The sequence below is a fragment of the Furipterus horrens genome, unplaced genomic scaffold, assembly GCF_987537825.1.
Source record: "Furipterus horrens unplaced genomic scaffold, mFurHor1.1.pri manual_scaffold_7, whole genome shotgun sequence".
NCBI classification, from domain to species: domain Eukaryota; kingdom Metazoa; phylum Chordata; class Mammalia; order Chiroptera; family Furipteridae; genus Furipterus; species Furipterus horrens.
In genome coordinates this window covers 52,171,102-52,315,280 of record NW_028327177.1, presented here as the reverse complement: position 1 = coordinate 52,315,280, position 144,179 = coordinate 52,171,102, and the positions used below count along the sequence as shown (strand labels likewise).

At 36.5% G+C, this 144,179-nt stretch overlaps 1 protein-coding gene across 4 annotated transcripts; it reads right to left on the bottom strand.

Moving 5' to 3' along the window:
* Positions 1-79,168: 79,168 nt before the first annotated feature.
* On the bottom strand, positions 79,169-140,901 carry LOC150004453 (suppression of tumorigenicity 18 protein). 4 transcript variants are annotated; one of them, XM_090282865.1, is made up of 19 exons: positions 140,706-140,895; positions 133,267-133,648; positions 132,857-133,179; positions 128,188-128,322; positions 125,907-125,997; positions 124,747-124,851; positions 122,504-122,697; positions 119,868-120,079; positions 111,412-111,657; positions 105,273-105,388; positions 100,331-100,393; positions 99,457-99,525; positions 96,601-96,663; positions 96,417-96,497; positions 95,240-95,461; positions 90,334-90,422; positions 83,630-83,733; positions 81,691-81,834; positions 79,169-79,448 (listed from the first exon to the last, which is right to left on the bottom strand). In XM_090282865.1, exons 1-19 carry the CDS (start codon positions 140,884-140,886, stop codon positions 79,308-79,310), a joined length of 2,961 nt encoding a protein of 986 aa, XP_090138991.1. In that variant the 5' UTR covers positions 140,887-140,895; the 3' UTR covers positions 79,169-79,307. The 4 variants fall into 4 exon arrangements, with proteins under 4 accessions (XP_090138991.1, XP_090138990.1, XP_090138992.1 ...); XM_090282864.1 differs by having other exon boundaries at positions 132,857-133,648; positions 140,706-140,901; XM_090282866.1 differs by lacking the exon at positions 111,412-111,657 and having other exon boundaries at positions 132,857-133,648.
* Positions 140,902-144,179: the final 3,278 nt, after the last annotated feature.

Here is a 144,179-nt window from a genome sequence, read left to right as displayed (position 1 = left end):
AACAAGAGTCACATAAAGTGGGGAGATAAAGAAACAACCCCCAGTCAACTGGAAATAAAAATTCCCCAGAATGTTAAATGAAATTGAGGCAAGCAAAGTATCAGACACTGAGTTCAAAATAACAGTAATAAGGATGCTCAGGGAGATCAGTGAGAACTACAAGGAACTCCAGATGAACTACAAGGAACTTACTGGAAAAAATACCAGCATGAAAAAAAGACATAGAAATTATCAGTAAGAGCCAGGAGGAAATGAAGAATACAATTTCTGAAGTGAAGAATACATTAGAAGGAATTAAAAACAGGCTAGATGAAACAGAGGATTGAATCATCAAGCTGGAGGAGAAGGTAGAAAACATCTCCTAGACAGAGAAAAGTAAGGAAAAAAGACTCAAAAATAATGAAGAGGGTTTAAGGGAACTGCAGGACAACATAAAACATAATATTTGTATCCTAGGGATACCAGAAGGAGAAGAGGATCAAAGGATAGAAAACTATTTGAAAAAGTAATGATAGAAAACTTCTCTGGCTTGATAAGGATAAAAATCTTGCAAGTCCAGGAAGCAGAGAAGGTCCCAGTCATGATGAAACCAAAGAGGCTCACTCCAAGACACATTATAATTAAAATGGCAAAATTTAAAGACAAGGAGAGAATCTTAAAGGCAACAGGGAGAAACACCTAGTCATATACAAGGGAGCTCTAGTAAGGCTATAGGTTGATTTCTCAACAGATACACTACAAGCCAGAACAAATGGCAAGAAATATTTCAAGTAATGGAAAGCAAAGATCTGCAACCAAGACTACTCTACCCAACAAGACTCTCATTTAAAATTGATGGCAAAATAAGGAGATTCCCGGACCAAAAAAGAAAGGAAAAAAAAGCTACAAGAATATACTACCACCAATCATTATAAGAAATTCTGAAGAGACTGCTTTAAGAAAACGAAAAGAGAGAGAGAGAGAGAGAGAGAGAGCCACATAAAGGAACACAGTTGCAAATATGATGGTAATGAGTAAGTAACTAATAATAATAACCTTAATGTAAATGGATTAAATGTTCTAATCAAAAGACATAGGATAGTTGAAGGGATAAGAAAAAATGACCCACATATGTGCCCAGGGCTTTCTACAAGAGACTGACTGAGAACAAAATATCTACACAGACTGGAAGTGAAGGGGTGGAAAAAAAATGTTCCAAACAAATGGATGTGAAAGAAAAAAGCTGTGGTAATAATACTTAAATCAGACAAAATAGATTTCAAAAAAAAAAAAAGGCATAAAAAGAGACAAAGAAGAACACTATAAAATACATAAAGGAATAATCTAGTAAGAATATATAACCCTTATAAACACATATGCATCCAACATAGGAGCACCCAAATATATAAGGAAAATCTCAAAGACTTCAAGAATGATATTGAGACTTCTGGCCAAGATGGAGGCTTAGGGACATGCTTGGTCTCCCTCTACAACTAGAAAGGAATACAACTATCTCAAAACAAAAGATAACTAGAAGTTCCAGAAAATAAAACTACATGGAAGCCCAATGTACAAAGTTATAAACCAGCGGCGCTTGTCAGACAGGTAAGAAGAGCGAAAGTGGGCAGTGCTGTTTGCGGTAGCACCAGGGACAGTGGCAGGGAGAACAGTCCTGGCTGTAGTCGAGCCCCAGCAGCTCCTGAGCCCAATGCTGGGAAAAGCAGCCACCACATTGCCTCGGATGGTGAGGCCCAGAGGGCTGGAGGATGGACCCGAGTCTCCATCTTGGACCGCCGCCTCCACACAAAGCGCCACAGTGCCATGAAATAGGTTGCGGATCGCCACCGGTCACTGGGCAGTGATGACAAAGTGCCACAGCATGGTGAAAAAGGTTGCTGATCTCAGCAGGTCACTGGGTTGTGATGAGTACACAGGCTCCACCCCCTATAGCTGGCCCAAGAAAGCAAAACACAAATCTGTCAAAAATGAGGCAGACAACTATAGAAATGCCGGTGGCACAGCTCACCAGGCAATAGATGAAGAATCTGACAGATGAACAAATAAGAAACCTGTCAGAGGCTCAGTTCAGAGCCATTGTGATTAGGTGGCTTACAGAATTAACAAAAAATTTGGAAAAAGACAAAAAAAGATTGAAAACCACTCATACTGAAAAAAACAAAAACACATATGAGAGAAATGGTGAGGAAATAAAATCCAGAGTTCAAATTAAGAAACCGGAATATAGAGAAGGAACAAATAGTCAACAAGTATGGAGAGAGGAAACAGGAAGCAAGGAAAGTGAAAAGAGGATCAGAAACCCCTTGGACAGCTATAAGAGACCAAATATAAGAACTATAGGCTTGCCAGAGGGCAAAGAAGAAGAACTAGAAATTGATAAATTAAGTGAAAATATAATAAAGCAGAACTTCCCAAACTTGGGGAAGGAAATAGACTTACAGGTCCAGGAAGCACAGAGAGTTCCAGAAAAACTGGACCCAGGGAGAACCACTCCAAGACACAACATAATCAATATGTCAAAATTAAAGATAAAGAGAGAATCTTAAAAGCAGCAAGAGAGAAGAAAAAAATCATGTACAAAGGGGTCTCAATTAGACTATCAGCTGACTTCTCAAGGGAGACCCTGCAGGCAAGAAGGGACTGGCAAGAAATATTCAAAGTAATGAAAATCCAAAACCTACAACCATAAATACTCTATTTAACAAAATTGTCATTCAGAATAGAAGGGCAGATAAAGTGCTTCCAGGACAAAATAAAACTGAGAGAGTTCATTAGATCTAAACTACTATTATATGAGATGTTAAAGGGACTGGTTTAGGAAAAGGAGGATCAAAACTATGAACATTAAAATGAAAACTGCATCACAAGAACCAACAACAGAAGCTAGGGAATTGAAACAAAGGCAAACTAAATAGGCAATGAGAGTGGAAAAAGAACTATAGGTACGGGGAACATATTAGGGAGAGGTCAGCAGGGAGGGGTAAGGGGTTAAGGGAGGGAGATCGTACAGGAATTAAGAAGCATAGTAGGAGGGAATGGAGTAGACAGGAAGAGGTTGAGAAGAATTATATGCACAACAAATGGACATGGACTAAAAGGGGGGAACAACTGGAGGGAGGGGGACCACTGGGTGGAGGGGAGCAGAAGGAAGGGAAATTGGGACAACTGTAACAGTACAATCAATAAAACATATTTAAAAAAAAGAATGATATTGATAGTAACACACTCATCATAGGGTATTTTAACACCCCACTCTCAACAATGGATAGATCTTCCAGGTAAGAATCAACAAGGATATTGTAGCACTGACAAAACTCTAGATCAAATGGACTTAATAGACTTATACAGAACTGTTCACCCCAAAGAAGCAAAATATACATTATTTTCAAATGCACGTGGGACATTTCAAAGATAGATCACATGGTAGGACACAAAACAAGCCTCAACAAATTTAAGAAAATTGAAATTATATCAAACATCTTCTTGGATTGCAATGGCTTGAAACTAGAAACCAACCTTAATGAAATAATTCAAAAACATCCAAATTCATGGAGACTGAATAACATACTATTAAATAATGAATTGGTTAACAATGACATCAAGGAAGAAATCAAAAAGTTTCTGGAAACAAATGAAAATGAGCACAAAGCAGCCCAAAACCTATGGGACACAGCAAAGGCAGTCCTGAGAGGGAAGTTCATAGAAATACTGGCAAACCTAAAAAAGATTTAAAAATCTCAAATAAACAACCTAACCCTACATACCCAAGAACTAAAGGAACAACAACAAACAAAGCCCAGAGTTAGTCGAAGGAAGGAAATAATCAAGATCAGAGCAGAATTAAGTGACATAGAGAGTAAAAGAGCAATTCAAAGGATCAATAAGTTGAAGAGCTGGTTCATTGAAAAGATAAACAAAATTGACAAGCCTTTAACGAGACTCATCAAAACAAAACAAAAAACAAAGAGGGAGAGAGAGAGAGAGAGAGAGAGAGAGAGAGGGGACCCAAATAAATAAAATCAGAAATGAAAGAGGAGAAGTTACAACCGACACTACAGACATACAACGGATTGTAAAAAATTATTATGAACAACTATATGACAAGAAATTAGACAGCCTGGGTGAAACGAACACATTTCTAAACACATACAATCTTTCAAAACTGAATCAAGAAGAAATGGAAAGCCGGAGTAGACTGATAGCAACTAGTGAAGCAGAAATAAAAAACTTCTGGGACACAAAACCCTGGACTGGATGGCTTCATGGGTAAATTTTTTCCAAACATTAAGGAAGAAATAACATTTATCCTTCTCAAAATATTCCAAGAAAGTCAAGAAGAGGAAAGCCTCTTAAACTCTTTTTTTGATGCCAGTACTATCTTAATTCCTAAACAAGGTAAAGACACAGCAAAGAAAGAAAACTGCAGGTCAATATCTCTGATTAACACAGATGCTAAAGTCCTCAACAAAATAGTAGCAATTTGGATCCAGCAATACATTATAAAGATCATACATCATGATCAAGTGGGATTCATTCCAGGGATGCAGGGATGATACAATATATGCAAATCAATAAATGTAATATATCATATAAACAAAAAGAAGACAAAAATCACATGATCATATCAATAGATCTAAAAAAGCATTTGATAAAGTACGGCACTCATTTATGATAAAAATGCTCAGCAAAGAGGGAGTAGAGGGAGCATATCTCAACATAAAAAAGGCTGTATACAAGAAACCTACAGCCAACATCATACTCAACAGCAAAAACAAAAAACTTTCCCTTTAAGATCAGGAAAAAGACAAGGTTGTCCACTTTTGCCACTCTTATTCACATAGTATTGGAAGGTTTAGCCACAGCATTCAGACAAGAAAAAGAAATAAAAGCATCCAAATTGGAAAGGAGGTAGTAAAACTCATCATTTGCAGATGACATGATAGTGTCTATAAAAAACCCCCATCGGCTCCACCAAAAATCTACTCGATCTAGTAAGGGAATTTGGAAAAATAGTGGAATACAAAGTCAATATTCAGAAATCAATGGCATTTTTGTACACAAACATTGAAATATCATAAACAGAAACTAGGGAAAAAATCCCATTCACTTACAGCAACAAGAAAAATAAAGTACCTAGGAATAAACTTAACCAAGAAGGTAAAATACCTGTATTTGGAGAACTACAGAACACTGAAGAAAGAAATTAATAAAGATACAAATAAATGGAAGCATATACCATGTTCATGGATTAAAAGAATTAACATCATTAAAATGTCCATATTACCCAAAGCAATCTGCAGATTCAATGCAATCTCTATTAAAATACCAATGGCATATTTCATAGATCTAGAACAAATATTTCAAAAATGTATATGGAACCAAAATGACCCCAAATATCCTCATTAATCTTGAGAAAGGAGAACAAAGTAGGAAGGATCACAATACCTGATATTAAATTATACTACAAGGTGACTGTAGTCAAAACAGCCTGATACTGGTTACAAAACATACACATAGATCAATGGAATAGAATAGAGTCTAGAAATTAACTTAAGTCTGTATAGTCAATTAATATTTGACAAAAGGGTCAGGATCATAAAATGAAATAAAAATAGACTCTTCAATAAGTGGTTTTGGACTTCCGACCATGATAGTGGCCTAAACTGACACATTCCATCTCCCTCCAAAACTAAAAAGGAATACATCTACTGCAAAACCAGAAACAACCATAAGTTCCAGAAAATGAAGCTACATGGAAGTCCAACATATGAAGTTATAAAGATGTGATGCTCATCCGGATGGGTAGGAGGGGCAAAGCTGGGGCAGAGAGGTCAAACTATTTGGTGGCAGCAGCTACAGCAATGAAGTCAGGACGGTGGCAAGCACAGACACCCATATTTAAAAAGAGGTGAGAAACACATGGGGAGCATTCCTGACTGCAGACCAGACGTCAGCTCGCAATTCTAATGCCAGGGAAGGCAGACCCCCATTGCCTCAGACTGTGAAGGACAGAAGGGGTGGGGATGGAGGTAGAAGCTCGCAGTCTCTCAGCAGAGAGTAAATGGCAAGAATCCTTCTTGGATCCCCATGCCCACATAAAAGGCCACAGCGTGGTGAGAAGGGTCACCCAGTAGTGATGAGTGCATAGGGCTCTGCCCCCTATAGCATAGGAAGTGTTACAGCCCCGCCCAGGAACCAAAGGTAAACACAAGACTGTCAGGATGGCACAGATCATGATAGAGATCCCAATGATGCAGCTGACCAGCAAGCAAATATCTGATCTAATGGCTCAGCAGAAAGGAAGCCTTTCTGAGGCATAGTTCAGAGCTTTGGTTATGAGAATGCTTACAGACCTGACAACAGATCTTAAAACAAGAGGGGGAAGGAATGAAAGCTAGTCCTGCTGAAATGAATGAAAACACATACAAAACTAGTGGTGAGGGAAAGAAAACCAGGGACCAAATCAACAAATGGGAACATAGGGAAGGGACAAACAGTCAACCAGTACAGAAAGAGGAAATGAAAAGTGAGGAAAATGAGGAGAGGCTCAGAAACCTATGGGACAGCTATAAGCAGGCCAACATCTGAATCCTAGGGTTACCAGAAGGTGAAGAAGAAGAACTAGAAATTTAAAAATTATGTGAAAAATAATGAAGCAGAACTTTCCAAACTTGGGGAAGGAAATAGACTTACAGGTCCAGGAAGCACAGAGAGTTCCAAAAAAAACTGGACCCAGGGAGAACCACATCAAGACACATTATGATCAAAATGTCAAAAATTAAGGATAAAGAGAGACTCTTAAAAGCAGCAAGAGAGAAGAGAATTACATATAAATGGGTCCCAATAAGACTATCAGCTGATTTCTCAAAAGAAACTCTGCAGGCAAGAAGGGACTGGCAAGAAATATTCAAAGTAATGAAAACCAAAAACCTACAGCCATGATTACTGTATCCAGCGAAGCTGTCATTCAGAATAGAAGGGTAGAGAAAGTGCTTCCAGGACAAAGTAAAACTGAAGGTGTTCATCATATTCAAACCACTATTATATGAAATGTTAAAGGGACTTGTTTAGGAGAAAGAGGGTCAAAACTATGAACATTAAAATGAAAACTGTATCACAACCACCAACAGCAGAAGCTAGGGAATTGAAATAAAGGCAAACTAAGTAAGTAATGAGAGTGGGAAAAGAATTGGAAGTATGGGGAACATATTGAGGGGAGGTTAGTAGGGAGGGGGAAGGGGGAAAAAGAGGGAGATGGTACAATAATCAAGAAGCATAGTAGGAGGGAGTGGAGTAGATAGGAAGATGTTGAAAAGAACTATATGCACAGCCAATGGGCCTGAACTAAATGGGGTGGGGAGGGGTGGGCAACCGGAGGGAGGAGGGTCTCTTGCCAAATGTAACAAAAGGAAAAGAAATTGGGACATCTGTAACAGCATAATCAATAAACCATATTTTTAAAAAAAGTGGTTTTGGGAGATATGAACAGGTACATGCAAAAAAAATGAAACTAGACCATCAGCCTACACCATACACCAGAATAAACTCAAGAAGGATAAAATATTTAAATATAAGTGGTGACACCATAAAACTCCTAGAGGAAAACATAGGCAGTAAAATTTCTGATATCCCACTCAGCAATACTTTTACCAATATATATCGTAGGGCAATGGAAATAAAGAAAAGAATAAACAAATGGGACTAAATTTAACTTAATTTAAAAGCTCTGCTCAGCTAAAAAGCATCATCAAAATACAAAGAGATCTAACAGTATGGGAAAATGTTTTTGCCAGTGATACATCATATAAGTGTTTCATATCCAAAATATATACAGAACTCATACAATTCAACTCCAGGAAGACAAATAATCAAATTTAAAAATAGGCAAAGGACATGAACAGACACTTCTCCAAGAAGGACATACAGAGGGCCCATAGTCATGTGAAAGAATGCTCAATGTTACTAGCCATCAGAGAGATGCAAATTACTAACACAATGAGATACCACCTCACACTGACCTGAATGGCCATCACTGGCAAGTTAACAAACAACAGGTGCTGGTGAGGCTGTGGAGAAAAGGGAACCCTAGTGCACTGCTGGTGGGAATTCAGACTGGTGCAACCTCTCTGGAAAACAGTATGAAATTTCTTCGAAAAACTACAAATGGAACTCGCTTTTGATCATGATGAGATTATACCCCAAGAATCCTGAAACACCAATTTGAAAGAACCTATGCATCCCTATGTTCATAGTAGCATTATTAATAATAGCCAAGTGCAGGAAATAGCCTGAGTCGTCGTCGTCGGCAGCCGTCCGTCTCGAGAGACGATGGTGTAGCTTCTTAAGAGTCTATCTGCACCGCTGAGAATGGCTGTGCAGTCCGACTCGGGAGTGACACGGTATCTGTCTCCTCCCGTGTTGAATTGACATCTTACGATGACGCTGGAGTGTCCTCTCCAGTGAAGCTGAAGCTACAGAGCCTGGGCAGGGTGATATGGAGGGTCTGCTGTTGCCCATGCAGCAGATCCCCCCCTCTCTTCACAGCTGAAGGGTCCAAGGGAAAGACGGAGTCAATACAGCTTGGCTTCAGGTGCGCCGCAGGAGTTGCCGGTGTTGACTACAACGTCAAACCGCCTTAGGGACTCCGGCTCCGGATTTTCTGTCGGGGTTTACTCCCTTAGCCTTTCCCCTGAAGAGGTATGCCGCAAGGCAGCGGAGGTTTTTTGGAGTCAGAGTTTTCCTTCTCTGATGTGCCCTGACTGGAAGATCGAACCAGTGACACTTAGCTCGCAGGCCGACGCTCAATCCACTGAGCCAAACCAGCCAGGGGGGAAATAGCCTGAGTGCCCATCAATAAATGAGTAGATCAAAAAACTGTGGTACATTTATACAATGGAATACTATGCAGCAGAAAGAAAGAAGGAACTCCTACCATTTGTGACAGCATGGATGAAACTGTAGAGTATTATGGTTAGTGAAATAAGCCAGGAGGCAAAATACAAATACCATATGATCTCACCTATAAGAGGAACCTAATGAACAAAACAATAAATGAGCAAAATAGAACCAGAGGAATGGAAACAAGAGACAGACTGACAGTGACCAGAGGGGAGGGTGAGGGCGGATAAGGGTGGAAAGAAGGGGAAGGGACTAGTCAAGGAACATGTATGAAGGACACATGGGCATGGAAAACAGAGTGGGGATTGATTGTGGGAGTGGTGGGTAGGATGGGGCAGGGGAGAGCAAAGGGGGAAAAATTGGGGCAAGTTTTAGAGAATGACAAAAAATATTCACTAAAAAAGAAATTATAGTCTCAAACTGGAAAACCCCATATAATTTCTTTTGAGCTGATTAATTTTCCATAAGAAGTTGTTGAGATACCATCTCACAAAAGATGCCTCATATCAGGTTGCCATGCATTGGTAACCAATCCAGGACATGCATCTTTGCCCTGGACTTAAGCGAGAGATAGTGTCATCTAAAGAGCATGGATAGATCCCGGTCTACGGGACAAGAGATGAAGGTCCTGTGGAAGGGCTCTGAATAACTACTCAGAAGCTTGGCAGAGGCTGCAGTCACCCCAGAATCCTCTTGTTGGACTTCCGGCCAAGATGGAGGCTTAGACGGACACACTCAGTCTCCCTCTACAACTAGAGAGGAATACAACTACTTCAAAACAAAAGATAACTAGAAATTCCAGAAAATAAAACTACACGGAAGCTCAACGTATGAAGTTATAAACCAGCGGCGCCTTTTGGGCAGGTAGGAAGAACGAAAGTGGGTGATGCTGTTTGCGGTCGCACCAGGGACAGCGGCAGGGAGAACAATCCTGGCTGCAGTCGAACCCCGGCAGCTTGCAACCCCAATGCTGGGGAAAGCAGCCACCACATTGCCTTGAACAGTGAGGCCCAGAGAGTGGGAGGACGGATCCCGGTCTCCTAGCAGAATAACTGTGAATCCATCTTGGACCCCCGCCCCACACAAAGCGCCACAGCACTGCGAAATAGGTTGCAGATAGGCGCCGGTCGCTGGTTTGTGACCACAAAGCACCACAGCGCGGCGAAAAAGGTTGCTGGGTTGTGACAACAAAGGGCCACAGTGTGGCGAAAAAGGTTGCGGATTGCCGCCGGTCGCTGGGTCGTGATGAGTACACAGGCACTGCCCCCTATAGCTGGCCCAAGAAAACAAAACGCATCTGTCAAAATGAGGCAGACAACTATAGAAATCCGGGTGGCACAGCTCACCAGGCAACAGATGAAGAATCTGACAGATGAACAAATAAGAAACATGTCAGAGGCTCAGTTCAGGGCCATTGTTATCAGGTGGCTTACAGAATTAACAAAAGATCTGGAAAAAGATGAGAAATAATCGAAAAACACTCATACTGAAAGGAACAAAACCACATACGAGACAGATGGTGAGGAAATAAAATCCAGAGTTCAAATCAACAAACCAGAACACAGAGAAGGAACAAACAGTCAACCAGTGCAGAGAGAAAAAATGGGAAGCAGGGAAAATGATGAGAGGATCAGAAACCTCTGGGACAGCTATAAAAGGCCCCACATAAGAATCATTGGCTTGCCAGAGGGCAAAGAAGATGAACTAGAAATTTAAAAATTAAGTGAAAGCATAATAAAGCACAACTTCCCAAACTTGGGGAAGGAAATAGACTTACAGGTCCAGGAAGCACAGAGAGTTCCAAAAAAAACTGGACCCAGGGAGAACCACTCCAAGATACATTATAATCAAAATGTCAAAAGTTAAAGATAAAGAGAGAATCTTAAAAGCAGCAAGAAAGAAGAAAAGAATCATGTACAAAGGCGTCCCAATTAGACTATCAGCTGACTTCTCAAGGGAAACCCTGCAGGCAAGAAGGGACTGGCAAGAAATATTCAAAGTAATGAAAAGCAAAAACCTACAACCACGAATACTCTATCCAGCGAAATTGTCATTCAGAATAGAAGGGCAGAGAAAGTGTTTCCAGGACAAAACAAAACTGAAAGAGTTCATTAGATCCAAACCACTGTTATATGAGATGTTAAAGGGACTGGTTTAGAAAAAGGAGGATCAAAACTATGAACACTAAAATGAAAACTGCATCACAAGAACCAACAACAGAAGCTAGGGAATTGAAACAAAGGCAAACTAAACAGGCAACGAGAGTGGAAAAAAAAACTATAGGTATGGGGAACATATTGTGGGGAGGTCAGCAGGGAGGGGGAAGGTGGAGAGGGAGGGAGATGATATAGGAATTAAGGATCATGGTAGGAGGGAATGGAACAGACAGAGAGAGGTTGAGAAGAACTATATGCACAACTAATGGACATGGTCTAAAAGGGGGGGACAACTGGAGGGAGGGGGGCCACCGGGTGGAGGGGAGAAGAGTGAAGGGAAATTGGGACAAATGTAACATTATAATCAATAAAACACATTAAAAAAATAATAATCAAAAAAAAAATAAAGAGCATGGGTTTTGGAGGAAGATAACCCACATGGAATTTTGGTATTTCTATTTATGAGCTATTTACCAATAGAAAAGTAAGTGCCATGAACCTCAGATTCCTTGAAAAAAGGAGAGGAGCAATAACAGGTTTTTGAGGATTAAGTGACAGATAAGATTAAAGGATCTAGCATGAGCCTTGTGCAAAGGTGCTCAGCCCAGAGTGCTTTTCTCCTTTCACCTATGGTTGAGTGGCTCCAGTGCTCCTGGAACATTGCTCCCTATCATGGGGCTTCTCCTCTCTTACATCAAGCCTAGAAATGGCCACTGAGCTCCAGCAGCTGCTAGGGCATGGATTATCCAATAAATTCTTAAGCCACAGAGGTGATAATAAGTCCCTAAGCCATAGAGATTAGAAATGTTATTGTAGAACTTCTGGCCAAATGGAGGCCTAGACAGACATGCTGCATCTCCCTCTAAAACTAAGAAGGAAAACAACTATCTCAAAACCAGATACAACCAGAAGTTCCAGAAAATTGGGCTGCCTGAAAGTCCAACAAAAAAAGATGTAAAGAAGAAATACTCATCCAGACAGGTAGGAGGGGCAGAGAGGATGCAGTGTGGTAGTGGCAGCAGCAGCAGCAGCATGACAGCAGCAGGCTGGCAGAAAGTGCAGTCACACGTTTTAAAAAGTGGGGAGGGACACCTAGGGAGCACTCCCAGCCCCAGACCAGACCTTGCAGCTCACAGTCCCAGCTCTGGAGAAAATAAAGCCTCATTGCTTATGACTGTGCAAACCAGTGGGGATAGGGGCGGAGGAAGAAACTGCTGGTCTCTTAGCAGAGCCCGCTTGTATAAAGGGCCCCCATGGTCCAGGAACATCTGCAGACCCATCCACTCTTGGAACAACAGCCAGTGCAACAGCTAGAGAGGTACCAAATGGAAGTGAGAGAAGTGCCTGGAAAAAGGGTGAGTGCTGACCAAGTGGCATTGTTCCCTCTCAGACCCTTCCCCCACATACAGCGCCACATTATGGTGAAATGGATTGCCCATACTGATGAATACCTAAGGCTCCACCCATTACAATGTAACAGGTGTGACAGCTCTACCTAAGTCACAGAGGTAAACAAACACAGGAGCCTGTCAAAATGAGGAGACAGAGAAGTATGCCCCAAAGAGGGAACAGATCAAGGTTCCAGTGGGAGAACTAGGCGATGAGGAGATAGCCAACCTAACAGACACAGAGTCCAAAACATTGGTGATGAAGATGCTCACAGACTTGGCAGATATGCTTAAGTATGGCAAATGCATAAGGGAAAAAAAAGAAGTCTATGCTAAATGAAACAAAGGAAAATCCACATAAAACCAATGGTGAAGAGAAGGATAATGGGGTTCAAATCAATGATTTGGAACATAAGGAAGAAAAAAAATGTAAACCAGTACAAAAGGAGGAAACAAGAATTGAAAGAAATGAGGAGAGGCTTAGGAACATCTGGGACAACTTTAAATGTGTGAACATCTGCATCATAGGGGTGCCAGAAGGTGAAGAGGAAGAGCAAGAAATTGAATGCTTATGTAAAAAATAATGAAGGAAAACGTCTCAAATTTGGTGAAGGAAATAGATGTACAAGTCCAGGAAGCACAGAGTCCCAAACAAGCTAGACCAAAAGAGGACCACACCAAGACACATAATTATTAAAATGCCAAAGTTTAAAAACAAAGAGAGAATCTTAAAAGCAGCAAGAGAAAAGCAGAGAGTTACCTACAAAGGGTTGCTTATAAGACTTTTAGGTGATTTCTCAAAAGAAACCTTGTAGGCACAAGAAGGGACTGGCAAGAAGTAATCAATGTAATGAAAAGCAAGGACTTACAACCAAGATTACTGTATCCAGCAAAGCTATCATTTAGAATGGAAGGGCAGATGAAGTGCTTCCCAGACAAGGTAAAGCTAAAGGAGTTCATCATCACCAAGTCATTATTATATGAAATGTTAAAGGGACTTATTTAAGAAAGAATCAAAACTATGACCATTAAAATGACAACATACATCAACAACTAAATCTAAAAAAAATAAAAACAAAATTCAACTAAGCAAACCAGAATAGGAACAGAATCATAGGTATGGAGGTCATTTGGGGGGTTATCAGCTGGAAGGCAGAAGGGAGGAAAATGGGGAAATGGTGCAGGGACTAAGAAGTATAGTTGGTTGGTACAAAATAGACAAGGGGAAGTTAAGAATAATATAGGAAAGGGTGAAGCCAGAGAACTTATATGCACAACCCATGGACATGAACTAAGGGGGGTGGAATTGCTGGAGGGAAGGGGGATACTGGGTGGAGGAGAGCAAAGGGGGAAAAAATTGGGCTTACTGTAATGACATAATCAATAAAATATACTTAAAGATATATAAATATACCAAATTAAAAAAAAAAAGAAATGTTAGTGTAGATGGGTGCTCAGGATATAACATGCCTTTCTTAAATTAATTATCTATAAAACTATTTTCTACATTCATGAAAATAAAAATGACAGAATATGTTTGGTGTCATGTACGTACCTGACAGTCATGCCTTTGAAGTAAGTTTAGTCTTCTGTCAGGGTCATCAGGACTGTTTGCTGCTAGAAGAGCAGTGTTTCCATTATTAGTAGATGCCTTAGCCACTTCAGAAATGCCAGAAGACATGATGCAGCCTAAAGTCTTAGGAAATCGAGGTGAATTTTTTTCCTTAGCTGAATATCCAATAATTTATTTCACTTTCTATAAATATTCAGCAGATTCTTTGATTCAGCTAGTGTGGCTAATATTTAATCAGAATTGAAAATGAGGATAAAAATAATCTTCAAGTTAAAACAAAGGGCTATTGGTAGAAGGCAGAATCTTCTGAGAGCCCTGCATCTGGCCACTTTGTGAGCACAGGCTTTGCAAAACTCTTTTGGGACTGCTATGGGCTGAACTGTGTCTCCCCAAATCGATATGTTGAAGCCCTTAATCACCAGTACATGAGAACAGACTATATTTGGAGATAATTCAGTTAAAACGAAGTCAATGAAATGGATCTTAATTCAATATGACTGTTTTCTTATAAGAGAAATTAGGACGCAAAGACATCAGACATGGACACACAAAGAGGGAAGACCATATAAGAACAAAGTGAGAACATGGTCATCTACAAGTCAAGGAGAGGTTTCCAGAGAAATCAACCCTGCTGACACCTTGATCTGACTCCTAGCCTCCAGAACTGTGAAAAATAAATCTCTGTTGTTAAATCATCCAATCTGTGGTATTTTGAAATGCCAGCCTTAATAAATACTAGTACACTAAGATAGCAGGTCCTCAAGTAATATTGTTTTGTTTAACATCATTCCATTATAATGTTGATGAGATGCCAGGATAATTTAACTTTTGTTAATGTTAATTTGCATGTTAAAATTTGTTTCCTTATAAGTCATTTTACTTAAAATCCCAGAACCTATCACTTATGTTAAGTGAGGACTTACTGTTTTATATAAACTAATACAGTAACACCTACATTTAATTTTCATTTTTGTTCTAATATTTATAGTTTTTATTGTATTACTCTTATTTTTGTCATTGCTAATTCTCTTTACTTGTTTCTGTAGCTTTGAGTTATCATCTAGATTCATTTTCACAGTCCACTACGGCTTTCCTCCCATTCTCTTCCTTTGTTCTGTTCATAAATATATTGCATTTTTATATATTATAGGTCCAGAAATACAATTATACACATCTTGTTTTTGTAAGGGCTTTTAAAAATCACTTAACAGAAGAAAGGAGTATACATATACATTGATACATCTTTTATAAATACATAATTACCATTGTCAGAGCCCTTTGTTTTTTATGTGCACTTAAACTATTGTCGCTTGCTTTCAGTCCAAAAAACTTTATTAAGTATTTCTTTTAAGTCAAATCTGCTATCAACAAATTCTCAGTGTTTGTTTATATGGGAATGTTTATGAGCTCTGTCCAGAATAAGTCAAGCCATTACTAATATGAGAATGGTTTTTATGACATTGATGTAATCTGGCAGCCAAGGAGAGAGAATGGACTGGAATGTGCATGTGTGAACAATGAGGACTTCACTGTAGTAGTAAGTGGGGCAGTAGATGCCATTGAGTGAGCATGTGTACTCTGTGGCCATTGCATTCAAAATGACTGAGCAAGTAGAGCAATGAATCTGTATCAGATTTTGCATTAAGCTTGAACACTCCTCCATGGAAACTATTCAGATTATTCAGAAGGCCACAGCTATGAGCAACTGGTGACTGGCAGCTTCATCATGACAATGTGCCCACTCATGCATCACATTTTTTGGAGCTTTTTTGTGAAATATTAAATCATCCAGGGGCCTCAGCACCCCTTACATCCAAGGTTTGGAACCCTGCACATTCTGTCTTTTCCCAAAATTAAAATCACCTTTGGGAGGGAAGAGATTTCACACCACCAATGAGATTCAGGAAAATACAATGGGGCAGCTGATGGTGATTGGGAGAACTGTGTGAGGTCCCAGAGTGCCTTCTTTGAAGGGGACTAAAGCATCATTGTCCTATGTATAATGTTTTTTGTATATTCTTTAATGAGTGTCTCTATTTTTTATATTACATCGTTGTATATCTTCTAGACAGACCTCATATATTTTGTCTTCATTTCTAAAAGATAATTTTGTTGGATATGATTCTTTCTTGACAGATTTTTCTTTGATCACTCTAGAAATATTACCCCATGTCTTTTTGACTTCCATTATTTCTAATGAGAAGCCAGCTATAATTTTATTAAAGTCTCTTTTAAGAACAATTTGTCTTTTTTTCTTCCTGATTGACAAAGTCACCTATAGTTTTCTCAGTTAAGCCAAGATGGGCTGAGGGCAATCTAGATCCCAATATTTTCAGTGTCCTCACCCAAGGTAGAGTCTCCATCCATAAATGAGGACTGTGTACAGGGAGAGAACCCTTGTACTGTCATGGAACTTAGCTTCAGCCAGAGGTTGTTGAGGACATAATGAGAAAAGCCACCATTGTATCTCTTTCAGGAAGACACCTTAATCCTCGAACTGGTTGCTGAAAAGACAGGAATCCCTGAGTTCTTGGATACACCTACCTGGAGTGAATTTTCTATTACAATGGAAAGGGAGAGGGGAGGGAGGAATGGTCATGGTTCAAATGCCATAAATTCTTGTTGTTTTTACTAAGCTTTATCAGGTTTTCTTCAATAAATGTTTTCTCAATCACTGTTTAGCCTTAGAACTAGTTCCAAAGCTTTAAATGGCTGACATTTTATAATTTTGACCAGTTCCACTGTAGAGTAGATCCATGGAGCTCCTCATATTTTCATGCCAAAAGTGGAACTTCTACTCACATTAAGTCTTCAATCTTTATTAAATCTATATTTATAAATTATAATTCATTTTAGACAACTGTTATCAACTTAGTTGTGTTTCCCCCAAAATTAATATGTCGAAGTCATAAGCCCCAACATTCCAGAATGTTACTGTATTTGATGACAGGAAAGAGGTAAATTTTAAGTCCAATTGAGGCTAAATGGGTGAGGCCCTAATTTAATATGGCTGGTGTCCCTAAAAGAAGGAGAGACACCCAGATGCTCATGCACAGAGAAAAGGCCAAGTAAGGACACAGCAGGAAGGCAGCTTTCTCTAACTAAGGAGAGAAACCTAAGGAAAAACCAAACCTGCCAACACCTTGGTCTTGGACTTTTAGCTTCCATATTTATTGTTTATGCCATTCAGTCTCTGATATTTTGTTATGGCAGCCCTTGCAAACAAATACAATATCTGTGATGATTTTTCTTTTTGGCATTATTTTTCTTCAAAAAACCTGAGTGAACTCCTTCCCATCTCTTCCTATTACCACTCAAAAATCTAAGGACACATCTGACAATATTTTTTTCAGCCTGCAGTAGAAGTGGTGAGCTTACTGAAATGATGAGAGTCATTTCTACTTTCATATGGTTTTCTGTATCTTTTAGGACTAACCCTAAAAGAACAAAACCACATTAGCTCACTTTTCTGAAAACTGGGTGGTATTATTAAGATTTTGGAAGATTAATTAACTTACCCTCTAACCTCCTACACACACTGTTTTTCTGGGTTAAAAAGCAAGATTGTTAGCTACCTATTTTTTTTTCAGTATATTTTATGTTTATTTTTGTAGTGTTGTCCTTGCAAAGATAATAAGGAATGTGAAGTTATGCCCCTTCCTTTGGAGGAGGAGTCCTGCATAGTTTTCATTCATTTTAAGGTTTATTTTTATCAGTTTCAGGAAAACAAGATGTTGCCTTCCATCTTTATTCTGTCATTTTTTCATTATTTCTTCCTTCCCTGTTGCTTCTGAAAATCCTATCAAATAAAAGAAAGATGGCACAAATTTGGAGTTCTTGAAAATTATCCTAAGAGGATTTGATCCTATCTGATGCAAACCTAGAGTGTTCCAAATCCAAGATTAAGTATTTCTGACAGTGGTCTGGTACAAGTGTCATGAGAGCAACCTCTCCTACTGTATAACACAACAAGAAATATGGCCTGTGAAAACACACTGCTGACCAGCACTAGTAACATAATCTACCCCACCATGACATGTTTCTTAATTGAAGTTAACAGTCCAAAGGTGGCATTGTTGCTAAATAGCACAATTGTGCCATCTGTTTCAACACCAGAGTTGTGTGACTTCTACGTTATATATTGAAAGATTATTTTAAGAGGTGCTGTTTATGATGAAGCCTTCTAATAGTGCCTCTTTACTAAACCAATTTGATATTTATAAATTCCCAGGGAGACAAAGCTACAGAAATTACATCACCACCTTCAGAAAAAAAAATTAAAGGGCTTGTTTAATCCCTCGTCGGCAGCCGTCCGTCTCGAGAGACGATGGTGTAGCTTCTTAAGAGTCTATCTGCACCGCCGAGAATGGCTGTGCAGTCCGACTCGGGAGTGACACGGTATCTGTCTCCTCCCGTGTTGAATTGACATCTTGCGATGACGCTGGAGTGTCCTCTCCAGTGAAGCTGAAGCTACAGAGCCTGGGCAGGGTGATATGGAGGGTCTGCTGTTGCCCATGCAGCAGACCCCCCCTCTCTTCGCAGCTGAAGGGTCCAAGGGAAAGACGGAGTCAATGCAGCTTGGCTTCAGGTGCGCCGCAGGAGTTGCCGGTGTTGACTACAACGTCAAACCGCCTTAGGGACTCCGGCTCCGGATTTTCTGTCGGGGTTTACTCCCTTAGCCTTTCCCCTGAAGAGGTATGCCGCAAGGCAGCGGAGGTTTTTTGGAGTCAGAGTTTTCCTTCTCTGATGTACCCTGACTGGAAGATCGAACCAGCGACACTTAGCTCGCAGGCCGATGCTCAATCCACTGAGCCAAAACCAGCCAGGACAAGCTTGTTTAATATTAACATGGTATATGATTACTTTTGAGCTTTTGCCAAGAATGCCAGAACAATATAGGATATGAATGTCCCAATGTGCCTGAAAATTATTTTAATTTACAAAACTCTACTCAAGCTGCTGTTTGTAGACTTAAACTTGAACGCAGATTCTGCAAAAAGACAAGAATATTTGCAAAAGTATGCAAATATGCTTCAAAATGAAGCCCCAGGCTTATAGCATGTGAAAGCACCTGAAATGACACAGGCAAAATGACAAGATACTTCAGGACAAGATCCTTCAGATTTCACAAAAATGGCTGTAAGAAAATAGGCAAACATATTATCTAGATAGCTCTTTCTCATGGAGTCCTCACCTCTTTGCCTTTCCTTTTGATCTCTGTGTTACCGAATTTATCCCTATTCTCACTATCATTTCCTTAACTTGCAAAAATAAGGTTTCTTTATTCTCTTTCTTCTTTCAGGTTATACCCTGGGAACCTTATCATTTTCCTAAAAAATATTATTTTTAAACAAAAAGCTGTCTCTTCTGAGATGAATTATATGTCTTCCCTAGTGTTTGAAATAACACTTTTCCTTATATCATGCCATCATATTTTCATGTTTAATAAGATGTTCTTGCACTAATATTACACAAAAATGCAAATTATTATCTGGCTGAAAGAAGATAGTGTAACATTTAAAATATAAATATGCAAAGTTTAAATTTAAAACTCTCAACTGGAGTTATTTTATCTTTGTTAATTATCTTTTGGATTATGCAGATAGTATTTTGCAGAGGGACAAGAAAACTTCAGTTTTCTCTGATGTCCTGCCATCTATTGGCTAATTAATACAATGATACTTTATTTGAAAATTAATTAAACAAACAACAATTCATGAAATAGAAAATAGGCACATTCCTTGTAAAATTATGTAATTTTTTCAAAAAGGATTTCTACAATGAACAGAGATTTAAGTGCTAGTAATTAGGTACAATAATTTTTATTAGAAATATTTTTTTTCATAAAAGTTGTACACAAAACCAAAGAAAAACTGAATAGGAGCCTGATCAATTAACCAAGATATAAAAATATCTAACTGACAAAAAAATTTAATATTAATAGTGATATGTGTACCGTTATTCCCATTTCACAAAAAGATAGTGGAGTACAGAGATGTTAACATTTAAAATCACACATAGGGTAACCAACAGAGCTAGGATTTCAGACCATGTTTGTCTAATTCCAAAGTTAAAGCTCATGCCAACGAAAAAATAGTTACTTAAAGGACCTATAATCTTAGTTGTAGTCAGCATAGTCACTATAAAATATATGCACATCTAAAATGTACCCTATGGGAGGCTATGGCTTCTCATTGTGTGACTGGATAACTGATATCTTACAGGAACTGCCAAGACACCTACTGAACACAGCTGGTGCAATTGCAGCCTCTACCACATGGGGGAGAGGAAGACCCTCCATTTGGGAATTAACAGTCTTAGTTGTGGGAAGAACAATTGAAGGAAAAGCTTAGATGTTTCAAAGACATCTCACTGTTACTAGTTCATTTAATCCTCATCACAAAAAGAGTGGTTGTTAAAGTATATTTGTTGCTGCAAAACAAACTACTCTGGATCTTTGCAGCTGATATAATAACTATTTCATATACTCATGGTTCTGTGTTTAGGAATTCAAACAATGCTCAACAGCATTGTTCATTCTACTCCATGTGTTCTCTTCTGGGACTGGAATGTTTAAGATGTTCTCATCACTCATTTCTGGTTCCTCAGTTAAGAAGGCTCAACCGCTGGGGGCTGGTTGGGATCACTTGAGTGAGGGGATATGTCTAGGGCCTTAGGAACTTTTTGTTGGTGGTATTCCTCAGTTCTCTGTGGAGTCTCAGGGTATTTCCTCTCCTTTTCTCTTCTCTTCATTTCTCTCTCTTTATCTCTCTCTTACTTGCTGTCATTTCCTGTGGCTTCTTCACATGGTCTCACACAAAGTCTCCTCACAAGGTCTTTTCAACAAACTTCTTACATGGGAGCTCAAGACTCCCACAAGTGCAAAAATAGAAGCTTCTAGAACTTAAAAGAGTAGGCACAATATGGCACAGCACCTTTTCTACCATATCCTTTTGTATAAATCAAGTCACAAGCTCAGCCTGGATTCAAGGGGAAGCATGAATACTATGAGATGTGATATTAAACAGAGATACTGATTCAACAGACTACCCCTAATGATTCATGTCTCAATCTTTGATATTATGACTTCTAGAAAGAAGAGTATATTTGGTCTAAGTTCTGTTATTGGCATAGAACTCCTAGAACCCTTGGAATTTCCTGTGATAAGCTCCATAAAGGTATCATTTATTATAACAATGAGGTGACTTTTGGACCCCACCTAAGGATGCAGTTGGTTACCAGCTGAGTGCGCCATGTGGCTACAAGGTTGGCACTTTCAGTCCCCTCCATGCCCACTAACCTCAAGGAAGGGAAAGGGGTCTTGGAGATTGAATTCAATCACTGATTGCCAATGATTTAATCAATCATGTTTATATAATGGAATCTCCATAAACACCAAAGAGACCCTGTTTGGAGAGCTTCCTGGTTGGTGAACACATGCAGGTGCTGTGAGGGTAACACTCCAGAGAAAGGCTTGGAAACACCATTTCTCTTACTTCACTACTGGCCTTGTGCATTTCTTCCATCTGATTTATCCTAAATTATATCCTTTTATAATAAACTGGTGATCTAGTAAGTAAAATATTTCTCTGATTTTTGTGAGCTTCTATAGCAAATTAATCAAAATCAAGGAGGGGGCTGTTGGAACCTCTGACCTATAACCTGTTGGTCAGAAGCACAAGTGACCACCTTCACTTTATTACAATGTCAAAAGTGGGAGAGGGATAGTCTTATAGGACTGAGTCTTTAAGCTGTGGGGCCTGATGCTGTTTCTAGATATTGTAGATAGTGTTAGAATTGAGTTAAATTATAGGGACTCAGTTGCTGTTGCAGAGCTGCTTACTAGTGTGTTAAAAAACACAGACATTGGAATTGGTATCACAATTGTACTACTATATATATGATACAGTAACCCCTATAATGTCTTCCAAATATATTCTATTATGACATAGGACTCAGGTTTTTTGTCCAAAATTTCTTTATCTAAATTAGATTCATGTACAGATGAGGTTCCTTGGGAATAGGCCCTCTCAATCTGGAAACCTCTGAAGTCAAGATTCAAATAATCTTTCCTTCTTTTCACCTAATACACATTGGTGAGACAGTGGTAGAAAAGTCAGATATCTCTGATCAGAAAAAGAGAAAATAGTATGCCCACAGCAGTTACTGATCCATAGCAATTCTGAAGTAGAGGAACAAATTGTGAGTTCCTAGATTAGGTCCCAATTCTACTCTCTGTGGGTATTTCTCCATGACCTTTGGCTCCTCTTGCTGAGCCATATTTCCTTTGCATGAGAAATGGCATTTATTTGGGGCAAAATACCTTTCACAGCCTTTGTGCCAGGGGTTCCCTAGATCACCCTCAGGTCTGCTGATTCACTAGAAAGACAGACGGGGATTGGAAGCTGTTATACTCATGGTTGTGGTTTATTACAGTGAAATGATACAGGCTAAAAATAGCAAAGAAAAAAATGTGCATGGGTGGTATCCAAGAGAAAACAGTCACGTTTCCAGATACCTTCTCTTAGTAAATACACACAATGCATTTAATTCCCCCAGCAACAATGTGGCAATATGTGTAAAATGTTGCTGACCAGGGAAACTCACCTGAGTTTGGTGTCCAGTGTTTTTATTAGTGTCAGTCATGGAGGACCACAGCACCTCAGCTACTCACTCCAGCCCTCAGAGCAAAAGCAGACATTCATTATAAGTCACATTTTTAATATGTCATGGTGTTGGATGAACTTTCTCATCAAATTGGTACAGCATGGTCCAATTCTTCAGGGATAGAGAATCAATCTTATTAGGTAGAATATTCTAAGAACTCAATTTATAACCCAGGACCAGTGAAAGCCCAGTTCTAAAGGGAGACTTTACGTGGGAATGTATATGGTTTGAGAGACCTAGATCTGATGAGTTCACCATTTCCTGCCCAGACCACTCCCCTGATCCTTTTCCTTGGCTCTCTTTCAGAAAAATATTTATATTTTTATTAGCATGTACATTTAGTATAACATCTGTATGACAGATAAAGTAATACTATCTATCATGTATTTGGAGAGGCCTGTGTAGTGTAGGAATAAGCTTAAAAATATAACTTATTCATCATGTAGGGCCATTACATATATTTGCATATTTTTGTACTAACTTGGTTACTTTCTTTTCCCTCTGATTTACTATTATTTGTACATTGTGATACACTTGTGCAGGGCTGTTTAACATAGAAGTCAGCTTATGGTTTGCTAAATCCAGTACTTCCTCAGGCTAGTAATTTTTCATTGGTATTACATCCTGAGAAGCCTTTAACTTAATCTTGCAACACATTGGATCATCATTATCAATATTATTATATCACTTATTTTCACAAGGTAGTTGGATTCTACCAATAATTCCAGTGTTACACATATTGCAGTATCAATTTCATCACAGAACAAATCAGTAAGAATTACAGAGGCATTTCCCAACAGAATTATTTCTTGTCCATATACCAGCTATTATAATAAACAGGCCCAGTTACAATTAGCCATGATTTGTTTACTTCTGGGTTCCAAATTATTTGGGCAAAGATAGTCATCTTTTTTAGTTCATAGGCTTGTACTGAGACTGGTTTCCATTGTGTTCTGTTATATAATGGTGCCTACTTCTTACCTACAAAAACAACACAGATGGTATTCAGAATATTTTCTATCCCTGTTAACTATACTACAAGGCATACCTTATTTTGATTTATTCTAGGGGCAAAGGCAGTCACAATGCATTGAGGTTAATTACAAGTTCACACAAAGAATTACCATAGGGGATCCAAGATGGCGGAGGAGTAAGTGGAAGCTACACTAACCTCCTCCCAGGACCAGTCTGGATTTACAACTCAATTTTGGAGAAGTCACCTGGAATAACCAACTGAACACTAGCTGGAAAGATGTCTTATAACCACAGACAGACAGAAAAGGCCACTACATCACAATGTGACAAGTAGGGAGTGCAAAGACATGGAATGGCTGGCTGGGCTTCCACGGGTGGCAGCTGAAGGAACTGAGAAACAGCTCAGCAGCCAGTGGTTCCCCCTGACAAGGGCAGGGTCTAAACCCCCAGCTGGGTCTCCCAGCCTAGAGCAACAGAGTGGAAAGTAAAATAGTATCCAGCTGTGAAAAGCAAAAAGCCACAGGGTTTCTTGCTAGCCAGAGAGAAACAGCAGAAGGAAAAGAGCTCTTAACTAGATCACATACAAAAATATTTTAGCCCCCACTTACCCTGGGCTCAAGCAGAGGGAAGGCAGAGAGGACTGGAGACACTTGGGAAGAGTTTGGCGTGGTGGCTTTGAGGGGAAAACTAGGGGAGCAGCCAACCAATTCCCAGTGCTGACTCATCCCCAGTACTGCAGGCAGACCATTCCCCTACAAGTGGCATCAGCCTGAGGGGAAGCAAAAGCCCTGCATACAGGAATTAAGCCGCTACACCCACGGTCCTTAAGCCTGATGGCTAATCACAGATTGAATAGATTAACAACTAAAGGAGTCAGACAAAGGCAGTAGATCCCTGGAAGTCTCCAACAGGCTGCCTAGGGCCAGACTGGTAGATTATCTGACACCACCAGAGGCATATCCAGGAAGTGCAGATCATTCTAAGAAGCACCAATAAACAATAGCAGTCACAAAAATGAGGAGACAGAGAAACAACCCCCCTTTGAAAGGAAAGGTAGAATTCCCAGAAAGAGTTCTAAAAGAAATAGAGGGGAGCAAACTATCAGATATGGAATTCAAAATATGGATTATGGAGAAGCTCAATGAGCTCAGTGGAAACTGCAAAGAACTTCACGGAAACTACAAGGAACTCCAGAAAAACTACAAGGAACTTACTGAGAATTACACCAGTATGAAAAAGGACATAGAAGCTATCAATAACAGCCAGGAGGAAATAAAGAATAAAATCTCTGAATTGAAGAACACAGTAGAAGGAATTAAAAGCAGGCTAGAGGAAGCAGAAGATCGGATCAGTGAGCTGGAAGACAATGTAGACAACAGTTCCCAGACAGTTCAACAAAATGAGAAAAGACTGAACAAGACTGAAGAGGTTCTAAGACAGCTGCAGGACAACACGAAATGTAATAATATCCGTATCATAGGAATTCCAGAAGGAGAAGAAGAAGAGCAAGGGAAAGAAAACCTCTTTGAAAAACTAATGACAGAAAACTTCCCTAACATGAGGAGAGAAAGAGTCATACAAGTCCAGGAAGCACAGAGGGTCCCAAGGAAGATGAACCCCAGCAGGCCCACTTCAAGACACATCATAATTAAAATGGCAACATTCAAAGACAAAGAGAGAATCCTAAAAGCAGCAAGAGAGAAACAACTAATAACATACAAGGGAGCTCCAATAAGGCTATCATCAGATTTCTCAGCAGAAACACTACAAGCCAGAAGGGAATGGCAAAATATATTCCAAGTAATGAAAAACAAAGGCCTACAACCAAGAATACTCTACCCAGCAAGGCTCTCATTCAAAATGGAAGGTGAAATACGGATTTTCCAATACAAAAGAAGGCTAAAAGGATACATCTCCACCAAACCAGCATTGCAAGAGATGCTAAAGGGTCTGCTTTAAGAAGATGAAGAAACAGAGAGAGACAGAGAGGAACACGAGTACAAAGGGGGAAAATGACAATGAATAAGTACTTGTCGGTAATAACCTTAAATGTAAATGGATTAAATGCTCCAATCAAAAGACATATGGTAGCTTAATGGATTAGAAAGCATGACCCACATATCTGCTATCTACAAGAGACCCACCTGAGAACAAAAGATCTACAGAGATTGAAAATGAAGGGATGGAAAAAAGTATTTCAAGCAAGTGGACATGAAAAAAAAGCTGGGGTAGCAATACTTATATCAGACAAAACAGATTTCACAGCAAAGACCATAAAAAGTGACAAAGAAGGACATTTCATAATACTTAAGGGAAAAATCCCTCAAGAAGATATACTCCTTATAAATATATATGAACCCAACTTAGGAGCACCCAAATATGTAAGGAAAATTTTGAAAGACTCCAAGAAAGATATAGACAGCAACACACACTCATAATAGGGGATTTTAACACCACATTGTCAACAATGGACAGATCTTCGAAGCAAAGAAACACCAAAGATATTGAGGCACTGAACAACACTCTAGATCAAATAGACTTAGTCAATATATAGAGAACTTTTCACCCCAAAGAAGCAAAATATACATTCTGCTCAGGTGCACATGGAATATTTTCAAAGATAGACCACATAGCAAGACACAAAACAAGCCTCAACAAATTCAAGAAAATTGAAATTATATCAAGCATCTTCTCAGATCACAGTGGCTTAAAACTGGAAATCAACCTCAAGGATAAAACTCAAAATCATTCAAACTCATGGAGAATGAATAACATGCTATTAAATAATGAATGGGTTAACAATGACATCAAGGAAGAAATCAAAAAGTTTCTGGAAACTAATGATAATGAACACACAACAACTCAAAACCTATGGGATACAGTGAAAGCAGTCCTGAGAGGAAAGTTCATGCAATACAGCTTACCTAAAAGAGATAGAAGAATCTCTAATAAAAAATTTTACCCTAAATCTACAAGAACTAGAGGAAGAACAACAAGCAAAGCCCAGATCAAGTAGAAGGAAGGAAATTATCAAGATCAGAGCACAATTATATGACATAGAGACTAAACTAACAATTCAAAAGATCAACAAAAGTAGGAGCTGGTTCTTTGAAAAGATAAACAAAATTCACAAGCCTTTAACCAGGCTCATCAAGAAAAAAAGAGAGAGGACCCAAATAAATTAAATCAGAAACGAAAGAGGGGAAATCACAACCGATACCACAGAAATACAAAGATATGTAAGAAATTATTACAAACAACTGTATGGCAAGAAATTTGACAACCTAGAAGAAATGAACAATTCCTGAAAACATATAGCCTTCCAAAACTGAATCAAGAAGAAGCAGAAAACCTGAATAGACCAATAACAACTAGTGAAATTGAAGCAGCAATCAAAAAACTCCAGGCACACAAAAGCCCTGGACCAGATGGCTTCACAGGTGAATTCTACAAAACATTTAGGGAAGAACTAACTCCTATCCTCCTCAGACTATTCCAAAAGATCCAAGAAGAGGGAAGACTCCCAAACTTGTTCTATGAAGCCAGTATTACCCTAATTCCAAAACCAGGTCAAGACAGAACAAAGAAAGAAAACTACAGGCCAATATCGCTGATGAACATAAATGCTAAAATCCTCAACAAAATATTGGCAAACCGGATCCAGCAACACATTAGAAAGATCATACACCATAATCAAGTGGGATTCATCTCAGGGATGCAAGGATGGTTTAATATTCACAAATCAATAAATGTAATACACCACATAAGCAAAATGAAAGACAAAAACCACATGATCATATCAATAGATGATGAAAAAGCATTTGATAAAGTACAACACCCATTTATGATGATAACTCTCAACAAAATGGGAATAGAGGGGACATACCTCAACATAATAAAGGCCATATATGAGGAACCTGAAGCCAACATCATACTCAATGGGCAAAAACTGAGAGCATTTCCCTGAGGTGAGGAACAAGACAAGGATGTCCACTCTCTCCACCCCTATTCAACATAGTCTTGGAAGTTCTAGCCACAGCAATCAGACAAGAATGAGAAATAACAGGCATCCAAATTGGAAAAGAGGAAGTAAAACTGTCATTATTTGCAGATGACATGATAGTGTACATAAAAAACCCTATAGACACCACAAAAAAACTACTCGAACTAATAAGTGAATTGGCAAAATAGCAGGATACAAAGTCTATATTCAGAAATTGAAGGCATTTCTGTACACCAACAATAAAATCTCAGAGATAGAAACTGAAAGAATAATCTCATTTACCATAGCAACAAGAAAAATAAAGTACCTAGGAATAAACTTAACCAAGGAGGTAAAAGACCTGTACTCAGAAAACTACAGAACACTGGAGAAAGAAATTAAGAAAGATACAAATAAATGGAAGGATATACCATGCTCATGGATGGGAAGAATCCACATCATTAAAATGTCCATACTACCCAAAGCAATTTATAGATTTAATGCAATCCCTATTAAAATACCAATGACATTTTTCACAGACCTACAACAAATACTTCAAAAATTTATATGGAACCAAAAAAGAACCCGAATAGCCACAGCAATTTTGAGGAAGAAGAACACAGTAGGAGGAATCACAATACCTGATATCAAACTATACTACAAGGCCACCGTAATCAAAACTGTCTGGTACTGGAATAAGAACAGACCTATAGATCAATGGAACAGAATAGAGAGCCCAGAAAGAAACACAGGTCTATATGGTCAACTAATATTTGACAAAGGGGGAAGGAACATCAAATGGAGTGAAAAGAGCCCCTTCAACAAATGGCGCTGGGAGAACTGGACAGGGATATGCAAAAAAGTAAAACTAGACCACCGACGTACACCACACACCAGAATAAACTCAAAATGAATCAAAGACTTAAATGTAAGCCGTGACACAATAAAAGTCCTAGAGGAAAACATAGGCAGGAAAATTTCAGATATCCCATGTAGCAACATTTTCACTGATATATCTCCTAAGGCAAGGGAAATAAAGAAAAGAATAAACAAATGGGACTACATCAAACTAAAAAGTTTCTGCTCAGCTAAAGAAAACATCAGCAAGATGAAAATGGAACCAACAATATGTGAAAATATATTTGCCAATGATACCTCAGACAAGGGATTGATCTCCAAAATATATAAAGAACTCATATGACTCAACACCAAGAAGACGGACAACCCAATTTAAAAATGTTCAAAGGACCTGAACAAACACTTCTCCAAAGAGGACATTCAGAGGGTCCATAGACATATGAAAGAATGCTCAACATCACTAGCCACGAGAGACATGCAAATAAAAACCACAGTGAGATACCACCTCACACCAGTCAGAATGGCCATCATCAACAAATCAACAAACAACTTGTGCTGGAGAGGATGCGGAGAAACGGGAACCCTGGTGCATTGCTGGCGGGAATGCAGACTGGTGCAGCCACTATGGAAAACAGTTTGGAATTTCCTCAAAAAACTAAAAATCAAAATGCCTTTACAGCAGCAATTTCATTGCTAGGACTATATCCGAAAAATCCTGAAACACCAATTCAAAAGAACTTATGCACCCCTATATTCATAGCAGCACTATTTACAATAGCCAAGTGCTGGAAACAACCTAAGTGCCCATCTGTAGATGAGTGGATCAAAAAACTCTGGTACATTTACACCATGGAGTACTATGTAGCAGAAAGAAAGAAGGAACTTCTACCACTTGCAACAACATAGATGGAACTAGAGAGAATTATGCTTAGCAAAATAAGCTAGGCAATTAAAGAAAAATACCTTATGCTGTCACCTATTACAGGAAAGTAATGAACAATACAAACAAATGAGCAAAATTGAACCAGAGGCATGTAAACAAGGAGTAGACTAACAATAGCAAAGGGGGAGGCGGGAGGGAGAAAAGGGGGTAAGAAGGGGAAGGTCTAGTCAAAGAACATGTATAAATGACCCACGGACATGGACAAATGAGTGGGGACTGAATGTGGAGGAAGGGAGGGACAGGGTGCAGGGTAGCAAGAGGGGGAAAAAGTGGGACAACTGTAATGAAAAAACAAACAAAAATTTTTTAGTGGGGGAAAAATAAAAAGATGAAGAATGGAAATGCCAGTTCAGTGAATATTAGAAGGACAAAAATTTTCCTTCACATTGTATATTTTTCTCCCTATCTGATCCCTCCAGAGTTTGGCGTTCTAAAGAAGTAAGTAATGACATAAGTTTCTTTGCATAAAACTAATAAGACCAGTTGTTAATAGAGGTTTTTTTTTTTTTGACCAAGTCTTTGACTGGAATGTCATGCCTAAAGGAGACATGCTTGGGCTCTGGTTGTTACCAAAAAGCCCTGAGGAACTGGAAATGACTTTCTAAGGTAATAAAATCCCACAAGATAAAAATCCTGGTACCGTGGTTGGTTGTGCGGTCCACAGCAGTCTTACCAGGGAAGGAATGAAGGTTGCTTTCCTGAAAGATGGCTAGAAGGGACCTTCAGGCACAATGGAGAACCAGAAGGACTTGGAAAAGACAGATGTATACAGGCATGGCTGAATGCCAGGTATGTGGCTCAGCTTCTGTGCCCTGAAGGGCAGACTGCAGGTCACCCTAAATGTTCCTTGGGTAAGTTTCAGCAAAGCAGAACTAAAGATCATAAGTGATCATTTGCTGCTCTTGTTGTGTTTATGCAAATGAACAGGATAAATTAAAACTGGACTTAATGCGGTCCCTTTAACTACAAGTAAGGTAATCTTAGGGAGAAAATCATTATTCAAGGAAAATTATAATGATTAGTGGTAGACTATAAAGTAGTGCAGCTAACCATCTTTAAAGTTTCTTTTCATTTAAAATATGTTTTCACTTGAAAGTTAAACTATGTCTGTGGTATAATTAAAGATATTTAGTTTACAGGCAAGGAGAATATCAAATGCCTTGCAACTGGATGTTTTTCCAATAAGACAGTCTTACAGATTTAGAGACTTGTTTGTGGGTTATGTTACATAAATTAGCATGTGTTTTCTGTTTTCAAAGGACATAAGCCTATGATCTCATTACCTAAATGATTGTCTGTATGTATAGGCCTCACTTAATCCTATCTGCAGTGCTGCCTCCTGAGACTCAATGGTTTGGCTGAACTAAGTGGCTGGGTTGATGAAGAATGGGGTGTTTTGTGGGCTTCATTTTAGAACTGGTTTCTTTTTTCTTTCTAATGGCTTGGACAGAAAGGGCCCAGAGATCTGAGAGGGGGGAAACCTAAAGTATTCTCCTCAGTCCAAACTAAGTATAATGAGCAAAAGGGTTTTGGACCGGTGAGATGTGCTTGGGACACCTTCCTCCAAAGAAGCCTTTTTTTTCCCCCTAATGTAGGACATTGAAAAATTAATCCCTGCCTTTTGTCATCTAATAGTTATGGAGTGAATAATGTCTTTTAATCCTTTTGCCAAATCTGTTGCCCCCAGAATACAAGGATGCCAGCCTGTTAAACAAAGCATGCCATTGTCCGGGGACAGCAAACTGACCTGGAGTCTGCACGATCCTTCCCCATGTGGGAAGGCCACCGTCCCCTCCACACTCCCACTTTTATTAGGGATTTCTGGACCCAAGGGTAGGTAGGACGATGAACATGTCCAGCTTGAAGCAGCTAGAGGAGCTTGAGACCTTCGCCCATTGTCCTTTATAAGATTATAAAGGGTCTTAATATCTGAGAGGGAGGGATTGTTATTTTTTATTATTAAAATAATTAATTAATCATTTATTTATTAAAAAAGAAGAAGAATATATGAAAGGGTGAAGTGGGAGAGCTTGCATGTATGAACCATGGGCATGGATTTGGGGGAGATTTCTGGGGGTGGGCGGGTGCTGGGTGGAGGGTAGCAAAGGGGAAAAAATTGGGACTATTGTAACAGTATAACCAATAAAATATACTTTAAAAAAAAGAATTACCATAGGTTTTGTGGTCCATAAGTTTCCCACAGATGGCTTCTTGAACCTCAACTGCTAAGATAGAAGTACATCATCCCCTTTGTCAAGGCTGGATCCTAGCTTCATGCATCATTGTTTGTTGAATTTGCCTGACCCACGTCACTAGAGCCTCATTATCTTTCCAGGATGACTTTCATTCATTGCCTTCTTCCTTAAAGAGAATTTTCTCTAATATGCTTTTTCTAGTTAATAAACATTTTTCTTTTGAATGCTGCCTTCCATTAAAAGAAAGTTCAACTTGACCTAGGATACCTAGACAATGACCAATCTTCTCCTAAGTCCTTTTCTATCTTGTGGGATAGTATTGTTTAATTCATTATGTGTGTTGTTGCCATTGTGTTCTAGTGGCTTCAGTGCACTTCTTCTGTGTCCGAAAATGTTAGGTACCCCATAGTAGGGCTAGGTGAGTGGTAATCACACTTAAAGATAATTTATTTTGAATATTCCATAAGGCCACCCATAATTTACCTTGTGTCAGGGTGAGGCCATTTCCTGGGGATTTTTGGACCCACCATGCGATGCCTACTGCTTAATTTTGAATATTACTTTCTATTATTTCATAGCTTTCTATCCACAAAAAAAGCTGGTATATATTTGTGCAGAGTACATTGCATCATCAGATATGCAGCTGCTATGATTAATTCATTTAACAAGGGACTTTCTAAGCATTTGGTCATCAAGGTTTATTTACACAGAGCAGTCTGCCAAGAGTTATTTACTACAATGTCCGATGACTATATGCAGAATAGTTCCTAGAAATTCCTTCCTAAATGATATCCCTTGTAATAGATGTAACCTGAGCTATAAGAGTCAAAAGATATTGACCCATTACTAGAGTCCTATTTATCATTAAATGTTGGTCTGGTTCATCATAATATTGTATGTTAGAAATGTCTCCCAGAGTGATGCCACTTCAGTTTGCACATATCTTTTCAACCTTGCCAGGTTCAAAACCAGGTGTAATCTTAGCAAAATAAGGCTTCACCCTTTCAGGTATCTGGCATAAAAGAACTAAAAGACACTATCATTCCTTGCTGTGAGCCACTCTTGAGGCAGAAATACAATATTGGATTTCCCTCATTTCATAGCTCATCTATGCAGTCTGTTTGTCCATTTCTCATAGATTTTTACCCAAACTTTTCCAACTTTGAAAAAAAATCAGGCACCACTATTGTGCTAGTCCACATTTCTATTAGTAATACTTATCTATCAAGTGACTTCCCTCAGTTCACTTCATCCATATTGAGTAAATTTGCATAGGTATGGAAGTAGTGGAGTACCTCGACAATTAGGTAATAAAGCTGCATTCACTCTAACCCTAATTTTTCCAGATGTGGTAAAGGCACAATCCACCCTATGAAGCCCTTAGGAATTCTACTACAAATTTTTAAAGGTAAAGTTATTGTTTGGGATTATTTCTGCTTCCAGCCCCACATTAGTAGCTCTGGTCCTAGAGGTGGTGTGGGGAAGAATTGCATACTTGTGCAAACATTCTCTCCCACACCATTTCCCGCAGATCCTTCAGAAAAAAATCAACCCAAACATACTTCTCCATTTTTCAATGATCAAATTCAAACAGACTATCCCTAAGTTAGTCACTTCAAAATCCATTTTAGTAAAATTCTTCAGTAGTTTCTTGGCTTTGCCTTCCCTCCACCACCTAGACTATCTTCTTAGTGATCAAAGGTCCTAGAGGTGCTATTTATTGTTCCAGCATAAAATTTTCCTTTGGTAGTGGCCCTGAGACTAGAAGCTGGAGCTCCAACCAGTTAAAATCTGAACTTGGCACAGTGACAGGATCAGCCACCCCCCACCACCACTTTTTAAAAGAAGTTGTTATCACGGATTAAAAACAACCAGAGATTTGTATATTTACCTTGCTTTTCACTATTTTACATTTTCTTGTATATCCAGTAATTCAATTTCTCAGGAATTGGGCTCTATCATTTCTAAATTATATTGTTAACTTTTACCTCCAGTAACTGACTGCAGTGCTGCAGCTGTCTCATTCCACATGAATTGGTAGCTATTGTGGCATCAAATGTTCATCATCCTCCATTCTACAATTATGCCTTATCCTAAACAATGCTTTTACCATGTTTCAGTGAGTAAGCTAATTTTAACAAATCCCATTTTTGGTGTCCACTGTGTCAGAGGTACCCAAGACTACCTTCATGTTTAATGATTCATTAGAAGGACTTACAAAACTCAGAATCAATTATACTCATGGTTACTGTTTATAATAGCAAAAGGATACAGATTAAAATCAGTAAAGGGATAATACCCAGGAGAAACCAGATGTAAGTTTCCAAGTTTTCTGTCCCATGAGTCATATGGGCAGACTTAATTCTCTCAGCCATGATGTGTAACAACATACATGAAGTATTGACCACTGGGGAAGCTCACCTGTATCTTAATTATATGGTTTTTATTGAGACTAACAGTGTAGGCATGTAGTGCCTGTAAGATTTACTTCAGCTACCCAAACTCCACCCCCACATCAAAAACAACATTCACTCTTTGCTCCCTTCCACCCAGTAGCCCCCTTCCCCCAGCAATCCGACTCCCCTTAGTTCATGTCCATGGGTCGTGCATACAAGTTCTTTGGCTTCACCCTCTCCTGTATTCTTCTTTTTAAAAAAATTAATTAATTTTTATATAATAATAAAAAATAACAATTTCCTCTTCTCAGACTTAAGACACTTTATAATCTTATTAAGGACAATGGGCAAAAGTCTTGTGCTCCTCTAGCTGCTCCAAGCTGGACTTGGTCATCGTCCTACCTATCCTTGGGTTCAGAAATCTCTAATAAGAGTGAGGGTGTGGAGGGGAGGGTGGCCTTCCCATATGGGGAAGGATCTTGCATATTCCAGGTCAGTTGGCTATCCCCAGACCACGGCATGCTTTGTTTAACAGGCTGGCATCCTTGTTGTATTCTGGGGACAACAGATTTGGCAAAAGGCTTAAAAGGCATCACTCAATCCATAATCACTAGATGACAAAAATCAGGGATTAATTTTTTAATATCCTATATTATGGGAGAAAAGAAAAGGCTCTTTGGAGGAAGGTGTGCAGTGCACATCACACCTGTCCAAAACCCTTTTGCCCACTACACTTAGTTTGGGCTGAGGGGAATATTTTAGGTTTCCTCCCCTCTCAGACCTCTGGGACCTTTCTGTCCAAGTGCTTAGGATAGAAAAGAGAAACCAGTTTTAAAGTGAAGCCCACATACCACCCCATGCTTCACCAACCCAGCCACTTAGTTCAACCAAACCATTGAGTCTCAGGAGGCAGTGCTGCAGACAGGATTAAGTGAAGCCTATAGGTATGAACAATCACTTAGATAATGAGATCATAGGCTTATACCCTAGGAAAACAGAAAACACATGTTAATTTATGCAACATAACCCACAAACCAGTCTCTATATCTGCAAGACTCTCTTATTGGAAAGACATCCAGTTGCAAGGAATTTGATATTCTTCTTGCCTATAAATTAAGCATCTTTGATGATGTCACAGACCTAGTTTAAATTCCAAATGAAAATATAGTTAGCTGCACTACTTTATAGTCTACCACTGAGCATTGTGCTTTTCCTTGAATTGTGATTTTTCTCCTTAAGATTACCCTCCTTGTCATTAAAGGGACCGCATTAAGTCCAGTTTTAATTTATCCTGTTCATTTGCATAAACACAACAAGAGCAGCAAATGATTACATATGATCTTTACGTTTGCTTTGCCAGAACTTACACAAGGAACATTTAGGGTGACCTGCAGTCTGCCCTTCAGGGCACAGGAGCTGAGCCACATATCTGTCATTCAGCCTTGCCTGTAAACATCTGTATTTTCCAAGTCCTTCAGGTTTTCAGTTGTGCTTTAAGGTCCCTTCTAGCCATCTTTCAGGAAAGCAACCTTCATTCCTTCCCTGGAAAGATTGTCATAGACCACACAACCAACCAAGGTACCAGGCCTTTTTTATCATGGGCTTTTCTTACCTTTGAAAGTCAAACCTAGTTACTCAGGGCCTTTTGGTAACCAACCAGAGCCTAAACGTGCCTCCTTTAGGCATGACATTCCAGTCAAAGTCATGGTAAACAAAACCTCTATTAACAACTGGTCTTATTAGTTTTATGCAAAGAACCTTATGTCATTGCTTACTTCTTCAGAATGCCAAATTCTGGAGGGATCATGTAGGGAGAAAAATATACAGTGTGAAGGAAAATCCTTGTCCTTCTAATATTCACTAAAATTGCATTTGCATACTTTACATTTTCTTTTGTTCACTGTCTTACATGGAACTATTGTAACAACATAATTAATTAAATATACAAAACCAAAAAACAACAACAACATTCACCGTAAATTGTATTATTCATATAAACCAACTAGTCAAAAGGATACTACATATTCTAAGTCTGCAGGTATACAAAACCACTCATCAGGCAGACTATCTGAAGGACTCAGAACTAATCTCTCAGGAGCATGTTCTGAAGACAGGCTTTTCTTGTGAACATTAAGGATTTGAGCAACTCAGGTCTAAGCTAATCTCTTCTTGCACAACTTTATTTTTTTTCTCATAGGAAGCTGAAGGCATAGAATCCTCTTTTCATTTTGAACTATCTTCAACATTTTTAGTCCAATGCGGTACAAGTCCTTTAAAATGTTTAATAGATCACTTATGTATCAAGTTATAAATCCACTCCATTAAATAAAAGCCATTCCCATAAATATTTCAAGACAGATCTCTTTCTACTTTGAACTTAAAGTCAAGATGATGTGGGATAAATTAAGATTCTTACAAGCCCCAGGGTCTATATGAAGAGGTCTAGGAGGTACACTCTTAAGATACTTAAAGGAGAGGCCAAATACATGGTGATGGAAGGTGATTTGACTTTGGGTGGTGGGCACACATGTAATATTCAGATCATGTATCATGGAAATGTACACTTGAAACTTTGAAACCTATGTCATTTTATTAACTGATGTCAGCCCAAAAAATAACAAGAGCATTCCAATGTTAAAAAAAAAAAAATACTTAAAACTGAAACTTTTTATATTCCTGAAAGAGTTTTTGTGGTTTTACCTTAATTTTTTCTGAAGTCTTAGTGTCTTAAAGTCTTTTTCTCCCTGAGGTTATTTTTTCAAAAATTTTATTGGCAGCACCTAAATTAGATCTTTGCTTTGAGGATATTTAGAATGTTCAGAATCAATTGATACAAGATACTGGGGATGAAAAACAGTTGTACTTTGAAACCCAGAAAGTCCTGATTCTTTATATGTATTCTAAATTTTACTTGAAAATAAAACAGTTCCTTCTTTAGCTCATTTTATTTCTCCTGTATTTTAACATAAGCAGCTAAAAAGAGCCAGTTGCATTTTGAACATTCTGCCACAGGAATCTCCTTAGCCACATCTGTAATTGTATTAGGAATCTTTTTTGTTGTCCATTTACTGAAAGCAACAATTTTGCTTAGTGTTCTGACCATACATAAATCAGCCGCTCATTTTCTCGATAACCTTCTAGCTTTCACTGTCTTGTAAGGTATCCGCAGGCTTGTCTCACTGCCTGTCCCTGAAACCAATGTGGAGTCGCTTGGTTTTTGCTGCTTGATATATCTGTTTCTAATGAAAATGTGTTACAGTCTCCTAATATGATGTTTGATGGTAGTTTTGGTAATTTTCCTTAAATTCCCATTGGGTTTTGAGATTACCTGTCATCTACATATCTCTCATCTCACAGGACTATTGTCAGCTAGTTATAAGTTTATGATTTCATTATTCTACTAGCTTAATTGTTCCTTTTAATTATTATATACCATCTCACTTCATCTGTCTTAATGCTTTATCCTCAAAATTTATTTTGTGTGTTATTAATATCTCTGTACTATCTTTTAGTTTGCCAGACATCTTTTCCCAATTTTTTGTTTTCAGTATTTCTGTTTCTACGTTTTACTTAAGTGTCATCATGTTAGAATTTTTAAAAATCTCTTTCCAACATTAATGATTACTGATAAATTTGGACCTATTTCTAAGGTTTCATTTGGGGTTCTGTTTGCCATCTCTGAGGACATGCCATTTGATCTGAGATCTTAAGGATGATAAGCTCCCAGGCTTGGGATGGGCCCTTTGCTGGAGATCACTGTGACTGAAGTGTGGTAAAGGAGTCCTCTGGGGGGCAGTAGGTCAGAACCCATTGGGGAAGGGTCGTGTAACCATGCTGAGTGTCAGGACAGACCTGTGTCCCTGTGAAGGGAGCTCTTCATTAGGGAAACTCTCTCAGCCTCTTTTCATCCCAAGGGGAGCAGTGAGTTTGCCAAATGTGGGACTGGGAGAAACAGCAGGGCCCTTCTGGGCTCCCTCTTTATTGGGGCCTGTGTCACATCTGTGCTCTGTCATGTGATGAGGTCTGCCTGCTCTTGTCACAAAACATGTGATCATCCAGCAATGACACTGTCCAATTCAAGATGGCAGTGTCCACAGCCCCACTTGACCCACACCCAGAGAAACATTCTTAACAATGTTAATGAAGTAAAGATTGTGCTTTCCCCACCATATGTTTATCTCCTATGTCTAGTAGAACACAAAGATATTATGCAGTAAGCCCATAAAGAAACCTCAACATTAACAACTTAGTCTTTCAAACTTCAATGTGAAAATTTTGAAGGGTTTCAAGTCAAAATTTAGTGGTGAAATGATCTAATTTTATGCTCTATAAAGATAATTTTGGATATGAGAGCAGAAAGGAGTATATAGGTCAAATATAGAACCTTGGTAGTTTTCCAGCAAAGAAGGAAAGTGCGTTAATTTGAGATTAGTTTAGTTTGGATGTAGGGAATGGCTGATAGGGAGGTGTTTAATGCTATCCCTTGGTTTTTAGGTTTATTAATTGAGTGGAAGGTGCTACCAGGTACTGAGTGGGAAAATCTGGGAAGATAATATCTTTAGGGGCTTATATACAAGGTCTGTCTAGAAGGTATCCAGCCATGTAATATAAAAAATAGAGACATTCATTGAAGAAGATACAAGATACAAGAAACATTGTACATAGGACAATGATGCCTTAGTCTCCTTCAAAGTAGGCACTTTAGGACCTCACACAGTTCTTCCAATTGCCATCACCTGCCCTGCTGTATTTTCCTGAATCTCATTGACAGTCTGAAATCTTCCCTTTCAAAGGTGATTTTAGTTTTGGGAAAAGCCAGAAATCACAGGGCACCAAATCTGGGCTGTAGGGGGCCTGAGTCATCTGGGTGATTTAATGTTTCACCAAAATACTCTACATGAGATGTGATGCATGAGCTGGCATGTTGTGATGAAGCTGCCAATCACCGGTTGCCCATAGCTGTGGGTTTCTGAATTGTCTGAATAGTTTCCATGAAGTAATATTTAAGCTTAGTGCAATATTTGATGCAAATTCATTGCTCTACTTGTTCAGTCATTTTTAATGCCACAGCCACAAAGTACACATCTTCATTCAACAGTATCTACTGCCTCCACTGACTAGTACAGTGAAGTCATTATTGTTCACACATGCACATTCCAGTCCTCTCTCTTTGGCTGCCAGGATACACTGGTGTCGCTGTGGGCTTGTTCTCATTATATTAACAATGACTGGACTTTTTCCAGGCAGACCTCATGTAAGAATGCATTTGGGATTTGTTGAGTTTGAAATGCCCATTAGATAGTCAAGTATAGATATCAGGTATGTAAATGAATTTGATGCTGAAGCTTAGGTTTACATTATCCCTGGTGGCATAAATTTGGGAGTAATCAGCGAAAGATGGTATTTAATGCTTTTGGATTCTGAATAAAACATAACACGTGCTTGATAACTATAATTATGTGCTGTGTGAGTGTGATGCCATAACAATACAAGGTAGGGGATAGAACAAGTGGGAGTGCAGTTGTCACAATTACCAACTGTTGAAATTGTTGCTTTATGAACTTATACATTCTCCTCACAGTTGAGATCATCAGAAAGGTGTTGATATAAATCTGGAAAAATAATTTCAGGAATATTATGTTTAAACAAGAGGATGAACCACATATCTGATTTTAAAATTATTTAACTCTTTTATAATTGTTAGTGTATAATTTTATAAATGTGATTAGTTTTATAAAATAAAATGTCAAAAAGCAGAAAAATTTATATATTCATATTTAAACCAGAAAACACAGATTTTTATTTTGATGCTGTTTAACTAAAAAAAAATTGTTTAAACTTTATTGGAGGAAAAATCCCTAACATCCAAAAGAGCGGAAGCATATGTAAAATTCCATAGAAAATATGAAATGTTTTATTATTAAAGAAAAATTTGGACTCACTTGTAAGAATGCATAAAGGTACAAAGAAAATATCTCAAAGTCTTTGCCATTAGGAAATTGAAAAAATTTTAAACTATAAAATACTAGCAACTCAATAACATAAAAAGATAAAACGTTTTAAAAAATGATATAAAGTGGACTAAAAGCATTGTAACCACAGCCAGGAAAATATTTAGTAGAAACAGATTGTCCTCCTATAATTAGGTTGGTGTTAATAATTATCCAGGCGCCAAATACTATTTTGGAGAATTGCCGAAAGACTTTCAGACCAATTCTTCCATTTGAGATATTCTGGGATCAAGAAATGTGTGCAATTGAATTAAAATACTGGTAAAGCAACTTGTTTTCTCTTCTCCATTATGAATAAGTTTATCCAGCATTCTGTTTTAGCCTCATTGCTGAGAGAGAAGGAAGAAAGGAAAATAACATTTACCAAAGCCACTGGTAATTTGTCAGTCAATAAGGATTCTAGGGAGTGAAGACACTATCCCTGTCCTCAGGGAGCTCTCATGGCTACTTTATTTCACAACAGTTCCCCAGACAGATATGACTGCTCTTGTTGGATGAGGACACTTAGGCTGAGTGAGAGGACCCAGGGCAGTGAAGGGAAGTTGCCCAAGATCTCCCCTAATGTGTGCTGGCAGGGTTCCTACCCAACGTGGCTGGTGGGAGCACAGGATCAGAAGCGCAGATACTGAAGCTCTGTGATATGTTATATGGGTGAAAAAGCATCAGCAAGGCATTGTTATTCACTGATTCGTTCATTTAACAAATGCAAGGAACTGCCAATGTAACCTAATAGTAGGCATATGGAGGTAAATGAAAATATTATAGTGAGAAAAAATGAGGCCTATCTCTTAAGAGTTTACAATATAATAGGAGATGATAATTATATAGGTAAAATGCAGTGTAGAAAGTGCTATAACAGGAAATACCATGTGTGCCTACACTTTCCTCCTTCACAACGTTGTTTCAGTGACAATCCCAGCAAAATTCCTAGGCCTTCTCAATCTCATTCATCTGTATGAATGAATATTGACTCTACACAGCTTATAGCTAAATTTAACCAAATCAATAAGTCAATAAATACATAGCTGGTGGGTTGTTTTGGGATATATATAATCCCTCTTGTCCCAGTTCCTCACCGTAATTCTCTAATTTTGTCAGGAGTGAAAGAGCTGAGACTGAACTTTGTAACTGACTTTCTTATATTCATGTTTGTTTAAAAAGAGAAGATATAAGAATAGATTTAAACTATCTTATATTTCAATGTTTTATGCCTTTGTTGGCTTTTATTTTTGTTTCTGAAGAGTTTTATCTGCTGTTCCAATAATTTGTCTCAATATTTTGATGGGGTAGGTACATTAACCAATCCTGATGGCTTTTATAAAATAAAATTGACTTGGAAGTTTTAAAAATTAATCTTGAAATATATAAAAATATAAGTTTAGGGTAGTAAAATGTAAAGTCCATATTAAAAAATATATAAATATATTTCAACAGTAATTTCATTAACTAGTGATAGCCATTGGTAATATTTTGTTATATTTTAAAATTGTTTTAAAGCTAACAATTTTTGCTTCAGAGAAATTATTTCTATATTAGTGCATATAATTGTAAATTGTATTTTAATGGCTATAGCACTCTCTTCTACGAATGTGCCATAATAACTAAATAATCCTCTTATTTAACAATGAAGATATTTATATTTTTAAAGACAATGTTGCAATTATCATCTTTGCAAACATTTTAATTTTATTTAGTCTCATTTTTAGAAATAAAATTGATGAACCTAAGATACTAACATTTTTAAGATTTTTGATACAACTTGACAACTTTTTCTCCAGACATGTAGCAATTTATGCTTCTAAAGGCAGTGTAATAGAAGGCACAGTTCCAAAAACCCTAGTGAGGAGTACTTTTAACTTGTTTTTATCTTTATCAATATAATGAGTATGTGCAACTTATGGTTTTTAATTTAAAATATTTTGAACATTTTAAGTTATAATCTTTTGATTTTTTAAAAAATTAATTAAGATGAGCACAAGACAGGAAAAAAATTACACTTACACTTTAAGCCCTGAGCATGCATGGGTTTAATTAATGACTTGAAGAAAAGTTTCTCTTTGATATTTATACAGAATATGAGGTGAGAAACACTAAGGATTAGGCCTACCAAGTTTGAGTAAAGGCGAATGAAGGATCTTCAGTCTTTGGTCCTCACTGGTTTGGGGCCTGTTTAACAGGGGATTTTTGAGAATAAATAAGTTTTTGGTAAATCTCAGTATAAATTGTCAAGAGATGCCTGAGGAAGGAGAATGAAAATGAGTTGAGACAGAAACATTAGGACAGAAATCCAATAGGATATTATTACAGAGACTAATTATAATATTATGATAAAAACTCTCAGAAGTTAAAAGAGAAACATGAACTGTTGTCTATAATTTTAGTCCTTTACTAGCTCTAACCATTGTCTTCCTACCTTCTTCATAGACGTAATCCACCAAGATCTGTGAAGGGAGGAGTCACTGATACTTTGTTATTTTTAGCTTATTAAAAAGTGCTATTATATATACATCTTTAGATTGCCATTAATACAGATTTCAGTGTACATACAATGCATCTAATAAGAGGAAGTTGTCCTTACTGAGATAGGAAGGAAAAAAACTAAAAATGGAACTTGCTTTTAACCCAGCAATACCAGTTCTGGGAGTATATCATAAGAATCCTGTAACTGTAACACCATTAAAAAAAATTAGCAACCTTATGTTTATCACAGCATTATTTATAACAGCCAAGTGTCCATCAGTAAATTAGGGATAAAAAAAGCTGTAGTACAGTGACCAGAGGGAATGGGGCAGGAAGATAAGGGGAAAAGAAGGGGAAGAGTCTAGTTAAAGAACAAGTATAAATGATCCATGGACACAGACAACTTGATTTGGATTGACTGAGGGGTGGGGCAGGGGAGAGCAACAGGGGAAAATTGGGACAACTGTAATAGAACAGCAATAAAAAAAGATGTGAAACTAAAAAAGAAAAGCTGTAGTACATTTACACAATGGAATATTATTTGGCTGTAAAAGAGAAGGAACTCTTATTTTTTGTGACAGCATGGATGGACCTGGAGATTATTGTGCTAAGTGAAATAAGTCAGTCAGTAAAAAACAAATACCATATGATCTCACTTACATGTGGAATCTAATGAACAAAATAAACTAATGAACAAAATAGAAACAGAGGCATGGACACACAGAACAGACTGACAGCTGTCAGAGGAGAAGGGGGATAGGGAATTGGATGAAAGAAGGTGATGGATTAGCCAAAGAACATGTATGCATAATCCATAGACATAGGCAAGAGTGTCATGATGGCCACAGGGAAGAGGAATACGAGGCTGGGTGGAGGGTGGCAAATGGGGAGAAATGGGGACATCTGTAATAGTGTCAACAATAAAAATAAAGCTGACTAAGGAGAATGAAGAGGTCCACAGGATAAGACTGAAAAAGTTAAATGAAAACCTACTACACTTATTCATTACCAGGCAGTCTAGACTGTGCGTAGGAAGTTTAGTCCAGGGTAGCCAGAGTGGAGGGGTCCCATTAACCCTAGGCCAGCTTCCAACCTACAGGAAAAACACAACTGCCTTTTGGAGAGACTTGTTACTGCCAACCCAACTAATAAAGCAACAGTAACAAAGATGTTATTATGGTTGCTCACAGATTTGCAGGTGGAAAACACACACACACACACACACACACACACTCACACACATGCCCTGGCTGAAAGTGAAAATTGCTTCTCATCCTTTCAGATTCTCCTCATTGTTTCCATTCACCAATAACAACCTTGGTAAAAATTTATAGTACTAAAGACATGAATACCCTCTAAAGGCATGAATCTTTCCCTTTCTCAGGTAAAACAGTTCTGTGGGGTTGGAAAAATGGAACTGTTATTTATTGTCTTTAAATTAATCATATTGAGATGTAGTAACATATTTTTCTGAAAAATTTTTTATTCTCACCCAAGAACATATTTATTGACTTTTTAGGGAGAGGAAGGGAGGAGAGGGGAAAGGGAGGGAGATGAGTGGGATGAAGGGTAGGAGAGGAGAGGAGACATCCTACAATCTTGGTATGTGCCCTAACTGGAGATCCAACTCAAAATATTCCGGTGTATGGGAAGATGTTCCAACTAACTGAGTCACCTGGCTAGGGCTTCTCTAAAATGTCCATTGTGCATATTGCAAAAGTAAAATGTGTAATGCTTGTGGCCTAAATATTAGATCAGAGGAAATGATTTGCTTATTCAACATCAATCAGATACAGAATTATTAGTTGTACAATAGCTCATCATTCTGTTCCAGGAGAGGTAATAAAGGGGTGCTCAGAGCACCTAAATAGTCATATGGTTACATGTTAAACTGTCTGTATTTGCTCTGCAAAAGAGGAACAGGCTCAGAATCAGTTTGTACTTTTGAGGAAGAAAAAAAAGAAGAAGAAATCTTTCTAGCAGATGGATTAATTGAGTCCAGCAGAAGGCTGAAACTAATGTAATATCTAATAATGTAATAGTTTGGGGGGTAGAAGATTACTGGGTAATAGAAAACCCTTGAGGAGCTCATTTTTTTATTGTCATCCTAGTATGTCTATTTCCTAGTTTGTTTTTAAAGTAGCAATATTTATCTTAGCTGAAAGAAGACACCATTAATTGACCAATACTAAAGGTATCTAGCCATAGAATTTTAAAAACCAAACTTACAATAGTTGAATTAAAATACAAACATTATTTTTTTGATCCATTAATAATATTAAAAAACAAATTTTTTACTTATAGCAAAATTATAAAAAATTACCATTTTAAAAAGTTTATCCATTCTAACATTAGAAAATGCCCATCTTTTAGAAATTTCAACACATATTACATGTTTTATTTACTGTAAATTTGATATTCTAATATAATCTGTTATTACCATAATGACTTCCCTTAGGCCACTTAGAAAAATGGCTGAAAATTCTAGAATAAAGATGTTGATTTGATCTGTTCTGTTTTAATAAGCTTTCATGTGGCTCAGCCCCAAATCAAAAATGATATTAATGTGAAATTATTAGATTAAATAAATTTACTAGTTCCAGAACAATTTTCTTGATAAACATAGAATTTCTTTTGTGTGTTTCAATGTTTTTAAAGCAAACTCTAACCTTTTAAATTTCATTTTGATCTGACTTATCCATTATAAATTGCAGCCTTGACTAAATGACTTCCATTATGAGGATTAGCTTCTTTTAACAGTACTAGTGTTAAAGAGGAGTCTCTCAGGGAAAAATACAAGAAACAACAGAATAAATTAAGATGATCGCAGGGGTAGAAATTGTTTCAGTAAAATTTTAATAATATGTTTTTAGAAGAAAAAGATCCCAAGAGATCATCTAATTCAACCTCTTATTTTATTGTTGTAGGAAGTTAAGCCAAAGAAAATAAGAAGCTTATCTGATGTTAGTTGCAGACCAAAGTCTAGAATATATATCAATTAAATTTAATTCAGTGCTATTTCTAACCTGACTGATATTAGTATCACCTCCCTCTCCCTCTTTGTCTCTCTGTCTTTCTACATCTATATCTATATATATGGAATCATGGCTCTCTTTGTGTGTGTGTGTATAATTTTTTCTCTGATAGTACATACATTTGAGAAAAAGTTTAAAATATTTTTCCCAGATTTTATGACCTTAAGCCTTGACATAAGTTAAGATTTTGAAAATATGAATGTAGCTTATTTAAAAATCAATTAAATTGTTCAAAATTGGTGTTTGAATTGTATAGCATGCACATTAACATATTTTATCACCCTTATAAGTTAATTAATTTTCTCTTTATTAATTATTTTTATTTTCTTTTTTGAATATGCTTTATTGATTATGTTGTTACAGTTGTCCCAATTTCTTTTCCTTTTGTTCTCCTCCACCTAGTGACCCTCCTCCATGCAGTTGTCTCTCCCCCCCTTAGTCCAAGCCCATTGGTTGTGCATATAGTTCTTCTCAACATCTTCCTGCCTACTCCACTCCCTCCTACTATGCTTCTTAATTCCTGTACCATCTCTCTCCCTTTCTCCCCTCCCCCCCCTGCTTTCCTCCCTGCATATTACTCCCCATACCTAGAATTCTTTTCCCACTCTCGTTGCCTACTTAGTTTGCCTTTATTTCAGCTCCCTAGCTTCTGCTGTTGGTGGTTGTGATACAGTTTTCATTTTAATGTTCATAGTTTTGATCCTCTTTCTCCTAAACAAGTCCCTTTAACATTTCATATAACAGTGGTTTGGATCTGATGAACACCTTCAGTTTTACTTTGTCCTGGAAGCACTTTCTCTACCCTTCTATTCTAAATGACAACTTTGCAGGATAGAGTAATAATGGCTGTAGGTTTTTGCTTTTCATTACTACGAATATTTCTTGCCTGTTCCTTCTTGCCTGCAGAGTTTCTTCTAAAAGTCAGCTGATAGTCTTATTGGGACCCCTTTGTATGTAATTCTCTTTTTCTCTCTTGCTGCTTTTAAGAATCTCTCTTTATCCTTAAGTTTTGACATTTTGATTATAATGTGTCTTGATGTGGTTCTCCCTGGGTCCAGTTTCTTTGGAACTCTCTGTGCTTCCTGGACCTGTAAGTCTATTTCTTTCCCCAAGTTCGGGAAGTTCTGCTTCATTATTTTTTCACATAATTTTTCAATTTCTAGTTTTTCTTCTTCACCTTCTCGTAACCCTAGGATTCAGATGTTGGCCCACTTATAGCTGTCCCATAGGTTTCTGAGCCTCTCCTCATTTTCCTCACTTCTCATTTTCTCTTTTTGCACTGGTTGATTGTTTGTTCCTTCCCTATGTTCCCATTTGTTGATTTGGTCCCTGGTTTTCTTTCCCTCACCACTAGTTTTGTATGTTTTTTCATTCATTTCAGAGGGACTAGGCTTCATTCCTTCCCTGTCTTGTTTAAGATCTGCTGTTAGGTCTGTAAGCATTCATATAACCAAAGCTCTGAACTGTGCCTCAGAAAGATTTCCTATAGGCTGCTTCATTAGATTAGATATTTTCTGGCTGGTCAGTTGCATCACCAGGATCTCTATCATGATCTGTTCCACCCTGACAGTTTTGTGTTTACCTTTGTTTCCTGGGTGGAGCTGTCACACCTCCTACGTTATAGGGGGCAGAGCCCTGTGCATTCATTACAACCAGGTGACCCTTCTCACCACACTGTGACATTTTCTGTGGGGGTGGTGGTCCAAGATGGATTCCTGCTGTTCACTCTCTGCTGAGAAACTGGGAGCCTCCTCCTCTATCTACGCAACCTCTGGGCCTCACAGTCCAAGGCAATGGGGATCTGCCTTCCCCGGCATTGGAAACGCAAGCTGACGGGTCTAGTCTGCAGCTGGGGGTGCTCCCCAGGCACTTCTCACGTCCCCTTAAATACAGGTGTTTGTGCTTACCGCTGTCCCACCGCCATCACTGCTGCCAGCACAACTTGATCTCTCTACCTAGGCTTCGTCCCTCCTACCCATCCAGGGGAGCACCACTTCTTTATAACATCATACGTTGGATTTACATTTATTTTCTGGAACTTCTGGTTATTTCTGGTTTTGCAGTAGTTGTATTCCTTCTTAGTTGTAGAGGAACATGGAGCATGTCAGTCTAGGCCTCCATCTTGGCTGAAAGTCTCCTGTGTGTATTTGCCTCTGTGTCTTAGGTAGAGCTGTCACACCTGTGATGTTGTAAGGGGCAGAACCTTAGGGATTCATCAGTATAGGCCAACTTATTTCACCACGTTATGGTGCTGTATGTGGGGGAGTGGTCTGGGAAGGTACAATGCTGCTTTCTCAGCACTCATCTCTTTTCCAGGCACTTCTCCCACTTCTGTATGGGACTGGTGTCTCTTTAGCTGTTGTCCTGGCTGTCATTCCCAGAGTGGATGGGTCTGCAGACATTCTAGGACTGTGGGGGCCCTTTAAACAAGCAGACTCTGCTGAGAGATGGGCAGTTTCTGCCTCTGCCCCAAACCCTTACTGGTTTGCACAGTCAAAAGCAATGAGGCTTAATTTTCCCCTGTGCTGGGACTGTGAACTGTGTGTCTGGTGAGGAACTGGGAACACTCCCTAGGTGTCCCTCATGACTTTTTAAAATGTGTAACTGCTTTCTGCCAGCTTGCTACTGCCACCACTGCTGCCACCACCACATCGTGTCCTCTCCATCGCAGCTATGCCCCTCCTACCTGTCTGGATGAGTACAGTATTCCCTCACTTATTGTGGTTATTACATTCTAGATGCCCCCCGCAATAGGTGAAAATCTGCGAAGTAGTAATCTTACATTTATTTTAGTATATATATATTAAGGCTTTATGAACCCTTCCCCCACACTTATAAACTGTTCCCAGTCCCTTATTAACTTTTCCCACACTTTTATAAACACTACTTATGTTCTTAAACATATTCTACACTCTTAAACCTATGTAACTTTAATAATATAAGTACAGTACTGCAAAATCCTGCAATATAGCAAAAGATGCATGATAAATAATTAAAGATAATATATTTTTTAAAATCCCATGATACAGTGAGGCTGTGATAAGTGAACCGCGATATAGAGAGGGACTACTGTATTTGTTCTTTATATCTTTTTTCGTTGGACTTCCAGGCAGTTTGATTTTCTGGAACTTCTGGTTGTTTCTAGTTTTGAGGTAGTTGTATTCCCTCTTAGTTTCGGAGGGAGATGCAGCATGTCTGTCTATGAGTTCATCTTGGCAAGAAGTCCCCAAGCTAATTTAATATTTTGTTGCAAAATTACCTAAACTGCCAAAGAAATGAAGTTGTGGCAGAAAGGCTCACTGGATAAACTACCTGTAGTAAACAATGCTTCAGATTGATGCACACAAAAATATTAGGATTATAATAAGTTAATGATAAATTAATAAATATTTGTTTAGCTCTAGATTTCTTTTTAGCACAAATAAAGCTTTATAAATATATTTTTACTTCAGATTTTGTAAAAATATTTATTTCTATGACATAGTTCCCAATGACAACAACAATAATAAAACATTAATAGCCAATTCACCAAACATTGTTTTAATTACTTAACCAATTAAGTTAGTAATAACAGAGCCTATGTTACTTCTTTCCATGTTCCCAGTTTTATTGAGACATAAATGATACATCATATTGTTGAAATTTATGTACACCATGATAATTTGATACATGTATATGTTGCTGCATAATGACCACAATAAGGTTAGTTAACACCTCCATCCCTTTACATAATTACTTTTTCTGGTGGTGAGAACATTTAAGATCTATTCTTTTAGCTACTTTCAAGTATATAATACAGTATTGTTAACTATAGTCACCATGTTGTATATTAGATCTTAAGAATTTACTCATCTTATAACTGAAGTATGTACCCTTTGACCAGCATCTCCCCATTCTCTTTACTCCCCTGGCTCCTGGAAAGTAGTAATCTACACTTCACTTCTATTAATTCAAGCCTATGTTACTTCTAAAGCTCTGCTTTTAGACAAAATAGGGATGTTTTGCCCTATTTAAAGAAAAAGCCCATCTATGCTGGGTCTGCACTTCTAAGCCTATTTATCACAATCATGTACCCTCCCATGGAGTGTTCCTTGCTTGCTACTTTATCTGCTCCACCTTCTGATCTCATCTACTCTTGTTCTTTCATAACCCCATTCTCACCATTGGACATAGCATTAAATGTTCCTGGCTTATGTAAAGATTTTTCTATTACCTTACAAGTTACTCAATTTAGTCTGGGAAGAACTGCACAGGTCAGCTCTGTGCAATTCCTCTTGACAGCACTTTAATTCTAGCAAAACCTAAAGACTTAAAGAGATTCAGCTAGTGGGTGATCAATGATGGGACTCTTGGTCAAAATGAGAGAATCCCATGCCAAATGAGTTCAAATAAGGATGAAATTAATGACTGGGCTGAGAAGGTTCTGGAAAGGCCACACTCTAAGATTGCCCTTCCCTTTGTTTACTCCTGAATTGTGCATCTTCTCAGGTCTGTGGCTACTATAACATACTCAGCTCTAGGTTTGAGTGAGCTCTTGGGTGCTACTGACTATGCCTTGGCAATTAACTCCATAGTGACAAGCCAGGAAGTCAACAAGCCTGCAGTTTAGTGAAAGGGACCAGAGGGGAGAAGGTGTTGGGAAGATCTCAGAGTAAAGGGATCTGCATGCACCAGGGAGAGATTGACATTAGCCCAGTGTACTAAGTCTTTAAGGCTAGGATAATGCAGGGAGACAAAAGAGCAAGAAGCCTGGCCACTGGGAGCATTAGGACAATAATGACAGTCTGCTCTACACCAAAAATAAATAGCAAGAATGGCAGATATCAGCATAGGAGTGAGCCCAACTGACCAACTATTGATTTAGGGAAGGACCCAAGAGGAGTGAGGAAGAGTCTGGAGCAGACATTCAAGGAAAAGCAGCCTTGCTCCTATGGGACTGTGCCATAGGAAGAAATGAACTGTTTTCTTCCTCTGGATGACACCAGGCTTGGAACTTTTAGGAATAATTATAATACGGGGAGAGCAGAGCAGAGAGATGGGAGGACTCTGGCTCCTGGTTGAACTAATTGAGCCAGTGAGCTAGCCAACCCTGAAGCTTGCCTGCCATGTCTCTGTCTCTAGATGTTGTGTTATGTGAGATAGCACCTCCTTATTGTTTAATATAGATGTAGCCACAACATCATGATCACAGCCCAATTCGACCCAACTGATACAACTCAATACTGGATTACAAAGCAAATAAATTAAATGAGATGATTTAACTATAAAACTGAAAGATGGAGGTGGAGAGAGAAAGAAAGAGAGGGCAAGAAAACACAATTATATTGAGTGAGAGAGAGGGAGACAGAGATGGAAATGGGCAACCTGTAAGTATTGTAAAAGTGAAGAGTGTTAAGGACATGTACTTAATAGAAATCATTAAAAAGTATATAGTGAAATTTTGGAAAATGTGTACCACTAGACTCTAAAATTATTCAAGTATGACACTTCATCAAAGAGCATGGGGAAATTACAACTTCTTGAATTACTTTTAAAGTCTAATCTCTGTAAAGAACATTTTTACATTTGAGACCTCTTAGTAATTTATTTTAAAAGCTTCTTAGTATGAAAATAGTATACTTTTAATAGTAAGAAGTGGTGATCACCATATTCTGTTAATCTCCAGAAAAAGAGAATTAAGAAAAATTAGAAAATTTCAACTTCTTAGTGAATCTTTTAGTATTTATTAAAATGTATTACATTGAGAAAACCTGATTGGGAATACCATGAATCACAAAACAGAACCTTCACTGTTTCACATTTTAGCTAATCTAGTGATTTTCAATGCTAGGATGAACTGATTTATTTTTCCCACTGATTTTTAATGTTTGTCAAACAGGTATTTTATATTATTTTATTTTTATTGTTCTTCTATTACAATTGTCCCACTTTTTCCCTCCTTGCTACCCCCCACCCAGCCCACCCCTTTTCCCACAGTCAATTCCCACCCCATTGGCTGTGTCCATGGGTTATTTATACTAGTTTCTTTACTAAACCCTTCCCATACTTACCGCCCTTCTCACCCTCCCCTCTCCCCCCTGATAACTGTTACTCTGTTCCTTGTTCAATTTTGTTCATTTATGTGTTGTTCATAAGTCTTCTGTATCAGGTGATATCATATGGTATTTTTCTTTCATTGCCTGGCTTATTTCACTAAGCATAATTCTCTCTAGTTCCATCCATGTTGTCACAAATAGCTGGAGTTCCTTCTTTCTTTCTGCTGCTTAGTATTGTGTTGTGTAAATGTATCAAAGTTTCTTAGTCCACTCATCTAAAGATGGGTAATTAAGCTGTTTCCAGCACTTAGCTATTGTAAACAGCGCTGCTATGAACATAGGGGTGCATAGGTTCTTTTGAATTGGTATTTCAGGATTCTTCAGGTATAATTCTAGCAGTAGAAACGCTGGTTCAAAAGGCAGTTCCATTTTCAGTTTTTTAAAAAAATTCCATACTGTTTTCCATAGTGGCTGCACCATTCTGCATTCCCACTAACAGTAGGGTTCCTGTTTCTCCACATCCTCATCAGCACTTGTTGTTTGTTGATTTGTTGATGATGGCCATTCTGACTGGTGTGAGGTGATATCTCATCGTGGTTTTTATTTACATCTTTCTGATGGCTAGTGATGTTGAGCATTCTTTCATATGCCTATGGACCCTCTGTATATCCAGCTCAGAGAAGTGTTTGTCCAGGTCCTTTGTCTATTTTTTAACTGGGCTGTCTGTCTTTGTGTTAAGATGTGTAAGTTCTTTATATAGTTTAGAGATCAACACCTCTGAGGTATCATTGGCAAATATATTTTCCAATATGGTTGGTTCCCTTTTCATCTTGCTGAAGTTTTCTTTTGCTGAGCAGATACTCTTTAGTTTGATGTAGTCCTATTTGTTTATTTTTCCTTTATTTCCCTTGCCTTAAGAGAAGTATTAGTGAAAATATTGTTATGTGGGATATCTGAAATTTTTCTGCTTACGTTTTTCTCAAGGACTTTTAAGGTGTCACAGCTTATATTTAAGTCTTTGATTCATCTTGAGTTTATTCTGGTGTGTGGTGTAAGTTAGTGGTCTAGTTTCATTTTTTTGCAAATCCTTGTCCTGTTCTCCCAGCATCATTTGTTGAAGAGGCTCTTCTCATTCCATTTTATGTTCCTTTACCCTTGGTTGAATATTAGCTGACCATAGAGGCCTCGGTTTATTTCTGGGCTCTCTATTCTGTTCCATTAATCTATATGTCTGTTCTTATGCCAGTACCAGGCTGTTTTGATTACAGTGACCTTGTAGTATAATTTGATATCAGGTACTGTGATTCCTTCTACTGTGATCTTCTGTCTCAAGATTGCTGTGACTATTCAGGGTCTTTTTTGGTTTCATATAAATTTTTGAAGTATTTGTTCTAGGTCTGTGAAATCCATCACTGGTATTTTAATAGGTATTGCATTGAATCTACAAATTGCTTTGAGTAGTACGCACATTTTAATGATGTGGATTCTTCCCATCCATGAACATGGTATATACTTCCATTTATTTATATCTTCCTTAATTTCTTTCTTCAGTGTTATGTAGTTTTCCAAGTACAGGTTTTTTATCTCTTTGGTTAAATTTACTCCTAGGTACTTTATTTTCTTGTTGCTGTAAGTGAAAGGGATTTTTTTTTCTATTTTCTATCTCTGATATTTTATTTTTGGTGTACTGAAATGCCTTTGACTTCTGAATATTGACTTTGTACCCTGCTATTTTGCCAAATTCACTTATTAGGTCAAGTAGTTTTCAGTGGAGTCTATATGGTTTTCTATGTACTATCATGTCATCTGCAAATAATGACAGTTTTACTTCTTATTTTCCAATTTGGATGCCTTTTATTTCTTTTTCTTGTCTGATTGCTGTGGTTAGAACTTCCAATATTATGTTGAATAGTAGTGGAGAGAGTGGACATCCTTGTCTTGTTCCTGATCTCAGAGGGAATGCTTTCAGTTTTTGCCATTGAGTATGTTGTTGGCTTCAGGTTTCTCGTATATGGCCCTTATTATGTTGTGTTATGCTTCCTCTATTCCCAGTTTGCTGAGTGTTTTAATCATAAATGGGTGTTGTACTTTATCAAATTCCTTTTCAGCATCTATTGATATGATCATGTGGTTTTTGTCTTTCATTTTGTTTATGTGGTATATTATATTTATTGACTTGCGAATATTAAACCTTCCTTACATCATTGGAATGAATCTCATATGATCATGATGTATGATCTTTTTAATGTGTTGCTGGATCCAGTTTTCCAATAGTTTATTGAGGATTTTAGCATCTATGTTCATCAGCGATATTGGCCTGTAGTTTTCTTTTTTTTGTTGTGTCTTGCCCTTGTTTTGGAATTAGGGTAATACTGGCTTCATAGAAAGAGTTTGGGAGTCTAACTTCTTCTTGGATTTTTTGGAATAGTTTGAAAAGGGTACGTGTTAGTTCTTCCCTAAATGTTTTGAAAATTTTGCCTGTGCAGCCACCCAGTTCAAGGCTTTTGTGTGCTGGGAGTTTTTTGATCACTGTTTCAATATCACTTCTTGTTATCAGCCTGTTCAGGTTTTCTGTTTCTTCTTGATTCAGTTTTGTAAGATTATATGTTTCTAGAAATTTGCCCATTTTATTTAGGTTGTCAACTTTCTAGCCATATATTTGTGTGTAGTAATTTCTTAAAATCCTTTATATTCCTGTGATATCAGTTGTGAATTCTCCTCTTTCATTTCAGATTTTGTTAATTTGGGTCCTCTCTTTTTTTCTTGATGAGCCTGGATAAAGGCTTGTTGATTTTGTTTATCTTTTCAAAGAACCTGCTTCTGGTATTATTGATCTTTTGAATTATTTTTTTAGTCTCTATGTCATTTAATTCTGCTATGATCTTGATGATTTCCTTCCTTTTATTCACTCTGGACTCTGTTTGTTGTTGTTGTTCTAGTTCTTGTAAGTGTAGGGTTAGATTTTTAATTTGAGATTCTTCTATCCCTTTTAGGTGAGCTTGTATTGCTATGAGCTTTCCTCTCTGGACTGCTTTTGCTGTGTACCATATGTTTGGGTTGTTGTGTGCTCATTATCATTTGTTTCCAGAAACTTCTTGATATCTTCCTTTATGTCATTGTTAATTCATTCATTATTTATTAACATGTTATCCATTCTCCATGAGTTTGAATGATTTTGAGTTTTTTCCTTGAGGTTGATTTCTAGTTTTAAGGCATTGTGATCTGAGAAGATGCTTGATATAATTTCAATTTTCTTGAACTTGTTGAGGCTTGTTTTGTGTCCTACCATGTGGTCTGTCTTTGAAAATTTTCCATGTGCATTTGAAAAAAATGTATATTTTGCTTCTTTGGGGTGAAATATTCTCTCTCTCTCTCTCTCTCTCTCTCTCTCTCTCTCTCTCTCTCTCTCTCTATATATATATATATATATATATATATATATATATATATATATATATATATATATCAGTTAAGTTTCTTTGATCTAGAGTGTTGTTCAGTGCTTCAATATCCTTGGTATTTCTTTGTTTCGAAGATCTGTCCATTGTTGACAATGGGGTTTTAAAGTCCCCTACTATGAGTGTGGTGCTATTGATATCCTTCTTATAGTCTTCCAAGATTTTTCTTATATATGTGGGTACACCTCTGTTGGATGCATATATATTTACCATGGTTATATCTACTTGATGTATTGTTCCCTTAACTGTTATACAATGTCCTTCTTTGTCTCTTTTTATGGACTTTGCTGTGAAATCTGTTTTGTCTTATGTAAGTATTGCTACCCCAGCTTTTTTTCATGTCCATTTGCTTGGAATACTTTTTTCCATCCTTTCACTTTCAGTCTGTGTAAATCTTTTGTTTTGAGTTGTATCTCTTGTAGATAGCATATTTGTGCGTTATGTTTTCATATCCATTCTGCTACCCTATGTCTTTTGATTGGAACATTTAATCCATTTATACTTAAGGGTATTACTGACAGGTATTTATTCATTTCCTTTTGTACCTGTGTTCCTTTTCCTCTCTCTTTTTCTTCTTTTTCTTATAGCATTCTCTTTAGCATGTCTTGCAATGCTGGTTTGGTGGAGATGTATTCTTTTAGTCTTCCTTTGTCTGGGAAACTCCTTATTTCAATTTCCATTTTGAAAGAGAGCCTTGCTGGATACAATAGGCTTGGTTGTAGGTCTTTGTTTTTCATTGCTTGAAATATTTTTTTGCCATTCCCTTCTGGCTTGTAGTGTTTCTGTTGAGAAATCAATTGACAGTCTTATTGGAGCTCCCTTGTATGTAATTTGCTGTTTTTCACTTGCTGCCTTTAGGATTCTCTCTTTGTCTTTCAATGTTGCCATTTAAATTATGATATGCTTTGGAGTGGACCTTTTTGGGCTCATCTTTATTGGGACCCTCTGTGCTTCCTGGACTTGCATGACTTTTTCTCTCATCAACTTAGGAAAGTTTCTTGTCATTATTTTTTCAATCAGGTTTTCTATCCCATGCTTCTCTCCTCCTCCTCCTTTTATCCCTAAGATACAAATATTGTTTCATTTCATGGTGTCCTGCAGTTCTCTTAAGTCTTCATTCTTTCTCAGTCTTTTTTTCAATTTTTTGCATTGTTTGGGAATTTTTTTTCTATGTTGTCCTCTAGCTCGCTGATTCAATCATGTGCTTTGTTTAGCCTCCTTTTGATTGATTCTACTGTATTCTTCAGTTCAGAAATTCTATTCTTCATTTCTTCCTGGTTGTTATTGATAGTTTCTATGTACATTTTATGCTGGTGTAGTTCTCAGTACTTTGTAGCTTCTCTGGAGTTCTTTGTATTTTCCTGGAGTTCTTTGTAGTTCCCCTGGAGTTCATTGTAGTTTTCTTTGAGTTTGTTGAGTTCATTGAGCTTCCTCATTACTATTGTTTTGAATTCCATGTCTGATAGTTTGCTTGCTTCTATCTCATTTATCCTTCCTTCTGGAAATTCCTCCTTTCCTTTTGGTGGTGTGTTGTTTCTGTTTGGTGGGGTCTTATTCTGCCTCCCCATTTTGGGTACTGGTCTTGTTTCTGCTTCTAGATTGATCTGCTTTTATTTTCTGCCTTTATGGTGTGACCTTCTTGTATAAAGTTGTTCAGCTGCTGCCTCCAGCTGATGCCACTCAGAGGGGAGCAGTCTGCTTAAGTGATTTCTCCTGTAGCACTGAGGATGATTCTGTACTGGAACCTAGTCCACTGCTCTCCCAGCTCTTTCTCAAGAGCCAGCTCCCAAAAGTTATTACAAAGTTCCTCTAGTTCACTTCACCATCCTTTACCCTCAAACAGGGGCGAGTGCACTCTCTCATGCAGGTCAGGGGTGGGTTGACCTATTGCACACTGGGGTGGGCGGATCCAAGGTGGAGTGGTTGCTCACCTGTTCTTGTGGAGGGAGAGGCCTCTGTATGCTGGTAGGCAGGTTTGTTTTGCACCTGTTGGGGCAGGCCATGGGTGGCGAGTGAGTTGCTTTCGAGTCTGTTGGGTTGGGTTGGACAGACTGGGTTACTTCTGTGTGCACACTCGCACTACCCAGGAGGAGGGTTGGGGAGTGGGTGAGTGTGCCTCTGTGCCTGCGTTCCTCAAAAATCTCATCCCACCACTTCCCTTTCCTTCCCCCTCCACAAAAAAACAAAAGAGAAAAAGAAAAAGGACAAATACATTCGTACACACACAATAGTACACTGTTTCTTGTCTCTTAGAGCCAGATGCCACCTGGCCCACTCCTGGCTCTGCCAGTGGACAGAACCTCACTCTCCTCCTGACTCCTTTCTGGGGAAACCTGGGGTCACTAAAAAACCTTTGTGCACTGCAAGTCACAGCTCGGGGAGACAAGTCAGTCAGAAATCCCATCTCATTCCTTTCTCCTCTGCTATCCTCACCAGACAGGTCACTCCCAGACGGTCTTCTCTGATCCAGAAGCGTCAAGGCTCAACTTCTGCCAGTATCCAGATGTTAATGGAGATGTTCTGTCAACAATTAACCTAAACTACAGACAAGTCTTGGGAGCAAGCAAGTACAGCCTTTCCTCTCTCCTCCGCCACCTTCTCTCTCATATTAGGACCCCAGACAGGTGTTTTTTTCCACCAAAACTGTCTTTTACATCAGGAAAGTTTTTGTGAGTTACCTAGAATTGGTCAAATGCTTTCTTATACTGACTGAGAAACAATGACACAGAGAAAATTTAAGCCTGTGCTGCTGCTTGCTTCCATAGCTGCTGTAATGCACATGCAATTATCTCCATGTGGTATGTTCATCTGGATCCCAACAGCTGCTCCTGGGTGAAACAGCAGCTCCACATGAGCAGGGCACAGATGTTCCTCTTAAACACTTAAAAAAGTAGAAGTAACATAATAATTAGTTTGTAACTTGCTGCTTATCTCTCAGTCAGAGTGGACTTTAGATAATAGTCAACTTTAGGACTAGCTCTAAGATTAAGTTAAAAAAAATCAGTATGGTATAAACAGAATACATTACATATTCTAAAAGTAAGTGAGATATTTCATTAGTTTGTTTTGCCTGCTATACCAAACCACCAAAAACTAGGTGGCTTAAACAACAGAAATTTATTGTGTCATAGTTTTGGAGGCCGAAAGTCTGAGATAAGGTGTGGCTGGGTTGATTACTTCTGGGAGCCATGAGGGAAGAATCTGTTCCAGGCCTCTCTCCATGGTTTGTAGATATCTTCTTCACATCCACATGGAATTTTCCCTGTATATGTGCCTGTGTCCTATCTCTTCTTATAAGGACATTAGTCATATTGAATTAGTGCCCACCGTAATGATCTCACTTAACTAAATTTTCTCTAAAGATGATTATCTTTAAAGATCTAATCTCCAAATAAGGTCATATTCTGAAATACTGGATGTTAGAACTTCAATATATGAATTTGAATATATAAATATATAACAAGAATAAGGCATTTTTGCTGTAAATAATTGGTATATGGAAGGCAAAAACCAAATTACAGTATGTGGGCAATACCAGATCTTAACTTGTTAGATTAAAATTGAACTTAAATTCCATGAGAAAAAAAAGCACTGTTAAAATAATTTGGATACTTTTTAGTAATTAAGAACTTATACCAAGTAACAGATGACTGTAACAGTTTCTTAGATAACTCAATACCACAATATTTTTCCTTGAGATGTGTAAGAGTGAGTTTCTTTGTTCAATATTTTTCAATTCTATTGGTTTGACAGAGGTCTCTGCTGAGCTGCATATCTTTTTAAAGAAGATAATTGTATATTCCTCAGGATGATCCATGAATACCTCAAACTGTATCCCAAATCTCAGTTATAGGTCCAGCTATAGACTCTACCTCCTTTCAGTGATACAAGACAGAAACCAGTGGTCATCCTAAAGGCAATCTCCCTCACATCATCTTTAATTATGCCCATCTACTTACTGTATATTCTATGTCCTTATTATCTCTCTATTTCCCTCTTGTATTCTACCTTAGTTCATGTCTTCTTCACTTTTCATCCAAGAGAGCAATTAAGACTCCTATTCTAGCAATTTTAAAGCACACTCTGGCCCATCAACTGGCACATAAAATACATGATGTTCACACCTACATGCACCAACAGAATATGGCCCTCAATCTCTTTCCTTAATGCTGATTAGTGGAAATTAAAAGGGATTCTAGATTATTTTTAAAGCTGACTTTATGGCAAAACTGAATAAAAATTAATATTAATTTTTTTTTTTTACTTTAGAGATCGTTGTCAAAAGTTACACTTTATCCTAATTTTGGAGGGATACTTCTATTGCATAAAAACAAATTAGAATTCAACAAGAGATAATAGTTGGTCTTTCATAAGAAAATGACAATTGCTGACTTGAAAAAATATATCTAAGCTAAGTGATTTAATTTTAAGAATTTTTAACAATGGTAGAAATTTATAACATCCAGAACAATTACATTTCCTAAAATGATTGTCAGTTTTAAAATACTGAGTGTTTAGTACAATTTGATACAAAGGCTCATTCTCTGAACATATGTAAAATGTTTTGAATAGTAGTCTGACTTCCAAAATTGTAAATATAATATGGTAATTCACAATATTAGCACTCCCTCCCTGAAATAAAAAAAGGTTATACCATTCAGGCAAATCTATCAAGCATATTTTTTTCAAGTCTCTCCTGAGGTATAATTGACATAGAATAAACTGAATTAATTTAAAATATACAGTGTGATAGTTTTCCACATTTTTATAATGTGTGAAATCATCACCTCAACTGGGTTATAAAGAATATATCTATCACACCACAAATTTCTTTGTGCCCCTTCAATAATCCTTCCTTCCTGCCTATCCTCTCCATCTCCACCCCTAAGCCCAGTCAACTACTGATGATGTTGAACTTGACTTGAACCTTGTGATCCTGAAAAAATGGCAATAGTTATGAAATTCCCTTATCCTCCTGTTTTCCAAAATCTTCCCACTATTTTGTATTACAAAATGGTGCTTGTCTTAAAGGACTGCTTGTCCTATGTGTTCTGAAATAAGGTTCAACCCCATCCTTGCAATTTCCATCAGACTCTGGATGAATCTCTTGACTACTTATCATCTCCTTAAATGTCCAGTACATTTTGTACAATATTGGACAGTGTGGTGATATGACTACATATGACTCGATCTCTCCTTTGAATCCCTGTTTATTTGACCCAGATAACAAGGCCTTCAAAGGACACCATTCTTGATTGGCCATCTGAGGACCCAAAAGTATGACCAGCTTGTGGTTCTGTACTCTGACTCTTGTCAGAACACTCCAGTGGAAACGTAAGGATTTGATTTTGTTTCTTGTGTACTCATTTGCTTTTCGGTGCCAGCTTCTTTTGGTTTTATGACCTATGCTTTTGGTAATCTCTCCAAATGAATTGATGATTTGCAGAGCTCTTTATGTCTGTTGAGTGAAATACAATGAAGAATCTGATCCATTGGTTTGTTGGATTTGTCTATATTAAGTTCAAATCAATTAAGCATTCAGACCCTTTGGGAAGAGAACAGCTTTTTGATATGAACCAGTGAGTTTGTAATTCTGTGTTTACCTTTGACCTGTAGCTGATATTTTGAAGAGAAGCTGTAAATGTTCTTTCTTGGTGTCATTTGTGTATATGTCTGTTATTTAGAAAAACTTTACCTCTCAGTTGTGAATGTGTAACATTTTCCTGCTTCTAAATGGTATTAATAAATTAGGTTATCAAATCTCTTAAACAAAAGAAACTACATTCTGACTAGCTTAGAGATAAATAAGAACTTATATAAATTTAAAGAAATTAAGGAAATTTAACTTCCAGAACTTTTAATGTCCTCAAAAATTGAATTCTTATAAAACTCAATTCAAACAAACATTATCTTTGTTGCAATAGTCTGAATAAGATCATATCATTAATTATTTAATGCATTTTTTCCTTGACATCACTTATCTATTTTCTGGCACTATAGATTAGTTTTAATTTGTTATAGTTTTATATAAATGAAACCATACAGAATGTACTTTCTTTCTGGTCTGGTTTCTTTCAATCACCATAATATTGTTGCATGTATCAACAGTTCACTTCTTTTACTGTTGAGGAGTATTCCATTGCATGAATGTATCAAAATTTGTTTATTCAGTCACCTGTTGCTGGACATTTGGGTTGTTTACAATTTTAGGACTATTACAAATAAAACTATTATGAACGTTTATTTTAAAATATTTTTATTAACATATGCTTTTAATTACCTTGAGTCAATACCTAAAAGTGGGAAGTTTGCCACTAAGCAAATTTTAATCATAGCTCTGTATTTGCCACTAAGCAAATTTTAATCTTAGTCCTTGCGATAATTTTTTTGAAGCTGACCTTTTACTGTATAACTAAAGTCATGATTTTTAGGCAGAAACATTCCATGTAGATTTTCCTAAGCTAATGGGATGACTTTATCAGTAGTTTTGAAAAAATAAAAATAAAATTTAAAAATTGATTTCCCTTCTAAAGTTTTGGATTTTATAAATAAAAGAGAGAAAATTAATGTTGCCTGTAACATCTATAAGTTTCAACTAATAGTTTCAATAGCATAACATTATTATAATGAGATCCCACTAAAATAATTATACTAATGATTGTGATAAACACAAATTAATAGACCAAACTTATAACTGATACAAGAAAGCAGTATTATGAGTGTGATAGTAAGAGATACAAAATATAGATAGTTGAAGAAATATAAAAGAGGATAATATCAGTGCTTCTTACCAGTTCTTTTCCATCAGTTTGTAACCATAGTCAAGCTGCTTAATGAGAAAGAAAAGGACTCACTGCTTGCCCTTCTAGCTATTGGCCTGTGTCCTTTCCTTCTCTCTTCTGCCTATGACTCTAATAGTGTTAATGCCCTGGGAAAGTCCTAAATGACCTACAGATGGCCTTATTCAAAAGACGTATTTCTATTATGATGTTGTTTGACCTGTTTGCTACAGTCAATATTGCTCACCATGTTTTCCTTACTTGTGTGGCTCAGTTGGTTGGGCATCCTTCCACAGAGTGAAAGGTTGCCAGTTTGATCCCTAGTCAGAGCACATGCCTGATTGCGAGTTTGGTCCCAGGCCAAGGTTGTGACACATTGAAATTTCTCTCCCTCTCTTTCTTCCTCTATTCCCTTCTCTGAAAATAAATAAATAAAATCTTTAAATTTTTTTTCTACTTACCTGGATCCTATAGTACTGTTTTTCTCCCAGTGCTTCTTTATATTTCTTGATGTTCTTTAATTTTTTTTTTTTTTTTTTTTTTTTTTTGTGGACCTTCTCTCCGTCTCCTAAAACAACAGCTTTTTCACTACTTAGTAGAGCTTTCCTATTTCATGCTGTTAAGTGGACGAATTAGAAAAAGTCAGCCATTTCCTTGTTGGTGCAGCCATTCCAGGGCAGTTTCCTGAAAACTACGTTGCACCCTTGCTCATTGCTTTGTAGGCACCCTTGAGCCAGGACACAAACCACATAGCTGTACAGTGACCTCTTCTCACTGCGCAGTATTTTTCATGCTCATGATGTTTCTTTGCTCCTTGCCAGTTTCCCTTTTTTTGGGAAATGGAATGTAAAAGGGTAAAAATGTTCAGCTGCTTTCCTATTTTGACAGTTTAGCTAACAATGTTTGGTAGCTTTCTTTTTTTAACTTATCGCTCCTTGATTCTAATCCAATAAATGAGATTGTCATCTATAATTAAAAACAAGATTCACATCCTATGTGCATGTTTTCTGAGAATAGCAGGATGCACAAAAGTACATAGTAATGTTTTCTGGATAAAATTGCAGGTTCTTTTTTCTTCAGTGTAGATGATCAGAAAGGTTTTAACTCATAATATTTTAAACTTATTTATCCAGAGGTAAAATGTTTATAAAACATATAAATGTTAAGAAAATTATTGAAAAATATTGGGAAAGGTGAAAAGAAGGAATTGTGTACAATTGGAAATGACTGCAGATGAATAATGTGTATATTTAAAGATTAACATTTTGTAAAACCTTTTTAATATTTCTTTGTATTTCTCAATTTTCAGTACAATTTTTAAATATTTACAGGCTAATGTATTTGCATGTCAATGAAGACTAATTTGTAATAAAAAATACAGCCATATATTAAATAAATAATAACAAACATCATCATTATTTCTACTAAAGGTCATACAAAATAAACACGGAATACACTTTCTTCTTGTATGCTTTATGAATTACAATAGAGCAGAGCTATTTAAAATGTATGTTAAAATATAGTCATACATTTTGCATTTCTCTCAACTTTTCCAGAAAGCCAAAGAAAATAAGTCTATTTCTGTAAATTATGTAGTTGATATTATATCAGTTTATTACTTTGATTTTTAAAAATAAGATGAATAGTTTATGAATTTGTAACAAAATTGTAAGCATTTATGTTATATTTTTACCCAATTATTGCTAAAGCAAAAGATAATTAAGTATCATATTTTTTTAAAAACATACATTATGATTCAGAGAAAGGAATTTATTCAAGATTTTTTAACAATAACTATACTCCCACACATCTTAGTAATAAACATGTCATATAAATTATATCATCCTCTTTAAAAGATATTATCCACTAAAATTTAGTAAAATCTCTACATGTACCAGAGGGCTTCTCCTCACCCACCTCCATCTTGATGAAGTGGACAGGCTTGGGGTCAGGAAGATGTGACTTTGATTCTGGAAAATATGTGACCTCAGGTTAGCTCCTTAACTTTTTTGGAGGGCGTGACTGGTGTTTGCAAGTAGAGGAAGTTACACGGAACAAAGCCAGCAGTTATGACTGCATTGAGTGTTGACCATATCATGGAAGCAGGAATTTAGAGTGAGATGCCACCAGAAGAACACAAACCCTATGGGAATCCAAATATGTATTGAAGAAGGTGTTGGAATTTCCACAGGATATGGAAGTTGAGATTTAATGTCCAAATGATTCAGAAACTAGAACTGAGGACACATAATACTTTTAAGAGTATTATGAGAGCTGTTTTTTTAATCTTATGTAAGACAACTTGGTAAACAGATCTTATATGTTAAATTTCAACCTTATTATTCACTCATACCTGAGCAAGTATCACTGATGTGTTATTACTACTTGTTGTGGACATTAGAAACATTCCCCGTTGGTAGTCTTTCTCCTTCCTTTTTCATTTGTTCTATCCTTGTTTAGGTACCTTTTTCCACTTGCTTTCCCTTTATTACCATTTGCACTAGTTAAATCTGACCAATTGATATTTGTCCTCCAAAATGCCATTCTTAACTTTGTACATTTTATTACTCTTTATGTGATGATTTCTTCACTTAGAATTCAATTTTTTTTTCCAAATTCTATCCTTTCTTCCAATCCCAGCTCAAATATTACTGCTTCATTGACACTTTTTTTGGTGTCATCAGACAGTTAATCTAATTTGTTCTCAGAGCACACTGTACTGTTTTGTTTTGTTTTTTTCCCTCAGCCACAGCTCTTGAAACATTCTGCTTTGCAATGTGATAGAAGTTTAGAAAGAGGGCTTCCTGTTGCACTGAGTGTGGTTGAAGTGGGTACAAGGTGCACCACCCAATCCCTCACTACCAGGCTCAATCACTGATACCTTTTCTCCTCAGCTTCTGGAATGTGGGTGACCAGCAGTTTACAGCTGGGCCCATCTCCTGAAGTGAGCTGCCTTGACCAGGTCGTGCTCCCTCCACAGGGCTTCTAGTGTCTAAGGATTCATTTCCTGAGGATGGGTAGGACTGAAAGGCCCAGCACCCTTGCCTCAAAGTGGAACAGCTTTTCAGGGCCATCTCAGCTCTGAAGATCCCTTTGGTTTGGCTGAGTTCTTGCAGTGACTGCATCACAGCTCAATCCCTCCATCTGTCCAATCTTCCTCTAATGAGACTTGTTTCTAAGGGCAATCCCCACTAAATTTCCTTCATGCACATTTTCACCTCTGTGTCTTTTTCCTGGGATCTCACCTCTTTTTTTATTGGATACTGTTGGTAACACTTGGAATGTGCAATAGAGATACTGAGAATATGCTGGCTGAACTGAACAAGGTTGAGGTTCTTAGTTCTGCCTCCTATCAAAACTCAACATTAAATTAAAAAAGGAAATTCAATATATTGTAGGTCTTGCTCTCATGAAAGATGAACTTCGAGCTGTTTAAAGGATTTGTATAGGATACTGGGCCCTTTATTCCTAGGTGAGAATGCAACACTGAGTTAAATTAAACCTCTGCCTTGTATAGTGAGAGAAACAGGTAGCAAAGAGGTAACCCAATCCTCTCCTTAGTAAGGACAACTTCCCACCCATCTCATAAAGAGACTGTGACTTGGAGTCTGAAATTCTTGATTCCAGTGAGATCACTATAAAAAATAATTTAAAAATTAAATGAAACCAATTTTAGCTGCACCAGAGACTTCACATTTGAGGTCTTACTTTGCCACTCTACTAAAATTCTAAAATTCCTTGTTGAAGTGTCTGGAGGGCTTCTCTTGGTCCTCCCTTTGCCTTTAACAGTTCCATAGATTTCTCTCTGGAACCTGGACTGTCTTCTGGGTAGTCTCTAGCTTTAGCTTTTAGACTTTCCTTTGAAGCTGGGGCTCATCTCTCTCAGGCATCATTGAAGTTTCTGGCACCCTTGTCCTAGGATAAGGAGATATGAAACATTGGAGAGGTGAAAAGTATATTTAATAGAGCCTGAGTTTCTATCTCCAGTATTTTAACCCCAAACATGTTTAAAATTTCTGGTGAGCCTGCCAAAGCCAGCAGGGCAATGTGGTTAGAACACATCCTAGTGGATTTAGTGTTAGGCATATTCTGAGAGCAGCTTCATGGAACTCACTGTTTCCATCTTCCTCTGATAGGGTATTGTCATGCAACTTTTGACAGCTTTGTGGGCCAGTTATACTAGAGTAATTCTTCCCACAGTTCTAGGTGGGAGAGCAAGAGGGGAGATGGCTTTTCCTTCTGTCTTGAGAGGATATCCTGCCAGGAATTATCCCTGAGGAGGTTGAATAGTGAGACAATGTCTGTACAGTGATCTTTGGGAGCCATGGGACACTATGGCTGGAGGTTAAACTTTTGTCTGATCACTCTTTGGATTCCACAAAGCTTATACAAGTAAATTTTATTATAGGTATTTTTAGAAAAACATTCAAACATTTTAAGGACCATTAAAGGACATTGTTAAGAGAAATTGTTTGGGGTCTACAAAGTAGAGTGGCTATCAATTGATTATAAATCTACTAACCAGTGCTTTTGACCAAATTAAATCAGAGAATAATTGGCCTAATTTTCACATAGAACATTGTTTAGGCTTGGATACAAAAGAATTATTAGAGCAAAAGAAGTGGAAGAAAAACAAATTAAAATGAGCCTTTTTAAAGGTGATGAAACTATATCATTGTTTTCATGGTCTATAAAATACATATAAATCCCCCTTCCTATTTTAATGAGTTTCTTTCCAAGGATCTTGTAAAGCAACCCTTTTACTAACAAGTAAACCACTCACATACACATGAAATAAGCCTTCCTCACACTATGTGCCCTAACTAAATCAGGTATTGGAGGATTCAAATACAGGAACAGCTTTAGATTCATGAGGGAACATTTAGAAAAATGATATGCACTGTGATAGGAAATGAGTTTTGAAATTAAGAGCATCATGGGAAATGCGTATAATTCAGTTATATGAACATGCTAAAAAAAAGCCATTGAAAAGTTGATTTACTCATTGTTCAGTGCCAGATCCAAATGTAATTGCAGTGGAGAAATTAGCATTAGATTATTGCATAGCAGTTTTGAAAAACTGTGCATTTGTGAGTTTGTTTTTCTAAATCTATATAACATTAGCTAACATGAGTTGGGCTGTGATATTTTTCAGCCTTTGTTTATTTAGTGCCAAAACCTTTAGATAGAAAGTTAAAAACAAAACAAAACACACACACACACACACACACACACACACACACACACAGAAAGCAAACACAAAACCTTTATTTATACAGACACGTGGTTGTTTGTAGTTATATACCAAATATCTCAATTACGTATCTTACAGTTTTTGCTAATATGAATCATAGTTTTACATGTTTTGGGTGAAAAAATAAATAATTTGCCTGTTAGGTAGGCTTTTACAAAGGGTAGTATAGAGGGTGACAATCATTTCACTGGGCTGCCCATGGGTGCCTGGTCCCTCTGACGTAGGCAGGACTGTGGATTGGTAAGATTTGTATTTGGCCATGCCCCTCTCACTCTTCTCTGTCTGACAGTTGTTCCTCTTATCCTTGTGGTGTCTTACTTGGGTCTTCCATCAGGAAGTTACTGAGACTACAATTTCAGTGAATATGATATTAGGAAGTGTTTCCAGGAAAAACTGGTAGGGGAATTGGGAAAGTAGATGGAGGACATGCTAGGGTGTGATCTTAAGCAAAGCCCACAAAACCTCAGGCTGCATCACAGGTCCCAAGTCCCTGGACTGGTGCAGAAGGCTGGAGCAGGTTAGGGGAGCCTCTGGTCTATGGGCCTGGAGGTCACACTGAGAGTTTGCTTAAATCCCAGGGCACATAGCTGGTCAGTGGTAGGGGGCATACTTAAACCCTTTCTTGTCTGCTGAGACCTCTATACTTTTCACCATCCCATTCCCACTGGCTTCAGTCTCCACTTTTTTCTAGAACTTTAAAATATGTATTTTTTTGTGTGTGTTTCATAGGAGAAAGAATTATGTCAACAAGCTTCGTGTTTTTTCCTGAAAGATCACATAGTATAATTATGGTGGAAATAGAAGGAAAACCTAGAACTTAAGATCATATTATAAGTGTAAGATATATATTATATGTTTTAGATATTTTTCAGGACACCTCAAGCATTTCTAAAACTAAAAGCTTTAATGTACTAAAAATTACTGGTAATTATACTTGTTATATAGAATAGTTATAATATGTCACCATATAACTCTACTTTTTAAATTTTCCAGGTATTCTCACATTTGTTATCCTCCCAGAACTTGAAGAAAACTGAGTCAGATACTATTTCACATTTGGGAAAGTAGACATAGCAAAGATTTAGTGACATTTTTGATGTGACTCACTCACTCAGCTGATTCATTCATGTATTCCTTTAGTCAGTTATTCACACTGTTTGGAGACTATACCTTGCCCTGAGAAACAACAATGACTATAGTAGAGGTCTGATGCCCCTTTACTTCACATTTCTGCCAGGTAAACAGTCATAAATTAAAGTGTCTGGTGCGTCTGATATTGTAAAACTCATGCTCTTCCTATGGATGGAAATTTTGTATCAGTGGGGAGTGGAACCCTGTGAGGTTGGTATTTAGAGAAAACGGGCTTTTTTGTCCCCTCAAACTGAATCATGTCAGTAAGTACATATAAAACTTATGCAATCCATTTAATAAGTGTCCAACAATAGCAAACTTCCATTTTTTGGGAAGGAAAAATATTTATCTGAATTTAAAAATAATAAACAAAAAGAGTGTTTAAAATGACAATTTTAAAAATTGCAGTGAAGAACTTCCACCCTGGATAAATGAGCTGCACATGACTCTCCACATCATGTTGGCTCAGTGGCTGAGAACCAGAGGTGCCAACTTCAACATCTGTTCTCATCCTACTGAGTAACAGAGCTCAGCGCATCATTATCTAAAATAAAAGACTTCTCTAGAGTTAGGTAACTCCATGTGACTTACTTGTTCTGGCCAATAAAAGTGTTATGTGTAGTGTATGGGATGGGCAGTTAAAAGGACCTGGCTTAGCTCTGTGCACTTTTTTTTTTTGCTCTTTTGCATCCTTGTCTTAGACTAGGATGCAGGTGAGATTGCTAGAGATCTAGCAGTCATATTGGTTCATGTGATAACCCTAAGAATGCAACCTAGTGATAGTGTGATGGATTAGAATGACAGATGGAACCAGAGTCACATTGGACTGCCAGCCATCCAACTTTTTGAAGAGAGGAAGTGAGAGAGAGCACAAGAGATCAAGTTCAGGGCTGCTCTTGGGTCTTAATGGAATCTTACTGTTATGTTCCGATGAACCAAATCTATGTAATACAATTAAGTGTATTACTCCTTATTTCTATTAGAAAATACTAAAATCATGATCAGTCACTAAAATGATAGAAATTGTTTATGGCTCTGGCAAGAAGTTCTGGATATTTGGATTGAATATGAATCTAAAAAATATGGTGATATTTCTCACTCCTTACTAATTCCAGTGCTTCAAAGGAATTAAGGTGATAAATACCTCACACAAAACAGGTTTGTTAACTTGAACAACTGCTGTGAATGGTATCCTGATCTATTCCTTGGTTATATATGTTTCTGAAAGCATTTTGGAATGTATTTGATCTTAGTATAGTTTATACACATATCCAATAGGGGCCATTGATTTCTTTCTCCATTGAGTAAAAAAATAATCAAGTGTGGGAAAACTTGAGGTGATCAAATGGTTTGATGATTCATAATTTTCTCAGAAATTCAGCTATCTTACCCTCAACAAGAAAAATTATGATATTTTGGCTTTAAATTTATAGGTTCAGCATATTTAAGACACTGAATATCTTTGAAATCCAAAATTGACAAAGTTGCATGAAATTTTAGAAATGGTTGTAATAGCAATATCAAGATAATAAAGAAATATCTCATTCTTTATTTAAAAATAATCTTGAATAGTAGTGACACCTTCCCTTATTTAGAGAGAATACTTCAGGGTGAAAAAGCACAAAGAATGCTAAGAACATGTACATTCAGTGACCAAAGATAATTTTTCAATTTCCACTATTTCCTTCAACTCAGCATTGAGATCTAGAGGCATATTACAACGCCAGCTGCTCCATCTAAGTGAAGTAGTTTGTGGACTGGCATTCAAGTTGAACCAGTTTTATTCCAGCATGAATGTCTTCCCTTTTCTCACACTTAGCAGGTGCTTTACTGCTTCTGATACTAAGTTTAAACAATGGCTTAAAATATGTCATTCATTCAGCAAAGAAAAACAAAAACAAAAACAAAACTCACAGGTTTTGGGTGCTAATAGATCAAATCTCCCTTTTTAACTGTGCATCCCAGCACTTACCGCTGCAGGCACCAGATCCTCAATGGCAGTGTTCAAATCCAAGCTCCGCCACTTAGGAACTTTGTAATCTTAGTTTAAGAAGTCACTAATTGCCTCAGTTTCCCATAATATCGCTGAGGAAAGCATTAGTATCTGCCTCATGGGATTATGTTTTTCTAAGTTGAAATATTTGTGTTAGAATTGCCAACTCTTCATTTTCACTTCAATGAATCAATTTTGAGCCTTTGATTCATTTGTATATAAAAAAAAAAAGACAATGAAAATTTAATCAGCTTAAGCATAGGCACAGTGGGCATGAAAATATGTTTGTTGAGGTGAATTATACCCCATTAACAGAATATTCACTTGTACTCATATAAACTAATCCAGGCCATCCTATAGCTTGTTTGTAATTCTTACAAATTTAATGATAATTGGGATTTTGGTGAAAATTATAATTTAAATTATATTTCAATTTTGTAAAATGCATTTGACAAGTTTGTTTCCCTCCTGTTCTGAAACTGTCACACCTCTTACAGGTTATGGAGCTGGATTTCAGGCCTCACTGAGGCCTGCTCACCACACTTTAGAAGTCCCAGCCTTAGATAGTCAGTTAGTTACTCTTCAAGGTTTTTGTTCACTTGGGGTAAGATAATATCACAGATTTTAAATGTACAAATGAAATATAGGTATCAATTTTCTTAGACAATCTAAAAGTTTAATAACTCTACTTTTTGAAATTTTTCCTTGAATTTGGCCTTCCTCCTAATTTTCCATAGAATTGCCTTTGTTCAGTCCCTTGCCATCTTTTCTGACTCCCAGCTCATCTTCCCAACTTTGACTACACCACCTACTTCATCTCCCACCAGGTCTGGTATTTTTCTCAATCAAGTATCAAGGTCAGTATGAAGTGGTGAGAGAACTATGATATTTGGAGTTAGATAAACTAAATTCTAGCTATTCCATTAGCCAGCTGGGTGATCTTGGACAAGTTTCTTACATTTTTGAGTCTTTGGTTAAAAAAAAAAATGTTGTACAAGCCCTGACCAGTGTGGCTTAGTTGATTGGGCTTTGTCCTGCAAAGCAAGAGGTCTCTGGTTTGAGTCTCAGTCAGGGCACAGCCTGGGTTGCAAATTTGGTGCTTGGAAGTGGCATATGCAAGAGGCAACTGACCAATGTTTCTCTCTTACATTGAAGTTTCTCTCCCTTTCTTTCTCCCTCTCTTACCCTCTCTCTAAAAATAAATCAATAAAATCTTTAACAAAACAAAAAACAAATATATGCCTTGTGGTGAGAGATTTTCTAAGATCACATATACTCAGCATTTGGCAGTGTGTGTTTGGTTTACATTAGACATTTCTCCTTTGGTTTTTTCCCCAGACCTCTGCTCACCCATTTTGCCTATTCAAGGCATATGTGTTTATCTGCTAAGGGCAAGGACATTGTGTATGCTGTCTAATTAGTCCCTTACCAGATACACATAGTAAAGGAGTGTCTGATGGAGGTATCTACACCAATGCTGTTGTTATTAGCAGAAGATGGGCTTGCTTCTGCCACGTTTTGAGAATGGGTTCTGTCTCCATGCCTGGGAACTCCTGCTGACCATGGCTCCTTGATCCCCACACCTTTCTGGAAGCCACCCCTGTCAACTCAAAAGCCTCTAGATTCCTCAAGTCCACAGTAAAATATCTGCAAATTTACCTTGGAGAGGAGAAACTATTTACTCCACACAGCCTACCATATAAAATTAATATAATTTTACTATTACATTGTCTTTATTTACATGACTTTATCATTTCAGAAAAATTCTTCCCAGAAAGATAAAACTGTAAATAACTTTATTGTTCTTTCAAGGTCTTCCCCAAAATCCATTTAAGTGAATATCAGAGCAGTCAACTTTCAATAGATAACTTTAAATGGCTATTTCCTCTCCCAAGTCTCCCTTCCAGTCTCTCATCTTTGAACCCATATCCACTGCTTGTAAGCTATTTTATCACTTATATCTAATTAGGTACTGCCATTGAAAGATCAGTCTTAAAAAGGAACTCACAAACTATAAATAACCCACTACTGCCTTTCTCCTTCAGGAAGTGATGCTCTCCTTCCACAACAACAATAAACTCAGGTTCCCCCAACAACTGAAGATTGCTGTTGCTTAAAGGAAACCTATGTGATATTTTCTAATTTATGATGGGTTCTCTCAGCTTCTAATTCAGAATTGTATACTAAAATAATTATTCCAATTATGATAATAATCCTTTAAAACAGAATTTGGTTCTGTTAATTGGTAATTATAAAAATAAAAGACAAAAAAACTAAAATGAGATTTTATGATTGTGCAAGCTTGTTTGATATGTTTATGGATTTTATAGTGTGATTAGCCATTTTGTTTCCTTGTCTGAATATGTAAACATTATAATATCAAAAGTTCTCAGATGTTCTCAAATTTTGAGGACTTCTCCCTCACAAAACAAGGAGAAAAAAAAGCATTGTGATTTCTGAGCTCCATGTTCATAAGAGTATCCAAAAAGATTGTTGGAAATATTTAGAGTTAAGCTTTTAGGTTTTTGATGATTCAAAATTAAGCCATTTATGTACCTGCTTACTGAAAACTGAGGATATAGATATATATTCATGTCTGTGTAGCAATTACTTGAGTCTATTGAATACTGCTCCCACAGAATACAGCCAAAATAGTCTGTTGATACACAAAACTAATCTACTTGACAGGGTCTTCATATCTGGGGAGAGGAGCAGGCAAAGATGGGATATTCATGTACTTTGGGAGGTCTGGTTTAAGGAGGGCCTTTGAATGTGAAACGGTGGTTAGAATTAGGCAAGTTCATGACATAACAATTTAGAAGAGGTGCACCCAACACAGCTTCAGGTTCAAGGCGAGTCTCCAAAAGAAGACAATCATTTCAGAGCACGTGGTTCCGAGGAGAGATATTTTTTCCGAGAGTAAATTGAGTTGTTTCTGTTCAGATCATGGTACTGATAAGAAGTTCCTGGGACAAATAATGAAGACATTTTTAATTTTTCTTCTGGGGCAAGAATTTCCTGGAATAGACACTCATGTGAGTGAGCATAATCTGATAGTCAAGCGTGTCAGGGGAGACAGTGTTCTCGGCCTGCCCATGGCCGGCTCTGTGGGTATGGAGGCTTTTGGTCCTCGGCGTTTTGATGAGGCACAAACTTGAAAGTTTTCTCAATTACAATAGTCTTGGGGATAAATATTTACAAAGATTTCCAGTGGTTAAAAGTTTAATCCTTTAAAACATTATTATGGTGTCACAACCCCAAAGAGCCATTCTTACTTCAAAATATCTAACCCCTCCATCCAATCCTAGATTTCATGTCAAATGTAATACAGTCATCAGTCACCAAAGGAAAACAACTACATTTATAGATGATAATAGATATGTGAGTTGGAAAGTCTAAAACAACAGCTGTTTTTTAGGTACAGGGAACTTTATATCCTCTTTATGTTTTTAAGTATTTAATGACTGATACAGGTCAGTACTAAGTGTTCTTGTATTTATCAGAGGCCAATCCAAAACTGTCAAGTTCACACAAAGCAGCTAATGATAGAACATAATAATCATGTTGTTTTGTTCTAAAAAAAAAAATAGTTACCTGAATTTTTCTCATTTTTTTGGCTGTCATTACAACTATATTAAGATGTTTAATCCCAATTTGTCAAATAAATTATTAAAATGTCACATGTTTATGACATGCCTTCACAAGAACAATATACCATATTAATTTGTTTGAATGTAAAAATGATGCTTCTTTAAACTACTTTATCTGGAGTGGTGATTAAATAGACCACCTATTGTCCAATGACTTACTTGAGAAATTAGGATGATGGTCAGCAAGTTAGGGGTTGGTCAAAGATAGTAATGATGGCTCGCAGTAGGGACAGGAGCTCCAGTCTGGGTCAGAACTGGGTTGAATCCTGACCCTGGTACTTAATTCTGATGCTCAAGCAAATTCTTTATTCCCTCTAAGCCTCACATTTCTGTCAGTGTAATGCTGATCATAATTTTGGTGTGGCAGTCAAGTTAATGAGAGTGAATTCAGGGGCTCAAGGGGCATGAGAAGTACTCAGTAATGGGAGACTACATTGTTATTTTCACAGTTTAAGACTATTAGATATGTCTGGGTCCCAGCCTATATTTTAATCTTAACTAATTCCTGTTTTCTTTCTTCCAGATGAGATGACATCTGACAGGTAACTAGAGATCCCCATGGGTTAGACCTTAAAAATAGTGAAAAAAAGGTCAAATCTTGGCTGTATCTTTTCCTAGTATTTTATTTTTCAATTACAGTTTACATTCAATATTATAATTTGCATTAGTTTCAGGTGTATAGCATAGTGATTAGACAATTACAAAGTTGCCCCCCTGATATTTCAAGCACCCATGTGGTACCATACATACAAATAGTTATTACAATATTATTGACTATATTCCTTATGCTGTAATTTACATCCTGATGACTGTTCTGTAATTACCAATTTGTGTACTTTTTAATCCCTTCATCTTTTTAACCCAACTCAACATCTCCCCTCCCCTCTGATGACCATCTGTCTGTTCTCTGCATCTATGAATCTTGTGGTCTTGGGCAACTTACTGACTTTTCTGAGAACCAGTTTCCTCATCAGTTTAATTGGGCATGGTGATATTTGCTCTATAAATTGCGGATTTTATGAGATGAAGCATACGAGGCATCATTGATTGTTTCTAACAGTACAGAGAGCTATTAGCCAATTAAATGTGCTTACTTTAGAATTATCTGCTGAGTAATGCAAAGACATAACTGAGTAATATTCCCAGGCCACAATAAAATGGATGTTTTGTGTAGCGACACAGAGAACATTAGTTTTATGAATATTAATAAAATATTTACGTACCATAACAAATTAATTTAAAAATTTTTTTATAATGAGACAAAACAAAGAATCATTCACCCCTTCTTTCCAATTAGGGCATTGGTTCAAGTAGAAGTATTTTAGTTTTGTGTCTAAAGGCCCCAAGACCTTTCATGGGATGGTGATAATATTTTCTATATAGTATCCTGAAAAAGATCACAGCAAAACTCTTTAGCAATTTTTATTTCCTGCCATACAGTAAACGTACATCACTGAACACACTTGTTGCTTTGATGTAAGAAGTATTAATTGTTTGAATTGCTAGAATAAATGTTCTCTAATGGAAATCTGACTATAATTCTGGTTTTAAATCTTTCTTTTGTATTCCAAAGTCTGATTATGGAAGTTAGAACTATTTTAACATAGCTGTTTGTAATATTACCTGCTCTCCCACTTACCTGGGCTTTTTGCCTCTTATCTTCTTACCAGGTTTTTTGTTTGTTTGTTTGTTTGTTTGTATTTTAATTGCATTAAGCTGCTTGGATTTGTCTCCTCACCATGACTTTGCATGTGATGTTTCTGCTACCTGCAATGCCTTTCCTCCAACTTGTGCAGCTCATCTGTAACCAGCACTTTCCCCAGGAAATCAGAGTTAGTTGCGTAAACCTCCACACTATTTCAACAGGACTCCGTGTGTACCTCAGTCATAATACCTACCACTCATTTCATAGTACCACCTAGGCTGAACATACATGGAAGTCAGGAAGTAGGCCTGGCATAAATATCTTCATATTAAACTTCTTTTGTATGGATATATGAATATTACTCATCATATCTTCTTATTCCAATAGAACTGGTACTGTCCTTCTGACATGTTGAGTGACAGGAATGAAGACATTACTCATTGATGTAAAATCCCAATCAGGGTGAGCTACACATATTCTGCAGAGAGTAAGCTAAGAACCTGGCTGAGCAGATTTGCATCTTGTGATCCATTTCACAGGATGCATTATTAGCACGTCTCATACAAATAAATTTGGTGACTGGAAGCAAAGCTATATTGCACATTGATTGCCCTGTGCTAACCCCTGTTACATAAGTGTCCACCCAAGTACCGTGCTCTCCTCTAGGGACCCAGGCTTCCTTCCAGCCAATGTTGCTTCATTACATGGATTACATAGGTTTTGCCACATTGAATATGAATGGCATCCAGTCCTAAAGATGTGTAAATATGAGCAGAAATGGGAAAACTTTTAAATTAAATGTAATGGGATAAAATTGGTTAATAACATTATATAAAACTCACATGTACAACTTTATAATATGACATCTATATACTCTATTGTGTGCTCACCACCTAAAGTCTAGTCACCTTCTGTCACCTTTGCCACCTTCATCCTTCCTTCTGTCATTTATATTCATGAACTTGTTTTGTTTGTTAGCTCATTCATTGATTTTTTCTTTATATCCCACATGGTTCTTGATTTCTCTGCCTGACTTACTTCACTGTCTGAATAATTAACTTAAACTGACTGATATTAGGTGAGAAAAACACATAAGTAAAGGAGGTGCTGTCAGTAATTGATTATTTTTTAAATTTTGAGTTCAATGTCTTTGTATGAATATACAGGTATGCCCCTAGCAATTTTGGAATCAGGAGAGTGAGGCCTATACTTTATTGCTCACTAGATCCAGGCGCATTTCCTGCTAGTGCTAGCAAAGGTGCTCCTTACATTAAAGGCACCCATTTTTCTGTAGACGTATGCTCAACCAAGGGCTATGACAACTTGTCAATGGGAAAAACATCCTGTCTACTTGTGGTGAAAAAAAAAAAAAGCCAAGCAGACTGGTTGATAGAACCAAAATATATCAGAACTGCTCAAGGGCTCAGGTGTACTTTACCAGCAGAGCTGTTCTGGGACAGTGCTTTCCTTGGGATGGTGATGATGGCCTGTATATAATAGCTTGAGAAAGATCACAGCAAAACTTATCATCGATTTTTATTTCCTACCATACACCAAATGTACAGCACTGAACACAATTTTGTTGCTTTGATGTAAGAAATATTAATTGTTTGAAGAAACAGTATACAAACAAACTACTTGAAATTAAAAATCTGCATACATCATTGCCCTTTTGTAGTTTACAAAAGACCCAATTTACAGTGTCAATCAACATAGCTGAAAGGAAAAAGATTCAGTGCACATTACAAACACATCAAGTACAAAGGAGGCAAATAAATACAAATGTACTTCACAAAACATACTGCTCAAACTATGCAAACACAAATAAATTAACTCTAAGTCATAGTAAATTATAATAATAAATACATAGGTTGGTAAGAGATTTCTTTTAAATTAAATAAAATATATAACAAACTTGTTAAAATATTTAGCAAATAAAACTTTTGTATTTGTAATAAGTGAACTCATTTGTATGCATCTATCAAGTACTGTATAGCAAAATGTTTGCAAGTACATAACTTTAATAGAAAATTTTGTTTGGTGTACCATTTATAAGAGACAGCACATATGGTAGCTCTTTATACTTTTAAACCAATTTTTAAATAAACACCATCCTACCTAAGAACTGACATCTCATTTTCACTAAACTAAGATTCAAGAGTTCAAATGAACCCCAAACCAAAGATAAGCCCCACTAAATACATAACAATGACCACAGTGGCATGGAAGTGGAATTACTGTTGATATTACTTTTAATTTGTGCAGATAACAGTAATAACAGTGGACTATATCAAGCCTGTGAGTGCCATCAAATTCAATCTACGTACCGATGAGGCTAATAAAAAATAAACACTTTTGTTATAGAACAGAAAATTAAGCCCACACTAAGTTCAAGTGTCCATTTACACGGAGGCACATTGCACACGAGGTGTGTGTGCACACCAAAAAGGCAGTTTAGCTGGTTATCTATACCTTTTCTTAAAAAAAATAAATATAAAAAAACTTTTGAAACAATGCTTAACTACTTTACAATCCCTGAAATAGACATTGTCTTTACTATAGCAACTACTAAACTCTGATCCATCCAGAAATTCAAGATTTTGGGCTCAATTTTATGTGTGTGTGCCTGTGTGTTGAGTATGTATATTTTGCAGCACTTGTAGTTCTACAGAAATATTTTGATCAAATTGAAAGTTTTATTGTTGCCTAAAGATGGTAAGGCAATGTCACCAGTGTTCAAAGTAATTACCCAGATCAGAGTAACATTTTTTTCATGTGTTACTATATTTTCCATTCTTTCCCAGTCAACCAAATAAGATATATGCTATTTCAGGGGATATGGTATCTACAAAATTTCCATTTAGATGTGTTTTAGTTGCTAAGTACAAATCTACATTAATATTGTCACTTGTATATTATACCAACATATGGCTGTAAAGCCTGGCTGGTCACATCAAGTCTTATTTCTCATCTTGGGAAAAGAGTTGTCAACTATCTGATATGACTTGAAAAACAGACAAATCTGCATCACTAAAAAAAAGTATGCTTCTTTAAAGCATTTCAAATAAATAATTCATGTTAACCATAACCGTACAACCAAGTCAAATACTTTGCTGATTGCTATATTTAATTATCACTAACAAATTCTGAACAGGCTTTTCCAGCACTTGTGTGTCTGTGAGAGTGCATTGCCCACTAGTAGGCGCCATTTACTGTATCTTCTTTTTCCTTCCATGCATCTCACTTTACCACAAGCCCACTTATAAATACAAAAGCCAGTGAAAGGGGTGGGGTGGAGGGTGGGGACTGTGCAATAATAATCAAACTGGAGCATAGTGCAATCCTTAGACAAGGATTTCCTTCATACTTTTTTTTCTTATTTAAACCCAGCAAGATATGTGATTTGAGAATAGGATTTCTATTTCAATTCTATTGGAAAATAAACAAACACACTTGTAAAAATATGGCAGACTTCAAAATGCAGTTAAAAGATAAAAACCTCTTTGATTAGAAATAAATAAAATATAAAAATGTCACATTAATTTACATATACTTTACAAAGAAAAAATTCAAAAGAGTGCAATGAAGAAATAAAAGAAAAACATATGAAAATTAATAAAATATATTTGACAGCATTGCTTTTAATCCAAAATCTATCACAGTTTTTCTTTCCTTTTTACGTCAGCTGGGGTGGGGGGGAATTAGTGCAATGTTGCAATTGTAAATGCAGTTCGGCAACCTGCATGCCTTAGCAGCCCAGGAGCCCCTAGCAGATTCACCGGTATTAACTGCCGTTGATGATTTCTGTTGCCCGGCGGTGCTGCACTCCTACACGTGGATGCCCTTCACTGCCTGTTTGATACTTTCTAGCAGAGCTTTGCATTCCGGGGAATAGTCCCGTTCCAGATTGCTGTACATGTCTGTGAGTGTACTTACATACGCTTCAAAATTCTGCTCACTAATAGGCCCCTAAATGAAGACAAAACACATTGAACCAATCACAGGGATTCAGGCTGAGGCAAAAGGAGAACCAAACCACGCGGAAGCGTGTCAGTGACAGAGTCTGTGAAGGAAGGTAAGGATGCATGGGGCTTCTGGAGTTTGGGGAGACACAGAGAGACTAAGTTTGCATTAAGGGATTCATCTTCTTGTTCTTTACTCAATTGGTGGGGTTAATGTGAATGTCCAGTATTATGGTCAGTTTGGGGCCACATTTGTGTAGCTGTTTGGCAACTGAGTAAGACCCCTCAAAGCTGCCCTACTTCTCTTGAGAGGCAAACTCAGCTTCAATTGCATGTGCTCAGCAGAAAACAGACCTCCAGTTTGTGAACATCAATAAGGCCGGCAAGGAAAGGCTTGTTTGTACCAGGTGCTTCTTTTGACAGCACTGGGGTGGATTATATAATCTGAGATTTGAGCATGCTGCTCACTGACAAATTGTCTGGTGGAACATGTTCCTCTTTCATTCTCAGCCACTTCTCTGTGCATGTTCTCCTTGCAGCATCATTGTAATATACTTTTTTTCTCTACCTGTCTTTCCAGGTAGAATATGAGATACACAAAGTCAGAGTATGCTCATCCCTTATTTTGTGTGTGTGTGTGTGTGTGTGTGTTTTGGTATCACCTTTGCCTAACGTGGTGCTTCAGAGAAAATAGACATTTGATATGTAGAAATTGCATGCTGTATGAAAGCACGTAACTGACACAATGCAATGCTACTCAACCAGTCTTTGGTGCCTCCATTTCCCCATATTTTAAGAACATATGACATGTGCCTTACTTATTTCACAAGATGATCAGAAGAAAGGAATTTAAAAAGGCCTAAATATTTTAGATATAAAGGATATAATTATTAATGCTAGGTAGAAGATAAGCTTTCTAAATTTGAAGATTATTGTGTTTTACTCAGCAAAGTACTAATCTAAATTATTAGTGTTGTCTAACTGTGGTTTTCTGTTCCCTTTTTGCTTCTGCCTTTGTGGTGTCGAATGTTTCTTTGAGTCACCTAACTGGACTAAGACCCAAGTGGCAAAGTGAACACAGGCCACCTGACTCACACTAGCTTTGGAACCTTGATGCAATTATGTAGATTATCTGAGCCTCTAATACTTCACCTATAGAATGAGATTATTGTCTTTGGTATTTTTGTGGAAATTTAGTGTGATTAGCCCTAAAAGTCACCACTAGAGTACCTTATATGGTAACGACACAAAGTACAAGTTATCTTGAATGGTAATGATTATTTTAGTGGCACTGGTAAAGAAAAAAATATTAAGAAATATCAATGTGAAGTATGAGTGAGACAAACATTGGTAAATAATATTATAATAATGTTCAATAATTACCTCAATATTGGCCACAAAGTAATCATTAATTTTCCTTTGTGTTTTATATTACTACATTATTGATTTCTTTATGGCCAAGAGACAATTTGGAATTGGTTGAGACAAGGGCTCCAAGCTGGGAAGTTGGGTAAATTGAGGGGCTTCTTGTTTTCAGGAAACTAATCATATTTCTTCATTAAATTCCTCCTTCTTTAAAACATTCCATATATAGAATTTGCAGCTTTAGAACACTTGTTCTAAAAATGTATGTAGTGAGGAAATTAAGAGCAGTCAACAATGCAGCCTTTTATATTCATGAACATGTAAATAAAACTAATTTTAAATACAGTAGTTGCCATACTTCAAATATGTGTTTACATTTTGGAAATAAGGACACCTTACTCACTTTTGTGCTTTTCATTCTATATGAAAAGAACTTAAATATGTTCTTCATACTTAGTATAAAGAAAACAACAAGCTACATTTTTCTGCGGTTCTTACATTGGGTGGATGACACAAGTGGCTGGGTCTCAGGTTTTGTAAGCCATGTAAGCTTTCTATCTGGGAAAACAACTTTAGCCAGGGAGTTTTGGCTTCCAACTTTCATATTACATTATAAAACAAGTTTCAAATAAACCTTCATCTTTAAATGACTTCTACAGTATCAAATGCTCTTGGCCTTAATGTAATTTAAATGTATGTATCTATCATGTTCCCACTGAAGGAGGTTATTGCAGGTCATACATGATGAAGCATGATACCTTGGTGATTGCTGACAAGTGTCCTCAGAGCTCACTACTTCTGTTTGGCAGCCCTGTTGGTGTGGTGACTACACGTTGATGCTGCAACCATGGAATGGAGCAGCCACTTTCTGGCCTTGGACTTACCATCTGTGGGAGCTGGATGTCGGCAAGGCTTGAAATGAGAGCTTGGCTTAGACCTGCCAGCTCCTTTAGCAGGCTTTCATTATTCTGTTCTATAAGTTTGTTCTCTGCCTCTATTGTCTTCAAATTGCTCTCCATAGATGTGATCTGAAATGGAAATAAATTGAGACTATGAGTAGGGTTTGGAAAGAGTACAAAGGTTTTTCTCTGGAGGAAATGCATCAGCTGAACCCAAATGCCAAGGAACATGTATCCTGCCACTTCTTTTCACAAACAGCAGCCCATTATATGGCTCTAAAGTTTAGACTCACATTCCCAAATTAATATATTTAGCCCAGACATCACCTGTGAATTGAAGGTTCCACCACATCTCCGGCTGGCTATAAAATGCACATCTCAAGCTCAGTGTTTCACTAAATCTGCTCCATATACAGTCCTCTCCTTCTCCATTGGTAGCAACTAGAATGTTGCTCAGGCCTTCAGGCCTTCAAGGTATCTCTGTTGCTCTCTTTCTCTCCCACTTCAATTCCCTGGGGTCACTCTTCAAAATACCCAGGATGGGTGACTGTCCCCACCTGCACTGCTGTCCCCTGGCCTAGTCACCAGAGTAACTGACAACGTTCTCATGGGTGGCACTGAGGTGGCTTTGCCCCATGCAATAAGTTCTTTTGGTCCATCTTTAGCACAGCTACCAATGCAAGTCTCTTAAAATGCAGGTCAGATGTAGGTCAAATATGATCATGTTAACCTTTGGCTCAAAACCCCAAAATGTTCTGTGTTCATTCAGAATAAAAACCAAGGTCCTTAAAATGGCCTAGGACACCCAAGTGTTACCGCTGGGACTCATCTCCTTTGATTCTCCAGATCACTCACCCACAGCCACATTCACTCTGTTAGTTCTCAGAACTCTGGGCTTTCTCAAAATGTAGGTTTTTTGTATCTGCTGTTTTTACTTGTTGAAACATTCTTCCTGTGCTTGTTTGGCAAACTCCCTCAATTCCTGAAGTCTTTGCCAAAATGTTTCCTCTTGAGGCCTACCATGTTTTATATTGAAATCTGGTTGCCTCTCCCACCCACTTCTCTTATACAGTTTATCATTTATGACCTTTTTTGTTGTTACTGTCTGCCCCTCCTCTAGACTTTAAGCTCCCTGAGGGCAGAGGCCTTTGCTGCCTATGCTAATGGCTTTTAAGAGGAGTTTGGATGGTTTGTAAATAGAGCTCTTTTTGTAGACCCCAGTCATTGTTAATGGAAGAACATGACCTTGGTAATGCTGGGTAAGGAAACCAAAGCTGTGTTTCAGGTAGACTGAAACCTTCTTTCTTAAGCTGCTGTGAGTGACTTCTGAGAGTCGGAAATCACAGTGTTCTAAAAATCCTACATTTCAAGAGAAGCATGAAGGGAGAAAGATACTGCACTTGTTGCAATAGCATCATTATTAGTGTGCAAAAAAAATCCTGGACTAAACTTGAATTTCCACTTCGATAAATTTAGTCAGGGATGGGGCAGACATTACAAAATAGAATGTAGAGTTAAGAGATTGTTTGCATTTTTGGTAAAGAAGCTGTTCAGGAAAATCTCCAGAATGATCTGTTTCTAACAAAAACTGATACATTCAGAGGTGTTGTAGAAAAACTGAATGTAAAATGTTGGTCTGTTTTATTTGAATTTTGAATAAAAGTAAGTAATCATGTCTTCTCATGACAAGTTTTCTAAAGCACCACATGCTCTACAGGACTCTGTAATTACATGATGACCTGTTATATTTGCTTATAAAGCTTTTAATGCACCAAAACATCTACCTATATATGTATTTACAATAATTGTGTGATCTAGACATGCTCTGTGTATTTTTTATCACAAGGTCAAACAGTTTAATATTTTGCCTCCACTGAAGATTATTACCATGATGTTACTTTCCTTCTTCTTTTTTTTTTTTTACCTGTGTCTGAAGTTTCATCATATCTGCTTCAATTTTAAGGTTGGATTCATTCAGTTCCTTTATTTCTTCATCCAAATGCTTGATTTCTTCATCACTTTCTATACCTACAAAGAATCAGGCTATCTCAGTTCAAACTGAAAATATGAGACTGTGGCAAATTTCAATCACTTTAAATTGAATTTATTGTTTGTGAAGTGGGAATTAGACTTTAGTTTTAAATGTTGAATGTTTTACCAAATCCATATTCATGATTCTAAAAAGGCAGGTAAAAGGAAATGCAGGATTAAATCCTTTGTAAGAAGAAAAAGGGGGTATAAAATACCACCATTTAATATTGCTCCATTATGTTCTAAGTGTGTTGCTGGACATGTCTGTGTTTGTAAATGTTTTCTCATTTAAACTTTACTGCCCATATGAATCATGTTCCACTGTACCTTTTTCACAAATGAAGACACTGAGACTTAAGCTAAGTGGGGCCATGCTAATCACTGACAGAGGTGGTATAACGTGCCCAAGTCCAAAGTAAGAGGCAGAGTTGGGACTGAATTCCAAAATTCATGCATTTGCTCATATACAATGCTGCAAAGACTGTTAAAGTATGTTATGGTGATTAGTTATACATTTCTTAACTGAGTGGGACTTTATAAACTGTTATAAAGGTAGAGTTGTGTGATGGCAGGTGGGTTAGAGTCCAGGGACACACAATTTGAATTCTCTACATGGACTTGGATAAAGAGGAGCAAATGCAATCTAAAAGAAACATGGGCTTTGGAGTTTTAATTCTGGCCTTGACTCTTGTTCTTGAACTTGGGAAACTTACTTCTTTGTGCTTCCATTTCCTTGTCTGTAAAAGAGACATACAATCTATGTTGTGAGAATTAATGCAATAAAATACAAAGTGCTGAACACAGAGTAGGCTCTCAATGATCAGGACTTACTTTCCTGAAGGACTTACTTTATAGAAAGACTGTGAATATATTTTAAAGGTTTTTAAAATGTGGGAAAGGTAGTTAATATTAAGGATGCCAGAAGCAGAATTTAAGGTAATCTCAGCAGTCCATAGTGACGAATCTAAACCAAACAGATGACAATTAAGAGGGATAAATATAAATTTTCATTTTAGATTTAATAAGATTGATTTCATGAGAGCAGGATAGAGAGACTTAACATTTGTTTGAAAGAGATCTAGGCCCTTATATTTTCCTGAGGTTACTGCTTTAGAACACAGTTTATTATCTACTGCAGGTGACTGTCACATACTTTGTGACCCAGCAATTTCAGCTGTAGGTACATACTTGAGACAAACAGTTGCAAATATACAATAGGAGGCATGCACAAGATGTATATAGCATATTGTTCACAAAAGTACAACCTGAAAGCTACATGCCCACCAGAAACAACATGGATGACTCTTCCTAATATGATGTCAAGAGAAAGAATGTAAGCCTTGATAATTTAGATATAACATGATAAAACAGATGGTTGAACATGTGGCTGTTTTGTAAGTACTTACTACTTTATTATAAATAACTAACTGCCTAAATAAAATTGGGCCATGTATGAACCAATGGAGAGAGTGTGTCATAAAATTTCTAATACTGAGCTCTGAAATTCAATAAAGAAAAGCAAAGTCACAACTAAGATCTAGGTATTTTAGTACCTAAGTGAACTTGAATTTGAGTCAGTAGTTATTAAGAAAAGATTAAATAGTTACCCATGACCTCAATAATGGCACTACCTAGGACACAGGACTTATTCTGCACTGGCCTGCTCTGTTTGGAGAGTTGTATTGCGTTCTCAACACCATATTTTATTGGCTGATATGCTGGTAGAGGAATCTTTTCCTAGACAACAGGGATTAAACTATTTTTTTCCCAACAGTTACAGAGCATAGGTTTTTCAATTAAGCAAGTATTTTGAGTGCTATTAACAATTAATATTTTTCTGATTTCAGAAATGAAAACTTCTATTGCTATATTTCTTTGATGTATTGTTTTATTGTCTTTTTTTCCTTTATGCCTCTTTGTAGTCAGCTTCCTCTTCAAGAAATGGCATTTTCATATGTAATATCTAGTGAGGCAGACAATAAGCAAGGAAACACATATAATATAAACAGCTCTGAAGGAAACAAGCAGGGTGCAAAGAGGAGACTCACTGGAGAAGCCTCATTTAATCTAAGCCTTTACTTATTTGAAAGCGACAGGCATATGAAAAGCTAGTGGGTGAGATGGACATTCCAGGTGGAAGAAACAGAAAGCACAAAGACCTAGAGTGGGGAGGAGATGTTCCTCGGACTTTGGTAAGAAGGTCTTCAGGGGGGAAAATATAGTGAGGGGACCTCCCAAGGAGCTTGGGGTGTTCTAAGTGCTATGGGAGCCAGTTAAGAATTTTAAGCAGGGAGTGATGTGACCTGGCTGACTTTCTGAAAGCGTAGCTCAGATTTTTGAGCAGAGAATGGATTGAAGGGAAGATAGAGCAGAAGCCAGAAGAGTGGTTAGATTATTGCTGGGGTCCAAGCTGGGTCTGATGACCCTCTTGCCCCATGGCAGTGGAAGTAGAAGTAACAGAAGTAGATGCAAGATAAAACATGTAGGCAGAGTTAGCAATACCTATGATGAATTCAAGGAAGGAGATGAGAAAATGAAGAATCAAGAATGACTACCTGTTTCTGCTTGAGCAGCTGGGGAGCTAGTGATGCTTCTGGGATGAGGAAGACTCTGGGAGCAGCAACTTATAGCAGGAAAAGGAAGTGTTCAATTTTTGCTAAATATGATGCTTTTAAGTGAGTATTTGTGTTCTTGGTATTGAGATCTCATTGGGATTATGTTCCCCTGATGCTCAATGTTAGTTAAGATACTCAAGGCTCTTAATCAGATGAAGAAATTTGGAAGGTGTTTAATAATCTCCCTATGGGGAAGGATCTCAAAAAAGAAACACTATGATAGAATCTTATACATAATAGACACACTATAAATTCTCATGAAATAAACAAATGAGTGAACTGTGTTTCCATTATTTCTTGGATTTGGGGAAATATTTTAGCCATAGGAGTGGGCCAATCATTTTGTAATATTTTTCCATTAGCACATTACCTTATCCATTTCCCTTGAGATTCTCTTCCCCATCCATGTACTCTTTAAGAGCCTTCACCACTGAATGAAGTGGGAGGATGACACCAATTATAAATTTCACATTGTCTTTGTAAATATTATATTAACTCATTTGATTCTCTTAAGAATCCCATGAGGTAAATACACTTATTACTTCATTTTATGGATGGGAAAAGCAAGACACAAAGATGTTAATTAGTAAGCTGCTAGAACTCAGATTCAAAACACAAGCTTTCTGGTTCCAGAATATGTTTTCTTTACCTATTATAATGCTACCTTTATTCATAGATAATTAATGTTTTGAAAGTATCGATAGAATATGTGGACCGATGTTCCTTTACAGATATCTTACAATAGAATGTATACTCGCTAGGTATTGCTGATCAAGGAAAATATAAACATTGCACTAAATATTTTAGTGAACTATTCAATGGCCCTGTTTCTTTCTATGGAACACCTGTTTAAAAGCAAGAGAATATGCTTTCTTTTCCTACAATAACTCTAACTTTGATTTTGTACTTATCTACTTTATATAATCAGGGATTATATAATTTATAATAATATTTTCTTTATAGTCCATATAAATATATGTGATGTATATGATATTCCCTCACTTATCACAGGTATTATGTTGTAGACCCCCCCACGATCGGTGAAAATCCACGAAATAGGAACCTTACATTTATTTTAGTATTTATATGTATTTTAAGGCTTTATAAATCCTTCCCACACACTTATAAACCATTCCCAGTCCCTTAACCTTTCCTACTCCCTTATTAACCTTTTCCACACTTTTATAAACACTACTTATGTTCTTAAACATATTCTATACTCTTAAACCTATGTAACTTTAACAACATACATATACAGTACCGCAAAATCCCATGATATAGAGAAAAATCCGCGATAAATAATTAAATATAATTTTTTTAAAATCCCGCGATACACTGAGGCCATGACAAGTGAACCACAATATAGAGAGGGACTACTGTATATCTGTATTTAGTAGGTATATTCAACTTATAAGGGGCTTTAAGTAGTTATGTTTTCATGTTATACAAATAAAACAATACTATTCTATTAAAAATTCTCATATTTTTTGAGTGAAACTTTATTTTTATATTTGGCTTACAGACTAAAATTTTACTTCTTTTTTTTTATTTAGGGGGAAAAGAATAAATGTAAATTTAACTGTTTTATTTTTTTAATAAAAGGGTGAAGAGATTTAAGACATAAAGAAATGATGTATCAAGTATTTAGAAAATACCATTTTGCTACTGAAAGGATACTGAATGTTGAAACATATGTAGGTCAACCATCATACTTTTACTTGTCCCCACAAAGAACAGAAAGGCAACCATTCATTCACGCACAAATGATCTACTTTTGTTATCAAGGACTAGTAATTGTCTTTAAAAATGAATATGACAATTTAATTATGGTAAAAATGGAGACCAGAATGTCAATTCTTCTAAAATTAATGTAATTTGTTTGATATAGTTATCATGTTTTAACTTGTTTGTGGGTAATTTTCTCCCAACATGTTACCTAATTCAACCAATTGCATGAATGATTTGCTTCTAATTTAACTTAAGACAATACACTAAGAAGTTTAAAGGGTATACACCAATTTGATTTTTTTAATGACTGAGGAAGTGGGCCACACCTGCTTTATAATTCATGCAGAGAATAACTATTGCTGCCAGGTTTGAAAGTAAGGGACTGTGAGGGTGGACTGGTGTTAGAGCAGACCTTGAATCACTTTTGTTTTTCCTTGATCAACAAATGACCACCAACCTTTACTCAGGTGGATTTTTCTTTGTGCAAAAGTCATTAGACATTTTCAAGCTTCGTATAAGTATGAGTCCCTAGCTCCTTACATCATAAAAATGTATAATTTTCTGGTTTCCCGGCCCACCTAGAATAACTGCACTTCAGATACTTGTTAACATGTTCTGCCCATCTTGCTGCTGTTCCACATCCTTTGAAAGCTCAGCTGAAGATGCCAGATTTATAAAGGATGTGTTCTCAGTCTCACTGCTCTCAGGTTACTGTGACCGTCTACCAATGGGTTCGGAGGAACAAGCAGAGCTGTGGACCTGGCCCCATAAAAACTTTATTGTAATTTGCTATAAAGTCACTGGCTTACTATTTCATTCTTATTCTTTTAAGGAACAGCCTGCAATTTAGATTACATTTACTGTACGGTGTTATTGGTTAGCATAATGAAGACTCATGCACTCAATTCCAGAAAGAGTTTTGTTCTAAATTTACTTATTGATAGTGTGATTCCCATAGTAGTTATATTCTCCTTTTGTTTTGGCTTCTATAAAGCTGAAAGTCTATTGTGAGATCCCTTTTTACCCACCATGAAATGGCTTGGTTCACATGGTCACTGTGTTTTCCTCAGGCTTGCTCCATCTTGCTTTCTTAACTTTGATTTTCTTTTGTCTCAGTTTTTGAATTAATTTTAAGTAGCATTTTCTTTTTCCAAATGCAGTTTTGCACATCCCATCCTTTAAAATTCAGTAAAATAAGGTGATGTACAAATAAATATTATTTGTGCCAATTTCACTAAAAATGTGCGAAAAGGCATTTGAGGCATGGGCAATATTTTCAAGGAATGATCAAAGCATCTGGAGAAAGTGTTGTGACTGAGCACCTGAGCTTTGGAGAGACTGTAGAGTGTAGCCCAGTCCCTAACACTCAGGGCTCTTCATCCCCTTCCACAGTCCTGGTGGAGGAGAGCACATTAAATATCATGTTTGACAGCAGATGGAGGCCTCAAAGGTAAACCAGTAGGAAGCTTGAGTGCTTTCCTCCCTGAGATACTGCATATCTTTTTTTATTAAAAAATCACACACAAATTAAAAAGATTGAAGAATATTTTCAGAGAAATAAAGTTACAATAGTTAAAAGTCTCCAGCTCAATTCTAGTCATGTGCTAAAGACACCATCAAACACTCCAAAGCAAAATAATTATGTTGCCATTGTTTTTCAGATATTCTAGAATGGTCTTCAATGGAAAACAACACATGTTGATGAGAAAATCTTAAGAAAAGCACTGGAGAATCAGAAAAAAATTGGAGGATCCAAATATAGGGCCCAGAAACTATATACTAACATTGCTCAGAGACTGACAATAGGGAAATATGTAGAGAAATACAAATAGCTGCTAAATTTAAATTATCCAGATTCACCACATAAATATCATTTGGAATATAGAAAGAAAGTGAAGAATTCAAATCCAGATGTCAGAAATTGTGTTTCTTGACATTTGACAGAGGGTTTACATGAGAAAGACACTCACACATATGCATCCATTACATGTGCATGCTCATGCATACTATCATTTCGAAGGACAAAACTTCTGCCTGATTTTCCCTGCTGGAGGTTCTTATTAAAAAGTAAGGGGAAAAAGCTATTTTTTTGGAATAAAATTATAGTTTTAGTTCAAATGTGAGAAAAAACTTCCTTATTGTATATTAAAGTTCCAATTCACAAACAGGGTAATTTGGCATGCACAACACAACCCTGTGAGGAGCTACTGTCTAGACCTCATAGGGATAGTGACCCCTGGCTGTGAGCTCTTACCTCCAGTTGCTTTGAGCTTGATGGTCATTAGTTCTTCTGAGACCTTGCCCTTTTTGATAGCTTGCGCATTTAGAGGACACCCAGATAAGCTGTGAAAATAGAAATTATCTTGATGTGGGAAACATGTTATTTCTGATAAAAATCAAAATTTTTATTTACTACTTACTATTTAAGTGTTTGCCTGCTTATTAATTACATTATAACATGCAGTCCCTTTGTAGAAAGTAACAGTAAATATCTATTAAAACAAAAGCAAAAGGCCCTGAAGTAATGTAAAATCTTTTGTGTTGATTTTCCTATATCAAAATACAAATAACTCCTGCTGATGTTATCATTTAGTTCATTTTGTTAAAATATTTCTATTCTACATTCATATAAGTGTCTTTCTTTAACAGTGGTTACTTTATTTTCTATAAATATAAAATTGTACATGTATTATGAATAAGAATTGTTCCAAATTGGGCAAAATTTCATAAATAACAAAGCAGAATCTAGTTCTTTCTGTCTTTATACATAGTGTAATATGATCTATACAGAATGACTCAAATTATTATAAGCCCAAAATGAAAATCTTCCTCCCTCAGGTAGTTTGGATATGAAAAAGTTTCTAATTTATTCTTTAACTTTTAAAACATTACTTTTCATTAAAAAACTCTACATTGAAAAGAAAATAAAAGGAACCACCATAAGTATATTCAGATACAATCATTGCAGAAACAGTGTATCACCCTGCTGTGGTTTTTATACTCTGTTCCTGAATTTCATTCTTCCACAATGCTTCTTTGCTTCCATGTATGTTTTATTTAAACTGCACTAAGATAATAATGACATTGAACAAACTTGTTTTCCATAGTGCATAATAGTTTAAGCAACTATTAACTATTTTGTAATTTTGTTGTATTTTTTATTTTTGGAGATATGATTTTAAAATAAAATTAAACATTATCACCATCAGTCATTTATAATATATTTCCACAGAAATATGATTATAATTCATGTATAAAATAATCATTTTCAATCCACAGTTTAGGACATGTTGCCAAGCAAGAGAAAATATTACTGAAGCAAAGTAAATGTTTGCTGAATGAATTCATTTTTTAAAGAATAAAAAATTATTATATGTGAAGGCTATATAAAATATAAAAGAGATATCCAATATTATACATAAAAATGTTACGTAATTTACCAAAATTTGATAAATTATGTAAAATTTTACACAGGAAAAGAAAATAATGAAAAAGCACAAACTGAATTTGTACTTGGTTCTTCTATTTTAGAAGCTTCTCATTGTAAAGTGCAGCCTATTTAAGCTTCCTTTATTTTTTCTGGAACGTTTGCACAAATCTGTCTTGTTGTATGTCACATATTGTGTTCTCAGAAAATGGTCAGAAACAGAACTAATATATTGTTGGTAATATATTGTCAGTTTTAAAAGTGACCTACCATAAGTCTGTTTGTAAAATAACAGAAATTAATTGCTCATGAGGACTGTGTCCCCTAAGGGATCTGCTTTGTTCAGACAACCCAGCAATAAATGTCCAGTTGTAATGCACTGGCCCAGCAAGTGGATGAAGTGTCCACAACTGTGTGACTTAGAACCAAACAGTATAGTTAAATTATGAAAGGGAGACTTTGGTTTCAAAAACATTGCTTGATATTTCATATCTTCAGATGTATCTATCTCTTCCAAAATATAAAGCAAATCCTAAGTTTTAAAAAATGGGATGGAAAAATATTTTTAAATTCCTTTTTCTTTTGAGGATGTCCTCCATGAGGCTCTATCTAACTGTCTGAGAAAAGGGGAACGTTGTGTCCAGAGAAGTGTGCCTTCCATGGTTTTGACCAAATTTGCAATTCTAAGATTTACCAAGGCAGTTTTAAAGTTTATCTTCATCTGCCTTGTTAAAGTAAAATGGCAAGTGATACAATTTATGTAGTGGACATCACTGTTTACAATTTAGTAATAAACCTCATAAAATTATAAAGTTATGGCACAACACTGAGTTCTATTAGTCACAGAAATTCTGCTCTAAAGCTATAAGCACCCACAATGATGTGTGTGTGTGTGTGTGTGTGTGTGTCTGTGTCTGTGTCTTGGTATTTTAATATAATATTTGTCTTCAGATTGCTATTTTTATGAGTGGAAGTTTGTAATGTGAAGATTTAAAGCAAAGTTTTAAAGTAATTGGTATGTAAATATAATGCTGATGCAACGCATGGGTCGAATATTTCATAACCATTGTACAAGGTAAGTTTTCTAATTATTCTCATTTTGCTTAAAATGGGAAAAATTAGAAAACTTACCTTAGGTGATGGCTGAAAAAACTGCATGCACATGTGCTTGGCACAGGGAAGGACTCATTACACACAGGGCTGTGGATGATACAGTGCTCACAAAGAGGGTCTGGTGTCCCAGGTCTGCCTGCAGGGGCAATTCTGAACATTACTGTGCTTACATCCTTTTCTGTCCATGGAAGATAATTAAAATACCTCTGTAGCTTGCAGGATTTTGCCAAAGTTTGAGGGAGTAAACCATGAAAGTTACTTAGAGTGCAGCCTTGAGTAGGTGTTAGTCAGCTATTGTTGAAGATTGGAAAGAGTCCTGGACAACCTTGGAGATTTTAGGTTCAAAATACATAACATATAAAAGTCTATGGTAGGTTAGAATATGCTAGTCCAGTATAAGTCATTCTTACTTTAACAAATTATTGTACATATATATGCATTAATATAATTTTTATGAAAGAGAAAGGGAATAATCTCAATGGGACATCTGTGATGTGCCAGGAATAAGCTAGGTGTTTTATATTATTTCATTAAATTATACATATATAGGTAAGGGAAGCATTTCACATTAAAGGGAATCCCACAAATTAAATTCAGCCTCTTAAATCTTGTAAGCAGCAAGAGGAATCTACAGCTAAGAACAGTGAAATCTGAGTTACTCTTTTGTCTAAAGTCTTAATTGCTTTCCTTCTCCTAGAAGGTATTATCTTGTCATTAATCTAGCAGCCTGTATTTCTGAACTCGTCATTTTGTTTCATATTATGAGATACATAATATGTACACAGACACATATAATATAGATTTGCAGTTTAAAGAATGTTCTTAAAATGAACAGCATTTCCCTTCACAGGTAGATCATGTCTTATTAGTATATATTCGAAGCTACTTGAGCTTCTCGACAATTGCTGTCTCTTGTTCCCCAGAGAAGACTACTAATGAATTATAGGTTAATAATTACCTAGTTTTAAAAAATGTAATTTTGTTACATGTTTTTAATTCTTTGTAAACAGAATCATACTGCACATATTCTTCAGCAATTTTTTTTTTCATTCTGCATTGTGTTCTAAAACTCACCATGCTGTGCCTTCATTTTCACCACTGCACAGCAGCCATTCTATACAGACACTATTTATATCCTCAACTGCTAGTGGGCAGGTAAGTCCTTTCCAATTTGGAGTTAGTAGAGCAACGCTACCACAGACATGCTCAGTCATGTCTCTGAGCTCCATCGTGCAGGAGAGTTGTTTCTGGGGCATAAGCCTAACATCTCAGTGGCTGGGCAGCAGGCACATTCATCTGCTCTTTTTCAACTTGACTCCTAAAAGGCAGCTTGCTTCCTAAAGAAGCTTTGCCCGCTACTCATCCACCTGCAGTTTATGAGAATCCCTGTGGCTCCTCACCTCACCTTGGTGTCATCATTTACAGTTTCTTTATGATTTTTAAAGATAACTCAGTTGTTGCTGAGGAATGTGCTCTTCACAGTATAGCAGTAACATTTTGTTATCAGTGTTAACGTGGATATTGTTCAGGCCGCGATAAGAAAACGAAGCTACTGTGCAGTATATGTGACATTAGGCATACTTGATTCATGACTGTTGTTTCCAAACATGGAATGATTATCCAAACTCAGGATAAAACAATTGGTACTATTGTGGAGGTGACCATGCATTTGAAAACCATAAACAAATAAACTACTTAAAAAGTTCAGATTTTCTCCTTAAACAGGTGTTGCTTCAAGTCCACTTAAATCAGCAACTCCTAGAAGGTTTCATTTTTCTCATACCATTGATATGTATCTTTAAAATGGAACAAAATGTCAAAATGCCCCAGTTTTGCTCAGTTTCCATTCTGCTCATAAACAAAGCAGCAGGGCTCACTAAAGCTTCATTTGATATTAAATCTGCATCCCATGTAGTGGCCACAAGGCTAGAAGTGCCTTCACTGATTGGAGAAGTATGCAGCGAATCTTCTAGCTCCTTCCTTTAGCTGGAATGTGAACCAAAAAGCTGGACTACAACCACTGTACCCACAAAGGACTCTGTTTGAAATACACGACACTCACTGATAAAGGAACTAAGTCATTGTGAAACTATAAAGGGTTTTCTAAATCTCTCTCAGCCTGTTGTACACTTAGTAGTCACTGTGTCATTTTTTTTCTGCCTCCTGGGGATGAGTCACATCTTCCCAGCAGCAAAAAAATAACTTCGATTTGGCCTGAAATCGAGCCAGTTCATGAGAGGAAAGGAATGGCATAGATATGTAAAGTGAAAGTTTATAATTGCACACCATAATAGAGTAGATATCACCACTTAGAACTGAAGTGAATCATTAAAAGACTGAACCATTGAAAAAATAGCAGGACAAGCAATATTTCAGAATACAAAACAAAAACAAATGGACAGTTTTTAGAACAATTGAAGATTGTGTAGTAAATTTTCAGAAATAGAGAAAATATTTTTTATTCTTGAAACTAGTTAACTATGTATCTGGCAAGACTCATTTTTATCAAATCTAAAATGCTGTAATTTATGACCTCAAGGAGGGCCCCACCCACCCAACACAGCAACCCAGGTGACAAATAATCACAACAACAGCACAAGAAAAAGCGAATAAATTTTACCTTCTATGGGTGACAAAAACATTATTTACATGGCCCAGCCCATTGCAGCCTGGCAAAGGACAGTGTGGTAGTTCTTGTTTGTTCAGTTTCCAGGAGAGGGGTGTTCCATTGAGAGGGTTCTCCTTCTGTCTCTTGGAAGCCAGGGGACAGCCAGAAGCTGTGCGATGGGATGTGTATTTACTTGATATGTGACCTTGGCCATCACACCCTATTACAGGACATCTAGAGAGATACAACCGAGGCATTACCAGCTGGGAGCCTAAATAACTCACATGATGTGCAGTAGCTGAGTGAATAAGAAGGCAGTGGTTGTTCCATCCTACCCAAAAGGGAAATGGTGAAATCATAGTTTTAAAAGATGCCACTACAACTAATCTAACAGCATTGTACTGGCAATAATACTGGTCCACAGGATCTGGGCAATGCCATTTTCATGCATTATCTCCTGTAATCTTCACTTCAAATCTATTGGGCAGAGAGTGTTATTATCCCATTTTATAGGTGGGAAAAATGAAGCTTATAAAGCTTAGGTAACTTGCCATCCATTTTACAAGAAATGGAGTCAAGTTCACACCCACACTTTTAGCCCTAGCCAACCAGGGAAACCATGTGTTATTCTGCCTGCAGACCATGGGTGTAAAGTGTTAAGTACCTTGCCCTACACTACTACATAGCACTTTGCTCACAGAACTGGAATCTTGGTTTCCAAATGCTTAAATATTGTACTTGGAAATGCAATAGAGCAAACAATTTAACTTTCTATGTCTATATCTGCACATACCATCCCAGCCTTGGAAGTATATGTGTCAGAGGAGGGAATTTAATTTAGATAAAATTTCATCTTAAACAAAATTAAAGTTTCAGGGGAAAATGCTGCCTATTTGTTATTCTGCAGCACTTTTACAATGCCATTTTCCTTAAAAACAATTGGAAAAAATATGATTCCACCTTCCCTTTTAATTTTACATTATCAAAAACTGTGGAAACACAGTTAGGAATAGATCATCTTTCTCAAACATCCAAACACTGGCTGCTGCTTCAAGGTTCCTTGTGTTTGATAGGGTACGCCTTCCCTGAAAAGCAATCAATGCTCAGCTTCACCCCAACAAGGGTCCCGCCCATTTGACCAACAATCTACCGCTGGTCCTTAAACTGCTTCCTCAACTGTCACGCTTACTTGAGTTCAGGGTCTTCCTTTTCTTCTCTTGTAGCAGTCATTTTGACACCACCTTTCCTGGCACGAGGGCAACCAGACAAACTAAAATATGTACCAAACAGAGAACAAAACAAAACCATGTGATCTCCATGGCCACTGCTGATTATACTCCGATATCATTTCTCAGAAATGGGATCAATCCTACCTTCTATGGGAAGCATAGTTTCCAGTCACGTGCCCTGAACCATCACAACCTGGGGTTGGACACCTGGAAAACACAGGAACAGAGGACAGGCCTCATGGTTGTATTGGAGGAAGAGTGATCATGACACATTCAAATAAGACTAAACAGAATGAGTTGTTTTTTTGTGGGACATGATTTACTTAAATATAATTAGTTTTTGGCTAAGAATCCATTTAAAAAAATATTAAGATATGTGAGTCCTGTGTGATGCTTGGTAGACAATGTATTACTTATCCCACATTCTTTTTTCTTTCTTTTTTTAAAACCTTATTTTGGAAAAAACCTGAAATTTGACCCACAACTGCTGGGCTTCTGTCTACATCACTAAAGAAAAAACCTTTTCCAAATTGTTTCTGAGCATAATTTATTTTCTTTGATATGCTCCACTACCATAATAATCCATTAAATTCAGGTGAACAACAGTGGTATATGTGAATTCCAAAGACTTGGTACATTAATATGGTTGCCAAAGAACCTAAGTCATTTGTGCTTGGTCTGTTCTATCCTGTGGCCCAACCTAAGTAGACTTTTGGAAAATCTACCAACAACTATTATTGACAATCAATCATTAAATTTGGAATGAAGAAGGTGAAAGAGGAGGAAAAATCCAATTTTTCTTAGAATGCTAATTAGGAATAAGTTTCAAAATACACCTGAACACAACAGTTTATACAACTTCTCTCTCTTTTGTTGCTTTTTAAAAAGTCCTAAATACTAATAAATACACAAAGACTTCCATAAAATGCTTGCTTTTCTAAATGTTCTTATAAAAATTATCTGTTATTATTTTAGTTGTACACTCACCCAGGTTCAGATTTCTACCCAAACAAGAGTTTGAGAAAAATAATAACCTAAAGAAAAATGTGAATACTTTCCTTTTTCTTAAACTTTAGCCCACTGAACTTTCATGCTAATGCTTTTAGGTTCAATCCTGAGTCAGAAAATAGGAGTCAATGCTTTTTTTAAATGAAATATAAAATCAGCAAACATCTCTTTAAAATAACCAGAGAAACTTGCATTGAGCCTTTTATTTTTTATTTATTTTTTAAACATTTTAAATTAACTTTATTGAGGTGACTTTGGTTAATAAAATTATATAGGTTTCAATGTACAAGTCTATAATATATTATCTGTATATTATGTTGTGTGTTTACCACCCAAAGTCAAATCTCCTTCTTGTTGCCATATATTTGACCCCCTCTACCTCCCCCCCCCACCTTCCCCTCTGGTAGCCACCATACTGTTGTCTGTGTCTATGAGTTTTTCTTTGTCTTGTTTGTCTTTTTTGTTCACTTGTTTTCAGTTTTATATCCTACACATGGCTGAAACCATATTTATGCATTGAGTTTTTAATCAACTTTTTTTTCAGATATAATATGTGTTCTTTATTGTAGGAAAGGCTGAATGCTAGTCTTTTTCCATTATATTTTGTAAAACAGTGGTTTACTAGCTTATTGCAATTATGGAAAAAATCTGTGTAGAGGAACCTAGTTTTGAAGTTCTCCTTGAGTCTCTAAAGAAGAGGTCAATGTAATGTGTCTCTTTTCCTTCTATGTATGGAAAAGACCTAAAGGTGTTACTTATTAGATGACTGTATAAAACATAAATACTGGAGACTGTTATAGAACCTATCAACCTACATGTTTTAACATTTACTATCAACACTTTTTCCCTAGAAATAATGTTTAGAGAATATACTAAAGCAAACTAATAATTATTATGAAGGCATGGCAATATAAAAGTTTACAGCAATTTTGTAAGGTTAAGTAAGTAACTACTGAGTGAGTAAATATTAGTCTTTATTAGCATTCCTATATTTCAGTCTGGAAAAGCAGCAGTTAATAAAACAATCTCCATAGTCTACACTGACACAATCAATGTATCTTACATTTTGAAAGTGAGAAAAGTGGCATATTTCATAGTTCCATTCACTGTTTGTGATACTAAAATTCTGAATTTTTTATATCTCTTTAATATTCCATCTTCTTTCATGAACTTATTTTATGTAACTTTTAGATTAAATTTTTAAACAAGTTCAAACATGGAAATACTAACAAAATAGTAAAAATGTATATCTGAAAATTTACCTGTGATTTAGATACCAAATGTTGATTCTACTATTTACACAATATTGTTTATCGCTAGACTTAGTAACACTCATTTTTCCTAAAAAGTTAGTTCCAAATAAAGTTCATTAATTTTGTTTAATGTTGTTTATCATTTTAAAAAGTTATACTTTATATATTTTTAAAGGGTATAAGGTAGATTATAACTTTTAATTATTCTATATGTAATATAACTATATAAAAATCAACGAGTGAGAAATTGGGAGTAGAAGAAGATAGGAATGGGAAAAATAAAATCAAATAAGTAGAAGTTAATATACATGTGACTCTGAGGTTCTGTAGATTAGGTGAAAAAGAGCCAAGTGTGTCTAGCACCCAAAAGTGAAAGGCAGTCATATGATTCAAAATGCTCATAAAAATATAATTATCCCATTTTCTTAAAATTAGATGATAAAAATAGTATGCCAAACTTCACAGGTCTGATTTAGTATTACACTTTATGTAGTTAACAGAAAAATATATTTTGAAACTATTACATCAGTGCTTTAAAATTAGTATTAAGAACCCCCCCAAAGCAAGCAAATTAATTAACTTACAGTGATTTGGTTTTAGTTATTTGAATGTTTCGGTGACAGAGTGTTCGTTATAAGTTAGTGAGACAATTTACTACTTGCTGGTGACCACACTGGTCCTGAGTGAGGGCCCCAGTACAGTGAACCAAGGGCAGAGAAGTCACACTTCTCACACTTACTTAAGCTCCTGAGAGTTAGCAGCCATGAGGGATTTAAGAGTTTTATCTGCTAAAGGACATCCAGAAACACTGAAAAGGGATAAGAAAAGCAAAAACAAAACATACAAACAATGACATATACAGATCTGACTTAAATGGCATCCTGAGTCTGAACTTAGGTTAAATTTACTGGTGACTAGGGATTAGAAAAAAAAATAACTAGCTTTGAACCTGGCTTTGTTACTCTAGTAAGTCTGGGCTAATGGGCACCTCAATTATTTGTAATAGACTTGGGTTTGCCATTTATCAAATGAAGAGCTTTAACCCAGTGAGATTCCCCAATTCTAGAATTTAGTGATAGAATCATTACTGACTAAATGTCCATTCACTTTGAATCACCAAAGGATAGTGGCTTAAAGGTTTAAATCAGCCCCCAAAGGGAAAGCAAATCTCAACAGTGAAGAAGGTAAGTTGAAAGATTAAACACAGCCTCTGTCACTGTTTAACCTCTCTAACACCTTGAATTTGTTATATACCCAGGGCTGAGGACACCATATCCACAGGATGAATGGTCAACCCCAGTCACTCAGTCGTCTTACCTTAGTTTCACTTGCATCCTAAAGCTAGACCCAACCAAAACCCTGACATGTACTCCAACTCTGTAACCTGGGATACAAGACCAGAAACAATTTTTGACCAAAATAATAATTTCTATACTGCATATGTGAAAAGGCTAAAGGTTTAACTTAGCTTTATTTCTGAAAAACAAAAGAAATAAAAAACCCTACTAACTTAATCTCCAATTCCTGATCCAGATATCTTTCTGAATGGGCAAGAATAAGTATTTAAGTTAGAACAAGGTAAAACCCTGACTGGACCCCAGGTTACTAGGTACCTGCGATGAGATGCATAGTTTCCTGTGACGTGGCCACTTCCATCACATCCTGGTGTTGGACAGCTGGGTCAACAATAACAACAAATATGTAATTAGAGTCAAGTGCATTTCATGGATTCATTTGCTTTGTCTGATTTGTTGCAAGGTATCTTCTGTTTTCAAGATCAGTTAACACAGTATAGGACACAAAGAAGCTAGTGAACTAAGGATTTATGTCACATAAGAACGAGTAGACTAAAAAAAAAACTGGCATGCTCTTACTAGCTCTCAGTGCCATATCCAATTCTCTGATTTAAATAATGTAGGGAAGTGACGCTAAAATATATGCTCTAGTGACCTTGTGAGTCAACAATCAATGGTATTTTTTGAAAATATGTTATTAAAATAATTATTTTAAGCCCATGTATTATGATAGCAGCTTTTTCAGAATACCATCAACAATTATATAAAAGATTTCAGAAAGGAATATTTGTTAGTTTTTAAGAGACAAGCAATATAATAACTTCATAAACATTTTAGAAACCATTTGAAAAAGAAGAAAATCTTTGAAAATACTACATATGACTAAAATGTAAACTGACATTTTAGCTGAAAAAGTTGCTGACAGGTAAGAAGTTCGGTTAAAAAGCTTGTGATCAGTTTCACTCAAATCTTAAACTTGACAAGGTAATTGCTGATTAACCTAAGTAATAAGCTATTAGGGCATCTGCCAAAGATCAGAGTCTGTTCCTGTGCACTTTATCTTAGAAGCTGGTCACATTCTGTGTGTCTTCTCTGTGTTTTAAAAATAACCTAACAGGATTGTTTTCTGAGCAGTTTTACATCCATAGTTAGTAAGTTCCTCTGTATGTCAGTCATTTGTTTTCCTCTGATGCTGCTCAAAAGTCGCTGATTTGGAGTAAGCAGATTGACCTCAGCGTACTCAGTGCTTTTTGTGGTGGTGTTAACAGAGGAGGACACCCATGCTTCTGTTTTTTCTGACGTCCCGCTGAAAGTGCAGGCTAAACCACATGTGTAGAATGCACAATTTATCCTTTTGAAGGGATGTTTAAGGGGAGATTGACGACATCCATGATTTTCTGAAATGTCACCTTCTAGGTTTTTTTGTTTTTTTGTTTTTTTGTTTTTTTCTGTAAGCTGCCTTCCAATCATTTTCAGGTAATCTAAAGAAACTCTAAGAGTTAGAACATTTCCATCTTTCATATAGAAGTTTGATTTTCAGGGCTTGATCCAAGAAGTTATCTAATTCTTATTCCATCACTTTCCTAGGTGGGATATCATAAAGGAAAGTGTGGGAACTATAAACATATATAAACAAGAAAAGTGAACAATAATTAACATTTGTGCTGAGTTATCTTTCAAGTGTCATTCACTCACCAAGTGGAGAAACAATCTTTTCTGAATATTATACAAATGGAATATCAGAGGGTGACAGATAAATTGCAATTGTGTGTGATTTCCCACTTTGGAAACACATCGCCACCTAGTGTTCAAGACAGCATTGAAGTTACTTTATTTCTTACTTCTATTTTAAAATTACTATTAATATTGCCAGGTTAAAGAAGTGCTAATAATTTTTAAAACCAGTCAGCTATAAATTACTTAGTACATATAATAACAAAGTGAGTACTTAATTATCTACTGATTAATTTTTATGTTTGGTGGTTCAAAGAGGTCAAGCGATAAAGAAAGGATTAGGAGCCCTAGCTGCTGTGGCTCAAAGGATTGAGCATCGTCGGCCTGTGAGCCAAGTGTCGCTGGTTCGATCCCCAGTCAGGGCACATGACTAGGTTGCACGTCAGGTCCCCAGTTGGGGGCACGAGTGAGAGGCAACCACACAGTGATGTTTCTCTCCCTCTCTTTCTCCTTTCCCTTCTCTCTAAAAATAAATAAATAAATAAATTTTTTTAAAAAAGAAAAGATTAGGGGTGGGCGTTGTTATAGTGGGAAAACTTCTGTTTCTGATTCTAATAGCTCACTTTAATTACAGATCTTCAGTAAAACATCTTACACAATAATATTTGCCAACATGCTGAAGTTTTCAAGTGAAAGTATCAAAATTAGAGAAAGGAAATTAGGTAGTTCCTTCAGTAAGTAGCATTCAAAATTTAAGCAAATTTTTGCTAATCAACAACTGCAAAAAATTTGATGTCAGCCAAACTGTTTTTAAAAATAATTAAGGTACATTTGTTTATGTGTTAGAAGCATAAAACATAAGAAGGAGAGGGTGAAATTATAGTGAGACCCTCACAAAACCAACATGTCAGCACAGATACATATAAGTAGTATCTATTCATTGAAGCACTCTCCTGTCTATAAAATGAGGTGAAAAACATGAGGGCTCAAGAAAGTTAATCTTCTAAGAATACATGAATATATTCTAAATATGTTAAAAAACTTTTTAGAATCCTTCCTCATTTGTTTTTGCACCAATAAGAAGTACCCATTCCAAAGTAATCGCACTTGATTTTTTCTGTCCTAAATGGTAATTCAGGTTACTTGTTAACTTGTACACTACATTTACTTTGGAATGACACTGACAATTTCTAAAAATTTACCTTTAAAAAATTGCTATTTTTAAAGATATTTAAAGTAATTTGCAGAAACAAAAATCCATAAAAAGATTGAAAAACTTGAATAGTAGCTCCATGAGGTAATAAATATAGAGCTGACCCAAGTCAACTCTTGGGAAAAGACAGTGTTCAGGGAAGTTCTAGTATGTTTGGTACCATTTATCATGCTGCTTTAGCTGCCAAGCTTCAGGTGAATATTAAACTCATAAGGTAGCATGGTATTTGAGCAAGTAATGTTTGCCTACATAACCCCTAAAGAATGGAAAATTTGTGATTATTAAAAAATTGTTCACATGTCATATAGCAAACTGATGCTAAAATAAAAATAATTTGATTGAACACCTACTACATGTGAGACCCTGCCCTCATCAATAGCAATTGAGATGTGCTTCCTGATTGTGAGTCACTATCCATGTAGTTAGGGAACTAAGAGACAGCACAGTAAATATGTACCAACAGTGTGAACACAGAAGATAACAAAATAGACAAAAGAAGAACACTCTTGCCTTCCTGGGGCCTCCAATCTAGTGAGGGAGGCAGACAAAAGAGAATACAGGTGAAGCAAAATGTATTAATATGTTAGCTACTAATAAGTGCTGAAAGAAAAAAGATCTGGATAAGGGGTAAGAGACATCAGGACTGTGGTGGGGAAAGGGACTACAGTAGTCAGGAAGACCACTCAGCTGAGTGACAGCTGAGATAAGAGCTGGAGGAGGGGAACAAAGATCTGTGGGAGGAGCATTCTGGGCAAGAGGAACCAGAAACCATAAGGCTCTGAAGGCCTTAGGAAAAGGCACAGAGAAGCTAGTGGCCAGCGGAGGAGAAGGGCCCTGGGGGAAGGGAAGAGCTCATTGCCCATATGAGCTGTTGGAAATGGGTCCTGTGGTCACAACTCCTGGCGTTGCCAACCTGGGAGTCCTCAGCGTAGCGATGGTTCTAACCCAGAGAGCCATGAAGAGTGAGTGTAGATAGGGGAGAGAAGAGGGTCCAAGACTGCTCTGAGGCGAATTCCTATCTTTAGAGGGGGCACAGGAGTCTATGAAGGGGTAACAGATGAGGTGGAAAAAAGTCTAGGTGTGGTGTCCTACAAGATAACTGTAGAAAACAGATTAGGAGGTGGAAGTGATCAGCTCAGTCAAATCCTGCCGCATCAAGTAGGATCAAGATGACCAAGAACCGACATCCACATGGGGGTTCCCTGGAGAACTTAAGATGCTTTTGGTGGAGCAATGGTGAAAACATGTCTGGGGAATATTCAGGAGAGAAACTGAGTCACATAGTAGTAACAATCTTCTTGAGGAGTTTTGCTGTAAAAAGGAAGGAGAGACAGGAGGTCCAATCATAGCTGGGACTTGAGAGGGTTTAAAATAACTTTTATTGGAAAAATTTAAACGTTTTTATGGGGAAGGATGCAGAAGAGAGGGTGCAGATGCTGGGGCCTAAGTGGAAGGGTTACTCTTTACTAGGAACTTTCAGTAATTGACAGGCTTAAATATACTTAGGTATGAGTATACTTTAATATTTAATCCTGTAAATGTGGAAAGTATTTCTAACATTTCACTCACTTACTGACATTAAACACAATCCAGTCAGAATGACAGTACTTGTTGAGAGAGGATATAAATGCAAAAAAACTAAGATTCCTGCCTCATCTTTGCCTGAAACACCCTCCTCTTCTCCCTCCTGGTCCCCCTCCCCCTTCCCCACCCTTCCTCATCCCCATCTCTTCTTCATCTCCCTCCTCCTCCTCCTCCCCTACTAATGTCATCCCTGCTGGGAAGCTCAAGTGTAGAAGGAACTCAAGACAATCTTCTGTCCTGGCGATGGCCCAGATAAACTCATAACCAAAAGGAAGTTGTATGAATCACACTCCAAAATCCTAGCAACCAACAGTCAGAGTGCTTCAGAGTTAATAAAATAAGGATGTGTGAGCTGGGCTAAGCCCACAGACTTAGTTGTTATCCTTCCCTTCCACGTGCCACCTACTGGCTGGCCACCATTATTTTGAGACTCTTTTCAAAAGATTTGTCCAGCCTTTTCCAATTTAACCTCTTTGTACTTCCAGTGGCATCTGATAATATCAAATATCCAATTTTAGAATTTTCTCAGCATTTAACATTTCTAATTGTTTTATAATCAATTAGACTTTTAATTCTCTTAGCATGAGATCATGTCCTGTACACCCTTTTTTCATAATCCTCTTAGTTCTGCACTTAGGTTTAGGTATAGAACTTTTAATTATCAAATGGTTGAAATTGCCCTACAACATTCTTAAAGTCAACTATATAAGCCAAGATATTATTAATCAAGATTATGATCTTCAGTCTCATTTCTAGAATCTCACAAATATGCCATTTTTGATTACTTACGTGATTAGCTCTTTTTTGAGATCTCTTGTATGGAGCTTGGGTTTAGGACTTGGTATAGAGGCCTCTCCAAGAAATGTTTTTTCCTCTAAATTTTCTAGAGAGTTCACTGGGTCTTTCTGTAGGAAAAAAGCAAACAAACAACAACAACAACAACAAAAAAGCACAGAAGGCATTAGTGAACCCTGGCAAGACAGCAGTATTTGAAGACATCAGGATCAAATTTGAGTGTTGGCTTAAAGACTTAGCTGAAATTCCTCATAGGATTTGTACACAAAACAAATAAGATAATGAACATAATGCTATATCTTGATTGTTTTGGACATTTATCCTCAATGAAAAATGAGAAATTATGACTCATGGGGATACCTTTATAAATTTAACATTTTGGCAAATATATAACTACAGGGGCATTTCTTGACTCAAATAATTAATATTTTAATATAGTTCAGGTTTTATTGAATAGTGAATAGTTCCTAAAAAGCATATGACTAATTCTTTATATAAACAGCAGTCACTGGTAAAACAGAAGAAATATTGCAAAAATAAATCACAAAAAATTTTAAACGGGAAAGGAAGAAGTAAATTTAAGTTAACAGATTGTTCTTTCTAATATACAATAGTTAAGATTTAAATTATTTGAATATGTAATAACTGAATTCATAATAATAGAAATTTAGTTTGATTTTTCTAAATAATTGCTTTAATTCTCACATCACTTCTTGTTTTTCTTAAGTTACTTTTTTTTGCAATAAATTGGTATGGTTTTACTTTGGATGGAATTTCTTGTTTGGATTATCAGTCATTTTCATGGCCTTCTTAGAAGCTTAATACTAATCTTGATTTCATAAGGAAATCTCATTAATCCTTTCAAAATATTTATTTACCATCTGATATATTATAGAAAACTAATGATGGGTTTTCTCACATAATTAGTTAACCATTTAGTTTATATTTGATAAATATAATACTTTCTGGATTTAATATTAAGTTCAGATTAACTAATATAAAAAACTGTATTCTAATTCTCAAAAGTACTGATCTAAATAAGGTAATAAAACTATTTTGAATTTTTAAGGTAAATTTTATTTAAATAAAATGAATATAAAAATGCCATGGAAAAATAGAATTTTAATAATGTGAGTCTACATTCAAAAATAAAGTAAAAACAAAATCTCTGAATGTTTCCAACTAGACCTTGATCTCAGTTATAAAAGCAAATGCAATTTCTTTCATTAATTACTTGGGTAACAATTCAATCAATTATTTACATAAGACCATACAGTGTAAATACGTTGGTAAAATATCTCAAGTAAGATTATATTCAGACCAAATTAATAAAACCTATTTTGGTACAATTTTTTTCTTTATATTATCTGCAGTGCTAAGTTTTCTATTTTATTGATAAATATTTGAAAATGGTAGGAGATAATAATTTACCATTTAAAAATGAACAGAAATGGGTACACAATAATACTTGCCTACTAAGATACAAACAGAAGGGCTATTTCACTGGCTGCTTCCATGGAATCTGAAGCAAAATAGATGAATAATGCTTATACTTTTCAAGTTTTACAGTACAAATGCCTAAAGTGAAGTAATTCCTAATTATAAGACATGAAACCTAATAATACATATAGCCATCCATTGCATTTGGTGTTACCTGGATTCAGCCTGGCTAATATTTTCTATTATAATTTATGCTCCTAAATGTCTTGGCTTTTGGAAAGTAGAAAGAAATGCTAAGTCCAGTCTCTAGTCCCATTATGAAATAGTCTTTGTTTTTCTGTTTAGATGCTGAACTCTTCTCAAAAATGGCAAAAAATAAAAAAGAAGCATTTTATTATTTTTTATGCTAAAGATAATTGAGAACAAAGTATCTCTAAGAAGACGTGTAAATTTACAGACAAACATGTAAAAATTATCAGCTATTGTTTGCCTGCTGAATCTGTGTATTATAGCAAGTGAGGGAGTGAGAGACTCTGAAAGAAATCGGTTATTAAAGTTTGTTATTTGACTAAAAATGCATATGAAATAATGCTTCCAGAATATATAACATTTAATTTGACATAGTAATAGGTAGTAATTTTTAATAAGACGATTTTATTAGACATGATTTTAAAAATATTTTGTAACTTCCTTTAAAAACTATGGACTCTTATATGTGCAATTGCATTATAAAATAATTACTTAACATACTGCCCCTAAAACACTTGCAGAGAGCATAGGTATTCAAATACGGGTGACCATCACTAAGAAATTTCTTAATTTTGTTACAGCAGCATCTTATATTGGATAAGTTCCTAAAGACCTAGTAAAAAGTAACTTAATATAATTTATATGACTTTTTCAAAATATAAAGTATGATTAAATAAAATAAAATATTATTTTCAAAATTATTATTTTGAAAATAATTTTATCTTATGGATATGTAAGAGGGAATGTGGCCTGTATGTGTGTGTTTAGAGAGTACATGGCTTCAATAAAATTCCTCTAATGTACAGATGGAAGTTTATATTGATTTCAGCAAAGACCAGAACATAATGGTAACATGAATAACAGATAATAGCATCTGGCTCTTTTAACATTTTAAGCCCTGAAATCTTTGGAGAACTGACAGTTGAATGAAACTGACATCCCTAGTTATTTCTCAGCACTTTCCTTTTGAGATATTTTGAGTTTTTTCCAGATTCAGGAATTTTTTTTAGGAGGCATCTGGATAGGCTATTTCACTGAGAGAGACAGACAATATTTTCTGAAAATTACCACCAAAATTAAGCAACTGTTGTGCATATGAGCTAGATAACAATGAATTAGAAATAATGATTCAATTTCTGGTTGTGTGTGTGTACATGTATGTGTGTCATGGGGGGTGGGGGGTGGGGAGGTGGTGGAGGTGGTAACGGGAAGAATGGAGGTTTTGGAGCAGAAACAGGCCCCAATACAGTCTTCAGTATATTACCTGGGCCATGAGCAACCACCCAGTAAAGTTCATTGAAAATTACAAGAATGGATAATTCCCTTTAACTTGTTGTGTGGATACATCTTGTAGATCTGGATCCTGCTGTTCTGAGAAGTACTATAATTCACTGTTGCCTTCATCAATCTTGTCACATACATTTTCTTCATTATTCTCTTTTTTTCTTTTCTTTCTAATTTTTTTTTTCAATATTCTCTAGCTGTCTCCATTTTTTGGTATATATTTTTTCTTTTGGTTCTCTTATTTTCTGTCTTCTTTTTCTTTGCTTTAGGGAAGCCCAGGTCCATTACTTAATTACTACATGGTCAAGGACCAATGACTTCACCCCCTTGAGCCTCAATTTTATCCTCTAAAAACTTTGATAATAATCCTACTTCTCAATATAGAGATGAGTGTAAAGATCTTATATTTATTTTTTAGTGAATGTGGTATCCCTCTGATACTTTCACACTGAGGACATTGAATGTCATTACTTTTTCAAAATAATACCTATCAAAATAATACCTATCAAGCAACACACTCCTCATTTTCAAGATTCAGAACAGGATATAAAACATATTTTCTGTTTGTTGACTACTTAGGCACAGATGAAGACACAAAGAACAGAGGCGAGAAAATGTACTCGGGGGTTCCAAAGATCCAGAAGCACTTGTGTCTGTTCCCATTGGCCATAGCTTACCTAAGCAATGGGTCACCAATATCAGATAACTGTGGCAATAAGCATTAAGCTTAAAAAAATTTGTCAACTCAAACCTAGGCAGCACTTTAACTCCAAGAACTCACTTAGCATCTCCAAATTCCATTTTTTATTCTTAGTGACATTGAATTTCCACATACTTTTTAATTCTAGATTTTAATTATTCAGTTTGCAAATTTTACCAGCAAAAGTCTATATTATCAGACCTGAAACAAGTAAGCCATTCTGAAAAGAGCAGAAATATAATCTAAATAAGTCCATTTTTTCCCCATGAATTTGCCAGAAAATAAAACATGGTCATAGATATGTAAGCCTTAGATAAGAACATACTTCTGTTGAATTCAGAAAGCTGCCAAAGTGAATCCCCAAGTTTTTTGTAATTATGCAAAAAAAAGAGATTAGAAAGTAAAGATAAAATATTTATTATATGACTTCATTTTCTGACTGAGTGATAAGAAGTGTAGCCAAGGGGGTCCCGGAGATACTTCAAGGCCCCAAACAGGAGGAGTTTCTCGGAATATAAAGGGTACAATGGTGACTTGTTGCTGAGGGCACAAAATTATAACTGGTGTCAAACAACACAAGACCCAGTTGTTCAAAATTTGCTTCATTATGATACTGGACTGGATCCTTATGTCTGACTGTACAAATAGAAAGATTTCTGGTGAATATTGACCATGACCCATTTACAATACAGTCACAATGGTGATGACAGAAAGTTTAAGTCCCACCCTGCACATGACCTTGAGATACTTTCAAACATGGTGGATTTTATCTTAGCAGGATTCATCCAAGAAGAAGGAGTCAGTTATGCTTACTTTGCAAAGTACTGTGTTTCATGTGACATGTGACTTTTATTGAACTCCCAACAACAAATCTTAAAACTCAGATTAGGATTCTCATTAGTGAGGTAGGGTGGGATAAAGCCACAATCCCATCAACAATCGACTGGCTAGAGACTAAACACATCTGTGAATTGGAGAGCAACCCCACCCACCTTTTCTAAAACTGATTTGTATGGAGTGGGATAGAATCAACAGTGTTGATTTCATTGTGATTGTACTTGACCAATTAATATGAATATTAACAGATTTCTAGGCTATAATAATAGATGGAAGCCAGCTAGGTATAACTTCTGTTCTTTTGCACAAGCCTGCAGTGGAAGGGGGGAATGTGCTGGAGAGAAGGAACACATTTGCCATTTTGTGGTCATCACTTGAGGTAAACCAGCTTTTCATACTTTTCAGGTGTCAATTTTATATATATTGAAGTCAAACAAAAATTATTTTGATAAATGATTCTTCTAAAATATGATTATGATAGATTAAGACCATCTCTCAGTACTTTAGGTAAAATTTTGCAGACCAAGCAGAATAGAGTCACTAAGATGAGTATAACAGAATCTAACCAAAAGCTGCAGTTTTATTAATTTCCATCTCCTTTCCTATGCTGGCCAAGCCAGGTGGTTCAAACTATGGAGATGAAGACTACATGAATTTCTGCATAGTCACAACATCTGACTTTCAGGAGTAAAACCACCTCCAAGATAACCAAATATGTAAGTGTATCTCTTTGACTTTGGAATTGAAACAATTCAGTCATCCAGCAGTGGTGATCCAATACTTTAGCAATGACACTATACAGTCTTGTCTCAGGGTCTTCAGTGGATTGGTTCCAGGACTCTCTCAAATATTAAAACCCATTGGCGCCAAGTCCCTTTTATAAAATGGCAGGGTATTTGCATATAACCTACATACATCCTCTTGTATACATTAAAACATCTCTAGATTACTTATAATGCCTAAGAATGTAAGTGCAATATAAATAGTTGTGATGCTGTATTATACACTGAATAACAACATGGAAAAAATGTCTGTTCATGTTTACTACGCATGCAATCATTGTAGGTTTATCTACACAGCACTTGTAAGCAACGACGTAACTTTTTTTCTGAGTATTTTCAACCCACAGTTGTTGAATCTGCAGATGCGAAAACAGTGGATAGAGAATCCTGACTGTACAGTTTTGCTAACACAGTTCCTTTACAAACCAAGTAAATAAATTTGACATGATTCTTATTTGTCTCTGAATTATTTCATCTTCTATTTTCTGGTTCAGAAAGGATTTGTAAGTTGGCATTTTCTTGTTGAGTGATGCATTACCCCTTAAAGGAGGCTGTATCCAAAGGGATAGATAATATAATTTCTTGTGCATTGCATACAATTGTAGCCATAATGGGGATAAAATTCACAATAATAGCATATCATTGGAGGCAAGTGACAGGAAAAGTTGGATTCATTTATAAATTTCCTATGAAATTCAAAATTATTACCTTACCAAAATCTAAAACAAAGTATAGCATGGTGTATTATCTAACAGGAATAAGAAAAATAATTTAGGAGGAAAAAGTTAATAATGCTCTTTAATCATGCTATCTTAAACTTATTGACATATTAAAATAATACCTCTTTCACCTCCTCTGTCTTCCCATGACTTTTGCTATAGTTGATAGGAGCATCCCAGCCCTCTTGATCACAGAGAGCCTGATAAAATGCTGCATTGACCAGAATGCTGCTTGTTTTGAATGGAGAAGAAGAAGGAGTTGGAATAGAAGTGTTAGAGGAAGTTAGGGGTACAGCTTTGTCCAGGATTCGATTTTTTTTCATGCTTAAGTCCAATGTGCCATTTTCATCCACTTCTATCTCGGTTCCCTGGTATACAGAGGAAAGAGAAAAACATTTAAGCTGTTTGCAGTTATAGCCTAGCCATGTGGGGCTTTTAAGGGATAATTTTAAATGCAAGCTTTTATGTAAGTGTATCTGATTTTAAATCTAGCTTTCTGATTTGCTTTAGTTAATGTTCGGTTCTTAGGCAGACTTTTAAGAGCAACACCATTATCGAGCTTCATGTTTCTAGGTTTAAACAAAGTAAGCCTAATATAAATAAGATGTTCCAAATACTAAATGTATTGGCTAAACCTGTTATGTATATATTTAAAGTTTAGCTTGAAATCTTTTTTCCTAGTCTGCAGATAATCACTCCCAATTCATCATTTAAAGCATTAATACCTCACTTTATAAAAAGGCTCAACAGTATTAGCCCTGCCCCCAAATCACAATATTAATCTAACTGAGAAATATACAAAAATAACCAGCTGGAAGATAATTTTTATTGGAAATTTGATTCATATAAAAGTAACATTTTACCCTGGGTTACTGAACCATAAAAGTCTTGTTAAATTGTGGGAGGCAGGTTGGGGTGGGAGATGTGCAAACCATAATTCCCTCTGGGGGCCTTTGGGTAGCAGCTGCCAGCATGACTGCTCAGAGTTTAAGTTCTACAGTAAAAACTTCAGAATATAGGTGATTATCTTCCAGACGCTTAGTAAAAGACTTGAAACTAATCTTCTCACAACATTTCTTTTGGGATACCTTTGGCTAAGGTTTTTTTGTTTTGTTTTGCTTTTAAGGTTCACGTGCCAACAAACTGCCCATGTGTTCTGGATGTTCTGCAAGGTACATGCCACAGGATGGTTTCTGTGGCCTCATAAACTGTGAATATTGCCAGGCAATAACTCCCTGTGTTTGGGAGAATATGCTTGGCATTTTCCTAAGTGGGTCAAATGAATACCTTTCTGGTATTTTCACCATAATCCTTCAATCCACATTTAACTTCTGAACAATGTCTCTACCTTTTCTCCTTTAGGCTGGCAAAGCAGGAGTTGTCTTTGAATATGTTAGCAAGATCCCTAATGTATGTGTTAGCCAGTTACTTTCCAGAAGATTTATTTAACTCCCCATTTACACTGTGCCTTCACCTCCCCAAAAACCTTATCCCTGCTCCAAGAGCTGCCACTCAGGTGTGGGCCACAGTAGCTGAGCTCACTGCTTGTTCCTGATGTAGAAAAGAAAAGCACCTCTTCTGTTTGCTTGTTTTACCTGAAATGTTTCTATATTCAGTCTCTCAGTCTATGAGACAGATATGCCTTATTGTATTTGTGGGAGGTAAATACACTTCTAATATGTTTGTACTAAGATGCTTTGGCCATATCTTTCTGTCCTTTTTAGTAAATAGTTTAATCTCCTATGATAGTTTTAAGCTCTGAATTTGACAGTACAGCTTAACTGGGATAATAACTTAGTAACCATAACATCTTATGCCATCTGTATAATATCAAATACACTTTTATACCAGAATTAATAAATCTTAGTTACAAAAATCCAGGATATTAACTATATCAGTGCCATGTGCTCTCTCCATGATATAACAATGCATTCTGTCACGAGCATATCAAAACAATTATTGGATTCATAGCTGATGTGTAACTATAGCAATGAAACAGAGTTATAGTAATCAAGTTTAATAACCAATGTAAAGTAAAATGCTGAATACCATCGTTGCTAACATTTTTTCATAAAAAAATAAAAACTTGGGTTAAGAATGCACAACCAACATTCACATAAAATTCCAGACCTCTGTGACAGATGGCTTAGGAAAAAGAAGCCATGTGACTGGGCTGCAGAGTTTTATAGCACAAAACCCATAAATAGTGCAGATTTGATCTTGCTGAAAAAATATCAATTATTCTAAGACAACACTAATATATATTTTAGTTTTTACAGAAAAAAAGTTCCAAATAGTAAATTAAAAAGTTAGAGTTGTTATGAGTTTACATCTTGAGTAATTATGTGCTGAATGAAAAAAAATTACTCCTAATGTTTAAAAGAGGTACTTTTCTACAGCCCAAGCCCCAGCCGGCTGCTCCAAGCACCTGACTGGACTGGGAGAGAGCACGTTTGGGTAACAGGGTACAGATGGGCTTTAAGTGAGTGCACAGATGCATTCAACAATTATACACAGTACCAGAGAAGGGTCCCTTTCTGCCCATAGATGGGTGGATCACACGTTTACTGCATGCATTTTTACTGAGAGCAGTATCAGTAGACATCACTTCTCTCCAGTGCTTGAAAATCCAAATGGCAGTTAAAAAAAAGGGGGCGGGGGGTAGGGGAGAGGCTATAGGAGAAGAAAATAGCCCTAGAGCTGATATTGAACCCTGATCCCAGATTTCTAATATTCTGATTTTTCAAAGTGCTCTTTGGGATCCTTATTTGAATCATTAAGTTTAAATTTTAATTATTGAGGGTAGGCATAAGTAACACTATTCACGTACTTTCCAGCTTTGAAACATATGAAAGACCATCTATCCATTTCATCCATTTTCAAGTTACAGATGTTACCTATGATTTATTTATTTATTCATTAAATTGCAGATAAAGCACTTAGTACTATATTTTGTAAAAAAGAAAATTGAAAGAATATATTGTTTCTGCTTCCAAGGAGCTTATTTTTTGTATATGAGAATTTTATCATAAAAAGTTATTTAATACATATGTTATAAATTATTTAACTGAGAATTGAAATAATTATTTATTATAATTTTCTGTACTATAAAATAAGAAGTGTCTCAGTTGTCCACCAACAGAGAAATGATTGCTGAAACTATGCTACATGTATTTAATGACACATTATGTTATCAGTAAAAAAATATTTACAAGGAATTTGCAGCAACATGGAAAAGACACATCACCTGTCATTGAAAGCAAGAAACAACCTGGCATCTCTTCTATGCTTATAAGTAGGAAAATAGATAAAAATTTGTTTCCTGAAGAAGAAAAAAGGAAAATACAGAAATCATTGTATTTATGTTTAAAGGATATGTTTGTGGCTATTTCCTCCAGAATGTTCCATGCAAATGATAATATTGCATGGTTTCAACAATTACAAATTATATCACACATTAAAGATGGTGAAGTTAAAAATAGCAAAATCATAATTTTTACCTTGAATGTTCTGATTAGGAAAAGTGTTAATTTTCAAAACATTGGTAGGATAAGTCAACATTGTTTTCCTTATTTGTCAAGTTTTCTATTAATACAAGATAGGTTACCCACCATCTTCTCCTTTTTGACTTGGCTAAAAGGCCTGCAAAATGAAATGTCCCTCAGCCTAGGTTTCTGCTGGAATTAGCCCCTCGCTTTCATGTCTTGACTCATGGTCTTTCATTCTTGCTTCAGGGTGTTTGTTTGGGAAGTATGTTTTCATGCTTGAAAGCTATCTGAAATATGTTTTCAAAGCAGGCAGGGTATTAACAATAAGCAACAACAACAACAAAAAGAAAAATATCTAATTCTTACTACATGGTAATTGAGTATTAAGACTACTATATTGAGTATAAACTTAATAAAATGTACTCAGTATAAATAGAATGATGGAATTCAGAGGAGAAATGTGTCTTCGATAGGTATACTATTAAAATGAAATTTCCCAAAAATATTTGCCTGGGAAAGGCATAAAATAAAAATGGAATTTCCCAAAAAATATTTGTCTGGGACTTGGATTCATAATCAGTAAAAACTGTTGGGTGGGCCAGCAGTCTGAATGCCACACAATGACAAGATCATTAAAAAGGTAAGAAGTAGAACAGGTGTCAATTCAAATTTCAGCTCCAACATTTAGAGCTCTGCTACTAGAAGAAAATTATTTAATATCTTTGTACCACTGCTTCTTCATCTACAAAATGAAACAATAATATCTGCTTTACAGACTTTGTATAAAAATTAATAAGGATTAATGTGGGCAGAGTGCTTATTTACAGTGCCTGGTACTTAGTAGGTCTTCAATTACTGACAGCTATTAATAAGTATTTTGGGCTTTTGTGCACAGAGGTAAAGTGTCAATTATTAAATGTCTATTTTCCCTACACAAGTATTCATTGGTTCCTCGAGATCCTTGACCTCAGTTCCTTATAACATTTCACTCACAGTATTTGATATGAAGTTACTGAAAAGGCTGCTTTGGATTCTAACCATCCTGAGAGCTGCCTGGCTATTTCTGATATCAGGCAGCAAGAATGACAATGTGATATATCATGTTGTTTCTAGGCCTTGTTCAAGCACAAAACAGACTTTGAACTTTAAACATTTTAAGCAAGTGTCGATTTTTTGTTTTCTTTTAAGGCACACTGTACATATGCCACTTTGTTTGAACAGGTGGGGAAAACACCAAAACAAGCAACAGAATGCTTGGCAAGCAGCAGTGATTAGGATAAAGATAGGCTGTGAAGTGTTTCTACCTCTGTTGATGAGGGTGGGACTAAGGAAGAAAAATGGGGAATGTCTCTGACATGTGCTGCCACACGCTCTCACAAGGCTGGAGAAAAGCACTCTGCAAACTCCACAAACCCAGGATGCTCACTCTGGTGTGCCTTCTGCCCATTTTGACTGAATTCTCTGCTCAAATTAGTAGCAACAATAGCCAGGCTAAGGGGGTTGTGCTTGAAGGTGTGGTTCATGAATGCTTTGCAAACTCATATAAATTCCAAATTAAAAAATGAAGGATATCATATAAATCTTAGAACAAATGAAAGTATTAGAATCAAAAGAGGTCTCATACCTCAGAAAAAAAATTACTTTTAATTATTATGATACCTACTAAATATTGATATTTTTTTTTCTCTTGACTTCTTTCTCCAAAGAGATATTTAAAACACATACAGGTGATTTCCAGCAGCGTAGATGTGTTACATTCATGCCAGATTGTATCTTAATGAATAATCCCTTTGAAGATTATATTCAGGATATAATGGACTTGAGTTTGGGCAGTGATGTTAACACTGATATCCTCAGTGCAGTGTTTGGAAGGGGCTGATGAAAGGAGTGTTTTGGTGTCAGATAGACAGCTGCTCAGGTCTGAGAAACTTCATAAAGAAAAGAACACTTAAGAGTATCCATATCATCCTCCATTGCTTTTACTATGAAGGAACTCAGAGCTCTTTTGCCTCTCTGAAAACAGCCTCTGCTTCTATTACCTTTCATAAGAATAGGGATTTTTCAAATCGCAAATTTAAATCTCCCACTAAAGTTGGAGACAATTGAGAGCCTGTACACAGCATTAAAAAATCTTTATTCACCCCAACAAGTGAATATGAAGGCAATTTTAAGGTAAATGTCCTTAGGCTTGATTTTTAAAAGGTTGTGACTGACTGATATCATGATCTGCAATTTTGTTCTCTTATTAGGTTCTTTAAGCTACTTCAGAGAACCTGATTATGTAAAAGAAAAAACTGGATAGAGACAAAAGGAAAATAAGAAAACGGCTCTCACCCAAGTTCTTTTCAAGTTCTCTGCAAAGCCACCCATGCAACCCCTAAACATGAGGAACATTACCTCTGGAAACCCAGCCCTCGATCCGGAACAACCACTCTTTTGTCCTGCTATGCCTGAAAACTCCTTGAAGGCAAGGTCTATGATGGAATCTAACCTGGGCTTGAACAGTGCAGTACAGCTGAAAGTCCATCTGCCGAAATGTCTCTCTAGAACATCACAGATGTTTGGCTATAGAAATCAAGAGTAAGTAAAAACTGTACATGCCTGCATCCTCCTTTCTAAGTAGAGAACTCAAAAGATCTATGGGGTTTTTTGTATCACTAATAAACATCATAACAACCTGCTATGGACGAAAAAAAATCATAGTGGAGAGGGAATCAGGCTAGTACTTAATGTGGAAGGGAAGATTGTTTATACTTAATCCAATGTTAAGTAAAAGGCACAGAGCAAAGTGCAACACTGACAATAGAAACAGCCCACATTGGGCACTAGTTGATCAGAGGCCATTTTTCAGGGTTAATTACTTTGGCTTTCTCTCTCTTTTTTTGCTACAATAATTATTTTTTGTGGTTTCAGAAATTTATGAGGTTCTCTTCTATGTTCAGAAAATAGGATCCAACATGGATAGAATTCTACAAATTGTTAAAGTTGTGTGCAAATATGTGCCTGGAAGAAGGATTCTGCACAAAGTGACATTGTAGGAGTCATATTTACCCTGTTTTAACAACCACTATGTCAAACAAGATTATTTTCATGGGGGAATGGTTCTTAAAACTGCCAGAAAAACAAACTACCTCTAAAAGTCTATCTCTGTATTTCCTGTCTCTTCCATCCTCATCATGACATACATGATTTGGCTTTGCAGTTAGGAATGGGTTGGCAGTTTGAATGTTGAGACTCGCATCGAGTTCCTGTCCCTGGGCAGGCATATCTGCTCCACAGACAACACAGGCTCACAGAGCACTCCCAACAGGAGCACAAGAACATACACAGGAAGTCAGTCATTGGAATTTTTGAAATAAGGCAACTTACCAGTCACTTTTCTGACCAGAAATGTGTTTTTAAAAGAGAATAACGTACATTTATAAGAGTAAATGCCCTCAGATTTTAGTCATCTTTGTTTGATACATTGTTTGGCTTCAGTAATTAATAGAACATCGAGTATAGGAAGGATAAAAGTCAGAATTATAAGGAACAAAAATATCTACATGTGCAAATGGAAAGCACTCAACCTAGAATCACTTACTCAAATGATTTAATGGCACTGATGATGATAATATTGGTACTGTTATTTTCATAGAATAGCCTATATAAACAAACAATAAAACACTAAGAAGGGAGATATTTTAATATTTCTCCAACTAGCTTCATACTAGAATATTCCTTTAAATAGGAACAATTTATTCAGATTTTAATAATGAATTTAAAAATAAACAAAATTGCATTTTAAACTACTCTAGATCATTTATTTATGTAAATGATTTCCAGCTTGGATTCCTTTGAATTTGGAGTCCTTTAAATTCTTCAGAGGAAGTGTTTTTCTTTGTTTAAGAACCTCATTTGTTTAAACATTGTTTTTGAGTGATTTTTGGCCACCAACACTTCCTGGGGTTTACTTGGCTCAGATTTGTCCAGAAGCTAATTCTGATCCCTCTGTCAAATGCTCTACAGCACTGCGTTCAGGCTCTCCTGAAGGCCTGGCAGCCTCAGGTGAGCAGCTGACCATGCTGGGGATGGGGTTGTGCTTAAAGGGAAAAACAGAGCTTTATCCTTTAATCACCTGAGCCTTGGGGTTAGAGTTTAACCCAAGGCATCTTACACTTAAAGCAAGGTTAAAATCTTTTCCCCACATAAGCCTGCATACCTTATTTCACCTGGCTTCAGCCACCTAGGTAGGGAAGTAATTTACTTTAACTGAGCCCTTTGTGTTGATAGGGCTTATCGGCTCCAGCTGATGGCAGGCGCAGTGCTACTACCCTCCTTCTGGGGAGGGTCACTGTGATCACTGTTACTACTTTGAAGCTTGACCTACACTCCTCCTCAAAAGGCAGGACATGGAGGGTCTCTGGTGCTTGTTTGCATCAAGGTATCATACACAGGGACGTGAGCTTCTCATTGTTAGTCAGAAAGGCAAGGTTTTTAGAGAAATATGATGAACTTCAGGGGCTTCATAAACTGGACAGAATTAGATCTTAGATTTGAATACCCTAAGTTCTCAAGTCCCCCTGAACTCTCTTGTTGATTTAACCTGTCCACCTATTATTACATGTCCTTTGAGAATACTGCAGCAACTCAGGCTAGTCATCACATGCAATAATAAAATTTCATTAGTCAATTTTGCACGTTTTCAAGTCACTGTTTAAGCAAACATTTCCTACCATCTTTGATTTGCAGACAGCGAAAAGCTTGCATTGTTCAGGCTAATTTTAATGACAATTCTCTTTTCTTGTGTGCCAAACTCCTCAACCAAAAAAGTGGTTTCAAAGCTATAAATCTCCCCAAACAGTCTCCATCATTCACTCTTACCCCAGTTTTGGACATACCACCTTCAAGAACAGCCACTCTTTCACTCCTCCGTAAACCCACCAAGCTCATCCCTGTCTATGTTCCTCTGAGCCTCTTCCTAAGACAAGGAGGAGATGTGCTTCAGGGGTGGGAGCGGCATGGTAGTGAATGTGGTTAGGAACATGAAAGGCAGTTTATTCTCACAGTTCAGTCGCTGGCCCACCCTCCAGGCTCTTGGACTGGCCTACCTTGGCATGCAGGCTCTGTGGTTTGTTGGAGAGGATGTCTGCAGCTTCCCTGCAGCGGGTGGAAAGGTTCAGGATGGCAGCAGCTGCTGCTATGTGGGTGTCTTCACTACATTGACCGTAGCTATAAGAGCTGGCACGGCAAGGGCTCTGTGTGTGGGCACCGGCACTAGGCAGTCGATTAGGAAATTTCCCTGGATTTGAAAAATGCTTTGCTGTTGAAAAGAGATTTGATTAGCAATTGCATGTACATGGTTTTAGTCATTAAATAGGTTTGTTTTAAAGATATAACTTCTTGCATTAAAATATGTGAAGAATGAATTAAAACATGATCCATTATGCACTGGTATATTAAATGAAGGTTATTCAGATTGGTTTTCACAAAAGTTCAAAGATCAAATGATGTGATTGCTGGAAAAAATGCATATTCTCTTAATTTTTTTTTTTTTTGGTATTTATACTTCTGATGACAAAAACTCCAATGCTAATGTTATGGGGCAGGTGCACTGGCAGCATTTGTGGCAAAAATTGTATATTAAAAATCACACTAAAGAAAACACAGAGGCTTAAGGCTTGTACATCTCTAAGCTGTGTATGTGTTAGGACCACTATTCCAGTAGGGAAAAACTACATATCTTTTCAATATTTGTTTTCATAATAACAAGTTATATTTAGATACAGAATTGCATTTTTATTATTTGTTACACAGCTTTGCTTTGTAGTTAAACCAATAGAAGTTGTTCTCCATCCAACTAGATGAAACTAAATAGACTGCAGAGTATTTAATGAGCTGGCATTTTGCATATTCAGGTAGAGTATGATGAGTAAAGGACAGAGGAAATGTTCTCAAGGTGAACAGAAAGGCAATGAGATATCAAGGCTGAATTTCTGTTTTATGTTTCTGTTGTGAGTACCAAAGCATTGCTGAAAGATAGAATTAAACATATTTCTCTTCACTCTTGGTGTTTGTAAACATCACTAAACCCCAGATTTAACACCCGAGAGTTAATGTGGGATCATATGAAAGCATTTAGTTATTTATTTTGCTGTAAATATTGTTTATTTTAAATATTTGGTTATTACTTTTCATAAAACAAAATTTGAAACATTACCAAATGTTATCCCTATATAAAAATATGAAAATGTCACTGAATATTTCACATTTTAAACTAATATTTATATTATGAGTATATAGATTGCTCTTATTAACTACCTTTACCAGAATTAAATCTGTTTATGTTTTGTATATTTTTAATAAAACGCTATGAAACTGTACATAATATTATGTAGACAGATACAAAACTCAGGTTCTCAGTGGTTATTTATGTTGGTTGGGATATATTTTTGGTAAGAATAGATAAAATATCTTTTGGAGTATAATGTACTTGTTGACGAGCAGACTCCTTTCAAGTCTGTTTTTATCCACTGTTGGGTTTTACACAGTGTTCTAGTTCTTTGAAAGAGGAGATTGATAACACAGACTAAAGCAAATATGCTGTGTTCTAAGAGCACTCAGTCTAGGTAAGTAGATGTGAGATCAAATGAATTTCATAGAATTATAGAATATTGTATAAAATTCATGGTCTGTGGAGGACTCAAAGTGGGACATTATTTCACTTCTTCTCTTATGATTAAGTTACCAAAATGCAGAAATCATTCCTGACTTTATTGCCAATGTTCACTTTCTCTCACTTTCATTAGAATATTCAAGGACTTCAAACAACCTGAAAAAAATGTATTAGTAAAAACACCAACTTTTATATGTAATAGCATTGTTGAGTTATCATCTTTATAGAAGATGTATTAGCATTAGAGTATTAATATATTTTAAATGTTTCTACATAAATCCTTTAATTTGTGGATAAACAGTTCCATAGACACACATTTTTTTTCTAGTAAAATCTTGATTTCTAAATTGTGCTTATCAGACTTTTCCTTTTTTCTCCTACTTTCAGTCTGAACCTTTTTACTGAATTAAGTAATGTTTTAAGTAGTATTTCAATATCTTACCTATTAATTTCCATAATTTCACTATGAATCTAAACTACTTTTATTTTAATACCTATTACAGTTTTCAATATATTTTCTTATTAAAGCTTTATAAAACATACATAAGTGTTCATTTGTGCTTTTTCATTTATATTTATTTATTATTTACTTATTTAGTTAATTAGTTTAGTTTACATTTTTTATTAAATTTATTGGGGTGATTCTGGTTAACAAAATTATACAGGTTTCAGGGACACAATTTTACAAGACATCATCTGTACATGGTACCGTGTGTTCACCACCCCAATTCAAGTCTCTGTCCATCACCATTTATACCCCCTACATTCTCCTACACCTCTCTCAATCCCCCTCCCCACCACTGTTTTCAGTATATTAATCCCAGTCCCAGCCAAATGCGCAGTATTTAGACTCAACAATAGCACCATACTTATAGAATAATTAATGCGTTAACTAATGGTTATATTCAGCATAACTTCACATAAAATCAGTACACTGATCAACTTATTATTTTATTTTACTGTATGATATATTTTCTCTTAGCATTAAGCATATTTGAATACACAATTCTACTAACACACACATACACAACACACATATTTTTAGAGTAAGTATTATAATTCAGTGCTTACATTCAGGAAATGGTGATGTTTTTTGTCCTTGACTTGTTTGTATGAGGGGGCGTTTACCAAAAACCTGTGCATCAAAGCTGGCATAATCAAATGGTACTTTTCCAAATTTTTCTTGTTCTTTTGACACTGTGGCTTTGGGAGAGGTGATGGCTTGTGATCGGAAATTGAATTCTAATTGCTTCACCAAGCTTGTCCTGAGGAGTTCGAAAGAAATATGGTCAAACTATTGTTGAGCATATAAACATCAGAATTTAAAGTAGATCAGATGTGTCATGCTTATAGGTACCCACAGAGACACTGCACTGTGGGAAAGAGCTGGGGTTATGTTATGGCCAACAGAGCACAGTGCTCTGCACGAGGAGGAATGAGACAGGGAGGCACTTTGGGTTCTGGGGGGCTAAGATGAGGTTTCATTTTATATATCTGAGGCTCCCATCTGCAAAAGAGAGAGGTACAATTTTCTATTCATCTTATGCATTTGCCACAGGAACAAGTATCTGATGTATGTTAGCACTTTGAGCTCCTTACAGAAAAGTGCCATGTGACCCTTATTAGTACACTGACAAGAAAGTGCATATGCTGCTTGTTAGGACTGTTAGTCAAATTAGTAGTGAAAAGCCATGACTGTAACTAGTGAGGGAAAGACATTATATTCAGTTCAGAAGAAGCGATGCTGAACTCTCTGCTCTGTTCAGCAGAACTAGCAGGAGCCTAACACCTAAAAGAGGCAGTATAGGCACCAGAAAATTGAGTTCTAAACTCTGAGTTTCTTTTTAGGCTTTTTACCTATCTGGTAACTTCAATCTGAATGCTTTTGCTAATTTAAATAATATTATAAATAGTATTTCAATAATTTAGCTATTAAATTGCCATCATTTCAATATAAAACTAAATTATTATATTATTGTAGCTATCACTTTTTTTTTTCAATAAAATTACTCCAATCGAAGCTAAATGTGAATTAAAGATTTCTTTAGAATATTGTATTTGGGTTAAATAAGGGCATCATATTTGTGTAGTACCAATTTCAGCCAACAAGAATATAAATGTTCTATTATGATCTAATGGTAAAAGAACATAAATGAATATACAAATATACCTTTCAGAAATTATGTATATATATATATATATATATATATATATATATATAATCATTAGTTTCCTATCAAAACATGCCTTACTCATCAGAAGGTCAAAGTTTTGAGGAAAATTCTTAGATTTGATAAAATTGTTTTAGCTGAAACATAAAAATATTTGAGATTAATCTTGCTATTGTTTATATAACTTGGTTTATGCCTCTAATTTGCACAAGTATTCTAGTCTAAGACAATGTTTATTTCTTAATAAATGAGCAAAATAAAATATAATGTTAATCCTATACTTGATAAATAACCTACTTAAGGAAAAAATAGAAAATGCAGTAATACTAAGACTCTTGTTATAAGATTTTAAATTGATAGTTATTCAGTAAAGTTTATGCACTTTACTTGACATATATTCTTCACTCATGTGATCTGAATGCCTATTTTTACTCTTAATGAAATCTATAGAATATTAATAGAAGCCAAATCTCAAAAATATTCCTACTACCTATTTTACATTTCAGTGTCTTAGTAACAACAATAAAGATTTATTCATCTGTTTTAATTCTGAAATCACTTTTCTTATGCATATGTTTTTGTATCAATAAATATATAACTTCATATTAAGTGTCATCATATATAATTTACTACTTAGGTAAAGTATGGTCTTTTAAACTACCAGAGATTTTGATGCACCTAGGACCAATAAAAATTATTTTATTAATAGTTATCAACTTAGGTGGAAAAGAAGGATGAATATGTAACATCACATAGTTTGAGTGGTATGAGTGATTTATGATGGCATAGTCTCTGTGCAGAAAGGTCAAGTCAACCATAAGGAAGAGCATAGCTGACCAGTGGAATAGATTGCATTTAGTGATGCAGAATTTTGATTAATATTTGTTATCATACACTTTGTTTCTTCTAGATTTATCCACACTATGTTACATATTTATACAGATTAATTTCAAGTGAAACGTCTGGAGGGTCTAGAAGTTCATTTAAGTGACAATATGATCAACTGAACCAGCCTCTCAAGTAGATATTGGTAGCTGAAAATGAAGGTCAGGCCATAGTGAACTAGCACATGAGAGGTGACAGACCAATTGTGTAGGAGCATGGTGTAAGTATAGTATCAGTGATGTCATGGGAGGATCATACCTGTGAACTTGGTCAGGACACTGCCCAGTTTGAGGAGAATCAAGCTGATTTTTGTCCTGGGACATTGCCAGTTTTTCAGCTGCAGCAATTGGACAACCCGAAAGACTGTTAAAAACAACAACAACGGAGGATTTGAGTTAAAAAGATAATATAGTTTCCTCTGGCATGTACCTCACAGAATACTTGGCATGCACTGAATATTATGGCACTTTAATAGTTCACTTAGCACCATGCTCATACTGAGAGATCCCAAAGGGTTTTGCAAACTATAGTGTCAACATTTGTCCCTCAACCACATCTCAGAGGTGGTAGATAACAAGTTCATTTTAAAAATAAAAATGTTACATAAGAGATAAATAACTAAATTATTCTGAAACTTCATAATGTTTAAAATGAAAAGTGCTTGCTTCAATTGCAATGTATGCAACTATAGACGTTGCAATGATAAGTCCATGCTTTATCTTTGGATCTTTAGGAAAATGTAAGGGACTCTGTTGGATGTCTTAGATTAAATTCAAAGAATAGAATATAAAGATTTCTGGCAATGTGCTTATGAATCAAATAGTATCTCCTGACCACATAATCTATACCTAATATAATACACATAAAACAAGGGCATTTTCACCAAAAATATTTACTTGAACACAATATACTTGTATATAAATGCACATGTGTTTTAAGATAGTTGAAATTTCAATAAGATGAATGTCCATGAAGTGTTATAATGTTTAGCTTCATCCTGATTTATAGTCAAAACTGCAGTATATTGAAGCCTTTTTGGTACCTTTTTAATGCTTACAGAATGGGGTTAAATATTACTCCTAAGTAATCTTTTCAATGTCAGAACAACCATGCTGATATTCTAAATCAAAAGAGAAAATATTTTACTTGTATGACTATATGAATGTGTAACCCTAGCCTTCAAATTTAACATTTTTGTTAGCATAATTGACTGTTAAATGAACATTTCTAGAAAAGTAAATAATGAGATCTTTTTTTTTTACTTTGCACAAATTGAGAATATTTTTTATTCAAGTGGTAAGGTACTTGATATCAATGCAGTGATTTGGATAACACCTTGTTAGTTTCTTATTTTCTTGGTGGAAAGTGTCTCTCACTTCTTTTCATAATGTAAAAGGATAACAACTCATCACAATTACCTCCTGTGGGTGTTGCGGTTGCTGTTCACATGCCCTCTTCCTGTGCATCCTGGGGTGGGACACTTGAGCACATTTTCATGCATGGCAAGAACTAAACGCAAAATATCACATAAAAGGAAAAAAAATAGTATACCACAAATACATAACACACTAACAAATTGAGTTTTCAACTTTGTATTCAAATAAATTTAGTTACAGAATCCACCATGCTCCCTCCCATAGTTATTGTGGTTGAAGTAAATGAGCACTTAAGGACTTCAAAAATTAAATTCAGCAAGCTTGTCCAAGTTTTAGGTTTTCTAAACTTCATATTATGGTGTTATCATGACTTAAATGAGACTCGTCGTCGGCAGCCGTCCGTCTCGAGAGACGATGGTGTAGCTTCTTAAGAGTCTATCTGCACCGCCGAGAATGGCTGTGCAGTCCGACTCGGGAGTGACACGGTATCTGTCTCCTCTCGTGTTGAATCGACATCTTGCGATGACGCTGGAGTGTCCTCTCCAGTGAAGCTGAAGCTACAGAGCCTGGGCAGGGTGATATGGAGGGTCTGCTGTTGCCCATGCAGCAGACCCCCCCTCTCTTCGCAGCTGAAGGGTCCAAGGGAAAGACGGAGTCAATACAGCTTGGCTTCAGGTGCGCCGCAGGAGTTGCCGGTGTTGACTACAACGTCAAACCGCCTTAGGGACTCCGGCTCCGGATTTTCTGTCAGGGTTTACTCCCTTAGCCTTTCCCCTGAAGAGGTATGCCGCAAGGCAGCGGAGGTTTTTTGGAGTCAGAGTTTTCCTTCTCTGATGTGCCCTGACTGGAAGATCGAACCAGCGACACTTAGCTCGCAGGCCGACGCTCAATCCACTGAGCCAAACCAGCCAGGGTATTAAATGAGACTATTCTGCTTATATTTAACTTAAACTGAAAGATTCATAAACTTCCTTTCACATATATGTGCTTTTCCTTGGAGCAAAGGGAAAATAGTATGTCAAATAGTAGTTCTATCTTTTTCTCACAGTGTGAAGTTCTGAAAATAGTCTTCTTTATTTTCTAAGAGGTATTATTTTGATTCTTTGTCCATCACTTCCTGCTCCTCACTGCCACTGTCATTTAATTATTGGTGAAAGAGTATGGTTGAGGTAATCAGTTTGAGAAACTGCTAATCCTGTGGGACAGTACTGAGTTGATTTGAAAGAAAAAAATAAAAAAGAAAAAGAATGCTTCTGGGAAGCGTGATATTGAGGTATCCCCATCACTGTGATTTGTATCACTCAAGAGGTGTTTCAATAAGTAGGTTCAAAAAGTAGAGGATATAACACAGAGATACTTGAAAACTTAGGAATCTTTTCCTTTCCTTCAGTTTCCTGGCTCACAGTGGGCATGTATGTGGGGAGACCAGCTAAGTTTTGTTCTTACTCAGGGCCCACAGCTGCTATAGGATATCCTGAACAACATCATAGACCTTACATGACCCTAAATGCAGAAGCAGGTCAGGAGGATATTTGTGAAGTAATGCACTTTCTGTATTTAAATGATGCACTGAGGCTAACACTCATTGTGGGCTTATGGAAGCCATACCTCCAAGTTAGAAAGGACTGTACAGTCACACAGTGTATTAACCATGACCTTTATTTTCTGTATTCTGATGCTTTGACATCTGTGGCCTTGCTAACCCTGGGAAGACTGCCCCATCAAAGGGCTACCCCATTCCTAAAAACAGTAAACACTTTTCAAACGCACACCAGCCATTTGGAGCCCTTACTCAACTGCCTCATTCATTAGGTTCTGGCACAATAGGACACTTTGCACCTGCCCTAATCTTCCAGGGCCAAGGTGTGAGACAATGCAGACAGACCCCAAACCTCAGACCCCACTGAAAGAATTCGCACTAGCCAATCTTAAGTCTGCTTACTCTGTTCCTTTCCGTGTAAACCACTATAAAATCTCTTGCCCACAATTCGCCCCTTACTCTGCCCCTTGACTGGCTCTGGTACTTCCCAGCATGATCCTGCCTGGTGAGGCCTGCCCACTTCTCTTGGGAACTATGAGTAAGAAATTATCTTCTCAATGTGAGTCATCTCCTGATCTATTGGCCTGACTCTACTCACATTTTCTATTAGTACACTAATATATATTTTAAACACCAGACTAGATGAAAATTATCTTGATAAAATTAAAGAAAACTTTATATTTCCACTACTAATTCCAAATTAGAGGAGAAAGAGGATAACATTGAGATGCTGTGGAATTTATAACAAGGCACCTACTTCTTTTAGGGCTAAGCAGTACTCACTTTCCAAGGGAACCCGCACTTTGTGGGGGCACCCTGAAAGGCTGCGGTGATGGGGGTAGAGACCTGTCACATGTCCTGTGCCATCGCACCCAGGGATGGGGCACTTGGTCTCCCTCTTTTCAGGCCTTGGTGAATCTACAAAGAAATGAAATTGAGAGATTAATTTGGTTAGTTTTTTTTCCCTTCCCTTTCAATAGAGTGACCTTGTTGGGTGACATTCTCACTTTACTCAATTTTATCATAAACATTCTTCTCACATTGCCTTGAATAAAAACCCTCAACTAAGACCTGTGGAAACATAAAAAGTGTTTTCAATTTTTTTGGTTTCCTAAGCCAAGGCTCACACAGGGCAAGGGAGTGTTAAAATACAGAGATGGTTTCAATTTGTCATGTCACAGATTATAGTTAGAGCCTCATTATGAAAAAGCAATTCCACACCACAGAATATATAGGCTTCTGAAAAGAAAAAAAAAAGTGAGAATGAAGAAAGAATTTATTTAAACAAAAAACTATCTCCTACTGAAGAAGTCTGGAAAAAGTCAGGATCAAAATTACCAAATGAAAAAGCCATCATAACTGAGAAAGGCATTGCTGGCTCTGTCACTCATGAAGCATGCGGCTCCAAAATTCAAGTCCTACTGGCTGCTCCTGGACATGTGTGGACCCTGCTTTCACAAGAGTTAGGAGCGAGTGTTAAGAATGCCACCTCATATCATGCCAACCAACCAGCAGGCTGTCGAGGCCCAAGGTTCCAAAACACCAGTGCTTTGCCATTTTGGATCCATAGGCAGGGGCCACAGAAAAGGAGCTGTTGCTTTTATTCAGAATGCAGAAATTAAAATTAAGTCAATAGGAAGAGGGTTTGACAAAGAATTGTTCTTGTGGGAGTCTTGTAGAGAATGGAAGTACAAAGAGCGGAGGCTGCCTTCAGTGGTCTGCAGAGCGCTGCCAGGAACATGAGGTGGGGTTAGGGACCACAGGCACAGCCAGGTAGGGAACCAGGACACCTTGTAAATCATTTTGTCAGTCTGCCATGGAACGGCAGCAGAGGGAAGGCTGAAGACAGCTCAGGGTCTCAATCTTCTGGCATATGCATTGCTGAGGGTTAAAAGGTTATCTAAATGTATAAAATAAATGAGAACTACCATGAATACTAAGGAAGCTAGAGATAATAGAGAGGCCTTCTTCAGAATTTTCATATTCGTGTTGGAGATGGAGATGGTAAATGAACCTAAAACAGAAACACATTCATATAGTCCAAACTGCCCCCCTCACTGGTGCATGGAATGATACACAAGCCATAGGGACATGGCTGTTACTCAGCATTCTGGCATTTACAGGAACCAGAAGCAGAACACACAGAGACCTCAGGAAAAAGGACTTGCATGGAATGGAGGCAGCTGCAGGCTGCTCAGAACATGAAGTATCAAGAAGAATGAGCACACTTGGTGCTGAGAGCAAAAATAATCTGTATAATCCTGCTGCTAGAAAGCTGCCAGCGATGGACTTGGGGGCAGAATCCTGCCTTGGGGGTGTGTGTGGAGGGCACACATGCTCCTCTCCAAGCGTGGCCCTGGGAACAGAGCGATGTTGCGGACGCTGCCGCCGTCTCCAGGGCGGGAGGCGGCAGCGAGCAGACGTGTCTCTGTGATAGTATGCTACTCCAGTTGTTGGATTACAAACGGTCCTGGGCAGATGGGCACAGCAGGTTGTATGTAATGCAATTATTTGGGAGCATGGTTTCAGCAAAGGGAGGAGCCAAGGATCCTTCAAGTTGTCACAAATGCAGAATTGGGGGAGGGAGGGAGGAACAGAAAGGTCCGTCTAAATTGTGAGAAATAAACAGCAGAAAGATAGGGATGCCTTGAGAAACAGGCATTTTTATTTCATGAGAGACGGGATTTAAATGCCATGATATAGAGAATATACTCTTTTCTGTAAGAGACAAAAGGGCACATTAAGAGCTTTGACATGTTCTGTGATTTTTATGGATATAGATTTAATTTAATCCAAAAATGTTTCCCAATTTCAAGTTGATTTGGAAATGTACTATCTGTAGACTACTAGTCAAATTCCTTGAAATTTGATGATAGTGAAATTAGGAGGAATGACACCGTGTGAGAGTGAATTAGAAAAAAGGAGAAGCAATATGTATTTTGGTGCCTTTCCTCTCTTGGATCTCATCCAGGTGAGGACACATTTCTAAACCATATTGAAAGGTTTGGCGTCGAGTGTTTCCCCTCCTTGCCACACTATTTGTCTACAGGAAGCCAGAGAAGGTGTGGGAGATAAGGCAGGGCTGGCACTTGACCAGGTGTGGTTCACTGACAGTCTGTCAGGCCCCTTTGTCTATTAGCCTCTTCTCTGTGGATGAAACAAAGATGCTGATGAAATCCTCTATAGGGCAGAACCTGTTTGCAGGATAAGAAGCCAGAGCTCCTGTGATGCTCAGGCCTGGCTCCTCTACTTTGATTTTCTTTGCAAAATGCTGCATAATGACCTTATACTCTGGTGAACTTATGCCCTGGCTTCCCTGGGACTGTCCTATTCACATCTGATATACACGTGCAGTTGTTCACATCACTCCCCTTCACTCTAAACGTGATCTAGGCTGTACAATAAATTATATGATGACTCTACTTATATTGTGACCTAAAATCTCACTAGATGCTTAGTAGCAACAGGATAGCCAAACTCTTTTTTTAATTTTAGAATTGCTGACTCATCTGAAGGCTTGGATAAAACAATATTTTAAAATCCTACTGTTCTCTCATTAACAGCAGTCACATGCCCAAGACTTATAGAAAACTAAGATGGTATTTTGAAGAACATGACTGTCATTTGGAAAAGTGTTGACTTAGAATCATGGAATGCATGCCAGAGAAAAAAAAGTGAGTCTTAGGCTACTGGCTCCCAAATGTGGAAAAAGGAACAGGAAAGTGAATATTTATTTTGGACTCTGTAGGCATTCTCTAGACTAAGCCTATAGTTTTCCTGAGTTTCACCCCCCCCCCCTCTTTTATACTAATCTGTTTTGGATCTCCATGCACAGGCTTTTAACATCCCAAGGCAGCACCATACTCTATGCAATAAGATATACTATTAATTCATGCAGCCCCATTAGTAATTCAGTAAATCTATAATATCATGCCTTGCTAATTTTTGAAAACAAAAAAGATTCAAAAGTTCAACAAAATTGACCAAAGGATTATCAAGTATTTTAAGCTATAGCACAAATAATCAAAATTTCTCCAAATACTGGATTTCATTGCCTGCAAGCTTTCATTAATTGTAAGATGCAACATTATTTTATGTGCTAGTAAGAAAGAAAAAAAAAACTATTAACATTAAATTATAGCACATCCTTCTGATTTCAGAGATATTTAACTGGAAAACTATATATTTTAGAATGAAATATAATATATTAGATCTTGTGGGTTGGGAGAATTTGAAGAAAATTTCATTTTTTTTCTGAGTTTGTAGTTCATTAAAAAAGAAAACACAGAGATAAGTCCAACAGTTGCATATTAGTGGAGTACACAGAGCTAAATACAGTGTCCTTTCCCAAAACATAAACTAGTCATCAATATTCTGTACCCATCCCAACCCTGGCAGTATGTTTGTGTAGCATTATCTTGTTCATCACTACATGACATTATTTTATTCTTTTTTGTTTTCTCAGCTCTGAGCTGCAAGATTATGCCAGACAAGATTTCAGGGGAGTACTAAAATGGACTTAAAATGACAAGATATATCATTCATTTCTGCATAAATATCAGCAAGCAGAATATCTAAATATTCTCATAAGCACAAACTTGGGGCTGCAACCTTGATTTTCCCTAATTCTGTGGTTATCAGACTTCAGGGTTTCCAAGAGTCACTTCACAGACTTGCTTTAAAAAAATTCAAGTTCTGGAGCAATGAGTCTGATGGGATCCTGAAAACACCCATCTTAAACAAGCCTTCTAGACACCATTGTTGGTGAAAATTCACTTAATTGTAGGAATCATCATCAGTCCCACCTGGTGCAAGGCCGGGGGTGGGTTTATCTTTAGGGCAGAGGAGACACAATTTCCCTAAAGTTTGAGGAACAATTTTAAGCATATTTACTACCTCATTCAAGCTTAGCACAGATATTTGAGGACCCTGAGTTAGAGAGCTTGTAAAAGGCATAGACTTATGAAGGGATTAACAGCCACTTTTATCATGAGTAGGCTCAGATAGATCATCCTGCCTGAATTGCAAGTACTTTGACATTATTTTGAAGCGTAAAGACAGTCAGATGATCCCAGAAAGAGGGTGGGAAAGAAAAAAATAAATCCCTGGGATTGATTTGATTAATACAATGATTTAAAATCCAATAAGTACTAATGTACTTCTAATGTCCAATAAAATACTTTTAAAAATATACTATATACATTAAAAGAAATAGAGAAAATGATTCTTTTATTGTATATGAAAACATTGTAAAACTGACCAAACTTAATCTGAGAACAATTTAGAGAGTAGAAAACCAAAAAGAAATTGCTCATTTTATAATATAAGTTAGCTTTTAAATTGTGTTACATTGTCAAAAAAGCTAACTGGAAGAATTAATCAAATCTTACTAATTTTTTTCCAACCCTAAAGCAATTTTATTTCTAAAATAAATGCAAAATACATGTCTTACGTTTATTGTTAAAGATTTGTCTTCCACCCATGTCAGTAACTTTGGTTTGTTTCCTTTCCCCTGCTAGGTGCTCCAGTAGAAACCTGTCCAACTCTTTGCAGGTGTTATGGAAAACACAGCGTCTCTCAGCCTGCAGAGCAATTGCCTGCTCCAGCAAATTTAAATTCCCCTTTGCTTTCTCCAGGTCAACAGACTCTTCACTCATCACTGCCAGGCACTGGTTATCATCTTCCTCAACCCCAGGGAATGAGACCCGGTCTTTGCCATCCAATGGTTCCATGTGAACATCCGGGGGGTCTGTCCTTTCTGTTTCAGAGTCACACCTATTTTCACAAGAGATAAATTTGTCACCTTCAGTTTTTATTTCAGTAACTTCCAATATGTCTTTCCCATTATCCACTAAAATATACTTTGGGACTGTATGTGGTTTGGTTTCTTCTGAGAAGTTGGAGCCACTGTCCCAGCCATTCTCTGTACTTTCAGAGTTACTTTCATTGTCGTCGGAGGAGCAGAACCTTAGCTGGGAGTCATTGATTCTGTCTTTTCCATCATCAGAATGAATCATAAAGCACTCATCTACTTCATCGCTCTCTGCTTTCAGAGACTGGATGCCACTGTCATTTAAATTTTCATTTACAGTCTGAACAGATGCATTTTTTTCAAATTTCCCCAAGTGCATTAAAGATTTGACCACAAGCTCTTGATAACAACCATATCTGTCTTTCTTCCCATTAGAGTTTTCTTGTGCAGTTGAGTGAAAACTCTCATCCATAGGTTTTATCATGATTTCTTCTATGGAAAAAGAAAAACAATATTAAAAAAAAAAGAACACAAAATAGTTTAACAAAATTATTTCAAGAAAGTTATTTAAATTTATTTAATAATTTTAAATTATTTTAGAAATATTTTCAAAAATATGTTAGGGAACTATATATAATACATACATATGCATGTATATATAATATGTGAAATACATGAATATGTAGGCTCTATAAATTTTTAAAACATTAGGGAGAAAATATATATCTTCTTAAAAAAATAAAACATAGCTTAGTTCTTCATATTCTGAGAATAACCTTCCAAAATATGAGCTACTAGAATTTTCAGTATATTAAGAACTAAGTGCTACTAAGGTACTGAAATAGACACATGACAGTAGCAAAATGCTCAATGTGAAATCATTATTACTATACCTCTATATTTGCATACTTAGTCACCTAGAAGGAAATCAAATATATACAATGCCAGACAATATAAAGGAAATATTAATTAGATTTCTCTGTTAGCATAGCAATGTAGTTTCAAAATATATGTTTTCTACCTTAGTATTTTTTTCAAACATATTTTCAGATTTTACGGAATTTTAGTTAACATACAAAATACAGCTACATGACAACAACCACAAAAATTCTGAAGCTTTCAAGACTTCTTGACTACTTTTCATAATTGTCAAGCAAAACTTCCATCCGAGGGACATATAAGTAAATGGGAAAATTAGTGTGATCAAATATCTTAAATAGCAACACATTTTCTAGTCTGATACTTTGTGCATGTGTGTACAAAGGAAATGAGACAAGAGATGGGGATGACTGGGGGATGTTGAATGTTAACTAGTTGTTCTCTGTACAGAGCCAACTGGAGTCTTGACAGGCAAGGAGCCCCATGATGGAGAAGAAGCTCTGAAGTACCAGTCTGTCTAGGAAAGTCTACTGGATCTCTGTTGTTCCAGTGCAGTTGTTAGGGTCACCCCCTTTTCATTCTCAACAATGTGTTACTAGTTAGTGTGACAAGATATTGTGTATATATATATGTACACACACACACACAGATATACACACAAGATATTGTGTATATCTTGTTAGTGTGACAAGATATTTTGTATATATGTATGACAATATATTATGCATATATGTGTGTGCATGTGTCCCAGTGCAAACACACCAGTAAATGGTGCAGATTCTTTGGTGACCTAACCCTTGTCTAGCACAAGGTGTATTCTAGTGAGAATGGCACCCAGCACATACCAGCCTGTGAAATACCAGGCAACCCAGGTATGTTCCTCTTAGTGAACACTACGACCAAAAAAAAAAAAAAAAAAAAAAAAAGGAGGAGGAGAAGGACCATCCATTTCTGTGTCTCAAAAGGCAGGGTGGGGGGATGGGCAACACAAAATAATAAGCCACCTTAAAGACTGCTAAAGACACCAAGTGAAGTGCATTCTGTGTTAATAAAAATCTTTGGAGGAAAAGCACAGCCATCTAATGTGAGGGCTGTGGGAGAGGGTGTCAGTGCAGAAGACAATGAGCCTTTTTTTCTCTCATTTAATTTTTTTAATAAACATTGTCTCTGACAAGGACACTCAAAAATATATCTCCATCATCTTCCTTTCTGGTAATTATCTCCCTAAATCAACACTGGACTGCCAGGATCAAGTAAATATTGCCATAGTAACTAAAAGCATTTTTGGATGAAGAGAAGAATTTAGTCACAACACTAGCCCCTTTAAATAATGCTGATTATAGGGTGCAATCTTTTGTTGGGATCTATTCAACATAAACTGAAAAATTTAACATTTTACTTCCTAGAAAAGAGGCCAGATAAACAAGCACATAATATTTGATAGGATGGTCTATTCTCTCCTGAATTCATATCAGAGAAACTCCAGGTTTAAATAATATATTAAACATAGTCTAAAATGCAAATTAAGTTTTTCTCAATATCACGGTTGGTGATTAAGAGAAAGTGTAAAGGGTTATGATAATTTTAAAGTATTATGAACTACAGAAAACAAATAAAAAGCATTTTCAGTGAATATGCTCAATTCATTGAACTATTCTCTCACTCCACTTAACTACCCACATGTGTACAATAATGATTTATAGACATTATACCTAATTATGCATATTTGGGCTGTGGTAGAGTGCTAACAAAAGCTCTAGAAAGCAACAATTACCTCTGTTGCTTAGCTACATAGTTTAAAATATTCCTATTAAGTGCAGATCACCAGAGAGGCAGGAGTGACAAAAATGCACATGTGCACGACAATGCACTTCACTGTGTTGTTGCCAACTGCTAGCATTTTGGGTCATTTCCAGTTTACATAATTGCTTGGTTCAACTGTTTGTTATATGCTAAAAGAAAATATTTATTAATTATTCTTCAGAAAAACAGGAGTCCTTCCAATAGCCATGCCTATGTGCATCACACGTGACAGCTTCCAGGGATGGTCTGCAAACCTGCAAATCAACTTTTTATGTGCCCGTCCCACCCTGGCTTTCACTGTAATTATAAGGAAAAAATAAATTTGAGTGAGCTTTTGAACCTGACAGATCTGTGACAAGACACTTGTTTCTCCTAGCTTTGTAATGGACTGCCTACTTTTTAAAATACTAGTGTGTTTCTATTTTCCCTGGTGTGACTTATTTTGTGCCTTTGCCACTTAAATCGCTAAAAGATTCCTGCCTTTAAAGTCAGAGCTACCTAAGTTTGATTCTGGCCTGGCACTTGTTTCTGTTCAAACTAAAACATTTCCCTTAACACCTCTGATCCTGGCATCCTCACGTGCATAGTGAGGCACGCTGAAGGCATCACACAAGAGCACATGGAAAGGAAGTGACACCTAACAGGTATTCAGTAAATGATGCCTCTCTTTCTGTTTCACTAGATGCTATTTTACATGATAATAAAGGCAGAGAATACATAGGGCCCACCACATATGAGATGGGGCTTATTTATTTATTTATTTAGAATTAAGTAGTGGAACTAAGTTCCGTGAAAGAGTACAATAAGCAGTGCAAAGAAGGTTTAAACTGGTTATCACCCACACCACACATGCGAGGGCACAGCTTACCAACTGACCCAGAAAGCTGCATGTGCAGAGGGAAATCTTTTTGGCTATGAAGTCCAGAGTCTAGGGGTTGGGGGAGCGTGGTGTGCCATGCTCTGCTTCAACTGCCTGTGTGACCTTTTCAGGAACCATGTCTTCTGAGTCCTGGGTCCTTATCTTCCTTATCTTTAAAACGAGGATGGTACAACGATACAATGAATGGATGATCCAATGACATCCTAGGACCATAAACTGATATTTTTCTAGCATGGTGTTCAATTCTTTATTTTGTTTAATCTTCACAATAACTATAAGAAAGGTACTTTCAACTCCACTTTACAGAAAGGAAACTGGTTCTAAAGAGCCAAGGGCTTATTCAAGATCACACCACTAGCCAGTAGGGGCCTGAGATCTAGAAAGAGGGCCATGATCTCCCAGCTCCATTCTTGTCACTCTGTAACAAGCTACCCCCAGATTCCACAGCCTAGTAATGTCATATATCATAGCTGATGTTTACAACATACAGAAACCCTTAAGAGAAACTCTTCAGAATACTAGTAACCTATTATTTTTTCAGGTTTGAATAGTTTCAAGAATCAATTTACAGAAAGATATTAGAATATAATTGACAGCTAACTTGCAATGAAAAAAACAAAGACTCCAAAATTATAAATAAACATATATAAAAACAAGTACAACAACGAAACAAAAACTAGCAAATAACCCCACCTCTACTTGCATAATACCATAACAATATAGGTCAGGAAATTCCTAGGTTCCACTTCTGGGAGGAGTCAGAGAGCTGGACAGTTACTAAAGACAGCCCTTTCTCAGTCCTGAGTACATTTCACAATGTGGCAAAGGTTGAATGGGCTGGAGCTGGGGGAGATTTCCTTGTAGAGTGAAAAACAAAAACAAAAATGTTTTTGCCTGTTGTGTAAAAGTTCACATTTGTTTATTTATTTTAAACCAAAGCCTCTACTCTGAGGTACTGGTAATCCTAGAAAGCCTGTGCTAATGGATTCTTGCAGGTATGTTGGTTCTTCTGCATCAAAGCAACTTAAACAAAATAAATCCTATAAAAATCACAACACGTTTGAGTTAGATAGACTCTTTTAGTGTAACTGGATTTTATCATAATTATATTTTTGTTCTGTTTGTATAATTAAGTTACTTTTATAGGTACATTTGTTTTCTAGGCCTCATTAATATGTAAATTTTGCAGGAAGAAAAAGACTTAGAAAAATAAATTTGTCTTTCAGAGTTCTAAAATTGGAGAGGCTTGTCTCTTATTTGCTATTTGTTGAGAGATAATATGTGTTAAAAGTATTATATCTCAGCCCCTTGAGCTCTTGCAACAGGGACAGATTTCCTGGAATCATAAATGGGAGATTCCACATTGGGTTAATCTCACTTTTAGGTTACCCTTCTTTCCTTGTCTGCGTTGGGAAAGTGTATGTTTGTCCCACCAACTGGTAGTCTTCTCTGCTCCAGTGAAGGAGGTGTATCTGCATGGTTTTGCCCACACCCCTCAAAGCCCACCTACAGCTGCTTGAAAGGTAGCCAGTTGAGAGACAGGAGTGTAGTTCTGCCATTAAATGGATATAAGCTCCTGATCTGAGCTTTCATCAGCCTTATACCCTCTCTTCATCATCTGAACTGCCTAATGACAAGACAACTGGGCACACACGTGGCCAGGTAAATACCTTAGGGTACCAGAAATCAATGAGATGAGCGACTAAGAGCCCTTACACTTAGCTCTCTTCCCTTCTGGAGGATGAGTTTTAACTTGCTCAAAGAACTGAAGAAAACTTAGAGATTTTTTCTCTTTTGATAAGAGATAGAAGCACTTGTGACCTGTCATTTCTGGAAATGCTGATTTAATGTTGGTGAAACTTGGCCCAGTCTGATTTCTTTAGGTAGTCAGAGCTTTGAACAAATTAGATTATAGAGCATGGTTAGCTGGAAAATAATTATTTTTCTTGTCTTTCAATTATTTTGTAGTTATGTCCTTTTCAATATTTTCAAGCTGTGTTACCTTAAGCATTAAAATCTCTTTTGTCCTTAATGATCATATCTGTAAAATTATGTCCATAATCATGCATATATCATGTCACTGTAGGGTGGATTAAGCGATATAATTTATATACCTGGAATATATTAAAAATTAAAAAATGATGGCCCTTACTGCTGGAATTTCAGTATATTCACTGTTATTACTAGTGGTTCTAGTACTAAATATAAATACTAGGTAACATCTGTGAACTTGAAAATAGATGTTTATTAGTGTTTATAACTGGAATTTTAACTAAGTATATTTTGACAATGTATTTTTCTTGGTTTATATTATGCATCTATAACGATCATACAACTATAGAAGAATCAGTGGGCAGATCCAGTCCAAGTCTAACCACACCAATTCAAGGGCTTTCTAGATTTCAATCTGCAATCTTCATGAGTCAACAAAATTCTAAACAGCTCAAGGAAACAAAAGAAATCATGGATGATTATAATTTACAGATGAATCATAAGACTTTAAACCATATGTTAATTATAGAAAAGTCAGAACATTTACTTAAACACTGACAAATCAGAATACAACTTTGTTTTAACTACAGAATCTCAACCATTTGCAAGTGAGATTACTGGAGATTTGTTGATTCTGATCCAAGATTTGTGCTCACTCAGCCAATATACTTTTATATATATTTTTTGTTAATACCTATTGTTATTATTATAATTCTATATACAATAAATCTAAAACTCTTGTTACCTTTGGTTTGTATAATGTATACTTCTTTTCAAAAAACAATGTATTTTGTATATTTTGATTTCTATAATGTTGCATTTAGAAAAACATGTGTATTTAATAGAACATCCATATACCTAATTTAATTTTCTAGTAAGTTCAGACTTAGGTTTCCATTTAATTTTTCGTGAATTTTTTGAGAAATTTTCATGTCCTTCAATTTCAGGCTTATGCACTAAGTGGTTGGTGATATTCTGACTCCTGGAGCATTCTGGCTGCCAGGGACAACTGGGAGTAACTGTGACCTGGGAAGAAACATCCTAAAATTCTGAAATTGTAACTATAGATCACTTCAAATGCAAATGGCATTTAATGATTGATTAAAGAATTGAATTAATGAAACTACGTGTGCTTATATGTAAATTAAAATGATTTATTTTGAAAATAATGGGCATAGTGATAAGTTTTCTACTATTCATCATTTTCCTACTGAAGGAGATCATAGACTGCCAACTTTAGGTCCCTTTTGTAGTCCATTGCCACAAATATTTATTTTAAAAATGTTGAAAAGATTAAGGTCCCATTCCACCTGCACTGGTCTATGTTGTTATCAACAAGTATATTTTGGGAAGACTAAATAATTCTATATATGTTTATCAAATGTTTTATTTATGTATGTCATGTCTTAAATATCTTAAAGTTTAAATCTGTTCTTTTATTTTGAAAGGTTCTTTCAGCACTAGACATTTAACCTATTCATGAGTCAAGGTATTCTTCAACCTTAAGGCTTAGTATCTTTTATATTCCTCAAAGAGAGGAACAGTCCAACCCTGCACTTTGAAAATGAACTCAGGGCAAGGACTCTCTGGTGCTTATCTTGAGACATTTCACAGTTGTAGATAAAACTCAGTCCTCAATAGCCCTGGCCAGGTGGCTCAGTTGGTTGGAGCATCCTCCCGTACACCGAATTGTTGTAGGTTTGATTCCTGGTCAGGGCACCACCTAGGTTGCAGTTTCCATCCCAAGTAGGGGCGTGTCCAGGAGGCAAATGATAGCTGTTTTTCTCTCCCTCTCTTTTTCTTCCTCTCACTCTAAAATCAATAAATATATCCTCAGATAAGGATTTTTAAAAATCAGCCCTCAATAAATGGATTGTCAGTGAAACAAATGTTTAATTTTGCTCCCAAATTGGAACATACAAGTTGTATGTTCCACATAAGCTAAGACTGAGTCTTTGGTGCCTTAAGAGTAAAGTTTGGGCCGCTCCTTACTACCTGTGCTAAGGTGAGCATCAGTTTCCAGGAGGTCATCATCCTCCTCTGCTTTGGTCCTGGTGTCACGCCCTTCTTTGCCGTTCATGTTTGGGCTGTAGTGTCGGGGCTTCATCAGCAAGGATTTTCTCTTGTTGACAGGGACACCCAAGACCTGCTCTTCAGCTCTCCTCTTCTTTGCCATGGAACAATCATATGCAGCACTGCAGTGATTGAGGCAAATGAGAACATAGAAAAACAATTTATTGCTATTTGCCTTTTGATTTTCATGAAGCATAACCCAAAATCTGTGGAAACTTGGGACTAAAGGTTCAGGGTTTCCTTTTGGCACACGCACAAAACAGCAGCCTATCCATTGAATTGATTATGGATTCTATTTTACTGCCTATCAAAAGAGTTAAAAAAAATTCATCCTTAATCCTGAGTAAGTGTATGTTAATCTGTGCTTTGCTTGGTAGTACACTAAATACCCAGGGAGGGATGAAACAAGATTTACACTGGTTTGCTAATCCTAAGAAACTGCTAATGTGAAAAATATACCATGGGATACAAAAAAACAATGTCCGGTATGGATAATTCGCAAGGTTTTTCAATAGTTGTTTGCTACCCAACCTGCTTATCTCTGCCACAGCTGCACATCAAACTTGAGATGCCACATCCTGAAGACTGACTTCAAAGAAAGGGGCATAAACAAAGGAGACAAGTTATGAACATTTCATCAACCCATCTCCAGTCACACACACACACACACACACACACACACACACACATGTAAAAAGATGCTGCATGGCATTCTATTTTTTGATTCTCACCCCTTTGGCACACAGAACAAACATATAAAAGGAGAAGAAATAAGATTGGATTTCACAAAAATAGACTACAATTTATCCTTACTCCTCTTCTCATATAGTTTTATTTGAAAATGTTCCTGAGGCGGCCCTTTCAAAATAGGTTTCCCACATACAACTCACTCAGAATTAATGTAGATCATCCTATGTATTGACGTTAAGATAAATATTCTCTTGGCAAGATCCAGAAAGTTAAGAGAGTCTATCAGCAGTGAGTCTATAAGAAATATTTATTAAATGCCCTAGAAACAAAAGTGCAACAGATCTAGATGAAAATATCCAGAAGAGAGAATCCTAGACTCAAAGTAATAAGGTATCACTTACTCCCTCACTAAAAAAAAAAAAAAAAAAAAAAAAAAAAAAAGATTAAATACTCAGTAATAATACTAAATAGATAAAGTCCTTAAGTTATTCTCTTAGAAACATCGATGCAAAGATGGTGTCTGATTCATGAAAATTCTTTGATTATAGTCATACATGAATCATTGGATTTAAAAGACTAGATTTAAAAACTTTAGAGGGAAAAAGTGGTATGTCTTCTAAGAAAAAAAGATTCTGGAAGGAAAGATTATTCAAGAGGGTTAAAAATCTCTCAAAAATAATTTAAAATTATTCTGAGGAGAACAGTGTAGTTCCTAAATAAACTAATATATTTTTGCAAAACTTCTCTCATGAGCCCAAATTTAAAGTAGCTATGTACAGAGTATAGAGCAAAAGAGAATATAACCAGAAGACCATGAGAGCAAATGTGTGTCTTTATGGGAAGACTGAAGCAAACAAAATCTTTATGGCATGAACCTATTTATTTGTCAAGGAAAACAGTCTGTAATGTGTGGTTATGATATAATTAGAGCAAGCACAGAGAAAGAACTACCCTTACACTTGCCTTGTTTGCCAAGGAGGTTGAACTTTGAAGGACAAGGGACAGAAGAAACATCAAAGGGAGATAAATTTCTTAGTTATGTAGAGTTCAAGAAGTTCATTAAACTAGTTAAGTACCCTAAATCAAGTGAATTTCCAAGAAGATGCTCAGAATAAATACAAGTAAGACCACTAAACCATTATTTAAAACTAAAAGTTTTGTAGGAAATGAAAGAGGGTCCTGAAAAATGTCATTCAGAAATTAACCAGGAAAAAAATAGGTGGATTCTAAAAAACCAGTTTAAGCATAATGTTGGTGTTGGGAAAGAGGCTGATAAAGTTTATGAAAATGAAGATTTGTCAGTGCTGGAAACACTGATCAAGGAGATTTGGAGTGGAAGGGGTAGTTAAAAAAAACTGGTCAGTCAGAAAAATGTCATTTCTGATGTTTGGGATGATGAATGAAGCGCACATTCCCTACCTGTAAGATCCTTACAAACTTTATATTGTTAACATTATTGTCTACATTTACTTATAAAGACATTACATTCCCTAAATCACATATCTGGTAGTTGGTGGTGCTGATATTTGAATCCTAGGCTGTAGGCCCCAGGACTCATGCTCTCTTGTGCATGTTGTCAAACCAGAACAATGAATAGTGCCCTGTTTCCAATTTGACAATTGGGTGAAACAGTACCTGGATACACTAGCCACCTCTCTAACTGGAAAGAAGCTGCCTATAATAGGGTATGGCCCAATGTTTGGAGTATAAATATAGACGATGCTCATTAGCTCTAGAGATGCTACTGAGTTGCAGCAATGAAAAACACATTGCAAAATGTAATTAAGACCCCCCATAGTCTATAGTATGGAGGAGTAGAATGAAACTAATGAGATGCAATAAAAATCAAGTTTAGTGTTTAGGTCCAAATAATAACTGTGCAAAGATGAAGGGGAAAGTACAAGGTTTTATTGAAAAATACAAATTTAGATTAAAATATATTTATATTTGATACTAACTGTGTATGAAGTTCCTTAAGTAATATTAGCTGTGTAACCTGTCACAAATAATTTAAGTTTTTGGAAGACGAAATTCTTCATCCATCAAACAAGGATAATAATTTTTATATCACATGTTGTAGATAAAGAAGATAACATATTCTGGTAAGGACAAAAAATAGGTCAAGATTCTGCTCTTTTGACTCTCAGATACGTGCTCTTTGGACTCCATCAACATCAGGCTGATGTTGCCACTATGCAACATCACAAACTCTCTTCCTGGCACACTGTTCAGATTTATGCATGCTTGTATGTCTGTAAATGCATTTTCCTTTTTTACATATTATTTATATTTACATAAATTACATTAGATTTATACATAACATTTGCTTTAAATCTCACACTGTGCACTTCTCCTTTGCAAAGTAGCTCCAGTCCCAGCAGCATTTGGAGCTAAAATGAAAGGCTTTATAATAAATATTACCCTTTGTGTGTGCCTGGAAAATGGTCCCTTTCCCTACTTTTCCCTGAGGGCACACTATTTTGGCTTTATTGTGACACTTCACTGTGACACTGCAATGAGGGAAAGCCATGCTTTACATGTCACTGAAAGAAATGCCACAAAATGCTAACATATCTTCTCAAGGTTGCCAGAAATAATTTCAACTGGGTTGTGTTTTCCCATCTGCAGAGCTCTGAAATGTTAAGGAAATAAATGAGCTCTATTATCTATATTTTTCTAGTAGATGAGAAAGAAAGAGAAAAAATA

Excerpts from the sequence above, each read along its gene's own strand:
- LOC150004453 (XM_090282864.1), bottom strand. The coding sequence starts at position 140,886 with ATGGCAAAGAAGAGGAGAGCTGAAGAGCAGGTCTTGGGTGTCCCTGTC. Across the intron at positions 122,698-124,746 it reads TGTCCTGACCAAGTTCACAG|GACAAGCTTGGTGAAGCAAT; the intron begins GTATGATCCTCC and ends CGAACTCCTCAG. Across the intron at positions 83,734-90,333 it reads CAAGCTCAAAGCAACTGGAG|GTATAGAAAGTGATGAAGAA; the intron begins GTAAGAGCTCAC and ends GATTCTTTGTAG.